At 45.1% G+C, this 144,179-nt stretch overlaps 2 protein-coding genes and 1 pseudogene across 2 annotated transcripts; all 3 read right to left on the bottom strand.

The window, feature by feature from the left end:
• Positions 1-39,461: 39,461 nt before the first annotated feature.
• Positions 39,462-40,673, bottom strand: LOC125537958. Its single transcript, XM_048701277.1, has one exon. The coding sequence runs from the start codon at positions 40,671-40,673 to the stop codon at positions 39,462-39,464; it is 1,212 nt and encodes a 403-aa protein (XP_048557234.1).
• A 3,847-nt stretch (positions 40,674-44,520) lies between these two features.
• Positions 44,521-57,890, bottom strand: LOC125537957 (annotated as a pseudogene).
• Positions 57,891-63,421: 5,531 nt separating this feature from the next.
• On the bottom strand, positions 63,422-67,984 carry LOC125539810 (peroxisome biogenesis protein 22). Its single transcript, XM_048703327.1, has 9 exons — positions 67,667-67,984; positions 65,006-65,236; positions 64,877-64,924; positions 64,722-64,778; positions 64,540-64,641; positions 64,253-64,318; positions 64,048-64,149; positions 63,846-63,968; positions 63,422-63,674 (listed from the first exon to the last, which is right to left on the bottom strand). Exons 1-8 carry the CDS (start codon positions 67,823-67,825, stop codon positions 63,855-63,857), a joined length of 879 nt encoding a protein of 292 aa, XP_048559284.1. The 5' UTR covers positions 67,826-67,984; the 3' UTR covers positions 63,422-63,674; positions 63,846-63,854.
• Positions 67,985-144,179: the final 76,195 nt, after the last annotated feature.

The following is a 144,179-nucleotide window of genomic DNA, read 5'->3' as shown; positions in this document are numbered from 1 at the left end:
GCGCTACTGCTACGTTCGGTAGCAGTAGCGCTTCATACATAAAAGCGCTACTACTATGCCTGGCCTACCGGCAATGGCCTGGCAATTGTAATAGTAGCGTTTTTTTATTAAAACATCGCTATTTGTAAGTGCATAGTAGTAGCGCTTTTTATAAAATGCGCTACTGATAAGTAGTAGCAGCGCTTTGTTATAAAAAGTGCTACTACTATGCTATTGTCTATAAGCATTTTTCTAGTAGTGCAAAGAACACAGAAGAAAACATCCATGTCCGTAGACCACCTAGCGACGACTACAAACACTTGAGTGAGCCGAAAACCCCCTCCCTCGTCGGAGCCGGGCCAAACTAGTTGCACTAGACAACCGAGAAGTCGTCGTGCTAAGGCCTCACAGGACTAGCACACTAAAACAACAATTGTCGCCGATGAAGTGAAGTACAGATCGAAAGGGTCCATCCTGTAAGCACAAGAACGAAGACGAACAAAGACTGGATCCAAGCAGATCCACCAAAGACCTACACCGACTGAGTTTTGCCAGATCCGCCAGAGACACATCTCCACACACGCTCCGATGATCCTGGACGCATCATCGGAACGTGGGTTAGGCTGAGAGAACTTTATTCCATGTTCCAGGAGCCACCACTGCGTCGTCTTCCTGAGTAGGACATAAACCCTAAACGAACTCACAAAAACACCTAAACACAAAGTAAGATCCCTCCCGCCGGCAAGGAGACAAAACAAGCAAGTAGAAAAACATATGGCTACGGAGAACACCAAGAAGAAAGACATAATGAATTATTATTTTCACGACACTGCATTTCAATACATTACGTTTTCCATCCATTGTTTATAAGATATTTATATCAAGAAATTCGACCCCACTGACAGGTATATCACTTTTCCCAAGTACGAATCCACTAAAAAGTTTGGTGAGGCCTAAAAAAGGGAAAGTCACCACTATACACAACAAAGTTTGCAAATCGTGGCGTAGATCAGTGCCCACAAAGTGCATGCGCAGGCCGCTGCGTGCTACAAAACCACTCCCTTAAGATGACATGTTTTAGGCTGTTGTACATTTTGAAACAGGTTTCTTCCTATTTCGGAAACAAATTGTTAAGGTCGTCAAAGGTCTCGTATGTTGTTTGTTAGACTTGCCAATTTTTTCCCATGTGTTCTTCCGCATAGAGTGGTGGTGCAGCCCTTTACTCCTGCCTATCTCACACATCGACTTTTCTGGTCCCATAGGCTTGGTGTGCCTGAAAATGTAAAAAGGAACATACAAAACTGGGAGATGAATCCTGTGAGAAAGAATTCTTAGTATTCTAATCTTATGAATCAAATGATCGCTATAGAAAAAAATCCTAAAGGTTCAAATCCTATGGAGTGGCTGCTCAGTAAGGGGCGCACTCGGTCTAGAGGACATTGGCTGGGGTTTCTGAATTCGAAAGGGGATTTGGAAAAAAAATTGAGGTCAAAGCAAAGCTTTATAGATTAACCGTTCTCGGGCATATCACCCAAGAAACAAACAGCCACATTGGGCGGTACAGTAGTGTTCCACTCCATACAGTTATTAGGAAGACACATCCGACCTATTTTGGCTAACTCATGCGCCGTCGAATTTGCAGATCGCCTGCAAGCACTCACACCAAACCTGGAGAACCACATCTTTAGCTGATATTTGAGGTCTTCTATGATCGAGGCATACGGTGAGGAATTTGCTACCCGGATATTCATCACATCTGCCAGCAACTTTGAGTCCGTCTCAAAGCCTACTCGAATGGCTCCAAGTTCAGCCGCCATGGTCACTGCAGCTGCCAACGCATTAACCTCAGCACCAAATGCGTCGTGAGTATGCTCCAGGCTACCAGCCCGGGCCACAAGTATATGCCCAGCGTTATCCCAAGCAATCACGCCCCGTCCACCGACCGAGCTGCCAGGGATGAACGTTCCATCTAAATTGAATTTGATCGTGTGAATGTCGGGTGGCTCCCAGGACTGGAGCGACAGCTTTTTCTTTGTCTGCGCGGAAACATCCACCTATTCTAGTGCACTGCACCGAATACGTCTAACCAACTCTGTTGCTTGCATAGGCAGCTCCCCTTTGCGCACTTTGTTTCTTTGGTTCCACCATTGCCACCAGAAGGTTAAAATTAGGACTCTCTTCTTCTCGTCTAGCTCCCATAGCAAATCAAACATTGCATGCACACCTTTGATATGTTCGAGCTGGTTACGTTCATATTCCAAACCCACTTTTCTCCATATCTCTTTCACCCATTTGCATTTAATAAAGAGATGTCCTCCATCCTCTTCTCCTTTGCCACATAGAAAGCAACTTGTTTTCTCCAGTGGAATGCCCCTTCTTTGTAAGTTCACACACAGGGCCAAGGATTCATGCCTGATGCGCCAAACAAACATTTGTAGTTTTGGCGAGCACGACAACTTCCAGATGCATTTCCAAGACTGATCTTCAATTCTATTCAACTGTCCAACACCCGAAGAACTTGAGCCTGGTGCTCCATTACGAGCTTGCTTGTCGAGCTCCACTTGGAGTTTATAGGCACTCTTCACAGAATGGTTACCATTGCTATCAAAGTGCCACGCTGTGAAGTCTTCCACTCCCTCCCATAGAGGTATTTGCAGAACATGACGAGCACCATCCTCGCAGAACGTATCCCTAACGAGGCGCTCATCCCAGTTTCCTGAGATTGGGCAAATCAGTTCTGCAACATGAGTTAGTAGACCGGATCCCTTTGGTGTGATGATTCGCCTTGACCAGGGCCTGGGTATCCATGGTTCTAACCAAATATTCACCCTTATGCCGTCGCCAATTCTCCATATGTATCCTTGCTTCACAACCCCTAGCCCATGCAAAATGGTGCGCCATGAGTAGGAGATGCCCTCATGGTCTATAGCTTCAAGGACACTACAATGAGGGAAGTAACAAGCTTTTAATACCCTTGCACACAGGCTATCGAGATTTTGGAGCAATCTCCACCCCTGTCTTGGCAGCATTGCCAAGTTAAATGTGTGCATATCCCGAAATCCCAAGCCTCCTGCCGCCTTGGGTTGTGACAGTTTCTCCCAGCTTATCCAATGCATTGTATTTTGTTTGTCTTGTTGGCTCCACCAGAATTTGCCAAGAAGAGAATTAAGCTCCGCACAGAACGACTTTGTTAAGTCGAAGCACGACATTGCAAAGGTGGGTATGGCTTGCCCCACCGCCTTCATCAAGACCTCCTTACTCTCCTTTGGTAGAAGTTTTTCCTGCCAGCCGTGTACTCGACCACACGTATTATGCTTGATATAATTGAAAGCTTTCCTCTTAGAACGACCATCATCAACCGACAAACCCAAGTATTTATCATTCCAGTTCTCACTGTGTATTCCCAGTGTACTTTTGACAGAATTCCTCATAGCAGCACAAGTATTGGGGCTGAACATAATAGCAGATTTCTCTACATTAATGCATTGGCCGGAGCAGTCCTCATATAAGTGAAGTGCGTCGTGCAGCACCAAGCCTTCCTGCTGGTCAGCTTTGATCAACAACATAGAGTCATCAGCAAAGAAAAGGTGTGATGCACACGGCGCTCTCGGGCAGATTTTTACACCATGCATGGCTCCTTTTTCTTGTGCATCCATTAGCAATGCTGACAGACCCTCCGCGCAAATAACAAATAGGTAGGGAGATATGGGGTCTCCTTGCCTTAATCCTCTTGATGGGCTGAACTGGGAGGTGAGCTCACCATTAACCTTGATCTGGTAGCGAACAGTTCTTACACATTTCATTACTACATCGATCCAAGCTCTATGGAAGCCCAGCTTGCACAACATTGCCTCAAGAAAACACCACTCAACTCTACCATAAGCCTTGCTCATGTCTGCCTTGATTGTCGCAACCCCATTCTTGCCCTTCCTTTTGTTCATCAAATACTGAGAGATCTCATAAGCTATGAGCACATTGTCCGTGATCAACCTACCGGGCACAAATGCACTTTGGTTGTCAGATATTACATCAGGAAGAATCAATTTCAGTCTATTAGCTAGGACCTTGGAGACGAGCTTGTAGACGACATTGCATAAACTGATGGGCCTGAGTTCTTTCATGCGCTTTGGGTTTCTGACTTTAGGAATCAGCACTACTAGCGTGTCATTCCATCCTTCTGGGATCTGTCCTCCATTGAGAACATCAAGCACCTCCTTCACCACCTGGTCTCCCATAAAGCTCCAATGACGTTTGAAGACGACAGTCGGCATGCCGTCTGGTCTAGGGGCCTTGAGATCGCATATATGATCAAGTGCCGCTTTCACCTCCTCGCGGGTGTACTCAACCTGAAGGATTGCATTCATAGAGCTCATTACTCACGGTTTCACCTTGTCAATTAGTTCTATGATCCAGTTTGGGTTGGAAAAAGTGAACAAATCCTGAAAAAATGAGCGCACAAAGTTAGTTAAAACCTCTCCTTCCTCGACCACCGTATCATCCACCCTCCTGATCTCCTTCAACCTATTCGCCCTCTTCCTGGAAGACGCCACATATTGCAGATATTTTATGTTTTTGCTTCCGCCCCGCAGCCACCACATATGTGCACGTTGTTTGAGCTATGTGTACTTCTTGGTTTTTAGCTCCTCCAACAAACATCTAAGTTTTGCTTCCTCTCTAATTTTCTCTTATAAAACTGTATCTTCCATATATTTCTCCAAGTCTGCATTTGTTTTCTTAATCTTCTCATCAAGCTCTCCCAGTACCTCCTTACTCCAAATTCTCATATTAGTTGCTACACCTTTTAAGCCTTGCGCCACTCCCCCTGCACCCGGCAAACAATTATTTTCCCAAGCATTCCTTATCACATCTTCACACCCATCTTCTTTTAACCAGCTAGCTTCAAAACGGAATATGCGGTCCCCTCTCTTCCATCCCCTACCTACACCTTCCATATGCAGAATGATCGGCCGGTGGTCAGAGTGCCGAGGTTCACCATTGACAACCATTTAGTTTGGGAATATGTCGCACCATTCATTATTTGCAGTCGCCCGGTCGAGTCTTTCACATATGTACATGCATAGTTCTTTACTGTGACTTCTCCATGTGTACATGACCCCCTTGAAACCAATATCTTGAAGCCCACACACATTTAGAGCCTCCCGGAAGCCATCCAAGTAGTGATGCAGCCGGGCCACCCCTCCTACTTTTTCGTAGCTCGTAAGAATTTCATTAAAGTCTCCGAGACAAAGCCAATGTCTCCCGCTCTAGTGTTGTTGTTTCAGAATTTTCATAAGCCTCCAAGTCTCCTTCTTCCTTTCCATAGATGACTCTCCATACACTCCTGTCAACCGCCATATCAAACCATCCTCTCTCTTGACATCCACGTCCACATGCCGCCTACCATACGATCTCAAGGTCACATCCATTCCCTTACGCCAAAACAAAGTAACCCCTCTCCCTGTTCCCTCATCCATCCATGCAACCATGTCGGCGATCCCCAACGACCACCTAAACCTCCCTAACTCCTTTTCCTTCATTCGTGTTTCACATAAGAACAATACATCAGTAAGTAGGTTGTTTGCATATGGGAGTAAAGAGGACTTGATGCCTCATAATGCTATGGTTGTGTTTTATGATGTCTACTACACAACCTTCTTCTTGTAGACGTTGTTGGGCCTCCAAGTGCAGAGGTTTGTAGGACAGTAGCAAATTCCCCTCAAGTGGATGACCTAAGGTTTATCAATTCGTAGGAGGCATAGGATGAAGATGGTCTCTCTCAAGCAACCCTGCAACCAAATAACAAAGAGTCTCTTGTGTCCCCAACACACCCAATACAATGATAAATTGTATAGGTGCACTAGTTCGGCGAAGAGATGGTGAAAAAAGTGGTATATGGATAGTGGATAATAGTATTTGTAATCTGAAATTATAAAAACAGCAAGGTAACAAGTGATAAAAGTGAGCGTAAACGGTATTGCAATGCTAGGAAACAAGGCCTAGGGTTCATACTTTCACTAGTGTAAGTTCCCTCAACAATACTAACATAATTGGATCATAAAACTATCCCTCAACATGCAACAAAGAGTCACTCCAAAGTCACTAATAGCGGAGAACGAATGAAGAGATTATGGTAGGGTACGAAACCACCTCAAAGTTATTCTTTCTAATCAATTCGTTGGGCTATTCCTATAATTGTCACAAACAGCCCTAGAGTTCGTACTAGAATAACACCTTAAGACACAAATCAACCAAAACCCTAATATCACCTAGATACTCCAATGTCACCTCAAGTATCCGTGGGTATGATTATACGATATGCATCACACAATCTCAGATTCATCTATTCAACCAACACAAAGGACCTCAAAGAGTGCCCCAAAGTTCCTACCGGAGAATCACGACGAAAACGTGTGCCAACCCCTATACATAGGTTCCCAATGTCACGAAACCCACAAGTTGGTCACCTTAACATACATCAAGTGGCACGTGGTATCCCATTCTCACCACAGATATCCATGGCAAGACATACATCAAGTGTTCTCAAGTCTTTAAAGACTCAATCCGATAAGATAACTCCAAAGGGGAAACTTAATTCATTACAAGAGAGTAGAGGGGGAGGAGAAACATAAGATCCAACTATAATATCAAAGCTCGCGATACATCAAGATCGTATCACCTCAAGAACACGAGAGAGAGAGAGAGAGAGATCAAACACATAGCTACAGGTACATACCCTCAGCCCCGAGGGAGAACTACTCCCTCCTCGTCATGGATAGAGCCGGGATGATGAAGATGGCCACCGGTGAGGGATCCCCCCCCCCTCCGACAAGGTGCCGGAACAGGGTACCGATTGACTTTTGGTGGCTACGGAGGCTTCTGGCGGCGGAACTCCTGATCTATGTTGCGTTCTGGAAGTTTTAGGGTACGTAGGTATATATGGGTGTAGGAGATACGTCAGGGGAGCCACGGGGGCCCCACGAGGCAGGGGGCGCGCCCTAGGGGGGCGCCCCCCACCCTTGTGGGCAGCTCCCGTATCTTGTGACGTGGGGTCCAAGTCCATCAGGTGTGTTTCCTTCCAAAAATAACTTCTCCAGTTGATTTCGTTCCGTTTCGACTCCGTCTGATATTCCTTTTTCTCGAAACACTGAAATAGGCATAAAACAGCAAATCTGGGCTGGGCCACCGGTTAATAGGTTAGTCCCAAAAATAATATAAAAGTGGATAATAAAGTCCAATATTGCCCAAAACAGTAGATAATATAGCATGGAGCAATCAAAAATTATAGATACGTTGGAGACGTATCATTTTACCTTAATGATCTTTAGTAGTTGCGGATGCTTGCTAGAGTTCCAATCATAAGTGCATATGATCCAAGAAGAGAAAGTATGTTAGCTTACGCCTCTCCCTCAAATGAAATTGCAATAGTGATTACCGGTCTAGTTATCGATTGCTTAGGCACAAATAACTTTCTCGTGACAAAAAAGCTCTCTACTGAAACTAATTTAGTTGTGTCTTTATCTAAACAGCCCCTAGCTTATATATACATGCTCTTTTGCAAACCTAGCCTAAAACACCTACAAAGTACTTCTAGTTTCATACTTGTTGTAGGTAAGGCGAACTTTAAGCGTGCGTAGAGTTGTATCGGTGGTCGATAGAACTTGAGGGAATATTTGTTCTACCTTTAGCTCCTCGTTGGGTTCGACACACTTACTTATCGAAAGAGGCTACAATTGATCCCCTATACTTGTGGGTTATCAAGACCTTTTTCTGGCGCCGTTGCTGGGGAGTTATAGTGTGGGGTGAATATTCTCGTGTGTGCTTGTTTGCTTTATCACTAAGTAGTTTTTATTTTGTGCTCTTGTTTTCTATCTTTAGTTATGGGTAGGAAATGCAAAATACCAAAAAAAATAGTGGTACCTATTGAACCAATGGTTGAAGAACCACTCAAAATCTATCACACTACTAAATCTTTTTACTTGGATCATCTTTGATCCCTATGTGCTCGGGCTGAAACCCCAACTAGCTTAGTTGAGGGAAAATCTTTAGATGAGCATGCTTGTTATGTGCGACACCGCATATCTGAAAAAGGGAAACTTTTACTGGATCAAATTCACCATTTGCAGTGCTATGCTTGGAATTTATGTGAAATATATGATTGTACTTGTTGTTCTAAAGACCCTAAGAAACACCTTCCTTACCAATGTGGGTTTAGTGATAATGGAATCGTATCTTCGTATACTAAAGGTCTTTATAATTACTATGATGTTCAACAAATTGAAGAATTTGTTTCTTTTAGGGGTACTTGTGAAATTGCTTCTTCTATTGAAGAGTGTGATACTACTCTCTACAAATCTGAAAATTTGGCCATACTTAAATATTGCTATGATAATTATGCTTCTAATCCTTATATTAAACCATATATTGAGGACTCCTCCGCTGTCCAAAAAGAGACTAATATTTTGCAGGAGTCTATGGAAGAAGAAATTAATGACATTGTGAGCTCATTGGATGAAAAAGATGAGGAGGAGAGCGAAGAACAAAAGGAGGAAGAGCGGATTGATCACCCGTTCCTACCATCTAATGAGAGTAACTCTTTATCCCATACAATGTTTAATTTCCCTTCGAATCTACCGAAGGATGAATGTTATGATGATTGTTATGATCCCGTTGATTCTTTTGAAATATCCCTTTTTGACGATGCTTGCTATGCTTGTGGCCAAGATGCCAATATGAATTATGCTTATGGAGATGAACTCACTATAGTTCCTTATGTTAAACAAGAAATTGTTGCTATTGCACCCACGCATGATAGTCCTATTATCTTTTTAAATTCTCCTGACTACACTATATCGGAGAAGTTTGCACTTATTAAGGATTATATTGATGGGTTGCCTTTTACCATTGCACATGACAATTTTTATGACTATAATATGCATGTGCTTGCTGCTCCTACTTGCAATTATTATGAGAGAGGAACTACATCTCCGCCTCTTTATGTTTCCAACACGATAGAATTGCAATAAACTGCTTATGCTATGTATTGGCCTTTATTTGACGTGCATGAATTGTTCTTGTATGATATGCCGATGCATAGGAAGAGAGCTAGGCTTCGTCATTGCTTGATATATGTTAATTTGTGCTCACTACTAAATTACAGATCATTGTTGATTCAAATTGGCTCTGATATACCTTGGGATCCGGGTGGATTCATTACTTGAGCACTATATTCCTAGCTTAATGAACTACTTTCCAATAAGGGAGAAGGTACAATTACCTCGTCAAGTTCTACTTTCCTCCCACTCACTTCTTTCGAGAGAAACTCCTTCTCTAGAAAGGATCCATTTTTAGCAACGAATATCTTGCCTTCGGATCTGTGATAGAAGGTGTACCCAACAGTCTCCTTTGGGTATCCTATGAATACACATTTCTCCAATTTGGGTTCGAGCTTATCAGGTTGAAGCTTTTTCACATAAGCATCGTAGCCCCAAACTTTAAGAAATGACAACTTGGGTTTCTTACCAGTTCATAGGGTGTCGTCTCAACAGATTTAGATGGTGCCCTATTTAATGTGAATGCAGCCGTCTCTAAAGCATAACCCCAAAACGATAGCGGTAAATCAGTGAGAGACATCATAGATAGCACCACATCTAATGAAGTGCGGTTATGACCTTCAGACACACCATTATGTTGTGGTGTTCCATGTGGCGTGAGTTGCGAGACTATGACGCATTGTTTCAAATGAAGTCCAAACTCATAACTCAAATATTCACCTCCACGATTAGATCGCAGAAACTTGATTTTCTTGTTACGACGATTTTCCACTTCACTCTGAAATTCTTTGAACTTTTCAAATGTTTCAGACTTATGTTTCATTAAGTAGATATACCCATATCTGCTCAAATCATCTGTGAAGGTGAGAAAATAACGATATCCATCGCGAGCTTCAATGTTCATTGGACCACATACATCAGTATGTATGATTTCCAATAACTCTGTTGCTCGCTCCATTGTTCCAAAGAACGGAGTTTTAGTCATGTTGCCCATGAGGCATGGTTCACAAGTACCAAGTGATTCATAATCAAGTGATTCCAGAAGTCCATCAGAATGAAGTTTCTTCATGCGCTTTACACCAATATGACCTAAACGGCAGTGCCACAAATAAGTTGCACTATTATTATCAAATCTGCATCTTTTGGCTTCAATACTATGAACATGTGTATACTACTATCAAAATTTAGTAAAAATATACCACTCATCAAGGGTGCAGGACCATAAAAGATATTACTCATATAAATAGAACAACCATTATTCTCTGATTTAAATGAATAACCATCTCGCATCAAACAAGATCCAGATATAATGTTCATGCTCAACGCTGGCACCAAATAACAATTATTTAGGTCTAAAACTAATCCCGAAGGTAGATGTAGAGGTAGCGTGCCGACGACGATCACATCGACTTTGGAACCATTTCCCACGTGCATCGTCACCTCGTCCTTAGCCAATCTTAGCTTAATCCGTAGTCCCTGTTTCGAGTTGCAAATATTAGCAATAGAACCAGTATCAAATACCCAGGTGCTACTGCGAGCTTTAGCAAGGTACACATCAATAACATGTATATCACATATACCTTTGTTCACCTTACTATCCTTCTCATCCGCCAAATACTTGGGGCAGTTCCACTTCCAGTGACCAGTCCCTTTGCAGTAGAAGCACTCAGTATTAGGCTTAGGTCCAGACTTGGGTTTCTTCTCTTGAGTAGCAACTTTTTTGTTGTTCTTCTTGAAGTTCCCTTTCTTCTGCCCTTTACCCTTTTTCTTGAAACTGGTGGTCTTGTTGACCATTAACACTTGATGCTCCTTCTTGATTTCTACCTCCGCAGCTTTTAGCATTGCTAAGAGCTCAGGAATCGTCTATTATAGTTCATCATGAAGCTCTTGTAGCTTGGTGGCAGTGATTGAAGAACTCTGTCAATGACACTATCTTCTGGAAGATTGACTCCCGGCTGAGTCAAGTGGTTGTGGTACCCAGACATTCTGAGTATATGTTAACTAACCGAACTATTCTCCTCCATCTTGCAGCTGTAGAACTTATTGGAGACTTCATATCTCTCAATTTGGGCATTTGCTTGAAATATTAACTTCAACTCCTGGAACATCTCATATGCTACATGACATTCAAAACGTCATTGAAGTCCCGGTTCTAAGCCGTAAAGCATGGCACACTAAACTATCGAGTAGTCATCAGCTTTGCTCCGCCAGGTGTTCACCACATCTGGTGTTGCTCCTGCGGCGGGTTTGTCACCTAGCAGTGCTTCCAGGACATAATTTTTTTGTGCAGCAATGAGGATAATCCTCAAGTTATGGACCCAGTCTGTGTAGTTGCTACCATCATCTTTCAACTTAGCTTTCTCTAGGAACGCATTAAAATTCAACAAAACAACAGCACGGGCCATCTATCTACAACAACATAGACATGCAAAATACTATCAGGTACTAAGTTCATGATAAATTAAAGTCCAATTAAGAACTCCCACTTAGATAGACATCTCTCTAATCATCTTACTGATCACGTGATCCATATCAACTAAACCATGTCCGATCATCACATGAGATGGAGTAGTTTTCAATGGTGAACATCACTATGTTGATCATATCTACTATATGATTCACGCTTGACCTTCCGGTCTTAGTGTTCCGAGGCCATATCTGCATATGCTAGGCTCGTCAAGTTTAACCCGAGTATTCTGCGTGTGCAAAACTGGCTTGCACCCGTTGTATGTGAACGTAGAGCTTATCACACCCGATCATCACGTGGTGTCTCGGCACAACGAACTGTAGCAACGGTGCATACTCAGGGAGAATACTTATACCTTGAAATTTAGTGAGAGATCATCTTATAATGCTACCGCCGAACAAAGCAAAATAAGATGCATAAAGGATAAACATCACATGCAATCAATATAAGTGATATGATATGGCCATCATCATCTTGTTCCTTTGATCTCCATCTCCAAAGCACCGTCATGATCACCATCATCGCCGGCTTGACACCTTGATCTCCATCGAAGCATCGTTGTCGTCTCGCCAATTATTTCTTCTACGACTACCGCTCCTGCTTAGTGATAAAGTAAAGCAATTACATGGTGATTGCATTTCATGCAATAAAGCGACAACCATATGGCTCCTGCCAGTTGCCGATAACTGTGTTACAAAACATGATCATCTCATACAATAAAATTTAGCATCATGTCTTGACCATATCACATCACAACATGCCCTGCAAAAACAAGTTACACGTCCTCTACTTTGTTGTTGCAAGTTTTACGTGGCTGTTACGGGCTGAGCAAGAACATTTCTTACCTACGCATCAAAAACCATAACGCGGTATAGTGATTGCTTTTTGATCTTCAGAAAGAACCATGTTCATTGAATCCGATTCAACTAAAGTTGGAGAAACTGACACCCACCAGCCACCTGTGTGCGAAGCACGTCGGTAGAACCAGTCTCGCGTAAGCGTACACGTAATGTTGGTCTGGGCCGCTTCATCCAACAATACCGCTGAATCAAGAATCAACTAGTGGCGGCAAGTAATATGTATATACCCACGCCCACAAATCCTTTGTGTTCTACTCGTGCATATAACATCTACGCATAGACCTGGCTCGGATGCCACTATTGGGGAACACAATAATTTCAAATTTTCATACACACACGCAAGATCATGGTGATGCATAGCAACAAGAGGGGAGAGTGTTGTCTACATACCCTCGTAGACCATAAGCGGAAGCGTTATGACAACGAAGTCGATGTAGTCGTACATCTTCATGATCAACCGATCCTAGTACCGAAAGTATGGCACCTCCGCGATCTGCACACGTTCGGCTCAGTGACGTCCCACGAACTCACGATCCAGCAGAGTGTCAAGGGAGATCTTCGTCAGCATGACGGCGTGATCACGGTGATGATGATGCTACCAGAACAGGGCTTCGCCTAAGCACCGCTACGATATGACCAAGGTGGATTATGGTGGAGGGGGGCACCGCACACGGCTAAGAGATCAATGATCAAATTGTGTGTGTATGGGGTGCCCCCTCCCCCGTATATAAAGGAGTGGAGGAGGGGGAGAGGGCCGGCCTCCTAGGCACGCCCAAGGGGGGAGTCGTACTCCCGGTGGGAGTAGGATTCCCCCTTCCCTAGTTGGAGTAGGAGAGGGAAGGAAGGGGGAGAAGGAGAGAAGGAAAGAGGGGTCGGCCCCCCTTCCCAATTCGGATTGGGCTTTGGGGAGGGGCGCCCCCACCTTGGCCACCACCTCCTCCTTTCCACTATGACCTATTAAGGCCCATTGACTCCCCGGGGGGTTTCGGTAACTCCTCGGCACTCCGGTATATGCCCGAACTCTCTCAAAACCTTTCCGATATCCAAACATAGTCATCCAATATATCGATCTTTATGTCTCGACAATTTTGAGACTCCTCGTCATGTCTGTGATCACATCGGGGACTCCGAACTACCTTCGGTACATCAAAACACATAAACTCATAATAATGATCGTCACCGAATGTTAAGCGTGCGGACCCTACGAGTTTGAGAACTATGTAGACATGACCGAGACTCCGAGACACGTCTCCAGTCAATAACCAATAGCGGAACCTGGATGTTCATATTGGCTCCCACATATTCTACGAAGATCCTAATCCGTCAAACCGCATAACAACATACGTTGTTCCCTTTGTCATCCGTATGTTACTTGCCCAAGATTTGATCATCGGTATCTCAATACCTAGTTCAATCTTGTTACCGGCAAGTCTCTTTACTCGTTCCGTAATGCATCATCCCGTAACCAACTCATTAGTTACATTGCTTGCAAGGCTTATAGTGATGTGCATTACCGAGAGGGCCCAGAGATACCTCTCTGATACTCGGAGTGACAAATCCTAATCTCGATCTATGCCAACTCAACAAACACAATTGGAGACACCTGTAGAGCATCTTTATAGTCACCCAGTTACGTTGTCACGTTTGATAGGACACTAAGTGTTCCTCCGGTATTCTGGAGTTGCATGATCTCATAGTCATAGGAACATGTATAAGTTATGGAGAAAGCAATAGCAACAAACTAAACGATCATTGTGCTAAGCTAACAGATGGGTCAAGTCAATCACATCATTCTCTAATGATGTGATCCCGTTAATCAAGTGACAACTCATGTCTATGGTTAGGAAACATAACCATCATTGATTCAATGAGCTAGTCAAGTAGAGGCATACTAGTGACACTCTGTTTGTCTATGTATTCACACATGTACTAAGTTTCCGGTTAATACAATTCTAGCATGAATAATAAACATTTATCATGACATAAGGAAATATAAATAACAACTTTATTATTGCCTCCAGGGCATATTTCCTTCACCTTCCTCCATGGCGGTCCATCACTGCCACTGCCTGACCGTCCACTCGAGCGTGAGGACCCCAGGTTTCTATTGCCCCCACCACCCCTTACATTGCCTTTCCAGCTCCAATCATCATCACCATAGTTCCTTCTTCTACCTACATCTGCCTTTAACCAGCGCCCAAACTGGGGGTCTCCCCTTTCTTCAATTGTTTAGGGCAATCTTTCTCTCCATGGCCTATCATCCCATAGACATAGCAAAAGTCGGGCTGGAATTCGTATTCGAACCGACACCACAGCCCTTCTTCCTCCTCCTCTTCCTTACCATTGATGCTCATCTTCTTCTTCCTTTTCAGTTTCAAATCCTCCTCCTCATCATGCAACGTAAAACCCCTCATAATTGGCTTGTCTATATTCATTCTGATTTTCACTCGCATGTACTTCCCGTTAGCTTTACCATCCCTCCCTACATCTGCCTCAACAAAAGTCCCAATGATATTTTCCTATTTCCTCCGCTGACTCCGCGTTCATCATCCCTAACGGGAGATTAGAAATTCTCACCCAAATTGGTATATCGTTAAACTCATAGTCTTCGAGTCTCTTGCTCGGATCGTACTCCTCTACTACTACCAGATCTTTATCAAACATCCATGGGCCATCTTCCAGTGCCTTCCTTTTCGCCGATTCCTATTTGAATGTAAACACAAATAGGTTGTCTCCCACATCCCTGCAATCGGTACCCTTGATAGGGCACCACACCTTCCCAACTGACAAGCTGATTACATCTTGATGAACTAACTTCTCCAACAGCACCTTCCCCATCGCATGGGATTCATTATTCTTGCCCTTGTCCCTTGTAGTCAGTCAGATCTTGATCCCCTTCCTCTCTTCCTCCGACAGTTTCAGACCCCGCATCATTCCGTCCACTCCTTCCATCCTCCGCACCTCCACCAGAACGCCGCCGCTTGGGGTTAAAAGTGTTTTACAACCGTGCGCCCCAGGAAACACACGGAAGGCCAGAGGGAAATAGATGGGACTATGGCTGGATCACAGAGGAGATCAAGGGCGCCAAGACTCGCAGCTTCGATGGTAAGGGAGACGATCTGGAACCAGAACGACGGCTTGTCAAGGAAACCCTAATCGCCTCCGTTATCAACGGAGCGATACACGAACCGTCACCAAGCGGGACGGTCCTTAAAGGGGAATTGGAAATTGACTAAAGCTGACCCCAGCCACCCGCACAGCTACAACGATTCTTGGCCAAAGCCGGTATCCAGCTCCAAGCCAGTTAAAGATCGGTATTTAAACAGGCAACTGTTACAACGGCTACTAGGCCCAAATGGCATCGGAGAGCCCGCTGGGCTTGGCCTTCTTGTGAGTGGGCCGCGTGCCTGGCCCACGAGCGTCTTTAAACACAGTCGGGCCATCATTCCTTGTCGGTTGGGCTACAGGACCAGCACCTGTTGTCACCGTCCACTCAAAAAAATGTTGTCACCGTGGCTGCTTGTTCTTCAGTGATCGCTGGCAATTGATCAAGGGCAGGGCTGTTCACATGCTCCCTTCCACAACTTCATCTGGAAGAGTTGCGCTACCGCGTGTGTCCGGCTCTTCGGGTGGCCGCTTGTCCAAGACGGGATAGAGTACACACCAGGAGTGTCCTCCTGAGGAAGCACATCGTCTCCTTGGCTGACGCTTAGGTATCCCCTCTGCGTTGCTAGCTACGAGACAGTAGATCATCTGGTCTTTTGGTGTCCTTTTGCCTAGTCTTTCTAGTTCTCCTTGTATGTACTAGGAGTATATCTGATGGAAGATGGAGCATTTGTGCCACCTTTCCCAGATCGTGATGCGTCCACATTCTTGCTTTTTTTGAGGAGTTTTTCCATTCCATCTGAAAACGTGTTGTTCGGAAGTTGTTGTAAAAAAATCATATGTTGTTTGTTAGGGCATCGACAAAAGCGGACCCTCAAACCGCCCACAAATGTCCGAACCACGCTGTCTGGATGCAGTTTATGTCCGACGTCTTCCCACATCGGTCCGTGGACCACTCCGCTGTTGTGGAACGTAGTAATTTCAAAAAAATTCCTATGCACACGCAAGATCATGGTGATGCATAGCAACGAGAGGGGATAGTGTAGTCTACGTACCCTCGTAGACTAACAGCGGAAGCGTTATGACAATGTGGTTGATGTAGTCGTACGTCTTCACGGCCCGACCGATCAAGCACCAAAACTACGACACCTCCGAGTTCTAGCACACGTTCAGCTCGATGACGATCCCCGGACTCCGATCCAGCAAAGTGTCGGGGAAGAGTTCCGTCAGCACGATGGCGTGGTGATGATCTTGATGTTCTACTGTCGCAGGGCTTCGCCTAAGCACCACTACAATATTATCGAGGACTATGGTGGAGGGGGGCACCGCACACGGCTAAGAGAATGATCTTGAAGATCAACTTGTGTGTCTAGAGGTGCCCCCCTGCCCCCATATATAAAGGAGCAAGGGGGGAGGCCGGCCAGCCCTTGGGGCACGCCAAGGAGGAGGAGTCCTCCTCCTAGTAGGAGTAGGACTCCCCTCTTTCCTACTCCTACTAGGAGGAGGAAAGGAAGGGGGAGAGGGAGAAGGAAAGGGGGGCGCCGCCCCCCTCTCCTAGTCCAATTCGGACCAAAGGGGGAGGGGCGCGCGGCCCACCCTGGCCGCCCATCTCTCTCTCCACTAGGGCCCATAAAGCCCATTACTTCTCCCGGGGGGGTTCCGGTAACCCTCCGGCACTCCGGTTTTCTCCGAAATCACCCGGAACACTTCCGGTGTCCGAATATAGCCGTCCAATATATCAATCTTTATGTCTCGACCATTTCGAGACTCCTCGTCATGTCCGTGATCACATCCGGGACTCCGAACAAACTTCGGTACATCAAAATATATAAACTCATAATGAAACTGTCATCGTAACGTTAAGCGTGCGGACCCTACGGGTTCGAGAACAATGTAGACATGACCGAGACATGTCTCCGGTCAATAACTAATAGCAGAACCTGGATGCTCATATTGGCTCCCACATATTCTACGAAGATCTTTTATCGGTCAGACCGCATAACAACATACTTTGTTCCCTTTGTCATTGGTATGTTACTTGCCCGAGATTCGATCGTCGGTATCTCAATACCTAGTTCAATCTCGTTACCGGCAAGTCTCTTTACTCGTTCCGTAATACATCATCTTGCAACTAACTCATTAGTTGCAATGCTTGCAAGGCTTATGTGATGTGCATTACCAAGAGGGCCCAGAGATACCTCTCCGACAATCGGAGTGACAAATCCTAATCTCGAAATACGCCAACCCAACATGTACCTTTGGAGACACCTGTAGAGCTCCTTTATAATCACCCAGTTACGTTGTGACCTTTGGTAGCACACAAAGTGTTCCTCCGGCAAACGGGAGTTGCATAATCTCATAGTCATAGGAACATGTATAAGTCATGAAGAAAGCAATAGCAACATACTAAACGATCGGGTGCTAAGCTAATGGAATGGGTCATGTCAATCACATCATTCTCCTAATGATGTGATCCCTTTAATTAAATGACAACACATGTCTATGGTTAGGAAACATAACCATCTTCGATCAACGAGCTAGTCAAGTAGAGGCATACTAGTGACGTTTAGTTTGTCTATGTATTCACACAAGTATTATGTTTCCGGTTAATACAATTCTAGCATGAATAATAAACATTTATCATGAAATAAGGAAATAAATAATAACTTTATTATTGCCTCTAGGGCATATTTCCTTCATCCGCTTCATTTTCCCGCAAACCGGAAGCAAACTAGGGAAGCTTTGGGGGGTCCGGACCGTCGCCACGTAAGACTCGACACCCCAAATCCTGCCGGGACCCCCTTTTCCACCCTTCCCTCTTTCTCTGTATCCGCTTCCTCCCCCACAAACGCCGTTGCTCTACCACCCCGGCCGCCCACCAAGCCCTTCTCAGAGCTCCATGACCTCCATTGCTACACCCGGTCACCATGCCGCTTTTCTCCGCCATCGGTCCACACCTCTCGTCCATTCGCCACATAGGTATCATCCGCCCCCACGGGGGGCGCCACACTTGGCAAGATTTTGGTGAAATGACCATGCTAATTCTTTTTGTCCCTTCTTTGAAGCAATGGGTTGGGGCATATGGAGTATATTTAGGAGCACTACGTCGAGTCGTCTGACTCCTCGTCCGATGAGGATGAATATGTGGATGATTGGTGATAATGAAGGCAGTCCTTGCAGAGGCGAAGCATGCGGAGGAGTGATACGTCTCCAACGTATTATAATTTTCCATTCTTTCATGCTATTACATTATCAATCTTGTGTGCTTTATATGCAGTTTTATATCATTTTTGTGGCCTAACCTATTAACTTAGTGCCCAGTGCCAGTTCCCTGTTTTTTTGCCTATTTATTTGTTTCACAGGAAAACCTTACAAACAAAGTCCAAACACGATGAAAATTTATAGTGATTTTTTCTAGACTAGAAGACACCCTAGAAGCTTCAGGGAGGTACCATATGATGTACCAGGGGCCCACCATGGCTCTGTTTGCCCTAATTCCAACTCTATAAATTCACAAATATTCAAAAAACCCTAAAGCAATACCTAAAACAATTCTTCGCTGCCGCAAGGCTCTGTTCTTCCGTGATTGGAGGCCTCCATCGGTACACTATCGGAGGAGGAAACCATTGGGGAGGCAATCTTCATCAACCTTGTTGCCTCCATGATGATGTGTGAGTAGTTCCTACATGACCTAGATGTCCATAGCAGTGGCTAGATGGCTTTCTCTCTCCCTTTTTGATCTTCAATACAATGATCTCTTCGGAGATCTATTCGATGTATTCTCGCAGTGTATTTGTTGGGATCCGATGAATTGTGGGTTTATGATCAGATTATTCATTAAAAATATTTCAATCTTTTTCTGAGATTGATCTATGTGTGATTTTATTGCTATTTATGCTTTCTGATCTATGAGTTTCCTTTGGCCTAGTTGATGAGTAGATCTTCAGTGGAAGTGGCGTGGAGTAGTGGGTTCAATCTTGCAGCATCCTTACTCTGTGTCATGAGAGGTTGCAAGGCACGTATTGTATTGTTGCTACTAAGGATAAGACGATGGAGTTTGAACATATTTCTTGGTCTTACTTTGTCTACATTATGTCATCTTACTTAAAGCGTTACTTTGTTTGTCATGAACTTAATACTTCAAGATGCATTGCTGGATAGCGGTCTTGGTGTGGAGTAATAGTAGTACGCGTCAGTAAGTTTAATGGTCTACTTGTCATGGACATAACACCTATATATGAATCATGCCATGAAGAATCATCATAACTGTCGTGGAGTTGACACGGCAGATGTCCTAGATTAAGGACTTAGTCGTAGGGCCATCGAACTAGGAAGCTTAAAGGGGTTAATCGGGACAAAGGACACGAGAGAGTTTTATACTAGTTCGGCCCCTTACGATGAAGGTAAAAGCCTACGTCTAGTTGGGTTTGGTATTGCTGAAGTTTCAATCTCCAAGGGGCTCAACTCGCTGGCTTGGTTATCGATTTGGTTGTTTCTTTCCCTAAGCCGCCACCGGGTCGTCCCCTTATATACATGGATTGACGCCTGGTGGCCTACAGAGTCCCAGCCGGCTCATAATCGTGTCCGGCTCGATGACTTCCTTTACATGCCTTTCTTTACAAGTCTTTCCTTACATACGGCGGTTTACAATATCGGGCCTTAAGCCGTCCCCAGGCCTTTGAACCTTCTATATGTTTAATAAACTATCATCTTGAATGTATATTGGGCTTCTTATGTAACCCGCCATTAGGGCTGACCCGACCCAACCTGGGCGGGTCATACTGGTAGTAATATCCTCAACATTAGGCCCCAGGTTGACTTTGAACTTTGTTCTTTGTCAATCTTCAATACTTAGATGAAATCCATCTTCTGTTTGAAAAAATCTGTAACCCGCCATGACGTCATCTTTTGGAAACACAAAAAACTTTCATGACGTCATCTTCCAATGGACCTTTTATCTTTAATGCTTCCCGAGAATCGAGGCGTCGATATAGCTGGATAACCATTATTTGGTTCTCCCTTGATTTTTCACGTCCGTCTGTTCGCATCTACCCTTATAAATAGGCAAGCGGCCGGTTTTTCTCATTCTCCCCTCTTCTTCATCTTCTTCCTCTCGCAATCTCCGCTGCTGCTCGAGCTCCGCCGCCGCCGCAACGCTCATCGTCGTCCTCAAGCTTGGCCCCTGCATCACCCAGAACTGTCCAGATAAACGGCGACGACCCTCCGCAGCGAATCCGCATCTGTAAGTCTTGCCTTCTCAAACTTTTTAGATCTGCATTAGGGCTTTGTGAGTTCATCGGTGTTCTTCACCATTCTTCATGAACCTTTCTGGTAGCTCTTCCTCCGCAGCCTCTCTTGATCCAAAGAGGAGATATAACTCGCGCGGTAGTTGTTTTGCATCCATTTTTTTATAGCAATAGATCCCTTTTTCCTGTATAGATGCTTCGTTATAGCTGATGAACCCATCTGTACTAGATTTTTAGGTCTAGAATATTTTTCTTTTCAGAACGGCCATTTGATCCAAAATAATAATGACAGCTTGGTAAAACTTGTTTATGCCAACACTTAGCTGAATCTTCTTTCTGAGAAAATCTATAGTCATGGCGGCTTACCGCTCCGGCTTTCTTTTCCTTATATGTCATTAGCCCTTAGTTAAGCCGCTATTACTTGTTTTACATCTTCAACCTTTAACTGTAACCTGACCGTGAACTGAACCGGCATGTTGTTATTTCTTTTTCAGTTCCTTGCACATCATGCCGTCAAAGACACCCACCATCTGTAATTGGGTCCCCTCAACCATAACTGAGGATCGTTTAAAAGAGTTCTTCCTCATTGGGTTTCTGCCCTCAAAAAGCATCATGTCTTATCATGCTCCTAACTCGGAAGAAGAACGACCCAATCCAAAAGACGGCGAAGTGATCGTCTTTACTGACCACATGAACCGTGGCTTCTCACCGCCCGGTTCAAAGTTTTTCAGAGAAGTTCTTCACTTTTTCAAACTCCATCCTCAGGACATTGGGCCCAATTCCATATCCAATATTTGTAACTTCCAAGTGCTCTGTGAGGTATATCTTCAGCAAGAGCCGACTATGGAACTATTTAGAGAATACTTCTATCTGAACCGGCAGAACGAGTGCACCAACAGCCTTAGCTTAGAGCTTGGAGGCATCTCAATTCAGCGCCGGCAGGGTGTTGTCTTCCCCCTTATAGTTTTACCAAGTCACCCAAAGGACTGGAACCAAACTTGGTTTTACTGTCAGGACATCTCACCAGCCAACGAGAAGCCAGTGCCGGGTTACCGCCCCGATCGTCTTGACTCCAAGTTCGCACTGCCAGATAAGCTTACCGTTGTTGAACGCAAGAAGCTGCTTCCATCTATCAAAAGAATCAATGCTTTGTTGGGGAACGGTTTAACCGGAGTTGATCTGACCCGCTGTTGGATCTCATGGCGGGTTATTCCATTAAGCCGTCGTTCAAAATTGATGTATGAATATGGTGGAGGCCCGGACGACTCTCTCCGTCATACCCTGGTTCAACTAACCGAGGAAGACATTGTCTCAATGTCAAACCTTTTGGTGAATGGGAAGTATGAAGATTGCAGTATTGTTGGGTTAAATCCCTTCTATAAACTTAACCCGGTACCAGAAGTAAGGATATTCTGATCTTTTTTTCCTTTGTATTTTGTCCAGCCGTATTGTTTATCACTGATCCTTCCTCTTGTCTTTGTAGGCCAATTCTGACTTTTGGAAAGTGAAATATGATCACGAAGCTGCCAAGAAGGCGAAACTCGCCGCCATGAACGCTAAGAAAACGACCTGGAGATCGAAGAAGAAAAAGAAAACCACTGCTGAAGATTTGATGAAACTTGATGACACATCTGACTCGGAGGTAGCTCTTGATTCCCTTGGCCAATTTTTTAACAATCTTATTGACACTGATCCTTACCAGGATGACACTGGGGCCAGTCAGGCCGGGGAAGCTGAGGTAACTATTTTTTCCTCCAACTCAGAGCCCTTACCAAGACCCAAAGTTCGACGAGTGATCCGTAAAGTAAGGTTTTCTAACCCTTTGGCTCACTTGGATCCCAACTTTCATTTGAAAAAGCAGCAACATGAAAGCCGCCGTGAAGTTGGGATTGAAGATGAACCGGTTGTCATCCTTCAACAGACCCCTCGGAAACGCCCGAACGAGGTTTACTTATTGCTATCTTTAACTCGTTTTAATGAATCCTGCTCCTTGTATTTGTTTTAACTCTTTTCTTTTATCCTTTCAGGAGGTGTCTCGTTCCTCAGGAAACTCATCACAAACACAATTCCCGGCTTTCAAGACTGCTCCTGGGTAATCAGAAATCCTCCTTTCTTCCAGGTTGCTCAATTATATCTTTACGCTGACAATCCTGCAATATTTTTCCTTAGCGGCCAGGCTAAATCCAAGAAGGCGAAGGCAGCAAAACCGGCGGAAGACCCGCCAGTGCTGGCATCTGACCTGGCTAGGCCGCCTTCTCCATTAACTGACGCTCCAGAAGACCCGCCTATTGTCAATGAAGCAAATCCTCTGGAACCGTCTTTTGACGAAGCCACTAAGAATCCTTCTACAGCTGGACCGTCAAGCTCAACTGACCCGCCATCTCCACCTGCTCAAGATGTTCAAATTACTGGCAGCCGCTTTGTTGAGCTGAGGAACCCAACGGTGCTGGCTCGGTGCACAGCAAAGCAAGAGGCATTGGAGAGGCAGAAGGTTCGCTTTGATGTTGCCAACTATGACCGTCTCAATGCCAGTGACACTCCAGTCGCGAGTCTGAGATCGAGATGGTCAAGCAGCTTCAGTTGAAGTATGAGGTACGTTGTTTCCGGTTTACTAGTATTCCTTCAGCCCCCAAGTCTTCAGATTATGAGTAGAAACGGAATAACCTATAGACTTAAAATATAGGCCGAGACTTTTACCTCTGAATCTTTGCCTGATATTGATAGAACAAAACTTCACCTATAGTCCCCAAGGTCCGGTTTATTTTGATCATTAATGAATCAATACTTTAGAATTTAAAACCGTCTTCAAAGTACTTAATACTCCGGCTTAACCTTGATAAACTTGTTGAACTGTATACATTAGCCCCCAAGTGCCAAGTGCTGTTACTTTGTAAGGGACTTGGGACTTTAAATATGTTTGTAGAGTCGTAAAAAATTGATTTGGCATACATTAGCCCCCAAGTGTCAAGTGGTTTATTCGTAAAGTACTTGAGACTTGAATCTTGAATTTGGATATTTTAATTTGAAACCAAGTCTTGACTCATCTAAATGTTTTCACAGAATGCCTTGTCTGAATTGAACTCTCAATTGACTGACGCAAAGACCCGGCTAGCGAGTCAGGAATCAGAAATCAAATCTTCCACCTCCAAAATGCAAATAAGCCTTTCTGCAACGGAAAATTTGAAGACCGGCTTTGCTACTAAGGAGAAGACTTGGGAAATGAGAAAACACTGCTGACCCGACGAGCTGAGAAAGTCGAAACAGCTCTAAAAGAAATTTCAACAGAGTTGAACGGGTTAAAGGGCCGGGTGTCTCAGATGGTAGCTGCTATCTTTGGTAAGCTGCCTGATTTGACCTTTTGTATATTTTTTGCCAAACCGGAGTATAATCCACCAACTGACTCTGTAAAAAATTTATGCAGGTCCGCGAAGTAAGAATCTGAGCCAAGACTCGTTGATTAAGCTGAAGGCAGTATACACTTTGGTTGAACAATTGTATATCGGCGCACAACGGGCTCTAGCTGCCATCTCTCCTGCTAATCAAGGACCCAACCGGCTCAGCGACGTCCTGAAGAAGCTGTCCATCCTTCCTGCCAGGTTCCAAGAAGTAAAACACTCCTGCGCACGAGCCGGAGCTTTGACTGCCCTAAGCCGCTCCAAGGCTTGGGTGCCAGACCTAGACCCGGCAGACGTAGCAAGAGGCTATCCTACCGTGAAGGAGGACGGGTCTCCTTTTGATCAGGATGACTTCATAGCCTGCGTCCGCAGAGTCCGGCCTCAGGCGACTAGTCTTGGAGATGACACCAATGTGGACAAGTACCGGCCGGGTTTTGATAGTGAGAATAAGAAGATGGCCCCTCCCTCATATAAAGTAACAGACTTGATCCCACCAGTTAGAGAAGATACATTTGCCCCGGAGGTTGACCCGGTCGGCATGATTGACGACGAAGCCGAATTTGTCACCGTGAACGGCTTTGATTGGTCGAAACCCAACTTCCAGCAGACTCAAGATGGTGGACTGGCGAGGGAGGGACAATGAGCATCTTCATGGTCTTATAAAGCCTTGTAATAACTTAGTTGTTAAAACACGGCATGTTTGCTTATGCCATCGCGCATAAAATACTTATATGTGAATCTGTGTTTCCAGATGCCAATGTTTAATGCGTGCTTATGCATCATTTAATGCTTGTCTCTGCAATGTTTGAACTCTATTCCTGTAAATACAAAGAAAAGACTGGCATGGCAGTTTAGAACCAAACGGGTTTAAACATCTAATTTAGAGCCAATATATTTACCTCGATAAGAGCAGAGACAAATATAAATAAAGGTTAAGGGCTAATACGAACTTTTTAGTTAACGCAACAGATAAGCGTGTATAAGTAATGACCATACCTTGTCCCTTTTGATCCTTAGGTCGCTGGTTTAAATAATCCGGGTGATTGAATTTGATAACTCAATATTTATGAAAAGTTAACGCTTCTTGAATACTCAATGATCATTATACCTTAGTAGCTCATACCTTTTGATCCTTGAACCACCGGCTTGAATGACTCGGGCGGCTGTGTTGTCCAATAATTGAGCCGGTGAAGAAGACCGGGCTAATTTATTTGTAATATTGAAACAACAACAAACTAAAAGGCAAGCGACAGATAACAAGCATAATTTTAATCTTGTATTCAAAGGTTGGGGGTTTCTGATTTGAATACGACCAGTAAACCGGACCAAAGGGGTTAAGCTAAAGTTCAAATACGACCATATAGCCCCCAGTTGCTTTGGCGTTGTGCCGATCAAGAGGGTACCGACAGCTATGTTCTCTTTGGTTCGAATACGACCTATGTTTGAACAGGAAGCCCCCAAATGACCTTGAGAGGTTTTTAACGACCCTAATTCGAATACGATCCAAGTCGGACTCAAGGGGTTAAGCTATGATTCGGATACGATCAAGAAGCCCCCAGTGAGTTTTGGCCTTGAGCCGATCAAGAGGGTTACGACAGCTATGTTCTCTTTGGTTCGAATACGACCTATGTTTGAATAGGAAGCCCCCAAGTGACCATGAGATTTGCAGCTAGATTCGGATATGATCATAAGCTGGACCAAAAAGGTTAAACTTGATTCAAATGTGATCAGCTCCTTAATAGTCATTTATAGATAAGAAATAATAAAGATGCATAATCTTTGAAAAGAAAAGAGATCGATGGTCTTACTTTATTGCTTATCATAGTATATACAACATGAACATATGTACATGATGAGAGCCGGTGGCTCAGGTGTAATATGGCCGAAGTTGAGCAATGTTCCATGGCCGGCGGGTCTCCTCTTCCGACTTATGTGAGTCTGCATGCTCTCGAACGTCAATGAGGTAATATGGCCCATTGTTTAAATTTTTACTGACCACAAAGGGTCCTTCCCAAGGTGGGGATAACTTGTGTGCATCTGAGAGATCCTGGATGAGCCGGAGCACCAAGTCACCTTCCTGAAATGTCCTGGACTTAACCCGGCGGCTGTGATAATGATGCAGGTCCTGTTGATAAATTTCTGGCCGGGCCGCTGCAAAGTCTCTTTCTTCATCCAACAAGTTAAGTGCATCCTGTCTGGCTTGTTCATTATTAGCTCCAACATAAGCCGCCACACGGGGCGAGTCATGACGAATGTCACTAAGCAATACTGCTTCTGCTCCATAAACCATGAAGAAAGGTGTGTAACCCGTAGACCTATTGGGCGTAGTGTTGATACTCCGTAATACCGAGGGTAATTCCTCTACCCAACAACCCGGCGTTCGTTGTAAAGGAACCATAAGCCGGGGTTTGAGCCCTTTCAAAATTTCCTGATTGGCTCTCTCAGCTTGACCATTGGATTGAGGGTGACCTACAGAAGAAACATCAAGCCAGATGTGTTCTCGTTGACAAAATTCCTCCATAGCTCCTTGGGACATATTAGTGCCATTGTCAGTGATAATACCGTGTGGAAACCCAAAACGGAAAATCACTTTTTTCATGAACTGAACCATCGTGGCTGCGTCACATTTACTCACAGGCTCCGCCTCAACCCACTTGGTGAATTTATCAACTGCCACCAGGAGATGTGTCTTTTTATCCTTAGACCTTTTGAAAGGTCCCACCATGTCAAGCCCCCAGACCGCAAACGGCCAAGTGATTGGAATCATTCGGAGCTCTTGAGCCGGCACATGCGCTCGTCGTGCAAATTTCTGACATCCATCACATCTACTGACCAGATCTTCTGCATCCGCATGAGCCGTCAACCAGTAAAAGCCGTGACGAAATGCCTTGGCCACTAAAGATTTTGACCCGGCGTGATGACCACAATCGCCTTCATGGATCTCATGAAGGATTTATTGACCTTCTTTGGGGGAAACACACCGTTGAAACTCTCCGGAAACACTGCGATGATATAACTCTCCATCTGAAATCGTCATGGACTTAGATCGCCGGGTTATCTGTCGAGCCAGGGTCTCATCCGCTGGCAACTCTCCCCGGGTCATGTAAGCCAAGAACGGCACCGTCCAATCTGGGATGACATGAAGAGCCGCTACCAACTATGCATCTGGGTCAGGAACAGCTAAATCTTCTTCTGTGGGCAACTTGACAGAGGGGTTATGCAAAACATCCAAAAAGGTGTTAGGTGGTACCGGCTTACGCTGAGACCCCAGCCGGCTTAAAGCATCAGCTGCTTCGTTCTTTCGACGGTCAATGTGTTCCACATGATAACCTTTAAAATATCCTGCAACGGCATCAACCTCTTGGCGATAAGCCGCCATGAGAGGGTCCTTGGAATCCCACTTGCCAGATACCTGTTGAGCCACTAGATCTGAGTCACCAAGACATCTGACCCAGCTCAAGCTCATCTCTTTTGCCACTCGAAGACCATGGAGCAAGGCTTCATACTCTGCTGCGTTGTTAGTGCAAGGAAACATCAACCGTAACACATAACCAAATTTGTCACCTCATGGGGAAGTTAGCACGACTCCAGCCCCCGAGCCTTCCAACTACCTGGACCCATCAAAATGAATAGTCCAATACGTGTTGTCGGGCTTCTCTTCTGGCATCTGCATCTCTGTCCAGTCATTGATGAAGTCAACCAGGGCTTGAGACTTAATTGCAGTACGTGGGACATACTTCAACCCATGAGACCCAAGCTCAATTGCCCACTTGGCAACTCTCCCAGTGGCTTCTCTGTTTTGAATAATGTCTCCCAAAGGAGAAGAGCTAACCACAGTGATTGGATGTCCCTGAAAGTAATGCTTAAGCTTCCGGCTCGCCATGAACACCCCATAAACAAGCTTTTGCCAATGCGTATATCGTTGCTTAGACTCAATTAGCACTTCACTGACATAATAAACCGGCCTTTGAACCGGATGCTCTTTGCCAGCCTCCTTGCGCTCTACCACAATAGCCACACTAACAGCTCGTGAGTTGGCAGCCACGTATAACAACAGCAGCTCTTTCTCAATTGGAGCAGCCAGGACCGGCGGCTCAGCCAGCTATGCCTTCAGATCCTCAAAAGCAGCGTTCGTAGCATCGCTCCAAACAAAAACATCTGTTTTCTTCATCAACTGATACAGAGGCATAGCCTTTTCCCCTAACCGGCTTATGAACCGGCTCAAAGCAGCCACACGACCCGCCAGCCGCTGAACATCATTGACTCATGTTGGTTTGGCTAGGGATGTAATTGCCTTGATTTTCTCCGGGTTAGCTTCAATACCTCGATTAGACACCAAAAAAACCCAAGAGCTTGTCGGCTGGCACTCCAAAAACACACTTGGCCGGGTTAAGCATCATTTTGTAAACCCGGAGATTATCAAAAGTCTCTTTCAGGTCTGTGACCAAGGTTTCCTCTTCCCTAGATTTCACCACTATATCATCCACATAAGCATGAACATTGCGCCCAATTTGATTGTGAAGACAATTCTGCACACACCGCTGGTAAGTCGCCTGGGCACTCTTAAGCCCAAAAGGCATAGACACATAGCAGAAAGCTCCGAAAGGAGTTATAAAAGCTGTCTTCTCTTGATCCTTGACTGCCATCTTAATCTGATGATAAGCGGAATAAGCATCCAAGAAGCTCAATCGTGCGCAACCCACTGTAGCATCAATGATCTGATCAATACGGGGGAGATAAAAAGGATCAGCCGGACAAGCCTTGTTCAGACCGGTGTAATCCACACACATACGCCATGTGCCATTCTTTTTGAGTACAAGCCCCGGGTTAGCTAACCATTCGTGGTGAAAGACCTCCACAATGAACCCGGCTGGCAAGAGCCGGGCCACCTCTTCTCCAATGGCCTTGCGCCTTTCTTCATTGAACCGTCGGAGAAACTGTCTGACAGGTTTGAACTTTGGATCGATATTAAGAGTGTGCTTAGCGAGTTCCCTCGGGATACCCGGCATGTTTGAAGGTTTCCATGCAAAGATGTCCCGGTTCTCACGGATGAACTCGATGAGCGTGATTTCCTATTTCGGATCCAAGTTTGCGCTGATATGAACTGCTTGGATGAGTCGCCAGGTACAAAGTCAACCATCTTAGTGTCATCAGCTGATTTGAATTTCAACTCCGGCTCATGCTTTGTTTTCGGTTTATTTAATGACGTCATGTCTGTCGGGTCAACACGATCCTTGTAAAATTTTAACTCCTCTGTTGCACAAACAGATTCAGCATAGGCAGCATCACCTTCTTCACATTCCAAGGCTATCTTCCGGCTCCCATGTACTGTAATGGTTCCTTTATGACCCGACATCTTGAGTTGCAAATATACCTAACATGGCCGAGCCATGAACTTGGCATAAGCCGGCCGCCCAAACAGAGCATGATATGGGCTCTTGATCTTAACCACCTCAAAGGTTAATTTTTCCGCTCTGGAGTCATACTCATCCCCAAAGGCTACTTCCAGCTCAATCTAACCAACTGGGTATGCCGACTTACCAGGTACCACACCGTGAAAAATAGTGTTGGATTGTTTAAGATTTTTATCAGTCAATCCCATCCGGCGGAACATCTCATAGTAGAGGATGTTGATGTTGCTGCCTCCGTCCATGAGTACCTTAGTAAAATTGTATCCACCAACCTGAGGTGCCACTACCAAAGCCAAGTGACCCGGATTATCAACCTGGGGCGGGTGATCCTCTCTGCTCCACACAATAGGCTGCTCTGACCAACGTAGATAACGTGGAATCGCTGGCTCAACGTCATTGACGGCCCTCTTGTGAAGTTTCTGGTCCCTCTTACATAAACTGGTGGTAAATACATGATACTGCCCACTACTCAGCTGCTTCGGGTTGCTCTGATAACCGGATTGCTGCTGCTGATTTCCTTGGTCGGGTTGCTGATTATATCCTCCTTGGTGACCAGGATAACCTTGACCTTGAAAACCCCCTCCGCCTGAACCGGCGCCCGGGCCCTGAAAGCCGCCTCCACCTGAACCGCCACCTGGGTCGTGACCCCCCATCAAATGCATTTTAATTTTTAAATGCCTTCATGATCGTGCAATCTTTCCACAGGTGAGTGGCTGGCTTCTCCCGGGTGCCGTGCGTTGGACAAGGTTCATTCAACAATTGCTCAAGGGTGGGACCTGACCCGCCTGACCGAGAGGGCCGTCTCCCCTTGTGCCGTTGATTTCCACCCTGTGTATTAGTGTTAGCAACAAACTCATCAGCCTTACGTTTATTACCTCCCTGATTCACCGGGTTATGCTGGTGATCCTTGCCGTTGACGTTCTTCTTTTCCTTTGTTGCCTTTTCTTCATCAGACATCGGGTCCTTGGTAGTATTAGAATCAGCATACTTGACGAGAGCCGTCATCAACGTTCCCATGTCATTACAGTCACGCTTAAGCCGCCGCAGCTTCTGCTTCAGAGGTTCAAAACGGCAATTTTTCTCCAACATCAAAACTGCTGAGCCAGCATCCATCTTATCAGATGAATGTATTATCTCCTTGACCCGGCGCACCCAATGGGTTGTAGATTCACCATCCTCTTGCTTGCAATTGGTCAGGTCCACAATCGACATTGGCTGCTTACACGTGTCCTTAAAGTTCTGGATGAACCGTGCTTTCAACTCTGCCCATGAGTCGATAGAATTGGGTGGCAACCCCTTCAACCAAGTCCGAGTTGTTCCATCCAACATCATGGTAAAATACTTGGCCATTGCAGCGTCGCTAACCTCCAATAATTCCATAGCAATCTCATAACTCTCAATCCAAGCCCCCGGCTGTAGGTCAGCCGTGTAATTAGGCACCTTACGAGGCCCCTTGATATCCTTTGGCAACCGCTCATTGCGTATGGCCGGTACCAAGAAAGGTACGCCTCCGGTTCTTGTGGCCACTCCTGCCTCAACCGAGGTTGCTGGATAAGCCGGAAAGGTTTGATGAGTCGCCTGCTCTGCCGCTATTTGAGCCGCTTGTTCCGCCTCTTGACGAATCCTCTCTTAATCCGCCTCTTGACGAATCCTCTCTTAATCCGCCAAGATGTGGCGTTGAGCATTACTTGACATCTCTGCAGACTCCATGTGCCTACTGTAACTCAGGCTTCGGCTTGGGAGAGGAGTTGAATGAATCTTGTCTCGACTGTAGGAGTATGCATCCTGCTGGGCCAGGGTTGTCTGAAGTAGTTCTCTTACCCTCCGGGTTTCAATTGCTGCTGGCGAGTCGCCTTCCATTGGGAGAGCCGCCAAACGAGCCGACGCTGCGATGAGGTTTTCCAGAGGGTTGGAGAAGTGACCCGGAGGTGTTGACACATAACGAGGAGGAGTTGTATTTATACGAGGTGGCTCCATGGCGCATGGCTGAACTGGTGCACCGGGTGTCGTGACCTGGTTTGCCTCTGGCGGGTTGCTCCCCCCAGCCCCGGGTGTATGGAACGGGTTCCTCGGATCCAGCGTTAGAGGTAGACGCGACTGAGTTTTCTGATGCCTCCTCCTCATGACCTCGTTTCATGCGTTAAGATCCACCGAGAGCCGGAAAGTTTCTGCTTGAAGCTGCTGAGCACGAGCATCCAGAGCTGCTCGTTCTGCTGCCATCCGGGTTTCTTCTGCGGCTAGATTTTCCTTAGCTTGCACCATCTCCTCCCGCACGCATGACACTTCTGCGTCATGCTGGGTTTTATCCGCTGGCTCTACCACGGCGGTTAACAGAGTCGTCAGCCTAGCCATGAGGTTCATTAGAATCTGAGCCGGGGGCGCGTGGGGTCTCCTGACCCGGCTGCTGCCGACCCGGTAGCTTCTGCTGCCGCTGCGGTAGAGTTCTGCCCGGGCTGCGTCCCCTCCATGAAGACTCCGACCCAATTCGGCGGCTCAAGGGGGTCCGAAATACTGCTGCCATCGGAACAACCCCCGAGCATGCCGTCTTGCAGCTGGTACAACGAGTCTGTCTCACCTGTTGATGATGCAGTATCAGAGCAGATGGTCGTCTCCCCGCCTTCCACCAATCCTTCGGAGTATTCACCGCCGTGGATGCAGCCTACGAAGGCATGTTTCATGACAGATTGAACACGGGTGGTCCTGGTGCACTGAGCCGTTTCGATGAGGTTGGTGTGGACGTCCGTCTCAGGGCCTGACTCGCCGATCTGGCTGATGAAGACGTGAATTCCGCCGAAGGGGACCCGGTACCCGTACTCGATTGAGTCGTCTTCGGGGCCCCAGCCTTCGTCGTCGATGTAGAGCTTGCCGCGACGACTTCTGGTCATCCGGCCCACAGCGTATCCCTTGAGCCCTTCGAAGTTGCCCTTCAAGAACTCAAATCCACCGTGCGCTGACCCCACGATGGGCGCCAACTGTCGTGGAGTTGACACGGCAGATGTCCTAGAGCAAGGACTTAGTCGTAGGGCCATCGCACTAGGAAGCTTAAAGGGGTTAATCGGGACAAAGGACACGAGAGAGTTTTATACTAGTTCGGCCCCTTACGATGAAGGTAAAAGCCTACGTCTAGTTGGGTTTGGTATTGCTGAAGTTTCGATCTCCAAGGGGCTCAACTCGCCGGCTTGGTTATCGATTTGGTTGTTTCTTGCCCTAAGCCGCCATCGGGTCGTCCCCTTATATACATGGGTTGACGCCTGGTGGCCTACAGAGTCCCGGCCGGCTCATAATCGTGTCCGGCTCGGTGACTTCCTTTACATGCCTTTCTTTACAAGTCTTTCCTTACATACAACGGTTTACAATATCGGGCCTTAAGCCGGCCCAGGCCTTTGGGCCTTCTATATGTTTAATAAACTATCATCTCGAATGTATATTGGGCTTCTTATGTAGCCCGCCATTAGGGCTGACCCGGCCCCTCCTGGGCGGGTCATACTGGTAGTAATATCCCCAACAATAACTATGCGCTATTTTGTCAATTGCTGAACAGTAATTCGTTTACCCACCGTTGCTATGCTTATGAGAGAGATGCCTCTTGTGAAGCTATGGCCCCCGGGTCCATTCTCCGTTATTACAAAACCTTAAATTTGCTCGTTGTTTTTATTTTATTGTATTTACCTATCACTACCAAATCTAATCCTTGCAATTGGTGAGGGGGATTGACAAGCCTCTTGCCTTCATTGGGTGCAAGCATTTTCTTTGTATGTGTGCAGGTACCGTTCAAGTTCTTTGCGTGGTGTCTCCTATTGGTTCAATAAACGTTGGTTCTTAACTGAGGAAATACTATATGCTACTATATTACATCACCCTTCCTCTTCGGGGAATCCCAACACCTATCACAAGTAGCAGAAGAATTTCTGGCGGCATTGCGAGGGAGGCTTCACCAAGGAATCCAGGTTCTTTCACACACATTTATCAATTTGCTTGTTTTTATTTTCTTTGCCATTTGCCTTTTATCTGCCTCTTCTTTTTCATTCTCCTCCCCCTTCACTAAAAATAAAAATACCAAAAATTCCTTGCGTTCTATCTTTTCTTGAATCGCTATCATGGAAACTACCCTTCCTATTCCCCCATTCAGAGGGCTCTGAGGTCCTAAACTTTAAACAATCACATGTTGAATCCTTGACAAGAGCCTGTCATGGAATGCTAGAGATACATGAAAGAGCTACCCCAAAAGCTTTTACGTTGGTTTCTCCCTTCGTCATAGACATATTCTAAACTTAATATTTAAAGGAGATTTTATTAGTAATAACGTCTTTGACTCATTTGAAATATTGAAAAAATTGCTAGGGAAACCAAGAATAGAAATTCCTCCCATTCTAGTAACTTGAAGACAAATGAAACTTCTGAATGAAACCAAAACTAGTATGGATGGATTTTAAGGCTTTGTACAACTTTAACAATAAGTTTAGTAGCAATGTTGTCACTCAAAACAAGAAGTATGATGTCTTGGAACAAAAACTTGAGAATTACCATCCAAAGATGGATCATTTATTGCAAGTAATTGATGAACGCAAAGAAAATAAATTTGGGGAAGTGTAAGGTTGGAAATATTTCTGAGCCCCTAAGAAATGGAATAATCAATAATGGCACAAGCAATGATAATACGTGAAAATATGCATTATCGCTAGCTAGGGGCATTAAACAATATCACTTGTTGGGAGGCAACCCAATAGTATCTTTATTTCTCCTTTCTGTTTTGTGTGTCAACATGATTATTGCTACTGTAGTAATTATGTTTGTAGCTTTTATTTTGATTTTTGTGTCAAGTAAACACTTTAGGTTGATGTGGATGATTGTTGAATTGATCGTGTGCAGAAACAAAAACTTTTTCGTCCAGTATATGAATTATCATTCTGTACTGGAACGTGATCAATTGCTGAATTTTTCCACAGTATCGCGCTGCAAATTGTTTACGTAATCCTAATGTTTTAGAATTTTTGGAGTTACAAAAGTATGACTAAAAATTCCACATTATGTATTGTTCCGTTTTAGACAGATTCTTTGCATAATGTGCTTATTTTGAAGTTTCTATGGATTGTATCATGAAGATGATAGAATACAGTAGGTATTATGCAAGAACAATTATGAATCTATATTTGATAGTATCTAATTTAATGGTTTTCATTATTATACTAATGGATCTCACGAGGTTTTGTTGAGTTTTGTGTGGCCGAAGGTTTCAAGACTTGGGTGAGATGACGATGAAAGAAAGAATAAGGAGTGGCAACACCCTAAGCTTGGGGGTGTCCAAGGCACTCCAAGGTAATATTCAAGGAAGATCCAAACATCTAAGCTTGGGGATGCCCCCGAAGACATCCCGTCTTTTGTCTTCAATCTATCGGTAATATCACATAGAGCTATACTTTTATTCGTCGCATGATATGTGTTTTGCATCGAGCACTGTGTGTTTTAGTTTTATTTGTTGGCTTGTTTCCATAATCATTGTTTCCCGATCACACCAATTAGGAGAGACACACATTCATCACAATTTATAGAATGCTCATTGAACTTCACTTATATCTTTTGAGTTGAAGCAGTTGCTCATGTACTTCACTTGTATCTTTAGACCACAGCGTGAAATATTTTATAGAAATAAATTTCACTCTCTTGCTTCACTTATATCCTTTTTGAGAGTTAAATAGGTAGTGGCAATTTGTATGAGTTATATGTTTGGTCCAAAATGATAGGTATACAAGGGTGGTATAGTAAAAAATTGCATGTAGATCACCGAATATGTGCAATTGATAAATGGTATTGAGGTTGTCATATGAAGGTTTACTGGTTGATAATCACGGTCTAGTAAAAATATCAATGTTAAGGTTTGTGATTTTCCACTCATTAAAATGTCGGTCATGGCATGGCTAGAAAGTTGGAGCGTAATTTATAGTTGAGTGATATCCCTTGTGTTGTCCAAATCGGGGGTGCGCGATGGTTAACTCCTCCCAACCTCCCACCTAGGGGCATGCGAGTAATACTTTGATTTGAGGGCTAATAGGCTTTCACATTAAATACTTGAGTTCTGTGTGACTAATATGAGTTTGTGGACTATAACCACTTCCACCTATCCATATTTTGCCAGCCTGCAGGGGTGGGGTTTTGATCTCCGTTTTTTCTCTTTTTTCTTTCCTTCTTCTCGTGTGAGAGAGATGGGATTTTTTTTTCTTTGGTAGGAGATGGAAAGGGAGCAACCAATCACGTGTGAGGCCCCAGATCCCTCCACCAGTCAAATCATGATCATCCACTTCTCCTACATCCAACGCTCCTAAAACCCTCCCCTCATACACTTGTACTTTAGTTACTACAGGCGGGCGGAAAAAGTTACTAGTGGCGGGCACGCATTGCTGCCCATTAATAGTAACTCAAGTAGCAGCGGCGGGCCTGGATTGGCTTATATAAAGTGCGCTACCGCCGGGTTCCAACCAATTGTAACTAAAATATTAAATACATTGATGAAACGCCCCCTGTGAGTCATAACACTCGATCTTAACTTCAAGTAGTGGGGGCTTAGTAAATCATGGCAAGTGAAGCATCCCATAAAGTGCCATAGTGAATGCCAAAGGTTGCTGGCATGCTGTTATAATTCGTGTATCATCCATCTAAGGATGGCAATGGGTAGGGTATAAGGTAGGTAGAGCAATACCATACTCATATCTGTGTAGTCAATGGATACAAAATTCTATCCATACCCACACCCATACCCATGGATACGAAACTTTACCCGTACCCACACATGACGGATACCCTTACCCATTGGGTACCCAACGGGTAAATCAAACAGTACATAAGTTATTCACTATTTTACATTCATCCATAGCACATTTGACAACATTTATCCCAACTCAATAACAGATAGACGGGTACAAGACAATTATCTCAATTCAAATTTACAACTGGTGACAACTTTAACATAGATTAAAATGCTCACGACACACTTCACCAAATAACATCTGCCAAATATATAACATGCCGGTATACACATCTAGGGTATGGGTATATCCATGGGTACAAGACTATATCCGCGCCCTACCCATGACTTAACGGGCAGGGTATGGATACAACCCGTGGGTATAAAACTGTGTCCATATCCTACCCATGCGGGTACGGTATCCGCGGGTATCCGTACCCATGGGTAAAATTGCCATCCTGATCCATCCGACTAACAATATATTACCTGATGTTCGACTGACTGATAGTGATCCAATTGAGCGGGTAATCTTCTCCGATGATGCCCACTCCAACTGATGGCCTGCCCTATATCACCGCTAATGTTTTGGGTCTTCACGTCATTGTGAGCCTACCTGGCGGGAATAACCTCATCAGACGATGGCCGCCTCCACCCCCAAACTAGGGACCTAGCACCGCCACCCGGATCAATCTTGCTGGGACCTAGCTCTACCATCCGGATGGACCCAGCCGCAGGATGGTGCACCGCTTCAAAGTTCAATGCCTCATGGGGAACAAACAAGTGAAACAACCGGTTGATTGAGTTTTGATGAGGAATCAATCCAAGATAGCCAATGCTTCTGTTGGTTAGAGAAAATAGATGAAGAGCCATTTGCATTTTTGGTCGACAAAATAGAGATATGAAAATTTCAACTGAATTTTCTTGTATGATATGTTTGTGTCTCATGATATTAATGTGGTCCATTAGGTGCATAGCTCTTGTGACATATTCCCGTGCCATGGTTTTGGGACTATGAATTTTCAAACTTCTTATGCAGGTGTTCACTGGCATTGTTTATTGTGTTGTATGTATGCTTCACGATTATATTACAATGACACGAGAAAGTATGTTGCTCCAAGAGAATCACACGGTTGAAGAAGTTGATTTCCTATTGGAAGGAAAAACAAGCAGGTAAGCGAAGCCCAGGGCGATGAACCGGAGGAAATACCTTAGCATCAGGGCTATCAAGCTTATGCTTATATAGAAAAGATATTAGGATTATGCATGAAAGCAGTTATAAGACCTGCCTTAGGTTGTATTTCCGTTCTATGCAATCGAAAGGGGTAAAGCCCGTTCTAAAAAAAAGACCTGGTTGCTTATTCAGGTGCAAGTTGACAATCAACGAGACAAGTGATACAAGCAGATTTGTAGATAAATGAGTACAGAACTACTCCCTTCGTTCACAATTATAAGGATGTTCTGACTTTTTTCTAGATCGGTCGTATATAGATGAAATATCCAAAACATCTTACAATTAGAAATGGAGGTAGTACATTAGAACAATTTGACAGTATAAAACTGATGCATTAACTTGTATTTTTAGAACATAAAGATTATAATAATTTAGCTATAAGAAAGATTACAATAACTTAAAGTCTGACACTGCCTTGAAAAAGTAGAGTGCCACTGCCACAAGGAAAGCGTGATAGATGAATGAAATTAGACCCTGCTCCTTTTCTGTGACACGAGAACCATTTATGCCTAGCAAAGGGACAACAAATATCAGATCAATGACTACTAAACTACTCCCTCCGTCTCATAATATAAGAACGGTTTTATATTATGGGACGGAGTACTAACCAAATCCCCGCAAAAAGAATATAGTAAATCAATATGATCAAAGCAGAAATACAACAAAAAGAAAACTAAATCAATATGATCGAATACAAAACAGAACTTATCCGCAAAAAAATAATATGAAACAGAAATACACAACCGAGTATCAAGATGTAGCATTACTCGTGTTTTGATATGCACAAACTTGCATTTTCTCTTCTCTAACAAAACTCAACATTGACACACCATACCGCACATGACACAAGTGACCCCCAACAATACAAAAACCAATGCACACCTTGGAAAAATCACTTGCGTTTTCTCTTCTTTAACAGAACTCAACAGTGACAAACCAACCATCACATGTCATAAAAGTGATCATGTTACAATGGTTATCAGAACAGTACCACATACATGCTAATTGCAAAAGGAGCAAGAGGAAACTTCCCCACGGGGCTGTGATGCTCGGAGAGGTAGCTTAAAAGATAGTAAATGCCTACTATTGAAAAACGTCTTACATTATGGGACGGGGAGAGCATCAAGAAGGACGCTCTAGTGTGGATTTTAAGAACACACAGGAGACGTCAAGGCAGCACATGTTGGGTGAATGGGTGTTGTCTGGGCTGGGAATGACAGAGCAGAGATGTTCCAGTGCCCCTTTTTCTTTGAGGTTTTCATGCTTGATGCATGCCTGGTGTGCTTGGAAGCACAGAAACAACAAGTTTTTCGACAATGTGCCGCCCAACCAGGAATTCATGGCTGATTAAGTCAAGGACCATAAAATTATTTCTTTGAGGTTTTTACGCAGTTCAAATTGAGTTCCATTTCAACCATAGGCTTCAAAGTAGTAACACTTCCTATTGTAAATATTTTGCCCCGATTATATTCAGTACTACAATGCAGTCAGAGTATGTGTCTGTTTTCTCGAAAAAGGGAGTTTCCGGCAAATTCTCATGCTAATTTGGTGCCCAAGCAAAAGTTGATTGCACAATTCATATCACAAATGGTGATCACACTACATATATTTCCAATGACTATAGTTGTAGCTAGTATCTACGGAGTGTTATTTCACTAGTTGTAAATACAAAGAAGAATTGCAACTTATGTTTGTGCAATCATGAATGCTATGTTGTATATCTCAAATCTAATCAAAGGCCAAAAGATAAAGTTGCCCTACTGATATGATATTACTTATAAGTTTGCGACCATTGAGGTATTCCAGATCATACTCACCCCCTCACGCCATTTTCTCTTCACTTTCCAACTAGGTTGCACATTACCCTGATAAAGAAGCCCCCCTTTGTTCCTACAAGCATAGGTGTGAAAATAATCAGCTCAACAAGTAGCATATATATGCTCGAATTAAGTAACAACAAAGCACGGAAACAACTCGCTCACCAAGTGGGGCGATAGCAACAGGTGAAGATATGGTAGATGAGGCTACAAGGACTCGGTACACCACGTCTGACACACCCATCCGCTGTTGGCAACCATGTCCCAGTGGCAAGGTGGTAATGTCCAAGATAAATTTCCTTGTTATGGAGTTGTACAATAGAGTCACCCACAATGGTGGGGTGCACTCTACTGCTGACACTCAAGACCCTTTCTTCAACAAAGAGAGCATTTCCTCCGATGCTCGTTACTGGGGCAATCCTGTCTAGGATAATGTCAGATAGTCTGTAAACCTCAACGTCGAGTGAACCAGAAAGGTAACGGCCGATCACCAGGATCTCCGAATCACATTCTGCGAGGTAGTAATAAGGCTTCTGAGGTTTGCCTGCCAGACATGTGGCAATCAACTTAGGTGCCGGTAGATAACACAAAATTCTATCAAAGTCCTCCTTCTCCCCGTGCCCCGGCAAGTCAATCTGGAAAATCTGAAGCTCGCTGCCATTTGTGGGAGTGTGCAAGGTATACATCTTGCCTTGGAACGACAGTGGCCTCCAACCATTTGATATGCTCCATGTCGAGAGCCGCCATTGCTGGTCCATGGTGGTGGCACAGGCTACCCGTCCCAATTTAAAGAGCCCAATCATGGCGGTGACGACTCCATCCGCGCTCACTGTGAATGAGGTAGCACCAACGGTCCTCAGAACGTTCCAGCTGAACATCTTCTCTTGGGAGGGTGCTAACCCTGCTAGAAGGGTGGCGAGCGGAGGGAGGTCCACAATGTCGTCGGTGAAGGGGTGGAGGAGGCGGATGACGGTGTCCTCGTCCCGCTGCAGCAGCAGGATCCCGTCGACCGAGTCGAGGACGCAGTGGTTGCTGAAAAGCGGGAGCCGGGCGCGGACGATGGCGCCGGTGGACAGGTTGATGAAGCGGATGTACCCGCCCAGCTTGCGGTGGCCGGGGTGGATGCCGTGGCCCTCGGGGAGCATCATCCAGCGGCGCGGGTGGAAGCGCGGGTCGTGGAGGCCGCGGCCGCGCGGGGAGACGGTGGCGGAGCGCCAGTAAGGGCAAACCGCACGGAATCGGACATAGTCAAGCAAGTCAGCAGCCAAGACCCGCCAACCGATCAGGCTGACCAAGTCTTCGTGCAGCGACGCCCACGAAGATGCATCGGATTGCAAGGTGGCGGCACGACGGCGCTTCCTGCACGCAGTCATCGCGGAAGGGCGATTGCTGCTGCAGGCAGCCAAGGCCGATGGGCGCTTCCGATTCATCGATGAGCAAATAGCAGACCTGGTTGGCAAAAGAAAGACAGATCGAAACGGAATAGATCAGATCGTGGAATAGATCAATCATACCACACAAGAACGAAAGAAAATAAATTATGCCCGCGCACCAACTGACTTTGAGGTCCGGTCAACGGCGACGTGACCCGTCCCAGATCCAGCCGAGGCGGTGGCTGCGGAAGAAGAAGAAGTGGGCCAATTCTTCCTTGTATCGGCAGTTCTGAAAGATCTCTACGGGAGTCCGTACGTAGTCGTTTCGTTACCGGCGCGCGTCGGGAAATTTTTTAGCCCAATCGGTGCCAAATTTTGGCAACCTTACAAAAGATTGCCAAATGTTGGTAACATTTGATTTGGCCAAATATTGGCACTGCCAAATGTTTATAACAAACCAACCAGTGTTTTTGTCCGAAAGGACCACCCGCCCAGTTGAGTTGACAAAAAGAACCAACTCTAGGTGGGATTGACAAAACTACTATGGCGGCAGGTGCGGCAGCCGACACGTGGCATCTGCCGCTGTCGAGGCAACGAATCTGACAGTGAGTGCTAGGAGTACAAATAGGGACGGAACCTAACTACGGCACCTGTGTAACACTCGGATTTAGCGACTTCATGCCCCTTTCTTAGAGGTAGTAGCCCTAGGTCTCGTGTCCGAAGGCTTGTGTCTTCTCTTGGGGTATATGATTACAGTAGGTTGCGAACCCTTGTCATGGCAATGGAGGGGGTTTATATAGAGTGCGCCCACCCTCATCAATGCTATGATACAAAGGGGAGATAAGAGGGGAGTAACTATAGGCGTTACTGGTAACTGCCGCTATAACTACACTTGAAGTCCAACGTTAATCCCCTCGGTCATTGCGGCTCCCACATCGCCCCTTCGTCTCCTGTGAGTGGTGTTGGTGAGGCTGACTAGTGGGAAGACGTCCAAGTGGCTAGACTGTATCCGAGTGGATACCCTAGAATGCACATCTGAATGCGCTTACGGTCCGGAGACCTTCCAATTATGGTGTGGGACCTGTAGTGCTGAACCAGTCGTCATGGGGGAAGGACATACGATCAAAGACATTAAGTAACCACACCCTTGGAAGCCGTAGTTTTGTTGGGAAGAAGCCCGCGTGGGACAAGCTGGACGCTATACTTGCAGCAAAGGGCATTCCAAATCACTTCGAGCAATTCAAAGACCCCCTCGAACATAACTACGTCAGGGGTTGATACCATTATGATCATAAGTCAGGGGATTTTTCGCGGATCACCAAACGAGGAGACTCGAAGAAGAACTGAAAAGGCAGCGTGCGGAACCTCAGAGCTTGTAAGGGTCCATGGCCAGGTGGAACCCTCCTCTTAGCCGGTCGATCAACGTGACCATCGGCAAGGAACCGTTAGTGCTGTCGGCGGGTGGCCGTGTGAACGGCGCCATATGCGGTGCCAAATGGGATTATCATTATCCCGACGACCACGAGCTGCAACGGCGGAAAAGGAGAGCCAACAAGTAGACTATCGAACAGAAAATAAATGTAGCCACGGCCGCAACAACAGCCGACATCGAAGCACACATCAACACGCAAAGCCAAGCCCATGCCGAAGCCATGCTGCCTTCAATAATCGAGAGCGTGAAGCAATGGATCAAAAACGACGAAATAGGAAACTTTGTCATCATCACCCAAAGGATAGCAGCCCTTCTGTCTCTTTCATTGGCAACCCGTCGCCAATGGCTGATCTCAACGCTCTTATGAAAGACACTCCATAAGTATATTATCATCCAACCATTACCGCGTTGTTTGTATGTGTGTTATCAGCTCTGATGTGTGTGTATTATCATACTATTTACACATAAGTTATCGGGATGTGTCTTTTAACGATTATTTTATCGGGTGAAAAGTTACCATGATATTTGTACGTCAATTATCAGTTCGGTTGTGCGTATATTACCATGTTATTTTCACAAAAGTTACCAGGGTATGTTTTCGACAAAAGAATCCCTTGATCAAAGTATTGCAGTGTTTCGAGTAAGCTATCAGCACCGCGATGTGTATATTACCATGATAGAGTAACCGTGGTATGTTTCAATGCCGACACCAGTGAGAAGTGGTATCCACTGTGGGCTGGCGTCAATGCGGGACGGCCGCTCTAAAACGGCTGAATGCGGGCAGCTGGCAAGGAAGGAAGGTTTTGGATGGGCCACGGTTACTAGACGCAGGCGTGATTGCGACATGGACTTCTGGTACCCCCCCCCCACCCCCCCCCCCCCCCCCCCACAAAAAAAACCACGGCTTTGTTTCCGGCTTGCAGAAAAAAGTGTATTCGGACAGCCGAATAGTCCGATACAGAACTGTGTAATTCAGATGGTTGCTGACGGTTTGAGGGTCCGTATTGAAGATGCTCTAATTTTGTTCATGGGAGAAAGACATTTGATTGAAAAACACTGAGCAAAGCCTAAAAAGGAAGGACATTTTTTAGAAAAAAAACATATTTGGCGGATATTCAAATTAAGGGCCTACTTATCAATGGGCAAGAGCAAATGTACATCTCGGTTGGTTACGTGAGCAAGTTGTTTTTGCTCTGCTTCTAACGACCAGAGGTGAGTCCATCCAGCGCACATTTCACTTTTTTATCCAAGAAAGAAAATAAATCGATCATTGGTGGGCTGTGGCATGCGCGATATACGCCCGCAATTAAATGAGGCGATAAGTTTTTCTTAAAAAAATGAGGCGGTAAGTACATGCAAAGCGGTTGGGACCGTGCGATTCTAATCTAGCGACAATGAAAGCATTCCGATCTATTACAAGAATCCAGTTGTTTGGAAAATAGATAACTTACAAGTGACACGAGAAGGGATGCGTCTCCGAGAAGAGATAACGATAACCGCATGACAGTTGCTAAACTAAGGCAGTTGTTAATTAACCAGATATTATTAGGCATATAATTAATCCTTAACAATGGCAACAGGGATCTGATCTGCTATATATCATCTTGACAGTTGGTTGTCACATGTCGAATGCCCAGTCAAGCAAGCAGAGACGCTTGCTGTCCCAGGCAGCCGCAACCCCGGCATATCAACAGAACATTTGCAACTGTTTGGCCATCAGTAACAAGCACAAACCGTGCAAAATATTCATTTATATATGCTGAAAGATTTGACAACCAACCAACCATTCCTTATCTTTCATGATTCAGTAGCACACTAAAAACCATGGGCATGCTGAAAGATTTGAAAGGCAACCAGACGTCTATCATTTAGCAGGCCACCACAACCAAACTCACACATGGTCCAACATATATTCATGCTAAATAACAAGATATAATAGATGATGGTCACAAGACATGAAAGGATAACACACCAGTACGTACGAGTGTCATTTTTCACACTCAAAAAAAACAGACAGGTTCCGGTTCATAAAGGGAGAAAACCAAAACAAAAGTTCACAGCTAGTAATCGCGACAAAACGTATGCACAAGATAACCGAGTAGGCGCATTGTTGGACCCTCCAGATTTAAGAACCAATTAAGCTCCTGCAGACCTGGCCATCAGCAAGTAACCTGTAAAGTGAGGTTACTACGTAAGCTTCCATCACAATTACAGAGGTGATACAACTTCTATAGAAAAACAAACAAGCAATGCACTCACCACTTCACTCCGTGTGCCGGCATGCGCAAGAGCAACTCCAGAGATCGCTAACGGTTCCTGCTACGACCTGCATGCATAAGCGTCAAAGAGTTGGAGACAACAGCATAAGGAGGTAAATACTTTGGCTCATAAGATGAGAAAAATTTTGTTTATCGATCACAGACCTAGCGATGCAGTGCTAAGGAATTCTTCATCTTCAGGGAACAGCTGCAGATTCTTTGATTTCAGAAGGTACTCGACAGCGGCAGCGTGGAAGTCCATCAAACTGCCGATTTTAATGAGCTCCGCGAGCAAAGGGATCAGATCTGCCTTCTCGAAGAGAAGCCCCTGGGATATCTCATCCGCAAAGTTCGTCGCAAACTCCAACTTCTCCTTGTAGCCTGGTGCACGCTTGCTTTTCTGCATGTACAGTTTCGAGCTCTCCCTCTCCCATCGGAGCTTCCGTGTCGCCTTCACATCCAAGACGGCCCCAGAGGACAGCTTCACGTTGTATCCCACCGTGATTGGCTCACTGTTCTCTAGCACCGTCACATTGAGCAGGCAGGAAACTATCTTGTGCCGCTCTTCAGCAGAAATGTCAAGAGCGGGATCGGCAAGAAAAGCTAGGACCAGTTTGATCATACCAACATTGATCACCTTACCCCGAGCAGCTTTTGTTGGGCTGACATTTTCCAATGCGAGTGAATCATTCTTCCCAACAGCTTTGGATATTGCCTGGACTCCAATGCTACCGTAGATGTTGTTCAGCTTTGCTCGAGACATGGAAGGCAGGCTTGAAGATGAATACCATATGAACAATGACCGGTTAGGCAGCTTGTCGAACAAATCCTTGAGAAGTAGATCATCAGGAATAAACACATCCTCTTTCTTCGACAGAAGGATAGTTCCGTCGGTACAAACTGGAACCTTGACACAAGCAGAAAGAAGCTTCTCCGTGTTTTTGCTCCAGTTCTTAGCAATGAACTGCCAGAAAGCAGAGCAGTCAGCTGCAGATAGCACATCGACAGAGCCCTCCCATGTGCTCCATAGTTTGCAATGATCTTCAGCGCTAGGACCATTCCTCACACCAAAAACATGTGAAAAGAAGTCCAGCAACTTCTTGTCATAATATTTGTCCAAGACATGCAGCTGCAGGCTGAAAAGGTTGTCCTTATCATGAAGAACACAACCCAGAGGGCTCACCCACTCTCCACTTTTCTTTTTATTTGGTATCCAGATCCAATTACTCGTCTTGTTTGCAGGCTCCCAATTGCACTCCTTAAGGTACGTGTAAATACGAGAAATAGTAGCCCTGTTTTTGTGGCTTTTCAGATGCCGAGCAACAAGCTCATGTCCGTGTCTAACATCCACAGATACTCCGATTGCCGCAAGGGCGTCTCTGAATGAGGCTATCTCCGAGCCATAGAATGCTTCATCAATGAAAGGGCCATCTTCTATGCGAATGGAAGAATTCTTTGGATCAAACAGGATTGACTCATCGGGACATCGGAACCCCACTTTTGTCCTCAACCAACTGCAGCCTTTGATTTTCTCTAGAAAACCCTTTGGGAAGTTACTTGAAGAACCTAACCAGCTCTGGATGGACCCAAGCAATGACAAGACAGTAGCTGCAGACATGTGTAAAGGATCCTTGGGAATGTTGATGCCATTTATAACAAACCTAGCACCAGCTTTCACTTCAGTAGTAACACCAAGCAACTTGAGCTCATCTTTATAACCATGTATTTCCTTGCTTAAACCATGGTTAGAGTCACCATCATCTATGAAAGGTAAGTTTGCTACTGATGATAGAGACTTCCATTCTGCATTAAACAAGATTGCATCTTTGGGGGATCTGAAACCCAACGATGTGCACAACCACTTCTCATTCAGCATGCAACTCAAGAGCTCGACGGGAAGTGCGCCCTGTGTTTTCAGCTGCCGATAACATGCTAGCAGAGCTAGGACACTCGCCTTTGGAAGTGATGAGTTCAGAACCATCTGCTCGAACAAGTGAGAGATAGCCTTCGATGCCGCCTCCAATTTTGTTATCAACCCAGTCTTCTCCAACTCTTCTTTGTAGGGACTAATCTTACTCCCATAAAATCTGAAATCAACTACAGGAACCCCATCAAAGACATTTAGAAGGCACTCCCATCGAGGATCCACAAGAAAAGATTCATTAGGAGCACGGAACCCCACATTGGTCTTCACCCATTTCAAATCTTTGAGCTTTCTTATGAAGGTGTCGCATGAGCTCACATGCCGAATACATTTGAGGATTAGTACAGTAGCCTCAGGAGTAACAGCAGCCGAACTGAACTTGAAATTCTCAATCACAAGTTTGTAGCTGCCTTCAAATCCAACAAGAACACCAAGCAACTGGAGCTCTGGTTTGTAGGTAAGGATGTCCTCGCCATAGAACTTGACATCAAGGAATGGCTGGCTACTGATACAGGATGCAACTGCCCAGTCTGAATCATAGATGATACAACCAACCGGAGACCTGTAGCCGAGAGTACTCTTCATCCACTGTCCATCCTTGACACTGTTGATGAGTTCGCTTGGAGACAGAAGTTTCTCTCGAAGAAACCGAATCAGCCGAAGCAGTGAGTACACATTCTCTCTGGTCAGCGTATTGCTTGCGGCCATGGACATGAGGCGGCTGCCGATGTACGCTGACGCCTCCTGAAATTCAAATCTAACTCCAATCGCCTTGAGTTCCTCCTTGTACAAGTGCAGCTTGTTTTGATAAAACTTTTGGTTAATCATTGGTATGTCAACAAAGGAAGATCCACTTTGTAAAAGAACTCCCCACTCAGAACTGGACAGAAATGATTCATTCGGTGGCTTGTACCCAGCTGATGTCCTCAGCCAACTTCCCTGTTTTACACAAGCCAGAAATCTAGCCGGTAAATGTACCCTTCTTGACTTCAGATTCTGTATCCATTGCAAAAGCAAGATTGCATTGTCAATGGTTAGAGGCGATGAGACTGTGGGAAAGCTTGCATCTGGAGGGTGTATGAACGGAATATCTGAAGCCTGCAGTTGTGTGGAAAGCCAAGAGCTGGTCTTCAGGTGCATATATCCCAGCGTAACTGCCTGACGACTTGTAGTCTGCCGATAGTTCAATGTAGTTCTGGTTCCTCCATGGGTTCGTGCCCATCAATCCTACCCATTTACTGCCCTTCGCAGGAACTAGAAGGCTGCTTCTTGTCTTGACCACACTGCCATAGCTGTCGATTACCGGCATGGCACGGCACAGTTCTGCCAAGTGGTAGCTCTTGATGTGACCCTTCTGAGATGAGTGGTACAGAAAGTGGGCAAAAGCAATAACAGGCCTGCTATCACAATTCAAGGAATTAAGAACCGCTAGTCCATAAGTGTAGACAGACAAAGCCTCCACCTTTGCATAGCTCTGAAGCCACTGTGTCACTGCTGTTCTCTGTGCAAAATTTTGTAGAGCTTCCTGTGTGCTGGGAGGTACAAAAACGCGGTTAGAAGAAGGGAACTCCCGGCTCCAGCTGATAAGCCAAGGTATGCACTTCTTCTCAGATGCAATGCACAATCTGTCACTCCGTTGAGTAGCTCTAGAAATGCTCCAGAAAGAGAGAGCATTGTTCCGATCAACATACTTTAGCAGGGGAATAGACATCATGTTTGTACCGGAGAAACAGTTCTGCCAATTGTCGGCGACAAAGGATAAAACTTCCAGATAAATCTGTTCATTTACCCCCTTGACAAGATTAGAGCCCTCGATGCATTTGGCGTACCATTCAGTGCTCACACTTTTAACACCAAGAAATGATAGCACGGTATTATACGTCGACTTATCAAAATGGGAGCTCAGAATGTAGCTTCCATGGGTTGAAAGATTCTTTAGGTCAACTCCAGATTCCCTTGCCTTGCTGAGAATACTCCAAAAGGCTGGTTTCAGTCGTCCAACCTCACCTGGCTTGCAAAATATTTTCTGCGAACTATGAGACTCACATGGCACTATATCCTCGACAAGAATCTTGTTTTTGATGCCAGACCTAACCGGCTCAAGTACTGGGATTGAAGGATTGGCCGGCAGGAAATTAAACATAGACACTAAGGACATTGCCGGTGCATCAGCGCTGGATTTCACAAGAGCAACAAAAGCATTCAGGAAAGCGCTTGGGATACAGTCCAGAATCCCCTTGTTCCACGGACTGTCGAACAGAATAGCCTCTCTTGAAGATGCAAGGAGGAAGTCAGCCTGGATTATGAAGGGGAAATTCGTTACCATCTCAGTGGGAAGGAAAGCATAGACAACAGGTGATATCTGCTTCCCACGGGATAGACGCTCGCCGTGTGGGAAGGTCAGCGTGATGACCCACTCATCGATCTCGGCACGTCTGTCCACTCTGTTCTCTGGTTTTACCGGGAACTTTTGCCTCCACATATAGTAGCCACACTCTTCCTCTTTCCCATTCTCTTGAGCCGATAAATGGACTGTATAGGACTCTGCGTGCATGTTCTTCCTCTCTTGGTAGTTCTTTTCACTAGATATTGCAATTTCACTAACTGTGCTGCCTTTAGGATTGGAATTAGCTTCCTGTACAGAGAGCCGCCTAATCTTTGATAGAAACAGTAGCATCTCAGGATGCAAGCTTGACAGTTGCTGCTTTACTGCACTAACTTTCTCGTCCTTCAAAGGCAAGATGATAGTGGTTGTTGGTAGAACCTTCGATCGCCCATATATCTTTTTTATTTCTGGAAGGATCTGCTTCGAGTCAACCCACTCAGGGACAATGTATCCAATGTTACACTCCGCACAAGGCTTCTCATTGAACTTTATCTGATAGCCATTACTGAATATATGCGGCTGGCTCGATATTAGGAAAACGCTCTTGAACCCGATACCTACATCAAGAGCAACAAGTTATCACAACATTGATGTCATAATAATATAAGAGGTACAAATGATAAAGTAGGTAAATAGCTGAAATAAAATGCATTTGTGGATATTTTCACATCTTATAACGCTAGGCATGCATAAACTAGAAGATCAAAGCAACATGAAGTGAAATTTCGACCATGCTATAAATCTGGTTCAACCTGTCAAAATTAAAATTGTATAGTCCAAACTGTCACAGCATCACAAACACATGGTCCAAAATGAAATTTACTCATATATGTATTTGAGTAGTCAGTACCCCACACCGAGTTTAAAGTTTAAGAATCTCCAAGCTATTAATGCATAATAATAAAAAAGATGAGTGATGTATAGGATTCCACTACATAGTATGTCGCATAGAATGTTTGAAGTACTAGTCTTCATCAGTTTCAGTGTTTTGGCTCTGTTTCTACTCTGTTTTACAAACTGGGTGGGATGTTAACACTTCCGTTTTGCCTTTTGCTGACATGGATACCAACCTATGTCTGTGAACTTGGATGTATCAAACAATTTTGTTTCATCAATTCAAATAGAGATAGGAGCTCTCCCTACTTTCCTATCAAAAAATTGAAGTAGCGGTGACAGATTATCAGCCTTTTATTGATACAATGGAGTATAAAAACTGAGTGTCAAAGCCTAACGCTCTTACAAGTAGCGAGTCATTAATTTTATAGAAGTATCCAGAAACTATTTGAGCTTCATTAACGGCTCCATAGAATACTCCAAGGGAGGAACCATTGGAGAAAAAGGTGAACAGTATTTTCTTCACTTCTCAATAATACTGAAAACATAACTTAGTCTGAAATGATTTATACAAGATTTGTCACGTGCTCAACATGCACAAACAGTAAAGAATATATTTTGCACATGTTTAAGTATGCAAGAACTTAAAACTTGGAAATCTTTTACAAGAGTACACAGAATCGTCACATCTTTTTTCTGAGCAGCATGGGGGTTTGAATCCATGTTCACGGCACCCAAATTCTAAAGCAATACAGTACATCATGACTCACCCAAAACAAATAGTATAAAATACATTTATGTTGAGAATACTGACCTCATGTAGAATCTAGTTCGACACCATCCTAATTGAGTACTACTGAATAATATTTCAATCATTTTACATGTCATTTAAAAGCTATGTCAGTAATCTTAGTGCTTGAGAAGAAAAGTTCTAAAAACCGAATCCTTGCTGAAATAAAAGGAATAACATCAAAGAGTAATTCTCTCACTTGCCAAAACAGAACACAAAGGGATTTTATAAGTGAGATGCAAAGATGTACCTTTCTCTCCGATGTAACCCTTGTCCCTGTTTCCCTTTTTAGTTGATTTGCCAACACGACAAATGGACTCAACGTTGGATGGAGAGAAGCCTTTCTCATTGTTGAAGATAAGCAAAGTAGATGATGCACCAGACCCAGTAACGTCATTGGATGTAACTAGAAACTCCAAAGATGGCGCTACTCTGCTAGGGTACTCATTATCTTCAGCATTCTAGTTTCAGAGGAAGAAAATATTAAACTTAAAATATGGCACTAAAATTTACTCACTAACAGGAGAGCATACAGGTGAAACATGGCGATTCTGCTAGTCTTAATTGTAACATACACATCAAAGAAAGGTTCCTTAGAAAGCGACATAATGTAATTGCACTTATATCTGTTGGCTAAATAAGATTGAGAAAACAAGCAGATCCAGTGGAACACTAGTTCAGCAAATTGTTGTTGCATTTCACCAGTCCTAGTAGCAAGCTTCTGAATTGCAGTTAGAAGGAAAATTTAAAAATTAAGTATTTTATGGAATTTCATGCCATCCTATGCATAAGATGGTCTAATGCTGAAGCAATTATTCAACATGAAAAGCTATATACCTACACATATGATGATGAATATGGCAGAAAGAGAAACGTAGTCCCTGCATCTGAAAAGATATGGTTTGCCATCACTATGTATATTATCCAGTTTATGTAATTCAAGTTTTCCATTATTCATATTACTATTAGAAGTAAATATAACGTTATCAACTTATCATTATTTACCATATTATCATAAATATTAACTGATATATGGCATGCAAGCACAACTATGCACTTACTTGTTGTTTAAAGTTGTTCACTAAATCCATCATATAGAAAGCAGGAACACAAGATTAATTCTTCATTACTGCTCGCTCATGTTTGTTTTAAATGGTGTTGTTTGCAGAATATATGAGTACACCACAATCATTGGATGGTTATCAGGAAACAAAGGCAAGGTGGGACGATGAATGCTTTGCGACATGGACCGGCACCTTGCAGTAGATTGTGGTGTGCAAGTGATGCATGCACGTAATAACTAAGGAAAAACCAATAGACTTTACTATTCTCACCACATGAATGCTAACTAAAATATCAAATGAGTGTTACTGCAAGAAAAATATGGCATAAAACAGAAGCTTGCTGTAAACAAAGACTAGCAATTCACCAATCCAGATGTGGCGTTTATCTGTTTCACTAATTGAAAAAAAGAGTAAATATTGTGAAATTCAACCTGGGCCAATAAAACATCAATAGTTTCACCAGACCAATCAAGATTTTGAACAGTTGGCATATCTTCAAGGGACCACAAGTATTCAAGTTTGATTTCATTGTAGATGCCAGGGGTGAAAACTATAGCCAACAAAATGAGAAGAGAAGTCCTCCTCAAAGATTCTCCGTCCTTGTTTATTCTAAAAAGACCTTCCCTACCACATCCATTCGAGTACATAGCTCACAGCTCTCGGACATGATCGCTTCCCGTGCCTGACTTCAGAATCAACATTGCCTTAGGCGATACAAGGATTTTCTGAACAAGTGGTTTATGAAACCTTATTACCTTGTTTTCGTGTATGATCTAGAGTTAACTTGGGTTCATCCTATGCACAATCCCCTCGACAACAGGTTTACATGCGGACAAACACCCAACGGTGTCCAAATACGCGAAGCCATACTTCTCCACAAACCCCTTCTACTTAGGTGCAAGTTTTTTTCATTATTTTTTGAATTCTTTATGTACTAAACTGACTCTGGATATGCCTACTTAACACGTCAACTCTTACTCCATGGCGACAACCCGTTGAAATGAATCGAAAGGTTGACGGCTGTTTGAATGGTGTACCAGGGAAGAAGGAAATGCAATCAGGCTCCTGCGACACTGGCGGCAACTACGGCTCCGCCGCCGCCCTCGCCGTGCCCTCTGCCTCCTCTCCGGTGCCAGCCCTCGCGTCGCCCGGTCCCCCGCTACCTCTCCTCTCTGTGAGCCGCCTCCTCCACCCCCCTCGCCGGCCCCGGAGCGGCTCCGCTGGGCGGACCTGGCTGAGGAAGACAACCGCGCGGCGGGCCGCCCCGTCGTGCAACGCGCTGCGCCTTCTACACGGACTCCTGCCCCGAGCACCTCCTGCCCTTCTGCTTGCCGCGTCGAGCCCCGCCTGGAGCTGCCGCCAAGCCCGCCCCGGCTGTTGACCAAAGCGCCCACCTTGAGGCCCGCCTTGAGGAGCAGGAACGATCGCCGCTGCCGCGCTCCGGCGTGGGGTGTCGCGGGGCGTTCCGACCTCGGGGCGGCCAGGTCCACCTGGGGTGTGGTTGTGCCGCCGTCCTCTGGCTCGCAGAGTTGCTCGCCGGTGCCATGGCCGGCCACCTCCCGCGCCTTCGCGGCTGTCCGTCGCTCCCCCTTTCGCCCATTCATGGCAGCCTTCGGCATCTCCAGGACTCCTGGCTCGCCCATCTCCCCCCTTAGGAGGCCTTGGCTCACCCTAGCCAGCCCTACAAAGGTGACGGCGGCGCCGGCGGCTCAGGTGAGGGAAACCCTCCCTTTGGCTGCCGCGGCCCGCTCGCTAGGCCTCACGCTTCTGGGCCGCTAGCCGTTGGGCCTTGCCCAGGCCGCCCTGGGGCGGACTGGGCCCCGGCCCACCCCTTCGTGGACAACCACACCTCCCCCACACCCCTCTTCCATGGGCCTTCCTTGGCCGCGGTCGGGTGGGGGTTTCATCCAGCCCCCATGCAGGTTCCCGATCCATCCCCATCCCCCGCCACAAACCCTGCTGACCCCTGCTCTTATTTCGCCGCCCCTCATTACCCCTCTGTCGTCGCCCCCTCCCCGACTGCTGCCATGCTCCCTGGTGCGGCTCCGGCCATGCCACGGGACTGGGGTGAAGAGGGCCCTCGGGCCAAGCACCGTCTCGAGGACCGCCACGACCCGCCTTGCCCATTTCCGAACGTCATCCGTCACGACGAAGATCTCCACCGCCACCTCTCCAACCGGGAACCCCGTCGCTCACCGGCGCGCGCCGACCGCCAGCCGGAGCCGCACCGATCCCCGGGACGAAAGGGCCGTTGGGATCTCTCCCAATACTAGGGGTGGGCATAAAAACCGAGAACCAAAGACCGGAGTCAAAAAAACCGCGACCAAAGCCGAAAAACCCGAGAACCGAAGCTTCGGTTGTTCGTTCAGTTAGCAAACAACAAAAACCAAAATTAGTTCGGTGAATTCGGTCACTGGAGTCCACTAACCAAATCTCCCGAATAAACCAAAGTATTTTAGTATTATATTAGTTAAAGCCCATCCAACTAGGCCGATTAGCCCATCAAACAAGTAGACGACATTTTTTCTCAGCCTTTACTTTTCATCACAGCCACAAACAGACGCAGGCTTTGCTAAAAAAAATAACAGACGCAGGCCCCACACCTTCTCCTGGATATGCTCAAGGCTTGTCGTCTCCTCCCTCTTCCCCAACACGTTGCTACCCATCAGCTTTATTAGTTGCACGATGCCCCATGAGAGAATGCGCTCGCCCCCTGCTGCCTCATGCCTCCCTATCTTGCACTTCTCTGCAATCAATTCTGGTGGGCGGCGGTGGTTGTCCAGCAGCTAGCGCCCAGCGGAGTTGTCCAGCTCGGTCCTACTCGGTCAACCCAAGCACCGAACCGAATTTCTCGTGCACCGAACCCTCGGTTATCTCTTTTTCACCTAACCGATCGGGTAGCATATTCTCAAAACCGAAATTTAAAATAACCCGAAGCACCGAACCGAACTCTTCCGAGTAACCGAATGCCCAAGCCTACCTGATACCCTCCCCGGGCTGATAAGTGGTGCTAGTCTCGGGGGTCTCCAAGCCAGCAGCGGGACCTCTCCCCCTTGCCGATGCGTGGAGGCCAGGACGGACGTTCGCCCCCTCCTCGCAACATGGCCCCGGACGCTGCTCCCCCGGCCAACCTCAATTCCCTCCCGCTGGTAGCGGGCATGGTAAGGGTCGTCAGGGGGCTAAGAAGAAACGTCGTCGTGGTCCGTGCCGTGCTCCAGGCGCCCCACTGCCACCTAGTGCTACAGCCCCAGCCTCGGGTGCGGGCGAGGCCATGGCGGCTGGCCCTTCAAGAACTTTGGGGCCGCCATGCTTCAACTGCGAGGTTTCTAGGCACAGCCGGATCAACTGCACCAACCCGCCGTGCTGCTACCTCTGCAAAGACCCGGGCCATCCCGCTATTCTTTGCCCAGACCGCCCGATGCCCGAGGAACTGATGATGTATGGGAATGGCATTGAGGGGATAGGCTTCTTTCACATCGAGGTGCTCAGCATCCCGCATCCCACCCCTCACTCCTCGCGATTGTGTCGGTGGTGGGGGAAGGCGTCGCCTCCCCTGAGATGATCGAGGCGGATCTCAACCACCTGTGCCTCTGCGAGTGGGATTGGCAGGCGACCAGATCACAACTACTGCACCCGCAGCGACCAGATCACGCTCGCCCTCAACAAACTTGTGGTGGACATCTCGAAGCTGATCCACGGCCCCAAGGCGGTGGTTGTCCTGGATACGGCTTGGATCCTTGTCTCTGGCCTTTCGGACATTGCCAGGTCGAAACGCGTCATTCGTCACATGTCCCATATCCTCGGCAAGCTCGTGGTGGTGGACGAGCTCTCGCTCCGCAAGGAGGAGGACGTTCAGGTCAAGGTCAAGTCTTTGGACTCCTACAAGCTTCGAGCCTCCGCAAGTAATGGGCTATCCTTTCTACTAGCCTGCCCAGCTTTGTTGTTGCAGCTCCGCCACTATGTTGCAGCACTAAAAAGCAATATGAAGAATTCATTGTGTGCACGGAAACTTTGGCCCTTCCGTATTATTCTTAACTAGGCAACCCCAACCCCTTGTGAGCATGGTGTCGGTGAAGAGAGTACATGCCATAGGAGTCACAAAAAAGGCATGATCCATATTATGTAAAGCCATGGACACACCTTTGGTTGTCACAGGGACACACCTTTGGTTGTCACAGAACAAAATAGGTTATCTCAAAACACGTACATGTTTCCAGGATCTCGTACACATGTAGTTCAACACAAAATTAGGGATTATAATTTTCAAAGAACTCCTAGTTTTTCCCTTTTGTGGTTTCACTACCTATTGCAGTGTTACGAGGGTCAAATTTCTAATGATTTCAGGGGCTGTCATCTGTCACCATGGAGGAAAAGTTGATGGGCGAAGTAGGCATCAAGAGCCAGTTCAGTACAACAAGGATTAAAAAAATAATGAAAACTTATACCCAAGTAGAAGATTTTGTGAGTAAGTATGGAATCGGGTACTTAGACACTATTGGGGATTTGTCCACACATAAGCCTTAATTTGTCGGGTGGATTAAACGTAGGATGAAAATAAGTTTACTCAAGTTAAAACAAGAGAATAAGGGTAATAAGGTTTCATAAACCACTGTTCAGAAAATCCTTGGTGTACCGCTTGGGACAAGTTCGATTATGAAGTTAGACACAAAAGGTGACGATGTTAGAAATGCAAGCTATGTACTTAAATGAATGCGGTCAGGTGTCTACTCAAAAATCACTGCGGTTCTACTGGCCGAATATTTTATGAGGACATTTCTTCTCATATTGTTGGCTAAAGTTCCACCCCTAGCACTTACAACGAAATCAATATTAACTACTTATGGTCCCTTGATGATATGTCAATCATGCAAGAGCTTGATTGGTCTAAAGAAATCAATGTTGTTCTAATGGCCTAGGTCAAAATTACGCAATATGTACTAACATGTCCAAATCGTTGAAATAGAAAAAACGTGACAACTTGATTGATGGATGCTTGCCTTTGCTTGCAGTATGGCTTGTGCTTTATGTCATATATGTTGTTACTCATTCAATATTTCAGTTAGCTTTCATGTGGTGATAATATTAAAGTTTACTAGCACAATGTTTGTGCATTACCACTTAGCCATAAGAAAGGCGAGGAGCTACCTTTGGTTCAGGAGATCATCACAATATGATAGTGTCTTGCAGCTATTGCATGGTTCACTATTATGAAAATAGCCAACATATAACAAAAGATCATGTTGCAGTCATTGGAGAATCTTAAGCGACCATAGTAGGTTTATTGCAGGATTTTTAGTGACAACATTTTTAATTTTGAAACATGGCAGAATGGCATGAGCAAGTTAAATGCACAGGATCCTGGATTAGGTAGGACAATGCCTATTGTGTGTTGAAATTGCAGTTTGTTTGGTATGATATAGATCTGATTGAAAAAAAGACCATGATTTTGAGTTGGATCCACATATTTGCATTTACAATGTGTGTTTTTAAAATAGTGTTAATATCATATAAGGCTAGCAGTGTATTTTTTTATTTGGGATTGGTCTGACACCAAGAAAAAGTGACATTTCTTTACTTATGTCCCTTGGAAGGGTTGCTGATTTCACATAAGTAGAAGCACATTTATCAATTCGTGGTGTCCCACGTGTGAACTCATCATCAACTCCAATATTTGTAAGTAAGAAAGATTAGTCTTCCATTAGTTATTACAAGCATGCATTACTTGTGTAATTTACTCCTTTCGTGAATTAAATAAGCCATAAAAAACAAAACAAAACAAAACAAAATAAGCCATGAACTAAACAATTATTTTTTGTAAATTGCTTGCATGGATCACCTCAGTATTCAAGAGAAGGTTTTAAAAGGGTGGAAATATCCTTCAAACTAAAATGTTAAGTTGAATCTGAATCTAATCTTTTTCACAAGTACAGAAGCATTTCTAACAACAATGAAGTTCCCAATACACTTAGCAATGCAGAGGGGTCCAAAGGTAAATTTGGTGGAAAAAGGACGGTTCCTACTTTGAATAAGCCTTTGGTAGCCGATGGACACATAGATATCCATTTCTTTACAATCCAAATAGATGGGGTAAAAAACATACAGTACTGGTTTGTTTTACTGGGTTGAGGCTGTGCACCACACCAATCGACCGAGTGGTAAGGTACTAAGTTGTCTCATAATTTGTAGGCAAGTGTGAAATTAAGACCACAAATTCACAATCGTGGAGACGAATTTGATTGATTCATACACTTTCTTCTTGAAATTTGTGTGCGTATCATAAGTAAATAAATCATATAGTCCTAGTAGAAAATGTACACTGCGAGAAAGGGGGAGGGAGATTCGTCACCTGGACGAGCTCCATGAGGAAGTGGACATCCCTGGAGTAGAGCTCCTGGCTGAGGTAGTTGACGGCCTGGTGCATGTCCTCGGCCAGCGGGTTCTGCTCGCCGCGGCCAATGTAGTAGCGGTCGCGCCGGATCCTCTCCACGTGCTCCCGGGCCGCCGCCGCCATCGCCGCCGGCGATGACATCGGCGCGGCTACGGAAGGAGACCCACCGCACCGCGCTCCCAAGGGGGTGAGATGGTTGGGGGTTTTGTTTGGGGGAGCGTGGAGGCGGAGGATGGTGGGGGTTTCTGGTTGGTTTGGAGGTGGTGGTGCGCCGTCGTGGTCCCTTTCCTTGGGCGTCTTCGCCGGTATTTACAGCCAGCGTTGTTGGGATCTTCCTTTTTCTACGGAGCGGAATGTGGAAAGGTCGCCGCCGCTTCCCCTTCGCTTTCTCGACCTTTTACATTCCATTTTTAATAACGCAATCGAAAATTCCAGTTGTACTAGAAACTAGGGTTCGCATGAATGAGGCAACTAAATTTGTAGGTTTGCTTCAATAAGGTAACTAAATTAACTGTATATTCCTTTTTGACATAGTCATGTACTCAGAGCGAGTATAGATATGATGATTTTCTTTAACACAGTACGAATGTAGACGTTCATACATACACATATATACTCACCTCTATGAACACACGTAGGCACACCCTATCTACCCCTATGACATCTCCGAGAGACTAAACCGGCACATCATCTTGAGATTGATAAAGTCACTACAAACGTCTTTGCAGTCGACGAGAATATTTTCTCCCATTGAACGCACATTGCCGAAAGGCTTGAATAAAGCTAGGAAAATGTGAGCGCCAACATCAAGTCTAGCACTTGAAGAGTAATTTGCAGAAAACCTACATTGACGCCTAAGTCTGCACACTCGAGCAGCGCGTCCCTGAACTCGCATAATCAAAGGGTTTCGCACTGCTCCGTCGGTGTGGGACGGCGTCGGTTGCGCCCTGCAGCGCGTCAACGAGCTCGACTAGTCTCTGTTTCCTCTCCAACCAACTCCCGTGGCAGCTGTTGCTTCCACGTCAGTGAACGAGCTCCTGTTACGGGCGGCGGGGCGGCAAGCAACCCCGCACCGTCGTGCCACCTGACCTCCTCCTCCGCTCCTTTTTATGTTATCTCTCCTCTTCCTCCCCTGAGCTCCCTCTGTTCTCTCATAGGTGACGTCATCATGGGCATACCCGAGGTCCCCCCGCCGTGCTTCCCCTCCACCGTCATAGACAGATCTAGGAGCCAATGCCGCCAACACAGCCCCCCTCATGCCTAGAGCGGCCGCTGAGGAGGGCATCCTGTCAGTCCACCGATGGGAGGAGGCGGGGGTGGCGCGTGCAGGATCTCGGCGGCGAGCGACGCGTCTCAAAATTGGGATCATTAGCTGGAGGGGCACACACCGTTGGCGACGACGTCAGCTGGCAGGAGGAAGGAAGGGCGGTGGCGTGCGGGATGGCAATTCACTCAGCATTTGAACACTGGTGCCTGGATATACCATTATCCTTCTAACCATCCAACCATTGATTGATTCACATAAATATGATGATGTTAACACGCAAGTTGCCACATCATTTTTTTTTTGAGTTGGAAAAAGGGAACGGAGATATAGAAGAGAGGTGGGACGTAGGCAGCTGCATGACGGGCTGTTCTTAAAAAAAATGCAACACGGGCTCGTAAAAATTGTGAGAATAAAATAGGTCATGCATTAGTAAGTAGTACATACCTATAGTTAATTAATGTACATATTACTATTAGATTAGCTATCAATAACATTGGCCTAAGATATATCTAGCAGTTGGTTATCCTTGCTGTAAGGCGTCCTCTGATGTTGTTGGAAAATCAGTTGCCACCCATCCATTGGATTGGACTTAAGCCGGATCATGAGCCATCCAATCTATGCAACCAAAATCCTGCACATGCAACATGTATGTTGTGTGTTATTTGCAACATTTTTCTTGACATAATTGAAAACCGTGAGAAAAACATTCCAACTTTTTGACACACACATAAAAAAAGCATGCAACCGGAACCCCATTGATTGTGGCAGCTCTTTCAAAAATAGGTCGGATCATGAAAAGACAAACACATCTAGCATGCAGAAACAACAAAAGGCAACAATATATCACTTGCGTGTGCACAAAAATATATGAATGTTTGCAGCATGTCGAAACACCATACACATCATAGAAAAATCTCTGACTTTCAGGGATCTCTCGCCATAGAGAATGAGGCGCCGCCTTCTGCTGATTTGGGCTCACCAACCATGGATCCGGCTCACCGCAGCCCGGCAATGCTACATGTACAAACAGTTTACAGGCTTTTACAGGTGGATTAGTTTTTATTGATCAACAAGTGAGCGGGACGGCCCACTTCCCTGAAAATCAGGGGGGGAGAGGTTTGTGATTGGTTGTTAGATGGAAAGAGCTTGTAAAAGCTTGTAAATCTTTGTATGTCTAGCATTTTTGCACCGCAGCCCCATCAGAGATTCAGAGCCGGATCAGGAGACCTTGGACCCACTCCTTCCCATAGTTCCAACATATTCCAAAAGAGTAATGGATTGACAGCAATCTCAACCATCAGTTGTGCATGGTCCACGGAAGGAGGACTAGAGAAGGTGCTTTACAAGACGTTATAGGAAACAAGAGGATCACCAAAGTGATGTGTTTTTTGTTCGTAATAACTGACTGGGTTTCCCTCCAGGCACACTATGATAATTTTTCTTTTCTTATATAACAAGCAAATTTTTAAAGAAATAAGATTAAGTGGGGGAGGAAGGAACTATAGCATGCTGGTGTTACTTCATGAGCAAATGTTGTAGATAATTCAAGAAGTTCTTATTATTTTGTCTATATATGATGTGACTAGATTGTAGTGCATGTCTTAAGGCGAATTTGTTTTAAAAGAAATCATATTGTGATCAAACAACTAGAACAATAATTGCATGTCAATTCATCTTTAAAAGTAGTTTATTATTGTGACCAAAAACTAAAATGCATCGTGTTCTAGGCGGACATGCCCATACAACAATTGAGTGTCATTGCTCGCCTAGCGATTTTGCCGAAACAAAAAGGCTTATGCCCAAATACGGTGGATATCTTTGCCCCACGGATATACGAATCAGGTATATCCCTTATCTCATGTATGCATATATGCATATATTTGTCTCACAGATAGCAAGTTCAATGGTAAACCCAAATCTTGATGTTGAAAATATAATGGAATATTGACAAAATGACATTCTTATATCTTTCTTTTTTTGCGAGTGGACACTCTTATATCTCTACATAATAATAAAGTAAATAGTGCTTCTAACGATCCGTCACATAATTTTGCAAAAAGAAACGCTGTATTTTTTGTGAATTAATCCGCAGTAAATACTTAAGTCACAACCAAACCGTTATTTTGCATTTCTTCGGAAACCCCCTTGAATTTTCAGGTAATTCCCCGTGGATCATATTTAAATCAAACAAATGCTTTTTAAAATTATCCATATCTTTTAAACCTTAACTTTGATTTTTGAACATGTTATATATTAATTTTTATTTGAAAAATATGGAGAATCTGGATATGATGTTATTTTTACCTATTAAATATTTTTTAAATGTTATTTTGGAAGATATTTAAGTCAAACAAATATGTTTCTAAATTATCCATATCTTTTAAACCATCACTCCGAGTTTAATATGTTATGTAGGAAATTTTATTAGAAATTGTGTAGAACCTGAATATGATGTTATTTCTACATGTTAAATATTATTTTGAAAGCAAACTTATACGCTATGGCACACGGTCCCTTTTTTTACCCGTGGTGATCTGAATTGCAAACAAACACCCAGTAAAACATATAGAGATGAAAGAAAACATCGATAACCACACATGCACACCCCTGAAAAAACCTCGCAGAAGAAAATAACAGATTTCTCATTGGGAAAGCGAGAGAGAGCGCACGCGCGCGCGCCAGAGAGAGAGAGAGAGAGAGAGAGAGAGAATTAATCATGTCGAAACATATTTTTATTTGTGTGAATATTGAGGCCACCACCGGCAAGAGTGAGGAGGATAAGCAGCAAGACAAATGTGATGCCTCGCCAAAATAATAGACGTGGACCTATTGTGGTCTTGAGTGATGGTTATTGGATTAAGAGTGTGTGTTATTTTCTTCCGTTGTAACGCACGGGCTCATTCAATGATTCAACCATCGAACGATTCAAACCCATCAAGCTTATGAACATGTGTCTTTTTATAATTTTTCAGACATTCAGTAAAACATTTTTACATGTTCATATATAATTTTAAAAAATGTGTATTTCCATGTAAAAATGTATACCTATATCTAATCTTATAATAAAGGGTTATTGTTTCTGGTGGTATGTCATGAAAATTGCCCCCAAAATTACAAGATATTACCCACCAGTGTCACCTATAAGTGATAGAAAAACGTTTCACAAAAGGGGAATCCCCTGCCTGCGCCGGCCCATGCAGTAGGGACCTCCTATACTGTGGTCTGCGCGCTGGGAGAAGACGCAGCGCCTCTATTTGGGCCGGCCCTTGTCCGGGCGGCCTGTTTTTTATTTTTTTAAATTTTTCTCCACTTTAAATAATTTGGAACTCAAAAGGTTTGGAAAATTAAAAAAATGAGAATTTTGAAATAAAATGTTTGTGGATTCAAAAAACATTCACAATTTTGTAAAAACATGTTTGCTTATACAACAAATGTTTGCAATTTGGAAACAAATGTTCGGGAAATAAAAAATGTTCATGATTTTTTTTAAAAAATTGTGTATTAAAATATGTTAATGAAATTGATCAGAAAATTTTGCCAATTCAAAAGAAGTTCATGGATGGAAAAATATCCTAAAATTCAAAAACTGTTCGGGACTTACAAAATAGTTTATTCATTCATAAAATGTCCGCTGATTCAAAAAATGATCATGCATTTCAAAAATGTTCCTTAAAAAAATTTTGTTCAGTCCAAAAAATGTTCATGAATTTAACAGATGGTACCACCAATTTCCGAAAAATGTTTACCGATTCAAGAAAATTTATTTCCAAAAATGTTTCAAATAGTATAAAATGTTCATGTATTTAAAAAATGTTCATGTATTTAAAAAATGTTCTTTATTTTAGAAAATGCTCAACAATTTATAAATGTGTTCATGAATTTGAAAAATATTCACAATTTCAAATATGTGCACGAGTATAAAAAATGTTTATGATTTGAAAATGTGTTCATGATTTCAGGAAATTGAGAGCACTAGTGTATCTTTGTGATGCAGCAAAATATGGTCATTGCCATTAAAAATTATGAAACAAAAATCTTGCAACAAGCCCTTTTGCTAGTATATATCAAATAACATGTTTTGTATAGGCTAAAAGAAGCCCATTTTGTTCTTTGTATTTGCTCTACACCACATATTAAAATATGTATACATTTCTCGGATTCTTTCGAGGTACAAAAATACTACTCCCTCCATTCCGAATTACTTGTTGCAGGTATGAATGTATCTAGATGTATTTTAGTTCTAGATACATCCATTTCTGCGACGAGTAATTTGGAACGGAGGGGGTATTTTTGAATCATTATTTTGTCAAAAGAATGGCTACATGTACGATGCAGCCCAGACCCTAGAACTGTGGAGGTCGAGGGGTGGCATCAATATCATCTATCTTTGCCGGAGCGCTAGTGCTGGTTGTGAAAATACATATCATCATCTTGACAGCTGTTTACTTTGGTTATACAGGGACAATGTTGATACATGAATCTACAGGCGCTGTCTTTCTATCCATAGCTTATGGGGCATTGCAGAACAAGTTTAGTACTAGCCACAACAAGACTTTTACACACAATACAAGAAAAACGAATTGCACCATTCAAGAAAATAAATTGAACAATGATGTTCCTCTGCGCTCTCACCATGCCACGGCTCGCTTGAGTCTGACCTGCAAATTATGCACATTCAAAACATAAGAGCTTTTCAGGTAGAAGCGTACATGTATTTTCTGTTATCTTGAGCTCTCACTTTGGTTATATAAGATGCGTCGAACCAATTATTTCGTTTCATAAAAACATGCAAATGCACATGTAGATCTGTATGTTAGTTCCTGTTGTACCTCACTTTGTCATCTCTGATCAAGGCCTCCAAAGAACTGTTCCAAGCTTGCAGAGCTGAAAACATTGGGTGACACCCTTTCTGTTTGCTGTGGCGAAATGTGCAGCTGATACTTGATAAACCTCTGCAATGGAGATAGCAAATCAAACCTCTGCAATGGAGATAGCAAATCAAACCTCTGCATTGGTGCATTTGTGACTTACAGATAACTGGTGAACGATTTCAGGACTCGAGTCAATGTGCCAGTCAGGTTCCAGTTGCCGGACAAAAGAGGTGCGGCCAATTTCCGTACTGCAGAAGAGAACCTACAGATTTCAGCAAAGAGTTATATTTCAAACACCTATTCCATATATCCAAAACTAAAGCAGTGATAAATGTCTGTCTCCAAGGTCTTATTATGAAGTTTACCTTCTCTCTCACCAAACCGCCACTGGTAAAAAGCCCAGCTTCACTTAGGGCAGACAGTACCTTTTCCTGCATCAATTCAAATGTGTGGGGGTCAAGTTAAAATGGTCTGCTCCAAACACTAAACTATGTAATGAAGCACATACTTGTAATAATGCAAACTCTAAATTCCAAAACAACGAGCTGCAGTGAAATGAAAACTTTATTTGGTATGCATATGATGATGGAAGTATACTGGTGCACAACATAATAAAGTAACAAGAGAACACGGGGGCTCTTTCAAGACCTACCTCACTTTCATCATCAAGAACGTGCTCCATCAGATAGACGTCACAAATTTTTGCAATTTCTAGAAGAACCTCCAAAACAGAAGGTTTTACTGTAACGTGATTCTGAAGAAAGACAGTACATCCATGAATTCGTCAGTTAGTCAATAAAAAATAGCAAAATTTGCTGAAGCATTTCTGCCCACCTGGAGCTCCTCTGGAGTTGTTTCCTCCAAAATCACACCAAGTAACCGGCAGGTAACCTGAAACAGTTCTTCCCACATTAGTGAAACACATGCATTGGTCCAACAGGACGCTTAAAATTTTGTAACAACACTAAAAGCAGTTGTTTGCGCAGTACCCTTCGCCCTTCGCTCAGTTTATGCCTGACAAGCTGCTCAAGAGTCAGCTGAAGAAGAAACAGGCAACTATCAACCTAAGGGTTATTTGAACATTAACATTATTTAGAAATAAACAAAGGAAGCACTACATTTACTGGTTGGAAAAGCTGATTGATCGCTTCATGTGCTCTTGAATCTACCGATGAGCAGGCATCCGTTCCGACCAAAGCACCTGGCTGTGATCTACTGCTTGTGTTGCTAGATGATGGAGCATCCCGTCTCCGTTGCCTCCGAGGTTGCTCTGGAGGAGCTCTCAACAGTTTCCAGGCAAATACAATTGTGATGGCAATTGCAGCAAGTGTGGTAAGCGAGCGAAGCTTCTAAACAAGGAAACAAAAGAAGTACTTCAATAATTCTGGCAACAAGGACTCAAAATAACATATCATAAAAATGGCAAGTCATGGGACTTGCACTTGAGAACCTACAAAACTTGTGATGGCAATTGCAGCAAGTGTGGTAAGCAAGCGAAGTTTCTAAACGAGGAAATGAAAGAAGTACTTCAGTCTTCAATAATTCTGGCAACCAGGACTCAAAACTTGTGATGGCAATTGCAGCAAGTGTGGTAAGCAAGCGAAGTTCCTAAACGAGGAAATGAAAGAAGTACTTCAATAATTCTGGCAACCAGGACTCAAAATAACATATCTGGCAACCAGGAGTCAGGGACTTAGCACTATAGAACCCACAAAACTTGATGTATCCTTTTGTTCTAGCCAAGTAACACACAATGCACTGATCAGTCCACTGTTTGCATCAAGCACTTATACTTTGTGGAATCATATCGTTGTTCAAACAGTGTAAATTTGCAATTATAGACGTCACAGGTCTTGATGTCTTGCGTGAAGTGCTTACTTATGTTGCTTTGGTGTTTGAAACAGAATGTCTCATTACCAGAGCATTCCATTTCGATACGGACATATTAATTAATGTGTATTCAATTTATAGACACAAGTCATATAATTAGAAGAAAGATAAAACATGAAAAAAAATGATGAAAGGGTTAATGGTAGCTTGGTCTAGCATGTTTACAACAAGGGAACAGCGAAGCCTACAAAGCAACAGGTCGAATGTTCCATGTATACTGGCTCTCGGTAAAAGTAGAACCTCAGGACAATAGTACCACCTCGCTCTGTGGCACCGATTTGTCCGGCAACCAGCGTGTCTGTATCAAATACTGTATCTGATAAGGATACATTCCTGATATATATCAGTGGAGTATCGGTGAGTATGGTAATAATAAAGTGTCTTAATTCAGATACATTTCAGAAGCTTCCCTGATCCTTTCTTGTATGGCCCGGCCCGGCCCAGCAAATGCTGAGTAAGGGGCATATCCTAACCCTAGCCTGTACCCATCCCTTGTGTCCAGCCTCCACTCCCGATCCTCTTCCTCCCTGCTGTACCCACTCTTGGCGGCGCCACCAGATCTAGCAGGCAACCCTAGCCTGTCCCCATCCCTTGTGTCCAGCCTCTACTCCCGATCCTCTTCCTCCCTGCTGTACCCACTATTGGCGGCGCCACCAGATCTAGCAGGCAAACCGGCGACAAGCCGGCGGTGGGCTACTCACCTCCTCCCCCTCTCAGGCTCTAGCAGCAGTGCTCTGGCCGCAAGATGGCGGTGCGCTTCCCGCACCCTCCCCTTCTCAGGCTCCAACAGCAGGCCAATAGCTCGCCCGTGGCAAGCCGGTGGTGGGCTCCTCGTCTCTTCCCCCCCCTCAGGCTACAGAAGCAGTTCACCGCCATGCTCCCTGATTCAGTAGCTCACCGGTGGTGGGCTCCTTGACTCCTTCGCCTCTCAGACTCAGCATCAAGGTATGATCCAGTGCACCCGCTCCTCTCCTACAGATTTCTATCTAATGGCAGCTCCCCTCCTGTAGGCTAAAAACTTCTCCAATTTTGTGTTCTTTTGCGCGCTGTTTCTACTTAATCTCCACCTTCACTATGAATGGGAAAAGAGAAAAACATCAAGCTAATCTGCTGTTCCTAGAAGATAACTGTTTGTTGTTAATTTTTCGCCGCTGCGCTATTGCAGTGTCCTGGCTGGAATTGCCAGAATTATGGCCAGTACGGAATGCAAGCTGCTGCGTGCTGTTTTTGTTCTAAAGAAGAATGATCAGGTATTCTGTCCGGAATGGAAGGGGTTAAATAGGTATGCTCTATTGATCTAGGACATCATATTCTATCAACTAAAGAATATTTGCCGTTTGGCAGTGTGACTTAAATATATATTAAATTCAGGAATAGCAAAAAACACCCCATCACTATCTGCCCACAGCGGTACACATAGTGGCCATCCGAAAGTTTGCATCTGTCTGACTAACCGGCAATCCCATATAGCAGTAGTGACTGATTCTTTCAGCCAAGGAGACATCAAAATCACAAGGACCACAGCAATCCCCTGACCTTTGGCCGAAACCGATCACGCATTACCCTGAACAATAGGAGCCATGCTTTACAGTGAACACCTGCGAACCCCCACCATGAACATGCCTGAAGCTTGCGCAGCAGCTAACAAGACATTACTGAATCGATGCTTCGCAACCTAGGCAGTGATAGCTTGCGCAGCAGAACACCCGGTGGCCTATACACATCTAAGAAGCACAGCCTTTCCCCAAATATGGAGCCAGCAGCTTTGGAGGTCAGGCCACCAACAAAAGGGAATTCCTCAGCTACGAGGTACTACAGTAGTGCTACCGACAGATCATTCACGCATCAGTTGACGGGACGGGACCGAGGCCACAGATCCGAGCGGAAACCTGGCGGTCGAGGTCGAAGGGGAGGCGATCGGAGTAGCGGGAGAGGACGTCGACGATGCGCCGCACCAGATCGGCCAGCTCATCGTCCTTCCCGCCCCCGGCCCGCGCCGCCGCCGGGGACGAAGCCGACGCCGCCGCCGCGGCGGACTCCGAAGCCATCGCCGCCGACGAGACGGGGTGGGGACGGGCGGCTCGGTAAGACAAACCCTAGGAGCTAGTCCGAGGCGCTCGTCGGTCGCGGCGAGGCGGGGGGCGGAAGTGTAATTTGGGGTGGGGTTGGATGGGGCGGGTGGGCTGTGTGACCTGTGAGATGTCGGGACGGAAGGAAGGGGAAAGCGGCTGCTTCGTGCTGTTGTTTTTGTCACGACCTGGCGTGGTAAACCTCGTTCTCGCAGGTAAGCATGTACAATGATGCTATTTTAACAGCCCCACGTGGTTTAATGATAAGATGAAGAAGAGATAATTCATAAGAAATTTTTTTGTCTTTTTTTATATTTAAAAGAAGATAAAAGATGATCTTTTAGTACAATATGTCTCACTATATTTTTAGGAATAGCTAGTTATTGAAGATAAGGCTAAGAGATGACTCAATGTAGACATGTTTTCTTGTCATCTCTGATTACATGCAAGACTTAAGATAATACTATCTTATCAACCATTGTATGTAAGACTAAAGATAATACTATTTTATCAACCATTGTACATGTCCCTAAAGTGCGTTTTTCTTCCCTCGGTTTATCAAGAAGTGAGGCTTTCTGAACTTGTTTTTAATTTTTGTCTCTCAACTCTTCATACCAATCATGGTTAGTCCCTGACAGCGATATTTCTTGGTCAAACTCGGTTTTGACCGCTTCTTGATGCAAGCTTTGTCCCTTAACTTTTAACATCGGGTAGAATAGTTCCTAGAAAGAGTGTTCCTCGATCAAATCCGATTTTGACTTTTTTGGCACGGTTTTGATCAGGTCAACACTGTAAGGTGGAATAGGACCACATGACATCTTTCTTTCTCTCTCTCTTTCTGTGTGTCTGTCTCGTTCTGTAACGCCTCGAGACCGATGTGCCAAGTGTCTTTCAGTTATTCGATATTGTTGCCTTGTCAGGTGCTTGCGTGTCATGCATTGCATATCATGTCATCATGTGCATTTCATTTGCGTACATGTTCATCTCATGCATCCGAACATTTTCCCCGTTGTCCGTTTTGCAATCCGGCGCTCCTATGTCCTCCGGTGTCCCCTTTTGCCTCTTTTCGTGTGCGGGTATTAAACGTTTTCGGATTGGACCGAGACTTGCCAAGCGGCCTTGGTTTACTACCGGTAGACCGCCTGTCAAGTTCCGTGCCATTTGGGTTTCGTTTGATACTCCAACGGTTAACCAAGGACCCGTAAAGGCCTCGTGTGTGTTGCAGCCCAACACCCCTCCAAAGTGGTCCAAAACCCACCTAAACCCCCTCCATCATCTAGATCATTCGATCACGATCGCGTGGCCGAAAATCGTGCTCAATTTGGAGCCTCCTAGCTCCTCCTACCTATAAAAAGGCCACTCCCCCGAAATTTTCGGATCAATACACCCCTAACCCTAGCTCCCCGCACCTCCGCCACGCCAGACAGGTCCGCTCCGGCCGGACAAAGCCGCCGCCGCCACGTGGAGCCTCCCCATTGGCCTGGCCGCCTCCCTCCGCCGCCGGCCCGGAGAGCCCGCGCGCGGCCCTCCCGACCCATCGCCGCGCCCCGCCGCCCGAGGGACGCCGCCCTCGCCGCGCCGCCCGCCTCCTCTCGCCGGCGCCGCCTCGCCGCCGTCCGCGCCCGCCGCCGTCGCCGAAAGCCAGCCGCCGCTCGCCGCCCTCGCCCACCGCCGCCTCAGCAACCAGAGCCACCCAACGCCGCGCCGCCCCGAGGGTCCCCGGCCTCCCCGTCGAGCTCCAGCGAGCCCCGGCCAAGCTTCTTCCTCTACTCCGGCGCCGACCCCGACGATCCTCGTTTTCCGCGCCGGCCAGATCCAGATCCAGATTCGGATCGGGTTGACTTTTTGCCCTAATCCCCGTAATTTTTGGCATTCTTCATAGCATCATATCTCATCATCCGTAGCTCCGTTTTGGGCGTGTAGCATATCAAATTGTTCGCCTCGACGAGTACTTCATTTCATCTCATTGCGCCATGTTCATTTGAGCTCATCTTGAAGCCCTAAATGGTGTTGCAAGAGTGCTAGTTTCTGTTAGTTTCAGATTCATATCAATAATTGGACATTTGTCATTTTTGCCATGATTGATGTGTGCCTCCTATGAACTTGAGCCCTACATGTGTTTTGAAGTATGCCATGCCATCTTTACAGGGGTGTATGCCATGTATTTTTGTGATCTCTGTGGTGACTAGCACAAGCATGCAAAGTAGCTCTCGTAATGTTGCTAATTTCAGGGACTTGGAATTCTTCTAAGTCTTTGCCCTGTTAATATTTTTATGCCATGTATCCTTGTTGTTACAGAGAGATCCATGCCTCTTTTGAGCATGATCAGTAAGGATGTTTTGTAGATAGTGTTGTGCTCTATCCATCCATGTCTTTTTTTGAAATTATGGAGCACCCTATCTTGACTCAATTGAGCTCTACTTTTGCTATAAAATGTTCCTGGCAGAATGTTTACGTGTTAAGCATTTTTGCCGAGGTTGTTGTAGTTGATCCATGCATGCTATGAGGTTGTTCTTGCCATGTTTAACTTCTATGCCATGTCTACTTGCTGGATGTATGCTTAGTTTGTCATGCAATGCCTTGTGGTGAGTGCATCAGGCTCGTAAACATGCCTACTTGATATCTGTTTTGCCATGTTTCAGTTTTCTGCTAAGTCTGAATCTGTTAACGATAATTGCTATGTTCACATGGTTGCCATTGTATTTCCTGATCCCTTTTGGCTTATGGTCAGTAAGGGACTTTTGTTGTATGCTTTGAGTAGCTTCATGCCATGCCTTGCTTTGCCATGATATGTTCCTGTAGCATGTGGTTATCATGCTCTAAACATTGCTTCCTGATGTTAAATTCCTGACATATTGTTATTTTCACTAAGTTTGTAACCTGATATCTTTTGCACTTTTGCCATGCTTGTTTGAACCTGCTATTGAGTGAATTAGCCGTAGCTCAGTGTTCATCTTTTGTGAAGCATCTTGAGTGGATCCCTTCCATGTGTTTTGTTTCCATGTTAGAGTGTAGTGGCTTGTTGTTCTTGATGCATTTAGATGGCCTCGTGCTGTTAATCGCAGATCGGTGCCATATTTGTTTTGCTTGCCTTTTGCAAACCGTGCATCCGATTCCGGTGATCTTTATATCGATTTTGACCGAAATCAACTCATCTTTCCAGCGACACTCTTGGTTTTACAAGTTGAGGCCAGGTTCAATCTTTCCTTTCCGAAACATGCATATGCATCGCATAACACATCCTGCATATCATGCCATGTTTTGCATCATGTTGCTTGTGCATTGCACCGTGGTTGATTGTGTCTCCCCTTGCTTGTGTTCTTGCTTTGGGTAGAGCCGGGAGACGAGTACGTGACCAAGGAACCAGTTGAGTACGCTTACGAGGTTCAAGCTTTCGTCTTCTCGGAGAACTTTGCAGGCAAGATGACCATACCCTCAAAATCACTTCTATCTTTGCTTGCTAGATGCTCGCTCTATTGCTATGCCTTTGCTGCGATACCTACCACATGCTTTATCATGCCTCCCATATTGCCATGTCAAACCTCTAACCCACCTTGTCCTAACAAACCGTTGTTTGGCTATGTTACCGCTTTGCTCAGCTCCTCTTATAGCGTTGCTAGTTGCAGGTGAAGATGGAGTTTGTTCCTTGTTTGTCGTGGAGTTGACACGGCAGATTTCCTAGAGCAAGGACTTAGTCGTAGGGCCATCGCACTAGGAAGCTTAAAGGGGTTAATCGGGACAAAGGACACACAAGAGAGTTTTATACTAGTTCGGCCCCTTACGATGAAGGTAAAAGCCTACGTCTAGTTGGGATTGGTATTGCTGAGGTTTCGATCTCCAAGAGGCTCAACTCGCCGGCTTGGTTATCGACTTGGTTGTTTCTTGTCCTAAACCGCCACCGGGTCGTCCCCTTATATACACGGGTTGACGCCTCGTGTCGTACAGAGTCCCGGCCGGCTCATAATCGTGTCCGGCTCGGTGATTTCCTTTACATGCCTTTCTTGTACAAGTATTTCCTTACATACGGCGGTTTACAGTATCAGGCCTTAAGCCGGCCCCAGGCCTTTGGGCCTTCTATACATTTAGTAAACTATCATCTTGAATGTTTATCGGGCTTCTTCTGTAACCCGCCATCAGAGCTGACCCGGCCCCTCCTGGGTGGGTCATACTGGTAGTAATATCCCCAACATTAGGCCCCAGGTTGACTTTGAACTTTGTTCTTTGTCAATCTTCAATACTTAGGTGGAATGCATCCTCTGTCTGAAAACTTCTGTAACCCGCCGTGACGTCATCTTCTGGAAACACAAAAAACCTTCATGACGTCATCTTTCAATGGATCTTTCATTTTTTAATGCATTCCGAGAATCGAGGCGTCCATTTATTTGGATAATCATTTATTTGGGTCTCCTTGATTTTCGCGCCCGCCTGTTCGTGCACCCCCTTATAAATAGGTACTACTTAGGTCTTTTTTCATTCTCCTCCTTCGGTCGTCTTCTGATATAAGTGAAGCACATGAAGCATTCTATAAAGCCATACTCAAAAAATATAAGTGAAGTGCAAAGAGCATTCCATAAATCAACCAAGGACTATCTCATACCAGCATGGTGTATAAAAAGAAAAATAAAAACCTAAATGCAAAAGACGCTCCAAGACTTGTGTTGGGGATATTACTATCAGCTAAAACCCGCCCAGGAGGGGCCAGGTCAGCCTTAATGGCGGGTTACGTAAGAAGCCCAATATACAGTCAAGATGATAGTTTATTAGTATATATAGAAAGCCTAAAGGCCTTGGGCCGGCTTAAGGCCCGTTATTGTAAACCGCCATATGGGCGGAAAGACTTGTAAAGAAAGGCAGGTAAAGGAAGTCACCGAGCCGGACACGATTATGAGCCGACCGGGACTCTGTAAGCCACCAGGCGTCAACCCGTGTATATAAGGGGACGACCCTGTGGCGGCTTAGGGCAAGAAACAATCAAGTCGATCACCAAGCCGGCGAGTTGAGCCTCTTGGAGATCGAAACCTCAGCAATACCAATCCCAACTAGACGTAGGCTTTTACCTTCATCGTAAGGGGCCGAACTAGTATAAAATCCTCTCTCGTGTCCTTTGTCCCGATTAACCCCTTTAAGCTTCCTAGTGCGATGGCCCTACGACTAAGTCCTTGCTCTAGGACATCTGCCGTGACAATTCCACGACAGTTGGCGCCCACCATGGGGCCAGCGCACGGTGGATTTGAGTTCTTGAAGGGCAACTTCGAAGGGCTCAAGGGATACGCTGTGGGCCGGATGACCAAGAGTCGTTGCGGCAAGATCTACATCGATGACGAAGGCTGGGGCCCCGAGGCCGGCTCAATCGAGTACGGGTACCGGGTCCCCTTCGGCAGAATTCACGTCTTCATCGGCCAGATTGGCGAGTCAGGCCCTGGGCCGGATGTCCACACCGACCTCATCGAAACGGCTTAGCGCGCCGGGTCCGCCCGTGTTCAATCTGTCGTGAAGCATGCCTTCGTAGGCTGCATCCACGGCGGTGAATACTCCGAAGGATCGATGGAGGGCGGAGAGACGGCCATCTGCTCTAATACTGCATCATCAACAGGCGAGACAGACTCGTTGTACCAACTGCAAGATGGCGTGCTCGGGGGCTGTTCCAATGGCAGCAGTATTCCGGACCCCCTTGAGCTGCCGAATTGGGACGGAGTCTTCATGGCAGGGACACAACCCGGGCAGAACTCCGCTGCAGCGACAGCGGCGACCACCAGGTCAGGAGACCCCGCGCGCCCCCGGCTCAGGTTTTCATGGACCTCATGGATAAACTGACGACTCTGTTAACCGCTGCGGTAGAGCCGGCGGATAAAACCCAACATGACGCGGAAGTGGCACGCGTGCGGGAGGAGATGGTGCAAGCTAAGGAAAATCTAGCCGCGGAGGAAACCCGGATGGCAGCAGAGTGAGCAGCTTTGGATGCTCGTGCTCAGCAGCTTCAAGCAAAAACCTTCCGGCTCTCGGTAGATCTTAATGCATCAAACGAGGTCATGAGGAGGAGGCGTCAGAAAACTCAATCGCGTCTGCCTCTAACGCTGGATCCTAGGAATTTGTTCCATACACCCGGAGCTGGAGGGAGCAACCCGCCAGAGGCAAACCGGGTTACGGCGCCCGATGCACCAGTTCAGCCACGCACCATGGAGCCGCCGCGCATGAATACAGCTCCTCGTTATATAGCAACGCCCCCGGGTCACTTTTCCAACCCCATGGAGAACCTCATTGCAGCGTCGGCTCGTTTGGAAGCTCTCCCAATGGAAGGCGACTCGCCAGCAGCAATTGAAACCCGGAGGGTAAGAGAACTGCTTCAGACAACTTTGGCCCAGCAGGATGCATACTCCTACAGTCGAGACATGATTCATTCAACTCCTCGCCGAAGCCAGAGCCCGAGTTATAGTAGGCACATGGAGTCTGCAGAGATGTCAAGTAATGCTCAACGCCACAACCGGCCATATAGGCATGAGCCAGTGCGGGCTGGAGCCTTTAACTTGGCGGATCAGGAGAGGATTCGTCAAGAGGCGGAACAGGCGGCTCAGATAGCAGCAGAGCAGGCAGCTCACCAAACCTTTCCGGCTTATCCAGCAACCTCGGTTGAGGCAGGAGTGGTTACAAGAACCGGAGGCGTACCTTGCCTGATCCCAGCCATACGCAATGAGCGGTTGCCCAAGGATTTCAAGGGACCTCGTAAGGTACCTAACTACACGGCTGACTTACAGCCGGGGGCTTGGATTGAGAGTTATGAGATGGCTATGGAGCTGTTGGAGGTTAGTGATGCTGCAATGACCAAGTACTTTACCATGATGTTAGATGGAACGGCTCGGACTTGGTTGAAAGGATTACCACCCAATTCCATCGGCTCATGGGCAGAGTTGAAGGCACGGTTCATCCAGAACTTTAAAGACACGTGTAAGCAGCCAATGTCAATTGTGGACCTGACCAATTGCAAGCAAGAGGATGGAGAATCTACAAGCCATTGGGTGCGCCGGGTCAAGGAGATAATACATTCGTCTGATAAAATGGACGTCGGCTCAGCAGTTTTGATGTTGGAGAAAAATTTCCGTTTTGAACCTCTGAAGCAGAAGTTGGGGCGGCTTAAACGAGACTGCAATGACATGGGAACGTTGATGGCGGCTCTTGTCAAGTATGCCGATTCTGATACCACTAAAGACCCGGCGTCTGATGAAGAAAAGGCAACGAAGGGAAAGAAGAACGGCAATGGCAAGGGTCACCAGCATAACCCGGCAAATCAAGGAGGTAATAAGCGTAAGGCTGATGAGTTTGTTGCTAATACTAATGCGCAGGGTGGTAATCAGCGGCGCAAGGGCAGGCAGCCCCCTCGATCGGGCGGGTCAGGCCCCACCCTTGAGCAGCTGTTGAATGAACCTTGTCCAAGACACGGTACCAGGGAGAAGCCAGCTACCCACTTGTGGAAGGATTGCACGATCATGAAGGCGTTTAAAAATTCAAATGCATTTGATGGGGGTCACGGTTCTAGTGGCGGCTCAGGCGACTTTCAGGGCCCGGGCGCCGGTTCAGGTGGAGGAGGTTTTCATGGTCATCCTGGTCACCAGGGAGGATATAATCAGTAACACGGCCAAGGGAATCAACAGCAGCAACAATCCGGCTATCAGAGCAACCCGAAGTAGTTGACTAGTGGACAATATCATGTCTTTACTACCAGTTTATGTAAGAGAGACCAGAAACTCCACAAGAGGGCCGTCAATGCCGTTGAGCCGGCAGTTCCACGTTATTTACGTTGGTCGGAGCAGCCCATTGTATGGAGCAGAGAGGACCACCCGCCCTGGGTTGATAATCCGGGTCACTTGGCGTTAGTAGTGGCACCTCAGGTTGGTGGGTACAAGTTTACCAAAGCACTCATGGATGGAGGCAGCAGCATCAACATCATTTATTATGAGACGTTTCGCCGGATGGGATTGACGGACAAAAATCTTAAACAATCCAACACTGTTTTTCATGGTGTGGTGATAACCCACAAGTATAGGGGATCACAACAGCTTTCGAGGGTAGAGTATTCAACCCAAATTTACTAATTCGACACAAGGGGAGCCAAAGAATATTCTCAAGTATTAGCAGCTGAGTTGTCAATTCAACCACACCTGGAAACTTAGTATCTGCGGCAAAGTGTTTAGTAGCAAAGTAATATGATAGTGGCGGTAGCGGCAACAAAAGTAAAGACAAAAAAGTAATGTTTTTGGTATTTTGTAGTGATTGTAACAGTAGCAACGGAAAGTAAATAAGCGAGAACCAGTATATGGAAAACTCGTAGGCACCGGATCAGTGATGGATAATTATGCCGGATGCGGTTCATCATGTAACAGTCATAACATAGGGTGACACAGAACTAGCTTCAATTCATCAATGTAATGTAGGCATGTATTCCGTATATAGTCATACGTGCTTATGGAAAAGAACTTGCATGACATCTTTTGTCCTACCCTCCCGTGGCAACGGGGTCCTATTGGAAACTAAGGGATATTAAGGCCTCCTTTTAATAGAGAACCGGAACAAAGCATTAGCACATAGTGAATACATGAACTCCTCAAACTATGGTCATCACCGGGAGTGGTCCCGATTATTGTCACTTCGGGGTTGCCGGATCATAACACATAGTTGGTGACTATAGACTTGCAAGATAGGATCAAGAACTCACATATATTCATGAAAACATAATAGGTTCAGATCTGAAATCATGGCACTCGGGCCCTAGTGACAAGCATTAAGCATAGCAAAGTCATAGCAACATCAATCTCAGAACATAATGGATACTAGGGATCAAACCCTAACAAAACTAACTCGATTACATGATAAATCTCATCCAACCCATCACCGTCCAGCAAGCCTATGATGGAATTACTCACGCACGGCGGTGAGCATCATGAAATTGGTGATGGAGGATGGTTGATGATGACGACGGCGACGAATTCCCCTCTCCGGAGCCCCGAACGGACTCCAGATCAGCCCTCCCGAGAGGTTTTAGGGATTGACGGCGGCTCCGTATCGTAAAACACGATGATTTATTCTCTCTGATTTTTTCTCTCCGAAAGCAAATATACAGAGTTGGAGTTGGCATCGGAGGGCATCCAGGGGGCCCACGAGGTAGGGGGCGCGCCCTAGGGGGGCGCCCCCCACCCTCGTGAGAAGGGTGTGGGCCCCCTGGTCTTCATCTTTGGCGAGGATTTTTTATTATTTTTTCTAAGATGTCCCGTGGAGTTTCAGGTCATTCCGAGAATATTTGTTTTCTGCACATAAAACAACATCATGGCAATTCTGCTGAAAACAGCGTCAGTCCGGGTTAGTTCCATTCAAATCATACAAGTTAGAGTCCAAAACAAGGGCAAAAGTGTTTGGAAAAGTAGATACGACGGAGACGTATCAACTCCCCCAAGCTTAAACCCTTGCTTGTCCTCAAGCAATTCAGTTGACAAACTGAAAGAAAGAAAAACTTTTACAAACTCTGTTTGCTCTTGTTGTTGTAACTATGTCAAGCCAGCATTCAAGTTTTCAGCATAGATCATAACTAACCACATTTGCAATAATTCTCAGGTCTCATGATTACTCATATCAATAGCATAATCAACTATCAAGCCATAATAATAAATCTCGGATGACAACACTTTCTCAAAACAATCATAATATGATATAACAAGATGGTATCTCGCTAGCCCTTTCTGAGACCGCAAAACATAAATGCAGAGCACTTTTAAAGATCAAGGACTGACTAGACATTGTAATTCATGGTAAAAGAGATCCAATCATAGTCATACCCAATATAAATTAACAGTGATGAATGCAAATGACGGCTGTGCTCTCCAGCTAGTGCTTTTTAATAAGAGGGTGATGACTCAACATAAAAGTAAATGGATAGGCCCTTCGCAGAGGGAAGCAGGGATTTGTAGAGGTGCCAGAGCTTGGTTTTGAAATAGAGATAAATAGTAGTTTGAGCGGTATACTTTCATTGTCAACGTAACAACTAAGAGATGGCGACATCTTCCATGCTAAACACATTATAGGCGGTTCCCAAACAGAATGGTAAAGTTTATACTCCCCCTCCACCAACAAGCATCAATCCATGGCTTGCTCGAAACAACGAGTGCCTCCAACATACATCAGGTCCCAGGGGGAGTTTTGTTTGCAATTAATTTTGATTTAGTTTGCATAAAGCATGGGACTGGGCATCCCGGGGACCAGCCATTTTCTCGTGAGTGAGGAGCGGAGTCCACTCCTCTTGAGAATAACCCGCCTAACACGAAAGATAAGGACAGCCTTGGTTGATACATGAGCTATTCGAGCATACAAAACAGAATGTTTATTTGAAGGTTTAGAGTTTGGCACATACAAATTTACTTGGAACAGCAGGTAGATACAGCATATAGGAAGGTATGGTGGACTCATCTGGAATAACTTTGGGGTTTAAGAGATTGGGTGCACAAGCAGTATTCCCGCTTAGTACAAGTGAAGGCTAGCAAAAGACTGGGAAGCGACCAACTAGAGAGCGACAACAGCCATGTACATGCATTAAAATTAATAAAAATTGGATGCAAGCATGAGTAGGATATAATCCACCATGAACATAAATATCGTGAAGACTATGTTGATTTGTTTCAACTACATGCGTGAACATGTGCCAAGTCAAGTCACTTAAATCATTGAAAGGAGGATACCACCCCATCATACCACATCATAATCATCTCAATAGCATGTTGGCACACAAGGTAAACCATTATAACTCATAGCTAATCAAGCATGGCACAAGCAACTATGATCTCTAATTGTCATTGCAAACATGTTTATTCATAATAAGCTGAATCAAGAACGAGGGACTCATCATATTTACAAAAACAAAAGAGGTCGAGTTCATACCAGCTTTTCTCATCTCAGTCAGTCCATCATATATCATCATAATTTCCTTTCACTTGCACGACCGAATGGTGTGAATAATAATAAGAGTGTACGTGCATTGGACTAAGCTGGAACCTGCGAGCATTCAATAAACAGGAGAAGACAAGGCAATATGGGCTCTTGGTTAATCAGCAATAATGCATATAAGATCCACTTCAACAATTTAATTATGGTCTTCTCCTACTAACCCCCAAAGAAAAGAAAAGAAATAAAACTATTTACATGGGAAAGCTCCCAACAAGCAAAAGAAGAACGGGAAATATTTTTGGGTTTTCTTTTTAATTATTACTACTACAGAAGAAAAATAAACTACTACTAATTTTTTTTTGTTTTTTTCTTAAGGTTTAGCAAACACACAAGAAGAAAGCAGGAAAAAGAAAATAAACTAGCATGGATATTACAGTGAAAAAGTATGAGCGCCGACATCTAGCAATGAGTGTGTGTGAACATAAATGTAATGTCGGTGAGAAATATGTACTCCCCCAAGCTTAGGCTTTTGGCCTAAATTGGTCTATGACCACGGCTGACCTGGCGGATATCCATAATAATAGTTGTTGGGGTCATACTGTGATGAGGAGGAATAGTTGGGATCATACTGTGATGAAGAAGAAGACTCTGACTACCACTGGCTGACAGTCATCTCTGGATCCCAAGAATAAACAGATTGTCATGGAGGCTCATCTTGTGGTTCCTGTTCCGGGGCTGGTGCAGGATTCTTGTAAGCTTGGACGACAGCCCACGTAACGAGGTAGGGTCCTACAAAATTAAACAAAGAAGGAGCAGGCAGGATAATAGTCTCAGGATGATGTTTGTTAAAGAACAATTGATACTAAAGCTCTCCTGCCCTATTCTTAACAATAAAATCATGTGCCACCATACTTTTATGATCTAGATAAACACGGGAAGCACCTTTTCTTCCTTCTCAGCATGCCTAATAGGTATGTTAAAATGTGCAGCTAGGCGTGTGGCATAGACGCCTCCAAAGATGGGACCCTTAGTACGATTCATACTTAACCGTCTAGCAATAATACCGCCCATACTAAAAGTGTTATCACTGTATAAACCATGGTGCAGAATAATTATATCAGGGATACTAAGGTTTCCATAGTTTCCGCGTCCAATTAAACAATGACTGGCAAATAATGCAAAGTAACGTAAAATAGGAAAATGTATGCTAGTGATTCGTGAATCGGAAACCTTTCTAGTTTCTCCTACAGTGATAGTATCAATAAACCCAGCCACATCATCATGATGTGGTTCTTCTGTCTTGCCCTCAAAAGGGATTAAACAAATCCGACAGAAATCATAAAGTGACATTTCCTTATGCTCATCATATAAATGAAACCCCACCATAGGTGGTGAGTTCCTAGAATGAAAATGAAAGTTTTGCACAAAAGTATTTGTGAGTAAGAGATACTGATCGCATTGGTCGTGGAGGAAAGCGGTGAGGCCTGCATTGTGAGCCAATTCATGAAAATCTTCATAGATACCAACTGCTCTCAAGAAATCTTCAGAAGGCCATTCACACGCCCGAATCTCCGCGGTGCGCGGCAAATTATACTTAGGCTTCGGTGCCTTTTCCTTCGAGCTTTGGCTCGATGAGCCCCTCAAGAATCTCCTCATTATTTTTCTGAAATAATCTGAAATTTTTAGTAACTTCAAAATAAAAATAAACCAAACTCAATAATATTGATAGCAACTACTCCTACAAGTGCCTAGAGCCTATATCAAGCATTAGAACTACTTGGAACCATATAAATTTGACATGCAAGCTCAAGAACATGGTCACCTATGCAACACAAATTTGCAAAGAATAAAGCACTAGAACAAAAACTAATTGGACCAATGGAGGTGTCACATACCAAGGAACAATCTCCCTAAGCAGTTTTGCGAGAGGTGCTCTGAGCAAGGAGATCGAAAATCACAACAAAAGTGGCTGGAACTCGTGCTTGAGTTGGTTTTTCGGGTTTGTGTGAGATAGAGGAAGAAGATGGGTGCTGGGATAAGTGGAGGAGGGCCACCGTGGGCCCACGAGGCAGGGGGCGCGCCCTAGGGGGGGCGCCCACCACCCTCGTGGCCAGGTGGCAGCTCCTCCCGCGGTAATTTTTGCACAGTAAATCCTCAAATATTCCCGAAAAAATCATATTAAATTGGCATGTCATTCTGAGGACTTTTATTTTCGGGATATTTTTATGTTTGCACGGACAAGTCAGGAAACAGACAGAAAATACTATTTTTACTTTATTTAATATAAATAACAGAAAGTATAGAGAGGGTACAGAAGTTTGTGCTTCTAGTTTCATCCATCTCATGCTCATCAAAAAGAATCCACTAACAAGGTTGATCAAGTCTTGTTAACAAACTCATTCCAATAATCATGAAACCGGAGAAATTTCGAATAGCACTAAGTTACCTCAACGGGGATATGCACATCCCCAATAATAAGTATATCATATTTCTTTTTGACAGTAGGAAGAGGAAATTCAAAACCTCCAATTATAATCGATGGAACTTTTCCAATGGAGTTGATACTATGAACTTGAGGTTGTTTCCTCGGAAAGTGTACCATATGCTCATTACCATTAACATGAAAAGTGACATTGCCTTTGTTGCAATCAATAACAGCCCCTGCAGTATTAAGAAAAGGTCTTCCAAGAATAATAGACATACTATCATCCTCGGGATATCAAGTATAACAAAGTCCGTTAAAATAGTAACGTTTGCAACCACAACAGGCACATCCTCACAAATACCGACAGGTATAGCAGTTGATTTATCAGCCATTTGCAAAGATATTTCAGTAGGTGTCAACTTATTCAAGTCAAGTCTACGATATAAAGAGAGAGGCATAACACTAACACCGGCTCCAAGATCACATAAAGCAATTTTAATATAATTTCTTTTAATGGAGCAAGGTATAGTAGGTACTCCGGGGTCTCCAAGTTTCTTTGGTATTCCACCCTTAAAAGTATAATTAGCAAGCATGGTGGAAATTTCAGCTTCCGGTATCTTTCTTTTATTAGTAATGATATCCTTCATATATTTAGCATAAGGATTTGTTTTGAGCACATCAGTTAATCTCATACGCAAAAATATAGGCCTAATCATTTCAGCAAAGTGCTCAAAATCCTCATCATCCTTTTTCTTGGATGGTTTCGGAGGAAAAGGCATGGGTTTCTGAACCCAAGGTTCCCTTTCTTTACCACGTTTCCTAGCAACAAAGTCTCTTTTATCATAATGTTGATTCTTTGATTGTGGGTTATCAAGATCAATAGCAGGTTCAATTTCTACATCATTATCATTACTAGGTTGAGCATCATCATTAATATTTTTACTAGGTTCATGTTCATTACCAGATTGTGTTTCAGCATCATACATAGAAATATCATTTGGATTATCAGGTGGTTCAACAATAGGTTCACTAGAAGTTTGCACAGTTCTATCATTTTTCTTCTTCTTCTTTTTAGAAGAACTAGGAAGATCAATATTATTTCTTTGAGAATCTTGCTCAATTCTCTTAGGGTGGCCTTCAGGATACAAAGGTTCCCGAGTCATTCTACCAGTTCTAGTAGCCACTCTAATAGCATAATCATTTTTCTTACTATTCATTTCATTAAGCACTTCTTTTTTAGCCTTAAGTACTTGTTCTACTTGAGTGGTAACCATAGAAGCATGTTTGCTAACAAGTTTAAGTTCACCTTTAATATTAGCCATATAATCACCCAAGCGTCTAATCATATAAGCATTTTCTTTTAATTGTCTACCAAAATAAGCATTGAAGTCGTCTTGCTTAAACATAAAGTTATCAAACTCATCCAAGCACTGACTAGCAATTTTAGTAGGAGGGACTTCCGCTTTATCATATCTATAGAGAGAATTTACCTTTACTACCTGTGTCGGGATATCGGGATCAGGAGGTTCTTCAGTAAATAAAGAATTGAGACCATATGTTTCTTCAACAGGCGGTATATTAAGACCATGTATTTCTTCAATAGGAGGTAAATTCTTAACATCTTCAGCTTTAATACCTTTTTCTTTCATAGATTTCTTTGCCTCTTGCATATCTTCGGGACTGAGGAATAGAACACCTCTCTTCTTCGGAGTTGGTTTAAGAATAGGCTCAGTAATTGGAGCAGGAGTTGGCTCAGGAGCTGGCTCAGGAGGTGCCCAATTATTTTCATTTGTCAACATATTATTCAATAGAATTTCAGCTTCATCCGGTGTTCTTTCCCTAAAAAGAGAACCAGCACAACTATCCAGGTAATCTCTGGAAGCATCAGTTAGTCCATTATAAAAGATATCAAGTATTTCAGGTTTCTTAAGAGGATGATCAGGCAAAGCATTAAGTAACTTGAGAAGCCTCCCCAAGCTTGTGGGAGACTCTCTTCTTTAATTTGCATGAAGTTGTATATTTCCCTCAAATCAGCTTGTTTCTTATGAGCAGGGAAATATTTAGTAGAGAAGTAATAAATCATATCTTGGGGACTACGCACACAACCAGGATCTAGAGAATTAAACCATATCTTAGCATCACCCTTTAATGAGAACGGAAATATTTTGAGTATATAGAAGTAATGCGATCTCTCATCATTAGTGAACAGGGAAGCTATATCATTTAACTTAGTAAGATGTGCCACAATAGTTTCAGATTCATAGCCATAAAACGGATCGGATTCAACCAAAGTAATTATATCAGGATCAACAGAGAATTCATAATCCTTATCAGGGACACAAATAGGTGAAGTAGCAAAAGCAGGGTCGGGTTTCATTTTATCTCTAAGTGATTCTTTATTCCATTTAATTAATAACCTCTTAAGCTCATATCTATCTTTGCAAGATAAAATAGCGGCAGAAGATTCCATATCAAAAAGATAGCCCTCAGGAATAATAGGCATATTTTCATCATCACTATCATCATCGTATTCAGATTCAATAATTTCTTTTTCTCTAGCCCTAGCAATTTGTTCATCAAGAAATTCACCAAGGGGCACAGTAGTATCAGGCATAGAAGCATTTTCATCATAAGTATCATGCATAGCAGAAGTGGCATCATCAATAACATGCGACATATCAGAACGACAGGTGTAGGTGTCGCAAACTTACTCATAATAGAAGGTGAATCAAGTGCAGAGCTAGATGGCAGTTCCTTACCTCCCCGCGTAGTTGAGGGATAGATCTTGGTTTTTGGATCTCTCAAGTTCTTCACAGTGTCCACCAGATATAAATCCGAAGTGACTCAAAGAATAGAGCTATGCTCCCCGGCAACGGCGCCAGAAATTAGTCTTGATAACCCACAAGTATAGGGGATCGCAACAGCTTTCGAGGGTAGAGTATTCAACCCAAATTTATTGATTCGACACAAGGGGAGCCAAAGAATATTCTCAAGTATTACCAGCTGAGTTGTCAATTCAACCACACCTGGAAACTTAGTATCTGCGGCGAAGTGTTTAGTAGCAAAGTAATATGATAGTGGCGGTAGCGGCAACAAAAGTAAAGACATCAAAAGTAATGTTTTTGGTATTTTGTAGTGATTGTAACAGTAGCAGCGGAAAGTAAATAAGCGAGAACCAGTATATGGAAAACTCGTAGGCACCGGATCAGTGATGGATAATTATGCCGGATGCGGTTCATCATGTAACAGTCATAACATAGGGTGACACAGAACTAGCTCCAATTCATCAATGTAATGTAGGCATGTATTCCGTATATAGTCATACGTGCTTATGGAAAAGAACTTGCATGACATCTTTTGTCCTACCCTCCCGTGGCAACGGGGTCCTATTGGAAACTAAGGGATATTAAGGCCTCCTTTTAATAGAGAACCGGAACAAAGCATTAGCACATAGTGAATACATGAACTCCTCAAACTATGGTCATCACCGGGAGTGGTCCCGATTATTGTCACTTCGGGGTTGCCGGATCATAACACATAGTTGGTGACTATAGACTTGCAAGATAGGATCAAGAACTCACATATATTCATGAAAACATAATAGGTTTAGATCTGAAATCATGGCACTCGGGCCCTAGTGACAAGTATTAAGCATAGCAAAGTCATAGCAACATCAATCTTAGAACATAATGGATACTAGGGATCAAACCCTAACAAAACTAACTCGATTACATGATAAATCTCATCCAACCCATCACCGTCCAGCAAGCCTACGATGGAATTACTCACGCACGGCGGTGAGCATCATGAAATTGGTGATGGAGGATGGTTGATGATGACGATGACGACGAATCCCCCTCTCCGGAGCCCCGAACGGACTCCAGATCAGCCCTCCCGAGAGGTTTTAGGGATTGACGGCGGCTCTGTATTGTAAAACGCGATGATTTATTCTCTCTGATTTTCTTCTCTCCGAAAGCAAATATATAGAGTTGGAGTTGGCGTCGGAGGGCATCCAGGGGGCCCACGAGGTAGGGGGGCGCGCCCTAGGGGGGGCGCCCCCCATCCTTGTGAGAAGGGTGTGGTCCCCCTGGTCTTCATCTTTGGCGAGGATTTTTTATTATTTTTTCTAAGATGTCCCGTGGAGTTTCAGGTCATTCCGAGAATATTTGTTTTCTGCACATAAAACAACATCATGGCAATTCTGCTGAAAACAACGTCAGTCCGGGTTAGTTCCATTCAAATCATACAAGTTAGAGTCCAAAACAAGGGCAAAAGTGTTTGGAAAAGTAGATACGATGGAGACGTATCATGTGGTGCCTGGTAAATCGGCATACCCAGTTGGTAAGATCGAGCTGGAAGTAGCCTTTGGAGATGAGTATGACTCCAGAGCGGAAAAATTAACCTTTGAAGTGGTTAAGATCAAAAGCCCATATCATGCTCTGTTTGGGCGGCCGGCTTATGCCAAGTTCATGGCTCGGCCGTGTTACGTGTATTTGCAGCTCAAGATGCCGGGTCACAAGGGCACCATTACAGTCCATGGGAGCCGGAAGATAGCCTTGAAATGTGAAGAAGGGGATGCAGCCTATGCTGAATCTATTTGTGTGACAGAGGAGTTGAAATTCTACAAGGATCATGTTAACCCGGCGGACATGACGTCATTAAAGAAACCAACAACAGAGCATGAGCCGGAGTTAAAGTTCAAGTCAGCTGATGACACTAAGATGGTTGACTTTGTTCCCGGCGATTCATCCAAACAGTTCATCATCAGCGCAAACTTGGATCCGAAATAGGAAAGCGCGCTCATCGAGTTCATCCGTGAGAACTGGGACATCTTTGCATGGAAACCTTCAGACATGCCGGGTGTCCCGAGGGAACTCACTGAGCACACTCTTAATATCGATCCAAAGTTCAAACCTGTCAGACAGTTTCTTCGACGGTTCAATGAAGAAAGGTGCAAGGCCATTGGAGAAGAGGTGGCCCTGATCTTGGCGGCCGGGTTCATTGTGGAGGTCTTTCACCCAGAATGGTTAGCTAACCCGGTGCTCGTGCTCAAAAAGAACGGCACCTGGCGTATGTGTGTGGATTACACAGATTTAAACAAGGCCTGTCCGGCTGTTCCGTTTGCTCTTCCCCGTATTGATCAGATCATTGATGCTACGGCGGGTTGCGCACGGTTGAGTTTCTTAGATGCTTACTCCAGGCATCATCAGATTAAGATGGCAGTCAAGGATCAAGAGAAAACATCGTTTATAACACCTTTTGGGGCTTTCTGCTATGTGTCTATGCCTTTTGGGCTCAAGAGTGCTCAGGCGACTTACCAACGGTGTGTGCAGAATTGTCTTCATGATCAAATTGGGCGCAATGTTCATGCCTATGTGGATGATATAGTGGCGAAGTCCAGAGAAGAGGAAACCTTGGTCACAGACCTGGAAGAGACTTTTGATAATCTTCGGGTTTACAAGATGATGCTTAACTCGGCCAAGTGTGTTTTTGGAGTACCAGCCGGCAAACTCTTGGGTTTTCTGGTGTCTAACCGAGGTATTGAAGCTAACCCGGAGAAGATCAAGGCAATTACATCTCTGGCCAAGCCAACCTGCGTCAATGATGTTCAACGACTGGCGGGTCGTGTGGCTGCTTTGAGCCGGTTCATAAGCTGGTTAGGGGAAAAGGCTATGCCTCTGTATCAGTTGATGAAGAAAACAGATGTGTTTGTTTGGAGTGATGCTGCGAACGCCGCTTTTGAGGATCCGAAGGCACAACTGGTTGAGCCACCGGTCCTAGCTGTTCCAATTGAGAAAGAGCCGCTATTATTATACGTAGCTGCCAACTCACGGGCTGTTAGTGTGGCTATGGTGGTAGAGCGCAAGGAGGCTGGCAAAGAGCATCCGGTTCAGCGACCGGTTTATTATGTCAGTGAAGTGTTACTTGAGTCTAAGCAACGATATCCACATTGGCAGAAGCTTGTTTATGGGGTGTTCATGGCAAGCCGGAAGCTTAAGCATTACTTTCAGGGACATCCAATCACTATGGTTAGCTCTGCTCCTTTGGGAGACATTATTCAAAATAGAGAAGCTACAGGGCGAGTTGCCAAGTGGGCAATTGAGCTTGGGTCTCATGGGCTGAAGTATGTTCCACGCACTGCGATTAAGTCTCAAGCTTTGGTTGACTTCATCAATGACTGGACAGAGATGCAGATGCCAGAAGAAAAGCTGGACAACACATATTAGACTATTCATTTTGATGGGTCCAGGCAATTGGAAGGCTCGGGGGATGGAGTTGTATTAACTTCCCCACGAGGTGATAAATTTTGTTATGTGTTACAATTGATGTTTCCGTGCACTAACAACGCAGCAGAGTATGAAGCATTGCTCCATGGTCTTCGAGTGGCAAAGGAGATGAGCTTGAGCCGGGTTAGATGTCTTGGTGATTCAGATCTAGTGGCTCAGCAGGTGTCTGGCAAGTGGGATTCCAAAGACCCTCTCATGGCGGCTTATCACCGAGAGGTCGATGCTGTTGCAGGATATTTTAAAGGTTATCAGGTGGAACACATTGACCGTTGAAAAAACGAAGCAGCTGATGCTTTAAGACGGCTGGGGTCTCAACGTAAGCCGGTACCACCCAACACCTTTTTAGATGTTTTGCATCACCCCTCTGTCAAGTTGCCCACAGAAGAAGATTTAGCTGTTCCTGACCCGGAGGCGCAGTTGGTGGTGGCTCTTCATGTCATCCTAGATTGGACGGTGCCGTTTTTGGCTTACATGACCCGGGGAGAATTGCCAGCGGATGAGACCCTGGCTCGATAGATAACCTGGCGGTCTAAGTCCATGACGATTTCGGATGGAGAGTTATTTCATCGAGTGTTTCCGGAGCATTTCAATGGTGTGTCTCCCCCGAAGAAGGTCAAGAAATCCTTCGTGAGATCCATGAAGGCGATTGTGGTCATCACGCCGGGTCAAAATCCTTAGTGGCCAAGGCGTTTCGTCACGGTTTTTACTGGTTGACGGCTCACGCTGATGCGGAAGATCTGGTCAGTAGATGTGACGGTTGTCAGAAATTCGCACGACGAGCGCATGTGCTGGCTCAAGAGCTCCGGGTGATTCCAATAACTTGGCCGTTTGCAGTCTGGGGGCTTGACATGGTGGGACCTTTCAAAAGGTCTAAAGATAAAAAGACGCATCTCTTGGTGGCTGTTGATAAGTTCACTAAATGGGTTGAGGCGGAGCCTGTGAGTAAGTGTGATGCAGCCATGGTGGTTCAGTTCATGAAGAAAATAATCTTCTGTTTTGGTTTTCCACACAGTATTATCACAGACAATGGCACTAATCTATCCCAAGGGGCTATGGAAGAGTTTTGTCAGCGAGAGCACATCCGGCTTGATGTTTCTTTTGTAGCTCATCCTCAATCCAATGGTCAAGCTGAGAGAGCCAATCAGGAAATTCTGAAAGGGCTAAAGCCCCGGCTTATGGTCCCTTTACAGCGAACGCCGGATTGTTGGGTAGAGGAGTTGCCTTCAGTGTTATGGAGCATCAATACTACACCCAACAGGTCTACGGGTTACACACCCTTCTTCATGATTTATGGGGCAGAAGCAGTATTGCCCAGTGACATCCGTCATGACTCGCCCCGTGTGGCGGCTTATGTTGAAGCTAACAATGAAAAAGCCAGACAGGATGCGCTTGACTTGTTGGATGAAGAAAGAGACTTAGCAGCAGCACGGTTAACAATCTATCAACAGGACCTGCGTCGTTATCACAGCCGCCGGGTTAAGACCAGGACTTTTCAGGAAGGCGACTTGGTGCTCCGGCTCATCCAAGATCTTTCAGATGCACACAAGTTATCCCCACCTTGGGAAGGACCCTTTGTGGTCAGTAAAAATTTAAACAATGGGTCTTACTACCTCATTGACGTTCGAGAGCATGCAGAGTCGCGTAAGTCGGAAGAGGAGAACCGCTGGCCGTGGAACATTGCTCAACTTCGGCTGTACTATACCCGAGCCACCGGTTCTCATCATGTACATACGTTCACATTGTATATACGGTGATAAGCAATAAAGTAAGACCATCGGTCTCTTTTCTTTTCAAAGATTATGCATCTTTATTATTTTTCACAAATGACTATTAAGGATCTGATCATATTTGAACCAAGTTTAACCTTTTCTAGTCCGGCTTATGATCGTATTCGAATCTAGCTATAAATCTCATGGTCACTTGGGGGCTTCCTGTTCAAACATAGGTCGTATTCGAACCAAAGAGAACATAGCTATCGTAACCCTCTTGATCGGCTCAAAGCCAAACTCACTTGGGGGGCTTCTTGATCATATCCGAATCATAGCTTAACCCCTTTTGAGCCGACTTGGATCGTATTCGAATTAGGGTCATTAAAAACCTCTCAAGGTCATTTGGGGGCTTCCTGTTCAAACATAGGTCGTATTCGAACCAAAGAGAACATAGCTGTCGGTACCCTTTTGATCGGCGCAACGCCAAAGCCATTGGGGGCTATATGGTCGTATTCGAACCTTAGCTTAACACCTTTGGTCCGTTTTACTAATCGTATTCGAATCAGAAACCCCCAATCTCTTGAATACAGAGTGAAAATTATGTTTATTATCTGTTGCTTGCCTTTGAGTTTTTGTTGTTTCAATATTACAAATGAGATAGCCTGGTTTTCTTTGCCGGCTCAATTATTGGACAACACAACCGCCCGGGTTATTCAAGCCGGTGGTCTAAGGATCCAAAGGTACGTGCTACTGAGATATGATGATTATTGAATATTCAAGGAATATTAACTTTTATACATATTGAGTTATCACATTCATCGCCCGGGTTATTCGAACCGGCGATCTAAGAATCAACAAGGACAAGGTATGATTCTTACTTATATGCAATTACTGGCTGCGTTAACTTAAGAGTTAGTATTAAACCTTATCTTTTATTTAGATTTCTCTCTGTTTTTTGAGGTGGAGATATAGGCTATAAATTAGGTGATTAAACCCAGTTGGTTCTAAACCGCCTTGCCAGATTTTTTCTTTGTGTTAACAGGAATAGAGTTTAAACATTGCAGAGACAAGCATTAAACGATGCATTAGAAAGCATTAAACATTGGCACCCGGAAGCACAGATTCACATAGAAGTGTTTTATGCACAATGGCATAAGCAAACATGCGGTGTTTTAAACAAGCTAAGCTATTACAAGGCTTTATAAGCCTATGAAGATGATCATTGTCCTTCCCTCACTGGTTCACCATCTTAAGTCTGCTGGAAGTTGGATTTGAACCAATCAAAGTCGTTCATGGCGACAAATTCAGCTTCGTCGTCAATCAGGCTGACCGGGTCAATTTCCGGGTCGAATGTATCTTCTCTCACAGGTGGAATCAGATCGGCAACTTTGTATGAAGGAGTGGCCATCTTCTTATTTGCATTGTCAAAACCCGGCTGGTATTTGTCCACGTTGGTGTCATCTCCAAGGCTATTCGCCTGAGGCCGGACTTCACGGACGCAGGCTATAAAATCATCTTGATCAAAAGGAGACCCGTCCTCCTTCACAGTAGGATAGCCCCTTGCCATGTCCGCCAGGTCTAGGTCTGGGACCCAAGCTTTGGAACGGCTTAGGGCAGTCAGTGCACCGGCTCGCGCACAGGAGCGTTTTACCTCCTGGAATCTTGCAGGAAGGATGGGCAGCTTCTTCAGGACATCGCTAAGCCGGTTGGATCCTTGATTTACCGGAGAGATAGCGGCCAAAGCCCGTTGTGCACCAATGTATAATTGTGAAACCAAGGTGTATACTGCCTTCAGCTTAATTAACGGGTCTTGGCTCAGATTTTTGCTTCGCGGACCTATATATATATATATATTTAACCGATTCAGTTGGCAGATCATATTCCGGTTTGACAAAAAATATATTCAAGATCAATTCAGACGGCTTACCAAAAATCGCAGCAACCATCTGGGATACCTGGCCCTTCAAATTGTTCAGCTCTGTTGAAATTTCTTTCAGAGCTGCTTTGGCCGTTTCAGCTCGGCGGGTCAGGAGTGTTTTCTCATTCTCCCAAGTTTTCTCTTTGGCAGCAAGGCTGGTCTTCAAAGTCTCCGTTTCAGAAAGGCTCACTTGCAATTTGAAGATGGAAGAGTTGATTTCTGATTCCTGACTTGCTAGCCGGGTCTTGGCGTCAGTCAATTGGGAGGTCAGTTCAGACAATGCATTCTGTGAAAACATTCAGATAAGTCAAGATTTGGTTTTAAATTCCAGTATCCAAATTCAAAATTCGAAGTCCCAAGTACTTTACAAATAAACCACTTGGCACTTGGGGGCTAATGTATGCCAAATCAAATTTTTTCGACTCTACCAATATATTTGAAGTCCCAAGTCCTTTACAAAGTAACATCACTTGGCACTTGGGGGCTAATGTACGCAATTCGACAAAGTTTTTCAAGGTTAAGCTGGAGTGTTAAAATACTTTAAAAGACAGTTTTAAATTCTAAAGTACCGATTCATTACTGATCAAAATGAACCGGTCCTTGGGGACTATGGGTGAAGTTTTGTTCTATCAGTACAAGGCAAAGCTTCAGAGATAAAAGTTTCGGCTTATATTCTAAGTCTACAGGTTATTTCATTTCTCTTATAATCTAAAGACTTGGGGGCTGAAGGAATATTGGTAAACCGGAAATAACATACCTCATACTTTAACTGAAGCTGCTTGACCATCTCAATCTCAGATTCACGACTGGAGTGTACATGACTGAGATAGCCGGATAAGATATCACTGGCATTGAGACGGTCATAGTTGGCGATATCAAAGCGAACCTTTTGCTGCTCCAACGCTTCTTGCTTTGCTGTGCACCGAGCCAACACTGTTGGATTCCCCGACTCAACAAAGCGGCTCCCAGTGATTTGAACATCTGGAGCACGTGGAGACGGTGGGTCAGTTGAGCTTGATGGTCCGATTGTGGAAGGATTCATGGTAGCTAGGTCAAGGGACGACTTAGGATTCACTTCATGGATAATAGGCGGGTCTTCTGGGGCGGGCAGTTAGTGGAGAAGGCGGCCTAGCCGGCTTAGACATTGGTACTGGCGGGTCTTCCACCGGCTTTGTTACCTTCGCTTTCTTGGATCTCGCCTGGCCACTAAAGAATATATATATATATATTACAGGACAGTCAACATCAACATACAATTGAGCAGTCCGGAAGAAAAGAAGATTTTTTGATTACCCAGGGGCAGTCTTGAAAGCCGGGAATTGTGTTTGAGAAGAGTCGCCTGAAGAACGAGACACCTCCTAAAAAGGTAAAAGAAAGGAGTTAAAAAGGAATACAATGAGCAGGATTCATTAAAACAAGTTAAGGAAAGTAAAAGTAAACCTCGTTCGGGCGTTTTCGAGGGGTTTGTTGAAGATCAGCAGCCGGTTCATCTTCAATCTCAGCTTCACGGCGGCTTTCGTGTTGCTGCTTTTTCAAATGAAAGTTGGGATCCAAGTGAGCTAAAGGGTTAGAAAACCATACTTACGGATCACTCGTCAAACTTTGTGTCTTGATAAGGGCTCTGAGTCGGAGGAAATGATAGTTACCTCTGCTTCCCCGGCCTGACTGGCCCCAGTGTCATCCTGGTAAGGATCAGTGTCAATAAGATTGTTAAAAAATTGGCCAAGGGAATCAAGGGCTACCTCCGAGTCAGACGAATCATCAAGCTTCATTGAATCTTCGACAGTAGTTTTCTTCTTTTTCTTTGATTTACGGGTCGTCTTCTTGGTGTTCATAGCGGCGGCTTTCGCCTTCTTGGCAGCTTTGTGATCATATTTCACCTTCCAGAAGTCAGAATTGGCCTATAAAGACAAGAAGAAAGATCAGTATTAAGTACTGATAGCTGGGCAAAACACAAAGAAAAAGAGATATACTTACTTCTGGCACCGGATTAATCTTGCAGAAGGGACTTAACCCAACAATACTGCAATCTTCGTACTTCCCATTTACCAAAAGGGTTGACATCGAAACAATGTCTTCTTCGGTGAGTTCAACTGGGCTGTGACGAAGAGGGTGGTCCAGGCTTCCGTCATATTCATACATCAGTTGAGATCGACGACTTAATGGAATAACCCGCCATGAGATCCAGCAATGGGTCAGATCTACTCCGGTTAGACCATTACCCAACAAGCCATTGATTCTTCTAATGGAGGGAAGAAGCTTCCTACGTTCAGTGACGGTAAGCTTATCTGGAAGGGTGAACTTGGAGTCAAGACGACTAGGGCGGTAACCTGGCAGAGGCTTCTTGTTTGTTGGAGAAGTATCCTGACAATAAAACCAAGTTTGGTTCCAGTCTTTTGGGTGGCTCGGTAAGACGATGAGAGGAAAAATAGCACCCTGACGGCACTGAATCGAGATGCCTCCAAGTTCTAAGCTAGAACCGTTGGTGCATTCATTCTGGCGATTCAGATAAAAGTACTCTCTAAACAGCTCTACGGTGGGCTCTTGCTGAAGATATGCCTCACAGAGCACTTGGAAGTTACAAATGTTGGAAATAGAGTTGGGTCCAAGGTCCTGAGGATGGAGTTTGAAAAAATGAAGGACCTCTCTGAAGAATTTTGAATCGGGTGGTGAAAATCCACGGTTCATGTGGTCAGTGAAGATAATCACTTCTCTGTCTTTTGGATTGGGACGTTCTTCCTCCGGGTCAGGAGCACGATAAGACATGACATTCTTTGAAGGCAGAAACCCAACGACGAAGAACTCTTTTAACCGTTCCTCAGTTACGGATGAAGGGACCCAGTTACAGACGCTGGGTGACTTCGACGGCATGATGTGCAACGAACTGAAAAATAAATAATAATATGCCGGTTCAGTCTATGGTCAATTATAAAGCAAGTAATGGCGGTTTAACTAAGGGCTAATGGCATATAAGGAAAAGAAAGCCGGAGTGATAAGCCGCCATGACTACAGATTTTCTCAGAAGGCAGAATTCAGTTAAGTGTTGGCATAAACAAGTTTCACCAAGTTATTATTATCATTTTGGATCAAAGGTCTGTTTCAAAAAGGGAAATATTCTAGACCTAAAAACATAGTACAGAGGAGTTCGTCGACTATAACGAAGCATCTATACAGGTAAAAGGGATCTACTGATATTAAAAACGAATGCCAAACAGCTACCGCGCGAGTTATATCTCTTTTCTGGATCAAAAGAAGTTGCGGAGAAGATCTACAAGATGGCCCGTGATGAACAGATGAAGAACACTGAAGAACTCGTAAACCTAGAAACAGATCTAGGTGCGTGAGAGAGAAGAAAACTTACAAGATGCAGGCCTGCCGCGAAGAGTCGCCGCGTTCTCTAGACGGACTCAGGGTGATGCAGTGTCCAAGCTTGACGACGACGATGAGAGTTGCGGCGACGGCGGAGCTCAAGCAGCGACGGAGGTTGCGAGAGGAATAAGATTAGGAAGAAAGGAGAATGAGAAAGACCTACATTATGCCTATTTATAAGGGAATGCGCGAACAGGCGGGCGCGAAAATCAAGGAGACCCAGTAATGATTATCCAACTGAACAGACGCCTCGATTCTTGGAAGGCATTAAAAATAAAAGATCCATTGGAAGATGACATCATGAAAGTTTTTTGTGTTTCAAAAAGATGACATCATGGCGGGTTAAGGAAATTTTCAGACAAAGGATGGATTCTGCCTAAGTATTGAAGGTTGACAAAGAACAAAGTTCAAAGTCAACCCGGGGCCTAATGTTGGGGATATTACTATCAGCTAAAACCCGCCCAGGAGGGGCCGGGTCAGCCTTAATGGCGGGTTACGTAAGAAGCCCAATATACAGTCAAGATGATAGTTTATTAGTATATATAGAAAGCCCAAAGGCCTCGGGCCGGCTTAAGGCCCGTTATTGTAAACCGCCATATGGGCGGAAAGACTTGTAAAGAAAGGCAGGTAAAGGAAGTCACCGAGCCGGACACGATTATGAGCCGGCCGGGACTCTGTAAGCCACCAAGCATCAACCCGTGTATATAAGGGGATGACCCGGTGGCGGCTTAGGGCAAGAAACAATCAAGTCGATCACCAAGCCGGCGAGTTGAGCCTCTTGGAGATCGAAACCTCAGTAATACCAATTCCAACTAGACGTAGGCTTTTACCTTCATCATAAGGGGCCGAACTAGTATAAAATCCTCTCTCGTGTCCTTTGTCCCGATTAAACCCTTTAAGCTTCCTAGTGTGATGGCCCTACGACTAAGTCCTTGCTCTAGGACATTTGCCGTGACAATTCCACGACAACTTGCACATATCGCATGAACGAAACGAATCCGAAAACATACCGATATTTGTTGAAGAAAGAGGGGATGCCTCCCCAGCATCCCCAAACTTAGACGCTTGAGTCTCCTTGAATATTTACTTGGGGTGCCTCGGGCATCCCCAAGCTTGGGATTTTGCCTCTCTTCCTTCTTCTCACATCGAAACCTTCTCGATCATCGAACACTTCATCCACACAAAACTTCAACAGAAAACTCGGTAAGATCCGTTAGTATAACAAAGCAAATCACTACTCTAGGTACTGTTGCAAACCAATTCATATTTTGTTTTTGCATTGTGTCTACTGTAATATAACTTTTTCATGGCTTAATCCACTGATATAAATTGATAGTTTCATCAAAACAAGGAAACTATGCATCAAAAACAGAATCTGTCTAAAACAGAACAGTCTGTAGCAATCTGAACATTCACCATACTTATGTACTTGAAAAATTCTACCAAAATTAGTAAAAATAAACAATTTGTATAGGAAGTCATTGCAAAAAGAATCAGAACCATTTGACGTTCCAGCTAAAAATGTAAAATCGCGCACTATAGCTAGAGTTTCTGTCCTGCACCGTACAAACCATCAAGCAAATGTAAACATCCTAAAGGCAAACCTTGGCACATTATTTTTATAATACAATGGAATTGTACAAGGGGATAATTATTTTTATTGAAAAGTTTCTGTAATCAAGATTCACAAAGTTGCCGTGAGCATGAACAAAGTTCAAGGAGCTCTCCCACTTCAACAATGCTTGTCTTTCTCACTTTCGCTTTCCTTTTTGAAAAAGTTTTGGGTTCCCCTCTTTATTTTTGTTGTTTTTAAACTATATGAAAGCACTCAACAGAAATAAATGACTCTCTAAAACTTCCGTGTTGTCTCCCTGGAAGCGCTTTCTTTAAAGCCATTAAGCTAGGCATATAGTGCTCAAGTAGTGAATCCACCCGGATCCCAAGGTATATCAAAGCCAATTTTAATTAGCAATGATTTGTAATTTAGTAATGAGCACAAAGCAACATATATCAAGCAATGATGAAGTCTAACTCTCTTCCTATGCATCGGCATGTCATAAAAGAACAATTCATGCACACAAAGTAAAGGCCATTGCATAGTATAAACAGTTTCTTGCAATTTTATCGTGTTGGAAATATAGAGAGGTGGATATATAGTTCCTCTCTCATAATAATTGCAAGTAGGAGAAGCAAGCACATGCATATTATGTCTATCAAAATCATCATGTGCAACGGTAAAAGGCAACCCATCAATATAATCCTTAATAAAAGCAAACTTCTCCGATATAGTGTAATTGGGAGAATTCAAAAAGATAATAGGACTATCATGCGTGGGTGCAATAGAAATAATTTCATGTTTAACATAAGGAACTATAGCAAGTTCATCTCCATAAGCATAATTCATATTGGCATCTTGGCCACAAGCATAGCAAGCATCATCAAAAATGGATATTTCAAGAGAATCAATGGGATCATAACAAGCATCATAGCAATCATCCTCCGGTAAGCATGAAGGGAAATTAAACAATGTATGAGTTGAAGAGTTACTCTCATTAGAAGGTGGGCACGGGTAGCTAATCCGCTCTTCCTCCTTTTGTTCTTCGCTCTCCTCATCATCTTTTTCATCCAATGAGCTCACAGTTTCATCAATTTCTTCTTCCATAGACTCCTGCAAAATATTAGTCTCTTCTTGGACAGCGGAGTTGTACTCAATATATGGTTCAACATAGGCATTAGAAGCATAATTATCATAGCAATATTTAAATATGGCAAAATTTTCAGATTTGTAAAGAGTAGCATCATACTTTTCAATCAAAGAAGCAATTTCGTTAGCACCCTTGAAAGCAACAAATTCTTCAATTTGTTGAACGTCATAGTAACTATGAACACCCTTAGCATAAGAGGATATGATTCCATATCACTAAACAAACATTGGTAGGGGAGGTGTTTCTTAGGGTCTTCAGAACAACAAGTATAACCATATATTTCACATAAATTCCAAGCATAGCATTGCAAACGATGAATTTGGTCCAATAAAGTTTTCCATTTTTCAGATATTTAGTGTCGCACAAAAAAAGCATGCTCATCTAAAGATTTGCCCTCAACTAAGCTTGTTGGGGTTTCAGCACGAGCACATAGGGATCGAAGATGATCCAAGTAATAAGCTTCAGTAGTGTGATAGATTTTGAGTGGTTCTTCAACCATTGGTTCAGTAGGTACAACTAATTTTTTTGGTATTTTGCGTTTCCTACCCATAACTAAAGATAGAAAACAACTAAGAACAGCAAATAAAAATTACTTAGTGATAAAGCAAACAAGCACACACGAGAATATTCACCCCACGCTATTGCTCCCCGGCAACGGCGCCAGAAAAAGGTCTTGATAACCCGCAAGTATAGGGGATCGCAACAGTTTTCGATAAGTAAGAGTGTCGAACCCAACGAGGAGCTAAGGGTAGAACAAATATTCCCTCAAGTTCTATCGACCACCGATACAACTCTACGCACGCTTGACGTTCGCTTTACCTAGAACAAGTATGAAACTACAAGTATTTTGTAGGTGTTGTTGGATAGGTTTGCAAGATAATAAAGAGTACGTAAATAAAAAGTAGGGGCTGTTTACATAAAGAAACAATAAAGTAAATATAGCGAGTGTGGAAAAGTGGTGGTAGGAGTTGCGAAATTGCCCCTTAAGCAATTGACTACTTTACTAGACCGATAGCAAGTATTATGTGGGAGAGGCCACTGCTAGCATGTTATCCCTGACTTGGAATTCTATGCACTTATGATTGGAACTATTAGCAAGCATCCGCAACTACTAATATTAATTAAGGTAAAACCCAACCATAGCATTAAGATATATTGGCCCCCCTTCAATCCCATATGCATCAATTTCTATGCTAGGTTGAAGCTTCTGTCACTCTTGCCCTCCAATACATAGTCCTATCAACATACCACTAACCCTAGGGTGTGATCCACGCGCGCAATCATATGATGGGCTCCAAAGGACAGCAACATAACCACAAGCAAATTAAATCAATCATAGCAATTCATCAACCACCGATAGGACAACGAAAATCTACTCAGACATCATAGGATGGCAACACATCATTGGATAATAATATGAAGCATAAAGCACCATGTTCAAGTAGAGGGTACATCGGGTTGCGGGAGAGTGGACCGCTATAGATAGAGGGGGGAAGGTGATGGAGATGTTGGTGAAGATGGCGGAGGTGTTGGTGTAGATCGTGGTGATGATGATGATGGTCACGACAGCGTTCCGGCGCCACCGGAAGAGAAGGGGAGAGGGGGCCCCTTCGTCTTCTTCTTCCTTGACCTCCTCCCTAGATGGGAGAAGGGTTTCCCCTCTGGTCCTTGGCCTCCATGGCGTGGGAGGGGCGAGAGCCCCTCCGAGATTGGATCTGTCTCTCTGTCTCTCTCTGTTTCTGCGTTCTCTCCTGGCTCTGTTTCACCATTTCGTATATATATGGAGATCTGTAACTCCGATTGGCCTGAAACCTTTGCCGTGATTTTTTTTCCGAATATTAGCTTTCTTGCGGCAAAAGAAGAGCGTCAACCGCCTTACGGTGGGCTCACGAGGGTAGGGGGCGCGCCCTAAGGGGGGCGCCCCCCTGCCTAGCGACCACCTCGGGCACTGGTTCGCGTTGATTTTCCTTCCGAATTTTCCATATTTTCCAAAAATAAGCTCCATCCATTTTTATCCCGTTTGGACTTCGTTTGATATGGATATTCTGTGAAACCAAAAACATGCAACAGATAGGAACTGGCACTAGGCACTGAATCAATATGTTAGTCCCAAAAATAATATAAAAAGTTGCCAAAAAGTATATGAAAGTTGAATAATATTGGCATGGAACAATCAAAAATTATAGATATGACGAAGACGTATCATCTTCCTCCTTTCTCTGCTTCGCTGCGGCTCGAGCTCTGCCACCGCCGCCGCAGATCTCCTCGTCTCCACCTCAGGCCGCTGCATCGACCTGACTTGTCCAGAGAAACGCGACAGACCCCCGCAGTAGCTCTGCATCTGTGAGTCTCTTTCCTTCTCTACCTCAGATCCGCATTGCAGCTTCTCGAGTTCATCGGTGTTCGTCGGTGTTCATCGCTGCTCTTTATAGATTGTCGATAGATTTTACCCCCGATGCCTCTTTCTGATCATCAGATATTACAAAATTGCTGCGGTAGCTGTTTTGCCTTCCTTTTTGATAGCAGTAGATCCTTTTTCCTGTATAAAAGCTTTGTTAGCTGATGAACTCATCTACACTGGACTTTTTAGGTCTGGAATTTTTTCTTTTTGGGACAACCATTTGATCCAAAATATTAATAACCATTTAGTGAAACTTGTTTATGCAAACACTTAGCAGGATCTGCTTTCTGAGAAAGTCTGTAGTCATGGCGGCTTATCACTCTGGCTTTCTTTTCCTTATATATCATTAGCCCTTAGTTAAGCCGCCGTTACTTGTTTTACAACTTCAACCTTTAACTGTTAATTGAACCGACATTTTGTTTTTCCTTTTCCAGTCCCTTGTACATTGATACGTCTCCAACGTATCTATAATTTTTGATTGCTCCATGCTATATTATCTATTGTTTTGGACTATATTGGGCTTTATTTTCCACTTTTATATTATTTTTGGGACTAACCTATTAACCGGAGGCCCAGCCCAGAATTGCTGTTTTTTTTGCCTATTTCAGTGTTTCAGATAAACAGAATATCAAACGGAGTCCAAACGGAATAAAATCTTCGGAAACGTGATTTTCTCGCCGAACGTGATCTAGGAGACTTGGACCCTACTGCAACGGATCAAAGAGGTGGTCACGAGGGTGGGGGGCGCGCCTCCCCCTAGGGTGCGCCCCCTGCCTTGTGGGCCCCTCGGTGCTCCACCGACGTACTCCTTCCTCCTATATATACACACGTACCCCCAAACGATCAGAACAGGAGCCAAAACCCTAATTCCACCGCTGCAACTTTCTGTATCCACGAGATCCCATCTTGGGGCCTGTTCCGGAGCTCCGCCGGAAGAGGGCCGTCATCACGGAGGGCTTCTACATCATCCTAGCCCCTCCGATGAAGTGTGAGTAGTTTACCTCAGACCTTCGAGTCCATAGTTAGTAGCTAGATGGCTTCTTCTCTCTCTTTGAATCTCAATACAAAGTTCTCCCCTCTCTTGTGGAGATCTATTCGATGTAATTTTCTTTTTGCGGTGTGTTTGTTGAGACCGATGAATTGTGGGTTTATGATCAAGTCTATCTATGAATAATATTTGAATCTTCTCTGAATTATTTTATGCATGATTGGTTATCTTTGCAAGTCTCTTCGAATTATCCGTTTGGTTTGGCCAACTAGATTGGTAGTTCTTGCCATGGGAGAAGTGCTTAGCTTTGGGTTCGATCTTGCGGTGTCCTTACCCAGTGACAGAAGGGGCAGCAAGGCACGTATTGTATCGTTGCCATCGAGGATAAAAAGATGGGGTTTATTTCATATTGCATGAATTTATCTCTCTACATCATGTCATATTGGTTAAGGCGTTACTCTGTTTTTAACTTAATACTCTAGATGCATGCTGGATAGCGGTCGATGAGTGGAGTAATAGTAGTAGATGTAGAATCGTTTCGATCTACTTGTCACGGACGTGATGCCTATATACATGATCATGCCTAGATATTCTCATAATTATGCACAATTCTATCAATTGCTCAACAGTAATTTGTTCACCCACCGTAGAATACTTATGCTCTTGAGAGAAGCCACTAGTGAAACCTATGGCCCCCAGATCTATTCTCATCATATCAATCTCCATCACTTTTATATTGCTTTGCTTTTTTTTACTTTGCCTTTACTTTTTACTTTGCATCTTTATATCAAAAATACCAAAAATATTCTATCTATCAGATCTCACTCTCGTAAGTGACCGTGAAGGGCTTGACAACCCCTAATCGCGTTGGTTGCGAGTAGCTATCGCTTTGTGCAGGTATGAGGGACTTGAGCGTGGGCTCCTACTGGATTGATACCTTGGTTCTCAAAAACTGAGGGAAATACTTACGCTACTCTGCTGCATCATCCCTTCCTCTTCGGGGAAAACCAACGCGAGCTCAAGACGTAGCAAGAAGGATTTCTGGCGCCGTTGCCGGGGAGTCTACGCAAAAAGTCATATACCAAGTACCCATCACAATCCCTATCTCTCGCATTACATTATTTGCCATTTGCCTCTCGTTTTCCTCTCCCCCCAATTCACCCTTGCCGTTTTATTCGCCCTCTCTCTCCATCCTCCCTCTCTGTTTGCCTCTTTTTGTTCGCTTGCCTTTTTGTTTGCCCGTGTGTTAAATTGCTTGTTTGTCGCGATGGCTCAACCAAGATTTGGTGATTTTCACCTTAAAAGGTTAGAGGAGATCGAAAACAACGTTAGGAAGTTTATGGTTTTGCAATTTGAGCATAATAATTTCTTTAGAAACGAGCTTAAAGAACAAAAAACTTTTATGAGTTATATGAATAAAGAGCTTGAAGATATGTCTAAAGAATTTGAGGGTATAAGATCCCAGATTGCTCGTCTAGAGAAGATGACTGCTGAAATTTTGGATATGCAAGCCACCTTAGTCAATAAGATGGCCGCTAAACCGAATACCTATGAAAATCAAGATGAAGATCTAAAATTTATTGATGTGTCTCCTATTAAATCTTTATTTTGCAGTATGAATCTTGATGAAACTGAATATGATCTTCCTTTACCTAGAAGGCGTTCTAAAAATTTGGAGTGTTTAGATCTTAATGATGAAATTGATGAAAGTGGGATTGAAAGAAATAAAAATCTAGATGTTGCTAAACCCACTATATTGGATTTCAAGGAATTTAATTATGAAAATTTCTCTTTGATTGATTGTATTTCCTTGTTGCAATCTGTGCTAAATTCTCCACATGCTTATAGTCGAAATAAAGCCTTCACCGAACATATTGTTGATGCCTTGATGCAATCTTATGAAGAAAAACTTGAGTTGAAAGTTTCTATCCCTAGAAAACTCTATGATGAGTGGGAACCAACTATTAAAATTAAAAATAAAGATCATGAGTTCTATGCTTTGTGTGATTTGGGTGCTAGTGTCTCTACTATTCCCAAGACTTTGTGTGATTTACTAGATTTCCGTAATTTTGATGATTGCTCTCTAAATTTGCATCTTGCGGATTCCACTATTAGGAAACCTATGGGAATAATCAATGATGTTCTTATTGTTGCAAATAGGAATTATGTGCCCTTAGATTTCATTGTTCTTGATATAAATTGCAATCCTTCTTGCCCTATTATTCTTGGTAGACCTTTCCTTAGAACGGTTGGTGCGATTATTGATATGAAGGAAGGGAATATTAGATTTCAATTTCCATTAAAAAAGGGCATGGAACACTTTCCAAGAAATAAAATAAAATTACCATATGAAACTATCACGAGAGCCACTTATGGATTGCCTACCAAAGATGACAATACCTAGATCTATTCTTGCTCGTTATGCCTAGCTAGGGGTGTTAAACGATAGCGCTTGTTGGGAGGCAACCCAATTTTATTTTTATTCCTTGCTTTTTGCTCCTCTTTAGTAATAAATAAATTATTTAGCCTCTGTTTTGGTTGTGTTTTTTGTGTTTAATTAGTGTTTGTGCCAAGTAGAACCGTTGGGAAGACTTGGGGAAAGTCTTGTTGAACTTGCTGTAAAAAACAGAAACTTTAGCGCTCACGAGAACTGCTGTCATTTTTATTTGAAGAGTGATATTTAGTTAAATCTTTTTGAAGATGATTAATATATAAATTCCTCACGTCCAGAAATTTATTTTAGAATTTTTGGGGTTCCATATCTTGCGCTAGCTACAGATTACAACAGACTGTTCTGTTTTTAACAGATTCTGTTTTTCGTGTGTTGTTTTCTTATTTTGATGAATCTATGGCTAGTAAAATAGTTTATAATCCATAGAGAAGTTGGAATACAGTAGGTTTAACACCAATATAAATAAATAATGAGTTCATTACAGTACCTTGAAGTGGTCTTTTGTTTCCTTTCGCTAACGGAGCTCACGAGTTTTCTATCTTGAGTTTTGTGTTGTGAAGTTTTCAAGTTTTGGGTGAATTCTTTTGGTGAATCATGGAACAAGGAGTGGCAAGAGCCTAAGCTTGGGGATGCCCATGGCACCCCCAAGATAATCCAAGTACACCAAAGAGTCAAAGCTTGGGGATGCCCCCGGAAGGCATCCCCTCTTTCGTCCACTTCCATCGGTAATTTACTTGGAGCTATATTTTTATTCACCAACATGATATGTGTTTTGCTTGGAGCGTCTTGTATTATTTGTGTCTTTGTTTGTTAGTATGCCACAATCATCTTTGCTGTACACACCTTTTGAGAGAGCCATATATGAATTAAAATTTAATAGAATGCTCTATGTGCTTCACTTATATCTTTTGAGCTAGATAATTTTGCTCTATGTGCTTCACTTATATCTTTTGAGCTAGATAAATTTGCTCTATGTGCTTCACTTATATCTTTTGAGCTAGATAATTTTGCTCTATGTGCTTCACTTATATCTTTTGAGCTAGATAATTTTGCTCTATGTGCTTCACTTATATCTTTTGAGCTAGATAATTTTGCTCTATGTGCTTCACTTATATCTTTTGAGCTAGATAATTTTGCTCTATGTGCCTCACTTAGATCTTTTAGAGCACGGTGGTGGATATGTTTTAAAGAAACTATTGATCTCTCATGCTTCACTTAAATTAATTTGAGAGTCTCTTAATAGCATGGTAATTTGCCTAATAATAATATGCTTGGTATTTAAGATTTGTGAAACTTTCTTTTGAGTGTGTTGAATACTAAGAAAAGATTGAAGCATGATAATTGTTTTCAGATATGGAGGTGATAATATTAAAGTCATGCTAGTTGAGTAGTTGTGAATTTAAAGAATACTTGTGTTGAAGTTTGTGATTCTTGTAGCATGCACGTATGGTGAACCATTATGTGATGAAGTCGGAGCATGATTTATTTATTGATTGTCTTCCTTACGAGTGGCGGCCGGGGACGAGCGATGGTCTTTTCCTACCAATCTATCCCCCTAGGAGCATGCGCGTAATACTTTGCTTTGATAACTTCTAAATTTTTGCAATAAGTATATGAGTTTTTATGACTAATGTTGAGTCCATGGATTATACGCACTCTCACCCTTCCACCCTTGCTAACCTCTCTAATACCGCGCAACTTTCGCCGGTATCATACACCTATCATATACTTTCCTCAAAACAGCCACCATACCTACCTATTATGGCATTTCCATAGCCATTCCGAGATATATTGCCATGCAACTTTCCACCATCTAGTTCATCATGACATATCCATCATTGTCATATTGCTTAGCATGATCATGTAGTTGACATAGTATTTGCGGCAAAGCCACCGTTCATAATTCTTTCATACTTGTCACTCGTGATTCATTGCATATCCCGGTACACCACCGGAGGCATTCATATAGAGTCATACTTTGTTTTAGTATCGAGTTGTAATCATTGAGTTGTAAATAAATAGAAGTGTGATGATCATCATTCAATAGATCATTGTCCCCCAAAAAAAGCAAGGCCAAAAAAAGTCCCAAAAAAATAAATAAAAAGGGGCAATGCTACTATCCTTTTTTCCACACTTGTGCTTCAAAGAAGCACCATGATATATCAAGTATCACATATTGTGCTTCAAAGTAGCACCATGTTCTTCATATAGAGAGTCTCATATGTTGTCACTTTCATATACTAGTGGGAATTTTACGTTATAGAACTTGGCTTGTATATTCCAATGATGGGCTTCCTGAAATTGCCCTAGGTCTTCGTGAGCAAGCAAGTTGGATGCACACCCACTAGTTTATTTTGTTGAGCTTTCATACATTTATAGCTCTAGTGCATCCGTTGCATGGCAATCCCTACTCACTCACATTGATATCTATTGATGGGCATCTCCATAGCCCATTGATATGCCTAGTCGATGTGAGACTATCATCTCCTTTTTCTCTTCTCCACAACCACCATTCTATTCCACCTATAGTGCTATATCCATGGCTCACGCTCATGTATTGCGTGAAGATTGAAAAAGTTTTGAAAAAGTTAGAGTATGAAACAATTGCTTGGCTTGTCATCGGGGTTGTGCATGATTTAAATACTTTGTGTGGGGAAGATGGAGCATAGCCAGACTATATGATTTTGTAGGGATAACTTTCTTTGGCCATGTTATTTTGAGAAGACATAATTGCTTTGTTAGTATGCTTGAAGTATTATTATTTTCTATGTCAATACAAACTTTTGTCTTGAATCTTTCTAATCTGAATATTCATACCACAATTAAGAAGATTTACATTGAAATTATGCCAAGTAGCACTCCGCATCAAAAATTCTCCTTTTATCATTTACCTACTTGAGGAAGAGCAGGAATTAAGCTTGGGGATGCCTGATACGTCTCCAACGTATCTATAATTTTTGATTGCTCCATGCTATATTATCTACTGTTTTGGACTATATTGGGCTTTATTTTCCACTTTTATATTATTTTTGGGACTAACCTATTAACCGGAGGCCCAGCCCAGAATTGCTGTTTTTTTTGCCTATTTCAGTGTTTCGGATAAACAGAATATCAAACGGAGTCCAAACGGAATAAAATCTTCGGAAACGTGATTTTCTCGCCGAACGTGATCCAAGAGACTTGGACCCTACTGCAAGGGATCAAAGAGGTGGTCACGACGGTGGGGGGCGCGCCCCCTGCCTCGTGGGCCCCTCGGTGCTCCACCGACGTACTCCTTCCTCCTATATATACACACGTACCCCCAAACGATCAGAACAGGAGCCAAAACCCTAATTCCACCGCCGCAACTTTCTGTATCCACGAGATCCCATCTTGGGGCCTGTTCCGGAGCTCCGCCGGAAGAGGGCCGTCATCACAGAGGGCTTCTACACCATCCTAGCCCCTCCGATGAAGTGTGAGTAGTTTACCTCAGACCTTCGGGTCCATAGTTAGTAGCTAGATGGCTTCTTCTCTCTCTTTGAATCTCAATACAAAGTTCTCCCCCTCTCTCGTGGAGATCTATTCGATGTAATCTTCTTTTTGCGGTGTGTTTGTTGAGACCGATGAATTGTGGGTTTATGATCAAGTCTATCTATGAATAATATTTGAATCTTCTCTGAATTATTTTATGCATGATTGGTTATATTTGCAAGTCTCTTCGAATTATCCGTTTGGTTTGGCCAACTACATTGTTAGTTCTTGCCATGGGAGAAGTGCTTAGCTTTGGGTTCGATCTTGCGGTGTCCTTACCCAGTGACAGAAGGGGCAGCAAGGCACGTATTGTATCGTTGCCATCGAGGATAACAAGATGGGGTTTATTTCATATTGCATGAATTTATCTCTCTACATCATGTCATCTTGCTTAAGGTGTTACTCTGTTTTTAACTTAATACTCTAGATGCATGCTGGATAGCGGTCGATGAGTGGAGTAATAGTAGTAGATGTAGAATCGTTTCGATCTACTTGTCACAGACGTGATGCCTATATACATGATCATGCCTAGATATTCTCATAATTATGCACAATTCTATCAATTGCTCAACAGTAATTTGTTCACCCACCGTAGAGTACTTATGCTCTTGAGAGAAGCCACTAGTGAAACCTATGCCCCCGGGTCTATTCTCATCATATCAATCTCCATCACTTTTATATTGCTTTGCTTTTTTTACTTTGCCTTTACTTTTTTACTTTGCATCTTTATATCAAAAATACCAAAAATATCCTATCTATCAGATCTCACTCTCGTAAGTGACCGTGAAGGGCTTGACAACCCCTAACCGCGTTGGTTGCGAGTAGCTATCGCTTTGTGCAGGTACGAGGGACTTGAGCGTGGGATCCTACTGGATTGATACCTTGGTTCTCAAAAACTGAGGGAAATACTTACGTTACTCTGCTGCATCATCCCTTCCTTTTCGGGGAAAACCAACGCGAGCTCAAGACGTAGCATACATCATGCCGTCAAAGACACCCACCATCTGCAATTGGGTCCCCTCAACCATAACTGAGGAGCGCCTGAAAGAGTTCTTCCTCATTGGGTTTCTGCCTTCAAGAAACATCATGTCTTATCGTGCTCCTAACCCGGAAGAAGAACGACCCAATCCAAAAGATGGTGAAGTGATCGTCTTTACTGATCACATGAACCGGGGCTTCTCACCATCTGGCTCAAATTTTTTAGAGAAGTTCTTCACCATTTCAAACTCCATCCTCAGGATATTGGGCCCAATTCTATATCCAATATTTGTAACTTCCAAGTGCTCTCTGAGGTATATCTTCAGCAAGAGCCGACTGTGGAACTATTTAGAGAGTACTTCTATCTGAACCGGCAAAACGAGTGCACCAATGGCCTTAGCTTAGAACTTGGAGGCATCTCAATTCAGCGCCGACAGGGTGCAGTTTTCCCGCTCATAGTTTTACCAAGTCACCCAAAGGACTGTAACCAAACTTGGTTTTACTGTCAGGACATCTCACCCGCCAACGAGAAGCCACTACCGGGTTACCGCCCCGATCGTCTTGACACCAAGTTCGCCCTGCCAGATAAACTTACTGTTGCTGAATGCAAGAAACTGCTTCCATCTATCAGAAGAATCAATGGTTTGTTGGGGAACGGTTTAACCGGAGTCGATCTAACCCGCTGCTGGATCTCATGGCGGATTATTCCGTTAAGCCGTCGTTCAAAGTTGAATGTATGAATATGGTGGAGACCCGGAAGACTCTCTCCGTCATACCCCGGTTCAACTAACCGAGGAAGATGTTGTCGCAATGTCAAATGTTCTGGTGAATGCAAAGTACGTAGGTTGCAGTGTTGTTGGGTTAAATTCCTTCTGTAAATTTAACCCGGTACCAGAAGTAAGGCCATTCTGATCTTTTTTCCTTTGTATTTTTTCCAGCCGTATTGTTTATCACTGATCCTTCCTCTTATCTTTGTAGGCCAACTCTGACTTTTGGAAAGTGAAATATGATCACGAAGCTGCCAAGAAGGCGAAACTTGCCGCCATGAACGCCAAGAAATCGACTCGGAGAATGAAGAAGAAAAAGAAAACCACCGTTGAAGATTTCATGAAACTTGATGACTCGTCTGACTCGGAGGTAGCCCTTGATTCCCTTGGCCAACTTTTTAACAATCTTATTGACACTGATCCTTACCAGGATGACATTGGGGCTAGTCAAGCCGGGGAAGCAGAGGTAACTATCATTTCCTCCAACTCAGAGCCCTTACCAAGACACAAAGTTCGACGAGTGATCCGTAAAGTAAGGTTTTCTAACCCCTTAGCTCACTTGGATCCCAACTTTCATTTGAAAAAGCAGCAGCATGAAAGCCGCCGTGAAGTTGAGATTGAAGATGAACCGGCTTTCGTCCTTCAACAGACCCCTCGAAAACGCCCGAACGAGGTTTACTTATTACTGTCCTTAACTTGTTTTAATGAATCCTGCTCCTTGTAATTCTTTTAACTCCTTTCTTTTACCTTTTCAGGAGGTGTCTCGTTCCTCAGGCGACTCATCACAATCACAATTTCTGGCTTTCAAGACTGCTCCTGGGTAATCAGGAATCCTCTTTTCTTCCGGGTTGATCAATTGTTATCTTGATGCTGACTATCTTGCAATATTTTTCCTTAGCGGTCAGGCTAAATCCAAAAAGGCAAAGGCAGCAAAACCAGCAGAAGTCCCGCCAGTACTAGCATCTGAACCGGCTAAGCCGCCTTCTCCATTAACTGTTGCCCCAGAAGACCCGCCTATGTTTAGTGAAGCAAATCCTCCGGAGCCGTCCCTTGACAAAGCCACTATAAATCCTTCTATGACCGGACCGTCAAGCTCAATCGACCCGCCATCTCCATGTGTTCAAGAGGTTCAAATTACTGGGAGCTGCTTTGTTGAGCCGGGGAATCCGACGGTGCTAGCTCGGTACACAGCAAAGCAAGAAGCACTGGAGAGGCAGAAGGCTTGCTTGGATGTTGCCAACTATGACCGCCTCAATGCCAGTGATATCTTATCCGGCTATCTCAGTCACGTACACTCCAGTCGTGAATCTGAGATCGAGATGGTCAAGCAGCTTCAGTTGAAGAATGAGGTATGTTGTTTCCGGTTTACCAATATTCCTTCAGCCCCCAAGTCTTCAGATTATGAGAGAAACGGAATAACCTGTAGACTTAAAATATAGGTCGAGATTTCTACCTCTGAATCTTTGCCTGATAGCGATTGAACAAAACTTCACTCATAGTCCCCAAGGACCGGTTTATTTTGATCATTAATGAATCGGTACTTTAGAATTAGAAACCATCTGCAAAGTACTTAACACTCCGGTTTAACCTTGATAAACTTGCTGAACTGCGTACATTAGCCCCCAAGTGCCAAGTGCTCTTACTTTGTAAAGGACTTGGGACTTCAAATATGTTGGCAGAATCGTAAAAAAATGATTTGGCATACATTATCCCCCAAGTGTCAAGTGGTTTATTTGTAAAGTACTTGAGACTTGAATCTTGAATTTAAATACTAGAATTTGAAACCAAGTCTTGACTTATCTAAACATTTTACAGAATGCATTGTCTGAATTGAATTCTCAATTATCTCACGCAAAGACCCGGCTAGCAACTCAAGAGTCCAAAATCAAATCTTCCACTTCCAAACTGCAAATGAGCCTTTCTGCAACGGAAACTTTGAAGAACAACTTTGCTACTAAGGAGAAGGCTTGGGAAAATGAGAAAACACTCCTGACCTGACGGGATGAGACAGCCGAAACGGCTCTGAAAGAAATTTCAACAGAGCCGAATAGTTTGAAGGGCCGGGTGTCTCAGATGGTTGCTGCTATGTTTGGTAAGTTGCCTGAGTTGACCTTTCACATAAGTTTTGCCAAACCGGAATACGATTCGCCAACTTACTCTTTTAAATATATGCAGGCCCGCAAAGTAAAAATCTAAGCCAAGACCCGTTGATTAAACTGAAGGCCGTATACACCTTGGTTGAACAATTGTACATTGGCGCACAACGGGCTCTGGCCACTATCTCTCCTGCAAATCAAGGACCCAACCGGCTTAGCGATGTCCTGAAGAAGCTGTCCATCCTTCTAGCAAGATTCTAGGAAGTAAAACGCTCCTGCGCGCGAGCCGGAGCTTTGAATACCCAAAGCCGCTCTAAGGCTTGGGTGCCAGACCTAGACCCGGCGGACGTGGCAAGAGGTTACCCTACTGTGAAGGAGGACGGGTCTCTGTTTGATCAGGATGATTTCATAGCGTGTGTACGCGAAGTCCGGCCTCAAGCGACTAGTCTTGGAGAAGACACCAATGTTGACAAGTACCAGCCGGGTTTTGATAATGAAAATAAGAAGATGGCCACTCCTTCATACAAAGTAGCAGACCTGATCCCACCTGTGAGAGAAGATACCTTTGCTCCGGAAATTGACCCGGTCGGCCTGATTGACGATGAAGCCGAATTTGTCGCCATGAACGGCTTTGATTGGTCAAAATCCAACTTCCAGCAAACAGAAGGTGGTGAACCGGCGAGGGAGGGACAGTGATCATCTTCATAGGCTTATAAAGTCTTGTAATAACTTTAGTTGCTAAAAACTCCGCATGTTTGCTTGTGCCATCGTGCATAAAATACTTCTATGTGAATCTGCTTTTAATGTTTGTCTCTGCGATATTTGAACTCTGTTTCTGTGAATACAAGAAAAAGAGTGGCAAGGCGGTTTAGAACGGGTTTAAACACCCTAATTTACAACCAATATATTTACCTCAATAGGAAAAAACAGAGACAAATATAAAGAAAGGATAAGGTTTAATACGAGTTCTTGAGTTAACGCAGCAGGTAAGTGCGTATAAGTAAGAATCATACCTTGTCCTTGTTGATCCTTAAACCGTCGGGTTTAATAATCTGGGTGGTGAACTTGATAATTCAGTATGTATGAAAAGCAAAAAATTCTTGAATACTTAATGATCATCATATCTTAGTAGCTTGTACCTTTGAATCATTGAACCACCGACTTGAATAACACGAGTGGCTGAGTTGTTCAATAATTGACCCGATAAAGAAAACCAGGATATCTTATTTGTAACATTGAAACAACAAAAAAAACTAAAAGGCAAGCAACAGATAATACGTTCAACTATGTATTCAAAAAGCTAGGGGTTTCTGATTCGAATACGATCAGTAAACCGGACCAAAGGGGTTAAGCTAAGGTTCGAATATGACCATATAGCCCCCAGTGGCTTTGGCGTTGCGCCGATTGATACTTCTCCGTTGTATCTACTTTTCCAAACACTTTTGCCCTTGTTTTGGACTCTAACTTGTATGATTTGAATGGAACTAACCCGGACTGACGCTGTTTTCAGCAGAATTGCCATGGTGTTGTTTTATGTGCAGAAAACAAAAGTTCTCGGAATGACCTGAAACTCCACGGAATATCTTAGAATAAATAATAAAAAATCCTCGCCAAAGATGAAGACCAGGGGGCCCACACCCTGTCCACGAGGGTGGGCGGCGCGCCCCTCCCCCCTGGGCGCACCCCCCTACCTCGTGGGCCCCCTGGTGGCCCTCCGACGCCAACTCCAACTCCATATATTGGCTTTCGAGGAGAAAAAAATCAGAGAGAAAGTTTCATTGCGTTTTACGATACGGAGCCGCCGCCAAGCTCTAATCTCTCTCGGGAGGGCTGATCTGGAGTCCCTTTGGGGCTCCGGAGAGGGGGATTCGTCGGCGTCGTCATCATCAACCATCCTCCATCACCAATTTCATGATGCTCACCGCCGTGCGTGAGTAATTGCATCATAGGCTTGCTGGACGGTGATGGGTTGGATGAGATTTATCATGTAATCGAGTTAGTTTTGTTAGGGTTTGATCCCTAGTATCCACTATGTTTTGAGATTGATGTTGCTATGACTTTGCTATGCTTAATGCTTGTCACTAGGGCCCGAGTGCCATGATTTCAGATCTGAACCAATTATGTTTTCATGAATATATGTGAGTTCTAAATATTATCTTGCAAGTCTATAGTCACCTACTATGTGCTATGATCCGGCAACCCCGAAGTGACGATAATCGGGACCACTCCCGGTGATGACCATAGTTTGAGGAGTTCATGTATTCACTATGTGTTAATGTTTTGTTCCGGTTCTCTATTAAAAGGAGGCCCTAATATCCCTTAGTTTCCAAGGACCCCGCTGCACGGGAGGGTAGGACAAAAGATGTCATGCAAGTCTTTCCATAAGCACGTATGACTATTTACGGAATACATGCCTACATTACATTGATGAACTGGAGCTAGTTCTGTGTCACCCTATGTTATGACTGTTACATGATGAACCACATCCGGCATAATTATCCATCATTGATCCGGTGCCTACGAGTTTTCCATATACTGGTTTTACGCTTATTTACTTTTCCGTTGCTACTGTTACAATCATTACAAAAATACCAAAAACATTACTTTTGCTGTCTTTACTTTGTTACTGTTACCACCACTATCATATTACTTTGCTACTAAACACTTTGCTACAGATACTAAATTTCCATGTGTGGTTGAATTGACAACTCAGCTGCTAATACTTGAGAATATTCTTTGGCTCCCCTTGTGTCGAATCAACAAATTTGGGTTGAATACTCTACCCTCGAAAACTGTTGCGATCCCCTATACTTGTGGGTTATCAAGACCTTTTTCTGGCGCCGTTGCTGGGGAGCATAGCTCTATTCTTTGAGTCACTTGGGATTTATATCTGGTGGACACTATGAAGAACATGAAAGACGCTAAGACAAAAATTTATCCCTCAACTATGAGGGGAGGTAAGGAACTGCCATCTAGCTCTGCACTTGATTCACCTTCTGTTATGAGTAAGCTAGCGACGCCTAAACCTACTACTGCTATGAATTCTGATATGTCGCATGTTATTGATGATGCCACTTCGCTATGCATGATACTTATGATGAAACTACTTCTATGCTTGATACTACTGTGCCACTTGGTGAATTTCTAGATGAGCAAATTTCTAAGTCTAGAGAAAGAGAAATTAGTGAACCTGAACACGATGATGTTAGTGATGATGAACCTATGCCTGTTATTCCCGAGGGTTATCTTTTTAATAATGAATCTTATGAAGCTATTCTTGCTTGTCCGGATAAACCCGAACGTAAGAGGTTACTAATTAAGTGGAGTAAGGAATCTTTTAGAGGTAGGATGAGACCCGACCCTGCTTTTGCTACTTCACCTATCTGTGTTCCTGATCAGGATTATTATGATATTACTGCTGATCCAGATATAATTACTTTTGTTGAATCTGATCCTTTTTATGGCTATGAATCTGAAACTGTTGTGGCACATCTTCGTAAGTTAGATGAAATAGCTGCCCTGTTTACTAATAATCTGAGATTGCGCCACTTTTATATACTCAAAATATTTTTGTTCTCATTAAAGGGTGATGCTAAGAAATGGTTTAATTCTCTTGATCCTGCCTGTGTGCAAAGTCCCCAGGATATGATTTATTACTTCTCTGCTAAATATTTCCCTGCTCATAAGAAACAAGCTGCTTTGAGGGAAATATACAATTTTGTGCAAATTGAAGAAGAGAGTCTCCCACAAGCTTGGGGGAGGCTTCTCAAGTTACTTAATGCTTTGCCTGATCATCCTCTTAAGAAACCTGAAATATTTGATATCTTTTATAATGGACTAACTGATGCTTCCAGAGATTACCTGGATAGTTGTGCTAGTTCTCTTTTCAGGGAAAGAACACCGGATGACGCTGAAATTTTATTGAATAATATGTTGGCAAATGAAAATAATTGGGCACCTCCTGAGCCACCTCCCAAGCCAACTCCTGAGCCAGCTCCTGAGCCAATTACTAAGCCTATTCCTAAACCAACTCCGAAGAAGAGAGGTGTTCTATTTCTCAGTCCCGAAGATATGCAAGAGGCAAAGAAATCTATGAAAGAAAAAGGTATTAAAGCTGAATATGTTAAGAATTTACCTCCTATTGAAGAAATACATGGTCTTAATTTACCACCTGTTGAAGAAGTATATGATCTCAATTACTTATTTACTGAAGAACCTCCCGATATCCCGACACAGGTAGTAAAGGTAAATTCTCTCTATAGATATGATAAAGTTGAAGTCCCTCCTACTAAAATTGCTAGTCAGTGCTTGGATGAGTTTGATGACTTTATGTTTAAGCAAGATGACTTTAATGCTTATTTTGGTAGACAATTAAAGCAGAATACCTTTATGATTAAACGCTTGAGTGATTATATGGATAATATTAGAGGTGAACTTAAACTTGTTAGCAAACATGCTTCTATGGTTACCACTCAAGTAGAACAAGTACTTAAAGCTCAGAAAGAAATGCTTGATGAAATGAATAGTAAGAAAAATGATTATGCTATTAGAGTGGCTACTAGAACTGGTAGAATGACTCAGGAACCTTTGTATCCTGAAGGCCACCCTAAGAGAATCGAGCAAGATTCTCAAAGAAATAATATTGATGCACCTAGCTCTTCTAAAAGGAAGAAAAAGAAAAATGATAGAACTGCGCAAACTTCTAGTGAACCTATTGCTGAACCACCTGATAATCCAAATGATATCTCTATGTCTGATGCTGAAACACAATCTGGTAATGAACATGAACCTAGTGAAAATGTTAATGATGATGTTCATGATGATGCTCAACCTAGTAATGATAATGATGTAGAAGTTGAACCTGCTGTTGATCTTGATAACCCACAATCAAAGAATCAACGTTATGATAAAAGAGACTTCGTTGCTAGGAAACATGGTAAAGGAAGAGAACCATGGGTTCAGAAACCCATGCCTTTTCCTCCGAAACCATCCAAGAAAAAGGATGATGAGGATTTTGAGTGCTTTGCTGAAATGATTCGACCTATCTTTTTGCGTATGCGATTGACTGATGTGCTCAAAACAAATCCTTATGCTAAGTATATGAAGGATATCATTACTAATAAAAGAAAGATACCGGAGGCTGAAATTTCCACCATGCTTGCTAATTACACTTTTAAGGGTGGAATACCAAAGAAACTTGGAGATCCAGGAGTACCTACTATACCATGCTCCATTAAAAGAAATTATGTTAAAACTGCTTTATGTGATCTTGGAGCCGGTGTTAGTGTTATGCCTCTCTCTTTATATCGTAGACTTGACTTGAATAAGTTGACACCTACTGAAATATCTTTGCAAATGGCTGATAAATCAACTGCTATACCTGTCGGTATTTGTGAGGATGTACCTGTTGTGGTTGCAAACATTACTATTCTAACGGACTTTGTTATTCTTGATATTCCCGAGGATGATAGTATGTCTATTATTCTTGGAAGACCTTTCCTTAATACTGCAGGGGCTGTTATTGATTGCAACAAAGGCAATGTCACTTTTCATGTTAATGGTAATGAGCATACGGTGCACTTTCCGAGGAAACAACCTCAAGTTTATAGTGTCAACTCTATTGGAAAAATTCCATCGATTATATTTGGAGGTTTTGAATTTCCTCTTCCCACTGTCAAAAAGAAATATGATATACTTATTGTTGGGGATGTCCATATCACCGTTGAGGTAACATAGTGTTATTCGAAATTTCTCCGGTTCCATGATCATCGGAATGAGTTTGTTAACAAGACTTGATCAACCTTGTTAGTGGATTCTTTTTGATGAGCATGAGATGGATGAAACTAGAAGCACAACCTTCGGTACCCTCTTTATATTTTCTGTTCTTTAGTAGAAATAAAGTAAAATAGTATTTTTCTGTCTGTTTCCTGACTTATCCGTGCAATATAAAAATATCCCGAAAATAAAAGTCCTCAGAATGCCATGCCAATTAAATATGATTTTTTCGGGAATATTTAAGGATTTTTAGTGCAAAAATTACCGCGGGGGGAGCTGCCACCTGGTCACGAGGGTGGAGGGCGCGCCCTACCCCCCTGGGCGCGCCCCCCTGCCTCGTGGGCCCACGGTAGCCCTCCTCCACTTATTCTTGCACCCATCTTCTTCCTCTGTCTCGCACAAACCCGAAAAACCAACTCAAGCTCGTGTTCCAGCAACTTTTGCTGCGATTTTCGATCTCCTTGTTCAAAGCACCTCTTGCAAAACTGCTTGGGGAGATTGTTCCTTGAGAAAACAATATGCTTAGGAGGATGTTCCAAGGTGGTTCTTCAAGGAAGCAAGGTCCCAGACTTGCAATGCGTGATGGTGACGAGGAACCACCAAGAGACGCTCTCGTGAGGCCCTGTCAATGGCCTTTGGAAAATTTTATGAATCAAGTGGGAATTAAAGAAGAATTTTATGCATATGTGCATAATGCTGGTCTTGAGGACTTTGAAGCTGATAAATGCCCCCAGTATCGTTATCACAAGTTCATTTGTGGGGAGGTTTGATTATTCATCTTCGCGTAATTCTCCTTCAGTCATGTTTGACCTTTATGACAAGTCTTATACCATGGACTTAGAGGATTTCACTCGTGCATGCAAACTTCCATCTTGGGGTAGTATCAGGGATCCCCCTAAATCTGAATATAGAGATTTTCTTGCTAGAATAACTGTGGGGGAATCTAGAGATATAGCACAGGCCACTATAGGGAGCATTCACTTTCCTGCTATACATTATTTTGCTCTCTTCATTGGTAGATGTATAACTGCTAAGGATGAAGCATGTCACATGTGTGCCCCTAATCTCAGCATTCTCAGAAGTGCTGTGTTAGGGGACCAAGCTTATCATGTGGGAGCCATTGTAACTCTTAGGTTGCATCTTAATAGACGCAACGGAGATTTCTTTGGAGGCATTTATGCTTCACGCCTAGCTGAACATTTTGAAATACCTATTAGGCATGAGGAGAAAGAAGAAACATCACTGCCCCGTGCTTATTTAGATTATAAGAGTATGGTAGCGCATGATTTTCTTGTTAAGAATCACGAAAGGGCGCTTAAATATAAATTGTACTTTGATAAACATCACCCTGAGACTATTACTTTGCCTGCTCCCTCTTTGTTTAACTTGTCTGCAGGTACTTACATTGTTCCGTGGGCGGCTGTTCAAGCCTATCGGAATCCTGCACCAGCCTCGGAACCGGAGCCTCCACGAATGTCTGTTTATTCTTGGGATCCTGAGGCGGTTGCCAGCCAGTGGCAGTCAGAGTCCTCTTCATCACATTATGATCCCAACTATTCTTCATCGCAGTACGATCCCAGCTTCACCTACGGATATCAGCCAGGTTATCCCTGGCAATAGACCAACTTAGGCCAAAAGCCTAAGCTTGGGGGAGTGCGTATTTCCCACCGACATTACATTCATGTTCACACACACTCATTGCTAGATGTCGGTGCTCATACTCTTTCATTGTAATATCCATGCTAGTTTATTTTCCTTTTTCCTGCTTTCTTCTTGTGTGTTTAATATACCTTAAGAAAAACAAAAAAAATTAGTGTTAGTCTACTTTCCATGCTTGTAGTAGAATTAAAAAGAAAACCCAGAAATATTTCCCGTCCTTCTTTTGCTTGTTGGGAGCTTTCCCGTGTAAATACTTTTTATTTTTCTTTTCCTTTCTTTGGGGGTCGAGAAGACTATATTGAAAATTCTTAGTGGCTCTTATATGCATGATTGTTTATTTAACTTAGAGCCCATATTACTTGTCTTCTCTCTTGAGTTGAATGTTTGCAGATTCCAGCTTAGTCCAATGCACGTGCACTCCTATTATTATACACACCGTTCGGTCGTGCAAGTGAAAGGCAATAATGATGATATATGATGGACTCATTGGGATGAGAAAAGCTGGTATGAACTCGACCTCTCTTGTTTTTGTAAATATGATGATTCATCGTTCCTAATTCAGCTATTATGAAGTAAACATATTTGCAATGACATTTAGAGATTATAGTTGCTTGTGCCATGCTTGATTAGCTATGAGTTATAATGGTTAACCTTGCGTGCCAACATGCTATTGAGACGATTATGATGTGGTATGATAGGATGGTATCCTCCTTTAAATGAATTGAGTGACTCGACTTGGCACATGTTCACGCATGTAGTTGAATCAAATCAACATAGCCTTCATGATATTTATGTTCATGGTGGATTATATCCTACTCATGCTTATATTCGGTGTGAATTGATTTTAATGCATGTTTACGACTGTTGTCGCTCTCTCAGTTGGTCGCTTCCCAGTCTTTTGCTAGCCTTCACCTGTACTAAGCGGGAATACTGCTTGTGCATCCAAACTCCTTAAACCCCAAAGTTGTTCCATATGAGTCCACTATACCTTCCTATATGCGGTATCTACCTGCCGTTCCAAGTAAATTTGTATGTGCCAAACTCCAAACCTTCCAATGAAATTCTGTTTTGTATGCTCGAGCAACTCATGTGCAACTATGGCTGCCTATATCTTCCATGCTAGGTGGGTTATTCTCAAGAGGAGTGGAGTCCGCTCCTCATTCACGAGAAAGGGCCGGTAACCGGGATGCCCAGTCCCATGATCCAAAAAGATCAAAGCAAATCAAAATAATTAAACAAAACTCCCCCTGGGACCCGTTGAATGTTGGAGGCACTCGTTGTTTCGAGCAAGCCATGGATTGATGCTTGTGGAGGAGGGGGAGTATAAACCTTTACCATTCTGTTTGGGAACTGCCTATAATGCATGTAGTATGGAAGATACATCCATCTCATAGTTGTTGCGTTGACAGTGAAAGTATGCCGCTCAAAATATTATTTATCTCTATTTCAAAAATTGAGCTCTGGCACCTCTACAAATCCCTGCTTCCCTCTGCGAAGGGCCTATCTATTTACTTTTATGTTGAGTCATCACCCTTCTTATTAAAAAGCACCCGCTGGAGAGCACACTGTCGTTTGCATTCATTATGATTGGTTTATATTGGGTATGACTTGACTGGATCTCTTTTACCATGAATTACAATGTTTAGTTAGTCCTTGATCTTTAAAGGTGCTCTGCATTTATGTTTTGCAGTCTCAAAAGGGCTAGCGAGATACCATTTTGTTATATCATGTTATGATTATTTTGAGAAAGTGTTGTCATCCGAGTTTTATTATTATGGCTCGCTAGCTGATTATGCTATTGATATGAGTAATTGTGAGACCTATGTGTTATTGTGAGTATGGTTAGTTCATAGTAATTGCTGAAACTTGAATGCTGGCTTTTCATGTTTACAACAACAAGAGAAAACAGAGTTTGTAAAAGTTTTTCTTTTTCTCTTTCAGTTTGTCAACTGAATTGCTTGAGGACAAGCAAGGGTTTAAGCTTGGGGGAGTTGATACATCTCTGTCGTATCTACTTTTCCAAACACTTTTGCCATTGTTTTGGACTCTAACTTGTATGATTTGAATGGAACTAACCCGGACTGACGCTGTTTTCAGCAGAATTGCCATGGTGTTGTTTTATGTGCAGAAAACAAAAGTTCTCGGAATGACCTGAAACTCCACGGAATATCTTAGAATAAATAATAAAAAATCCTCGCCAAAGATGAAGACCAGGGGGCCCACACCCTGTCCACGAGGGTGGGGGCGCGCCCCTCCCCCCTGGGCGCACCCCCCTACCTCGTGGGCCCCCTGGTGGCCCTCCGACGCCAACTCCAACTCCATATATTGGCTTTCGAGGAGAAAAAAATCAGAGAGAAAGTTTCATCGCGTTTTACGATACGGAGCCGCCGCCAAGCCCTAATCTCTCTCGGGAGGGCTGATCTGGAGTCCGTTCGGGGCTCCGGAGAGGGGGATTCGTCGCCGTCGTCATCATCAACCATCCTCCATCACCAATTTCATGATGCTCACCGCCGTGCGTGAGTAATTGCATCGTAGGCTTGCTGGACGGTGATGGGTTGGATGAGATTTATCATGTAATTGAGTTAGTTTTGTTAGGGTTTGATCCCTAGTGTCCACTATGTTCTAAGATTGATGTTGCTATGACTTTGCTATGCTTAATGCTGTCACTAGGGCCCGAGTGCCATGATTTCAGATCTGAACCTATTATGTTTTCATGAATATATGTGAGTTCTAGATCCTATCTTGCAAGTCTATAGTCACCTACTATGTGTTATGATCCGGCAACCCCGAAGCGACAATAATCGGGACCACTCCCGGTGATGACCATAGTTTGAGGAGTTCATGTATTCACTATGTGTTAATGCTTTGTTCCGGTTCTCTATTAAAAGGAGGCCTTAATATCCCTTAGTTTCCAATAGGACCCCGCTGCCACGGGAGGGTAGGACAAAAGATGTCATGCAAGTTCTTTTCCATAAGCACGTATGACTATTTATGGAATACATGCCTACATTATATTGATGAACTGGAGCTAGTTCTGTGTCACCCTATGTTATGACTGTTACATGATGAACCACATCCGGCATAATTATCCATCATTGATCTGGTGCCTACGAGTTTTCCATATACTGGTTTACGCTTATTTACTTTTCCGTTGCTACTGTTACAATCATTACAAAAATACCAAAAACATTACTTTTGCTGTCTTTACTTTGTTACCGTTACCACCACTATCATATTACTTTGCTACTAAACACTTTGCTACAGATACTAAATTTCCATGTGTGGTTGAATTGACAACTCAGCTGCTAATACTTGAGAATATTCTTTGGCTCCCCTTTTGTCGAATCAACAAATTTGGGTTGAATACTCTACCCTCGAAAACTGTTGCGATCCCCTATACTTGTGGGTTATCACCGATCAAGAGGGTACCAACAGCTATGTTCTCTTTGGTTCGAATACGACCTATGTTTGAACAGGAAGCCCCCAAATGACCTTGAGAGGTTTTTAACGGCCCTGATTCGAATACGATCCAAGTCGGACTCAAAATGGGTTAAGCTATGATTCGGATACGATCAAGAAGCCCCCAAGTGAGTTTGGCCTTGAGCCGATCAAGAGGGTTACGACAACTATGTTCTCTTTGGTTCGGATACGACCTATGTTTGAACAGGAAGCCCCCAAGTGACCTTGAGATTTCCAGCTAGATTCGGATACGATCATAAGCCGGACTAAAAAGATTAAACTTGATTCAAATATGATCAGTTCCTTAATAGTCATTTGTAAGTAAATAATAAAGATGTATAATCTGTAAAAAGAAAGGAGACCGATGGTCTTACTTTATTGCTTATCATAGTATATTCAACGTGAATGTATGTACATGTTGAGAACCGGTGGCTCAGGTGTAATATGGCCAAAGTTGAGCAATGTTCCATGGCCGGCGGGTCTCCTCTTCCGACTTACGTGAGTCTGCATGCTCTGGAATGTCAATGAGGTAGTAGGACCCATTGTTTAAATTTTGACTGACCACAAAGGGCCCTTCCCAAGGTGGGGATAACTTGTGTGCATCTGAAAGATCTTGGATGAGCCGGAGCACCAAGTCGCCTTCCTGAAAAGTCCTAGACTTAACCCGGCGGCTGTGATAAAGACACATGTCCTGTTGATAAATTGCTGACCACACTGCTGCTAAGTCTCTTTCTCCATCCAACAAGTCAAGCGCATCTTGTCTGGCTTTTTCATTGTTAGCTTCAACATAAGCCGCCACACAGGGCGAGTCATGACGGATGTCACTGGGCAACACTGCTTCTGCTCCATAAACCATGAAGAAGGGTGTGTAACCCATAGACCTGTTGGGTGTAGTATTGATACTCCATAACACTAAAGGCAATTCCTCTACCCAACAACCCGGCGTTCGCTGTAAAGGAACCATAAGCCGGGGTTTTAATCCTTTCAGAATTTCCTGATTGGCTCTCTCAGCTTGACCATTGGATTGAGGATGAGCTACAGAGGAAACATCAAGCCAAATGTGCTCTCGCTGACAAAATTCTTCCATAGCCCATTGGGATAAATTAGTGCCATTGTCTGTGATAATACTGTGTGGAAAACCAAAACGGAAGATTACTTTTTTCATGAACTGAACCGCCGTGGCTGCATCACACTTACTCACAGGCTCCGCCTCAACCCACTTTGTGAACTTATCAACAGCCACCAAGAGATGCGTCTTTTTATCCTTAGACCTTTTGAAAGGTCCCACCATGTCAAGCCCCCAGACTGCAAACAGCCAAGTGATTGGAATCATCCGGAGCTCTTGAGCCGACAGATGTGCTCGTCGTGCAAATTTCTGACATCCATCACATCTACTGACCAGATCTTCTGCATCAGGGTGAGCCGTCAACCAGTAAAAACCGTGACGAAACGCCTTGGCCACTAAAGATTTTGATCCGGCGTGATGACCACAATCGCCTTCATGGATCTCACGAAGGATTTCTTGACCTTCTTCGGCGGAAACACACCGTTGAAACGCTCCGTAAACACTGCGATGAAATAACTCTCCATCCGAAATCGTCATAGACTTAGACCGCCGGGTTATCTATCGAGCCAGGGTCTCATCTGCTGGCAACTCTCCCCGGGTCATGTAAGCCAAGAACGGCACCGTCCAATCCAGGATGACATGAAGAGCCGCCACCAAGTGCGCCTCCAGGTCAGGAACAGCTAAATCTTCTTCTATGGGCAACTTGACAGAGGGGTGATGCAAAACATCTAAAAAGGTGTTGGGTGGTACCGGCTTACGCTGAGACCCTAGCCGGCTCAAAGCATCAGCTGCTTCGTTTTTCCGATGGTCAATGTGTTCCACCTGATAACCTTTAAAATATCCTGCAACAGCGTCGACCTCTCGGCGATAAGCCGCCATGAGAGGGTCTTTGGAATCCCACTTGCTAGATACTTGTTGGGCCACTAGATCTGAGTCACCAAGACATCTGAGCCGGCTCAAGCTCATCTCCTTTGCCACTCGAAGACCATGGAGCAATGCTTCATACTCTGCTATGTTGTTAGTGCATGGAAACATCAACCATAACACATAACAAAATTTATCACCTCGCGGGGAAGTTAATACAACTCCAGCCCCCGAGCCTTCCAATTTCCTGGATCCATCAAAATGAATAGTCCAATATGTGTTGTCCTGCTTTTCTTCTGGCATCTGCATCTCTGTCCACTCATTGATGAAATCAACCAGAGCTTGAGACTTAATTGCAGTATGTGGAACATACTTCAACCCGTGAGACCCAAGCTCAATTACCCACTTGGCGACTCGCCCCGTGGCTTCTCTGTTTTGAATAATGTCTCCCAAAGGAGGAGAGCTAACCACAGTGACTGGATGTCCCTGAAAGTAATGCTTAAGCTTCCGGCTTGCCATGAACACCCCGTAAACAAGCTTCTGCCAATGTGGATATCGTTGCTTAGATTCAATTAACACTTCACTGACATAATAAACCGCCCGCTGAACCGGATGCTCTTTGCCAGCCTCCTTGCGCTCTACCACCATAGCCACACTAACAGCCCGTGAGTTAGCAGCCACGTATAATAATAGTGGCTCTTTCTCAATTGGAGCAGCTAGGACCGGCGGCTCAGCCAGTTGTGCCTTCAGATCCTCAAAAGCAGCATTCGCAGCAAAGCTCCAGACAAAAACATCCATTTTCTTCATCAACTGATATAGTGGCATAGCCTTTTCCCCTAACTGGCTTATGAAACAGCTCAAAGCAGCCACGCGACCTGCCAGTCGTTGAACATCATTGACGCAGGTTGGTTTGGCTAGAGATGTAATTGCCTTGATTTTCTCCGAGTTAGCTTCAATACCTCGGTTAGACACCAGAAAACCCAAGAGCTTGCTGGCTGGCACTCCAAAAACACACTTGGCCGGGTTAAGCATTGAGGGAGTCCTGGATTAGGGGGTGTCCGGATGGCCGGACTATACCTTCAGCCGGACTCCTGGACTATGAAGATACAAGATTGAAGACTTCGTCCCGTGTCCGGAAGGGACTTTCCTTGGCGTGGAAGGCAAGCTTGGCGATACGGATATATAGATCTCCTACCATTGTAACCGACTTTGTGTAACCCTAACCCTCTCCGGTGTCTATATAAACCGGAGGGTTTTAGTCTGTAGGACAACATACAGAACAACAATCATACCATAGGCTAGCTCTAGGGTTTAGCCTCTCCGATCTCGTGGTAGATCTACTCTTGTACTACCTGTCGTGGGATTGTCACGGCAGATGTCCTAGAGAAAGGACTTAGTCATGGAGCCATCGCGACGGGTTAGCTTGAAGGGGTTAAAGCGGACACAAGGACGCAAGAGAGTTTATACTAGTTCGGCCCCTTCGATGAAGGTAAAAGCCTACGTCTAGTTGTGATGGAATTGATGGGTGTTTCGATGACTAGGGAGCAAACAAGCTTCGCCTATGTCTCGAGTTGTTGTCTGTTGTCCTTGAACCGCCGCCAGGTCGTCCCCTTATATACATGGGTGATGCCCGTCGGTTTACAGAGTCCCAACACCGGCTCATAGATGTGTCCGGTTTGGTTTCTACTTATTCCTAACTTACAATACAAGTTATACATTGACACCGGTTTACGGCTACAGGCTCTCAACCGATTATGGGTCTTGAGCCCTCATCTACCTTCATGGGCTTTAACATGCTTAACTACTGATGAAGTTAATCCGGCCCAGATAGGCCGGTTTACGCCCAGTAGTAATATCGCCAACACTACCCATATCATCAATATTAATCAAGCAAGACGTAGGGTTTTACCTCCATCAAGAGGGCCCGAACCTGGGTAAAACTTCGTGTCCCTTGCCTCCTGTTACCATCTGGCCTAGACGCACAGTTCGAGACCCCCTACCCGAGATCCGCCAGTTTTGACACCGACATTGGTGCTTTCATTGAGAGTTCCTCTGTGTCGTCGCCGTCAGGCTTGATGGCTCCTACAATCATTAATAGCGATGCAGTCCAGGGTGAGACCTTCCTCCCCGGACAGATCTTCGTCTTCGGCGGCTTCGCACTGCGGGCCAATTCACTTGGCCATCTGGAGCAGATCGAAAGCTATGCCCCTGGCCGTCAGGTCAGATTTGGAAGTTTAAACTACACGGCTGACATCCGCGGGGACTTGATCTTCGACGGATTCGAGCCACTGCCGAGCGCGCCGCACTGTCACGACGAGCATGATCTAGCTCTGCCGCCAAACAGTGCCCTGGAGGCCGCACCCGCATCGGCTTCGACCCTTAATTCGGAGCCAACTGCGCCGATCGAGGATAGGTGGTTGGACGCCGCCTCGGGGGCTGCGATCCCAACGGAGATCGAGCGGAACACCAGCCCCGCACTCCACGAGACTGGTGACTCCAAGGAGCTGGACTCCTCTCCAGACTCCGAACCCTCTGCGCCCCTGCCAATTGAATCCGATTGGGCGCCGATCATGGAGTTTACTGCCGCGGACATCTTTCAGCACTCGCCTTTCAGCGATATTTTGAAGACACTAAAGTCTCTCTCTTTATCAGGAGAGCCCTGGCCAGACTACGGTCAGCAAGGTTGGGATACGGACGATGAAGAAATTCAAAGCCCACCCACCACCCACTTTGTAGCCACTATCGAAAATTTAACCGACATGCTCGACTTCGACTTCGAAGACATCGACGGTATGGATGCCGATGCAGGAGACGATGAAGAACCAGCGCCTATTGGGCCCTGGAAAGCCACCTCGTCATATGACATATACATGGTGGACACCCCAAAATAAGGAGATGGCGATGGATCAGCGGAGGATGACCCCTCCAAGAAACAGCCTAAGTGCCGGCGTCAGCGGCGCCGCTCAAAATCCCGCCAAAGCAAATACGGTGATTCCAGCACGGGAGATAATAATACTCCAGAGAGTGCCGAAGAAAACCACCTCCAACAAGATTCAGCACAGGAGGATGGAGAAGCCAGCCCTCATGAGAGAGCGGCAGACAGAGAGGTCGAGGACGATAATTGTATGCCTCCCTCCGAAGACGAGGCAAGCCTCGACGACGACGAATTCGTCGTGCCAGAGGATCCCGTCGAGCAAGAGTGTTTTCAACGCAGGCTTATGGCCACGGCAAGAAGCCTCAAGAAAAAACAGCAACAGCTTAGAGCTGATCAAGATTTGCTAGTCGACAGATGGACTGAAGTCCTTGCGGCCGAAGAGCATAAACTGGAACGCCCCTCCAAGAGCTACCCAAAGCGCAGGGTGCTACCCCGATTAGAGGAGGAAACACTTAAACCTACATCACCAGCACTTGATACGGCCGACCGGCCACCTCGTCGCCGCGACAGAGAGGCCTCTTGGCCCTCCACTCAAGCCGCACCCCGTACCAAGGCGCAGGAAAATGCGCCAGACCTGCGAGATATGTTGGAGGACAAGGAAAGGCAAACAAGATCGATCTACGGATCGCGTGGGCGCCCCACGACTCGAGATGGTAACCGTCACGCCGGACACAAATCCGGTAGGGCCGAACATAGTAGACAAAGATCATTGGAGCTACGTCGGGATATATCCCAGTATAGAGGCGCCGCACACCCACTATGCTTCACAGACGAAGTAATGGATCATCAAATCCCCGAGGGTTTCAAACCCATAAACATCAAATCATATGATGGCACAACAGATCCTGCGGTATGGATCGAGGATTATCTCCTTCATATCCACATGGCCCGCGACGATGATCTCCATGCCATCAAATACCTCCCACTCAAGCTTAAAGGACCAGCTCGGCATTGGCTTAACAGCTTGCCAGCAGGATCAATCGGTTGTTGGGAGGACCTGGAAGTCGCATTCCTCGACAATTTCCAGGGCACCTATGTGCGACCACCAGACACCGATGACCTAAGCCACGTAATTCAGCAGCCAGAGGAATCGGCCAGGCAATTCTGGACACGGTTTCTAACAAAGAAAAATCAAATAGTCGACTGTCCAGACGCAAAGGCCCTAGCAGCCTTCAAGCACAATATCCGTGACGAGTGGCTTGCCCGGCACCTTGGACAGGAAAAGCCGAAATCTATGGTAGCACTCACGACACTCATGACCCGCTTTTGCGCGGGAGAAGACAGCTGGCTTGCTCGTAGCAACAATATGACCAAGAACCCTGGTAATTCGGATACCAGGGACAGTAGTGGCAGGTCGCGTCCCAACAAGCAAAAGCGCCGCATTAATGGCGACAATGCTGAGGATACGGCAGTTAATGCCGGATTCAGAGGCTATAAATCCGGTCAGCGAAAAAAGCCATTCAAAATAAATCCTAGGGGCCCGTCCAGTTTGGACCGAATACTTGACCGCTTGTGCCAGATACATGGCACCCCCGAAAAGCTGACCAATGACACCAACAGGGATTGTTGGGTGTTCAAGCAGGCAGGCAAGTTAAATGCCTAAAATAAAGACACGGGGCTGCATAGCGATGACGACGAAGAGCCCCGGCCGCTGAACAACAGTGGACAGAAGGGTTTTCCCCCACAAGTGCGGACGGTGAACATGATATACGCAACCCACATCCGCAAGAGGGAGCGGAAGCGCGCGTTAAGGGACGTATACGCGGTAGAGCCAGTCACCCCAAAGTTCAACCCATGGTCCTCCTGCCCGATCACCTTTGATCGAAGGGACCATCCCACTAGCACCCGTCATGGCGGATTCGCCGCATTGGTTCTAGACCCAATCACTGACGGATTTCATCTCACTAGAGTCCTTATGGACGGCGGCAGCAGCCTGAACCTGCTTTACTAGGATACAGTGCGGAAAATGGGCATAGATCCCTCGAGGATTAAGTCCACCAAAATGACCTTTAAAGGCGTAATACCAGGTGTAGAGGACAACTGTACAGGCTTAGTCACACTTGAAGTGGTCTTCGGATTTCCGGATAATTTCCGAAGCGAGGAGTTAATCTTCGACATAGTCCCATTCCGAAGTGGCTATCACGCACTGCTCGGGCGAACCGCATTCGCCAAGTTCAATGCGGTACCGCACTACGCATGCCTTAAGCTCAAGATGCCAGGCCCTCGAGGAGTAATTACGGTCAATGGAAACATCGAACGCTCCCTCCGAACGGAGGAGCACACGACGGCCCTTGCAGCGGAAGTACAAAGCAGCCTCTCCAGGCAGTTCTCCAGTCCGGCCATTAAACGTCCGGACACCGTCAAGCGCGCCCGGAGTAACCTACAACAAGACCGCCTGGCACGTTCCGAGCAGGCGTAGCAATGTGGCCCCAACCCCAGCCCTCGCAAAAATGCGACACCAGTGCTTCACGTACATAACTACACCCTAGAAATACCATGGGTACAGGGGGAGGGGCACCATCACGGCACGCCCGAGACACAGCTTAAACCGCACCAGGAGCTGCCGATTTTTTAATTTTCTCTTACTTTCAGGACTCCATTCTTCGGAAGGCCTGTTCGGTAGTTCAATTGCCGCACAAACGATGCAAGAACCAGGGAAGAAGACAAGCCATGCCGCATTACGGAACTCCCAGGTGGTCTCTATCACGAGCAGTATACCTGTTTCGCATACCATTCCGCAGCCTGCCCCTGGAACGGACATGTTAAATAGTCCAACCTTTTGCTTATCGCATTATTTTGTATTGTTCTGCTTTGATCGCATCCCTTTTTAATAAACAATTCATAGCTTTTGTCTATTTTTGCATTACTCTTTTTTTTTACAAATATATGTTCCTTAACGACATGCTGCACCCGTACACTTTGGTACGGCCAAAATGCGCCAGGGGCTTTAGTACCCCTCAATATGGTGTGAGAAGTCCGAACACTTTAACAAGTGCGGCACCCCGAACTTATAGCATTATATGCATCGGCTCCGAATCATGTCTTGGGTCAATAGTTGGGTTTTCCCGGCTCCTATGTTTTGGTGCCTTACGTTCCGCTATATCGGCTAAGGTAGCAGTAGGAGAACTACTGCGATTGTGCCCCAGTTGAGCTGGGTCAAGCACCTCAGTAGAGAAAGCTTAAACTGACTGTCATGATGAAGCGAGAGCCAGTCGCTGTTCGAGAGGTTTTTCGAGTCCCTAAAGACTTATGCCGCTTAGAGTGAGGAGTCGGCTCTGTCCGGCCAAGGCGTGGATAGCGCCCCAAACTCGGTCTTCCGAATACCAGGGGCTTCGCCGAAATTTAAAATTATAGAATTCTATGGCTAAGTGAGAGTGTTCACACATTATAGTCCGATTGCCTTGTTCGTTGTGCTGAGCGCCTCCCTCGAAGGACCCAAACATGGGAAAAAGAGCGCACAGGTTTATCCCCGAACACCCCAGCACTAGCGGCACGGGGGCAGAAGCCGATGACTCGCCATCTCTCAGAATTGATAAACAGCCGCACAGAAGGTAATATTTTAAATTCCAACAGCATTGCTTAGCGCATATGAACAAGTTTTCAGCGCACAGGACAAAACGAGCGAGTTTTACTCAAAAATTACATCCCTGGAACATTCATCCGCCATAAGGCAGGCACCCTTCAGAACATCCTTATAATAATTCTCGGGCTTGCGATGCTCTTTCCCCGGCGGTGGCCCGTCCTTCACAAGCTTCTCATCATCTAGCTTGCCCCAGTGCACCTTAGCACGGGCAAGGGCCCTACGGGCACCTTCAATGCAGACGGAGCGCTTGATGACTTCGAGCCTTGGACAGGCCCCCACCAGCCGCCGCACCAGCCCGAAATAGCTCCCAGGCAGAGCCTCTCCAGGCCATAGCCGAACTATGAGGCCCTTCATGGCCTGTTCGGCCGCCTTGTGGAGCTCGACCAGTTGCTTCAACTGGTCGCTCAGGGGCACAGGGTGTCCGGCCTCAGCATACTGAGACTAGAACACCTTCTCTATCGAGCTGCCCTCCTCGGCTCGATAGAATGCGGCGGCATCAGACACGCTACGGGGAAGATCTGCGAACGCTCCTGGAGAGCTCCGGATTCGGGTAAGTAACAAGTAACTCACGTTTATGTGTTTGCTTTGCATAAATAATGCCTTACCCTCCGCTATCTTTTTCACCGCATCCAACTCCTGGAGGGTCTTCTGGGATTCGGCCTTGGCAGACTTGGCATTTTCAATAGCCGCTGCGAGCTCGGACGCTCGCGTCTTTGAGTCAAGCTCCAAACTCTCATGTTTTTTCATGAGAACCTGGAGCTCTTCTGCACCTTGCCAACTTGGGCCTCATACTTCTGCCGCTCGGTGCGCTCCGTGGCCGCCCTCTTCTCGGCCTCGACCAGCGCTTGCTTAAGGGTCGCCACCTCAGACGTGGCCCCTACAACAGCCACGATAATCCTGTCATTTTTTGCAATTGCACCTTTTTTATATATTTAAACAAGGTATTTCTTACCTTCCTTGTCCTCGAGCTGCTTCTTGGCACGCCCGAGCTCTTGCTCGGACTGCTCGAGGTTCTGCTTTAGCGTGTCCACTTCCGCAGTCAGTACGGCGGATGCCAGCAGAGAAGCCTGCATACGCATATTGACTCTTTTTTGTTAGACTCCTGCGAATTTAATTTGATCCTCTATTCGGCTTTTCTTCCCGAGCGCCAAACAGAGCATCAGGGGCTACTGTCTATGCGGTACTATTATTTACACATTCTTTACTTACCTCAAAGCCTGTTAAAAGGCTAGTACAAGCTTCAGTCAGTCCGCTCTTGGCGGACTGGACCTTCTGAACCACCGCACTCATAATGGTGCGGTGCTCCTCATCGATGGAGGCGCCTTTGAGCATGTCCAGCAGATTGTCCGGCGCCTTCGTTTTGACAGGGGTCACCGGCACCGTGGGCTTGCTCCTCTTGGAAGGAGGTCGCCCGCCGGACTCTGGAACCTTTGAAGGTTCCAGAGCGGTGTCCGACCTAGAGCCGGACTTGGAGCCCTGGGGGGTTTTATCCCCTTTACTCCTGGAGTCCGGGAGGTCGCCTTGCGGTGCCTCCAAGACCACCTCCTCCTGGCTTGGAACCTGTTGGGATAACACTTCGGCGTCATCCGTAGGGCGGGGGGAGGAAGCTATCGGAAGTGAATTCACATCCGACGAGTCCAGTGAACCGCTCGACGACGCGTCGAGCCGGTCTTTGGGTGGGCTGCATAAACACATTCGACATAAGGGAAAGCTGTGCAATAAAGAAATACTATGAATTACTCTGGTATCCGGATACTTACGATTTCGCCAGGGGCTTGGCCCTGAGCGGCCACTCCTCTCCACCATCGTCGGCGTCGGTGGAGTAGTCCGGAGGAAGGGTTTTCCCCTTCTTGGACCCTTCGTCCTCCTCAGTAAGGGCGGCCTTCCTTTTCTTCTCTCCCCCCGCTGGAGGGGGAGAGGTCTCTTCTTCCTCCTCCTCGTCTTCACGGGAGGACTGCGCCTTGGAGCCGTCGGATGATGAACCCGACACCTCCTGGCGCCGGGCACTTTTTCGAGTCCCCGTGGCCCTCTTCATGGTCTTCTTCTCCGGCACCACATAGGGTGCCGGAACCAGCAACTTCGCCAAGCGGGCATCGGCTGGTTCTTCGGGCAAAGGAGCCGGACAGTCGATCTGTCCGGACTTTGCCTGCCAAACCTGTCAGAGGTAAGGGAGCTTAGATCCCGCATAGAGTTAAACTATGAAAAACTAATACCCTGTAAAAGGCACAAACAACTTACCGCACTGGCGTGACGCTACGCGCTGAATCCGCGATCCTTGGTAGCAGATGCGGGAACCTCAGCGCCCTTGAAAAGCACCTTCCAGACATCTTCTTACATCGTGTCAAAGAGCCTGCTTAGAGTTCGGTGCTGCGCCGGGTTGAACTCCCACAGATTGAAGGCCTGTTGTTGACACGGGAGGATCCGGCGGATGAGCATGACCCGGACTATGTTGACAAGCTTGAGCTGCTTGTCCACCAGGGTTTGGATGCATGTTTGCAGTCCACTCACCTCTCCTTTGCTGCCCCACGACAGGCCCATCTCTTTCCAGGACGTGAGCCGCGTTGGGGGTCCGGACCGGAACTCGGGGGCTGCGACCCACTCAGGGTCGCGCGGCTCGGTGATGTAAAACCACCCCGATTGCCACCCCTTCAGGGTCTCCACAAAGGAGCCCTCGAGCCATAAGACGCTGGGCATCTTTCCCACCATGGCGCCTCCGCACTCCGCCTGGTTGCCGGGCACCACCTTTGGCTTGACATTAAAAGTCTTGAGCCATAGGACGAAATGGGGGCGGATGCAGAGGAAAGCCTCACACACGACGATAAACGCTGAGATGTTGAGGATAAAGTTCGGGGCCAGATCATGGAAATCCAGGCCGTAGTAGAACATGAGTCCCCGGACGAATGGGTGGATAGGAAAGCCCAGTCCGCGGAGGAAGTGGGGAAGGAACACAACCCTCTCATGGGTCCTTGGGGTCAGGGTGCAAGCGGCGCGGGACATCCCGCTCGGCCGCCACGCCGCCCCGCAAAAATAGCCCGCAAAATGCCGTTGGGCTAACCGCCTTGTGTGTAACGGGCCCAAGCGGTCACGCCGCCGAGTCCAGCGGGCTTGCCGCAATCCCGCATAAGTCCTAACCTAGCTTCAAACAAAAAACCTAGTGCCTACCGATGATGGCGGCGGCGGCTGCTGCATCGCCCACCCGACGCTTCTCCTTCGCCACCTCCTCGACGACGGCCTGCTCCTCGCCGTTGACGCCCTCCACCTCCCGGCCACCCTTGCCTCGGCGCCACCGCCAAGTCCCCTCCCAATTTGTGCGCACGCCCCGACGGCCTGCTGCGGAACTTCGACGTCCTCGCCGGGTACGGGCTTCTCCCCTTCCCCTTTCTTGCTCTGGTTCAAGGTTGCGTCCTCGCCCAACGACTGGTCCACTGGTTGATTAGTTATGGGGGATTCATCGTTGCTGCGGTTTCCTGATGTCACAGATCTGCTATTCGTGTTGTTAGCCTGGTAGGCTGTGCTTGTGGGCGTAGATGTGCGAGAATCTTGGAGCGGTCGATTTGTAGGCTGCTGTGCCTTTGTTGACAGAATTTCAAGCCATATAAAGTGTTATCATCTTTGGTATTCTCATTAAGTTGATGTATATGATGCAGTGCTCATGTATGTTTTGCCTGGGTGTAGGTTCCTTGCGTTCCTGTGATATACGGTCAGAAGAACTCCTTGTTTATTGAGCAATCATGGTGGTGTCGACGGCGCCATCTCCACATCGGGACTGCCCTACTGAAATCCTCGATGGAGATGTTGTCCCTCCACTGCCTCCCTCACATGCTGAAGCTGTGGTTTCTCCATCGCTTCCCTCCTTGATTGGAGCTGCTGTTTCGTCACCTTCCGCTTTAGTAAGGGCTCCTGCAACCTTGCCGCGCCCTTTCCTATCCTCCAAGAACAAAGGGCATGCATCCAAGAACAAAGGGCATGTGTCAACTGATGAAGTCGATGCAGCTGCAACACTTTGTTCCCTTGTCCGAATGACCCAAGATCCTCACCAAGGTACATGTAGCTCCCTTGCCTTTTAATCTTGATGGGTCATCTACTCTCTGTTTGTATTAGTATCTTGGACAGAGAGGGTGAACTGAGATAGTTCTTTCGAATAGTTCATATGTTTACATACATGAGAGCTCAAGAACTACTAGATGTAGAGATTGGAAATGCAAATGTTAACTTATATATTATTTGCAATTGGGCCCAGTATTGTTTGCAACCAGATACAAATTAATTGAAAATTGTGCTCTTACTTATGCATTATTTGTATGATTGAAAACAGGTTACTCAGGAGAAAAGCAAAGACTCGCAAAGAAGAGGCTAAGGTCACCGTTACTGGTGCCCATAGTGGGATCCCCAGGGGTTAATGTCGTGTTATCTCAGGCATCTCCAAGATTAGGTGTGAAACGATCATCGCCAACACTGCCTCAGATTCCTCGTAAGTTTTAATGTCTATTCTGCACACACGTTAAGTTTTAATGTCAATTGTGCGCATATCGCAAATGTCTTGGCATAAGTTATTTGTTCATCTCAAATTCCTTAGGTCTTTCACATAAAAGAAAAAGAAGGAAACTTAAATCTGAAATCTGGAATGATTATGATCCTGTGTATGATGGCAACAAAATCAAGGAAGCACACTGTAAATATTGCAAGAGAGTTTTTATTTGCACAAGAATAGCTGGTACTAGTCAATGCATCAGGCATTTGTTAGTTTGTGAGGAAAGAGCCAAGGTCAATGAGTTTATCGACTCGGTTAAATCAGCCATGCCACAACCTGATCCAAACAGTGTAGAAAAATGGAAATATGACCCCGACAGAGCACATTGGGAGTTGATGAGGATGATTGTCGTTCATGAATTGCCATTCTCCATAGTGGAATATGATGGGTTTAGGCGATTCGTGCATAGTCTGAATCCAACATTTGAGGTGGTGTCTAGGACGACAATAACACTTGATTGCCTCCTTCTATTTGATGAACAAAGGACAAAGCTTTGAGAGGCTATGCAGAACTTAACCTCCCGTTGTTCTTTAACCGCCGACATGTGGACTTCAAGTCAACTCAAGAGCTATATGTGTATAACATGCCATTTTGTTAGTGAGAACTGGAAATTGCAGAAAAGAGTGATTTGGTTTTCCGAGGCACAAACACCACACGATGGAACAAATTTATTTAATATCATGTTAGGATGCATACAACATTGGGGTTTGCAAAAGAAGATATTCTCTGTTATGCTAGACAATGCATCAAATAACAACTCGTGTGTGCGCTACATCAAATCCAATTTGCTAGGAAAGAATCTGCTACCTTGTAAAGGAGATCTTTTACATGGTCGATGTGCATCCCATGTGATCAACCTTATTGCCCAAGATGGATTGGAGATTACTTGCAAGGCCGTGGATAATATCAGGGAAAGCATCAAGTTCGTTAAAAGCTCCCCCACTCGGAAACAGAAATTTAAGGAAATAGTTGCACAAGAAGGCATTGCTTGCAAAAAGAGCCTATCTCTGGACGTCCTTACACGGTGAAATTCAACACATTTGATGATCAAAATAGCCCTGGAGTATAGGAGAGCATTCGCCGCTATGAAGTTGCAGGACACCACATTTACATGTCAACCCACAAATGTTGAATGGGAAATGGCAGAATCTGTTTGCAGCTTGTTAGAGGTTTTCCTCGATGCAACTATGGTGGTGTCCGGTACATTATATCCAACATCTCATTTGTATTTCCATGAACTTTGGAAAATTCATCTAATATTGCAAAGAGAGACCAAACATAAGGATATTGTCATCAAATCCATGGTTGAAGCAATGCAAGAAAAGTTCATGAAGTACTGGAAGCTGTCATTCTTGACCATTTGTCTTCCGGTCATACTCGACCCTAGGTACAAGTTTAAATTCTTGGAGTTCTTCTTAAAATCTGGACTTGAAAGTGATGCAACAAGGTATCTTGCTAAAGTGAAGAGAACATTCAAAGATCTATTTGTTGAATATTCTATGCATGAGGGTGAGTCAAATATGGGAATTGATCAAGGAACCAATAATGTTGGTACAATTATTGATAACCCATGGGATCAATGGAACAAACAAGTTAAGCAAAATCAAGAAAATCGAGCAAAGCTGAGTAAACTTGATATTTACCTAAAAGATGAGGTTTGCCCGCAAGAAGATGGCTTCGACATACTATGTTGGTGGTCCAATAATGCACACAAGTACCCCATAGTATCTCGGATAGCAAAGGATGTATTGGCTGCACCTGCATCTAGTGTAGCATCAGAGTCGGCCTTCTCCACTGGAGGAAGAATACTCAGTGACTATAGGACCAGATTGCTTCCTACCACTTTAGAGGCATTAATCTGTCTGCAAGACTGGATGCGACCTCGCGGTAACAAACTATGTTTTTAGTGATATTTAGCATTTTTTGGTGTTATGATGATAAATATTTAACATTTTTTTTCTTTCATTACAGGAACTAATCATGTTGGCACGATAATAAATGATGTTATTTATAGAACAAATGGCGATGTTGATGCTCATTGATTGCAACATTAGGTAAGCCTAATCTTGAAATACATCTTAGTTTTTTATTCCAGGAACTGTATAATGGTAGTGAACATCAGTTTTTGTCAAGGTGAGATACATAAACATCAGTTTTTTCCCTGTTTACATTTTTTTGCTCTGTTTCAGTTTCAGGACCTGAAACTCTGCATGCTTGTTTCTTTTCCTTGAATAATCACAATAGCAGGTTAACTAGTAAAATGCATTTAATTTCCACAAAAGCTAGCTAACTTATATACATATTTTAGTTGAAGTCAAAGCTTGCAAACTTTCCTATGAGTTTAGTTTGGCAGTGAAGTTCTTTTTTAGAAGATGAGATACATAGCGGTTGGAGACAACTTCCTGTTCTTCTCTCGAGTGTATTCTAATTTCATCCATTGGCTAAATATCGTACACCTTATTCATATGCAGAACCTCCGTTCAGTATATTTGGAGACCCTCGGCATCAGTAGTATATTTGGAGACCCTCGGCACCGGCATCCGCAACAGTATTAAGCCCAGAAGATCAAGCTTTTTGTACAAGTGACGAAGCATCTGAAGCTTTTTGTATATTATCAGTCACTTTCATATCAGGAGTCTCCTGATTTAGCTATAGTAGTTAATTGAATTCTTGCTATCTTGTTGAATTTAGCTGTAGTAATTCATGCCACTTACCTTTTGCAGTAATATGTTTTAACACTGTTGAGTTTACTGAATGAGCATAATGTTTCAGAAATCAAAGGGTTCTCTTGCTGTTGTACATATTACTAGTTTGCTGAATGAGTACACTGATGTGCGCACATTGTTGTCTTGAAAGGCTAAAACAAGCAGCTTACCGTGATACATGTGGCTCTTGTAGTCTTGTGATGAATTTGTGATTGTACAACGTTGGGACGGAGCTGTACAGTACATGTGCCTGACGGGTCTTTGCGGTCACATGCGGGCTGCGCATTGTCCGCTAATAATCATGCGGCTTGAGGCGGGCAGCCGCGTTGGCCCGCTAAACCAGTTGGCTCCCGCTTTGGCGTCCGGCGGGCAGCCGCAACCCGCCCCGCTTGCACCCTGACCTTGGGGTGGGGAGGAGCTGCCCCTCTTCGGGAAGCCGGTGCGCAATGTCGTTAGACAAGTATCCGGCCTTCCTCAGTTTTTTGATGTGTCCCTCCGTGACGGAGGAGACCATCCACTTGCCTCCCGCTCCGGACATGGCTGGAGAAGGTTGAGGTGGGGAGTGTGGATTTGGGCGCTGGAGCTCGAGTGCGCGAAAATGGATAGGCAAAGGAGGAAGAAGGCATAGGTGAAAAGGTGGCTCCTTATCCCCTTATATGGGTGGACGCAACTACGTGTCCCCACCAGCCTGGTAAAACTTGCTTATCTCCAAGCGCCGTAATCAGTGGCGCAGTTGGGTTACCCACGCCCGTATTGATGAGAATCCCAGAATAAGGGGACACGATCTCTGCTTTAACAAGACGTACCAAGGAAACTGCCTCGCGTGACATGCTAAGGTGGGATAATAAAACGATTCGAATAAAGGCTTGGCCATGGTGCGTCGCACTACGGAATACGTCAGCAGATTAGATTTGTGTAAATATTATTCTCTCTATGGCAATATGTGGAAACTTATTTTGCAGAGCCGGACACTATCTTTGTGTTCAAAATCTTCTATGAAGTACTTGGAGGAGGAACCCGCCTTGCAATGCCGAAGACAATCTGCGTGCCGGACTTGTCGTCATTGAAGCCTGGTTCAGGGGCTACTGAGGGAGTCCTGGATTAGGGGGTGTCCGGATGGCCGGACTATACCTTCAGCCGGACTCCTGGACTATGAAGATACAAGATTGAAGACTTCGTCCCGTGTCCGGAAGGGACTGTCCTTGGCGTGGAAGGCAAGCTTGGCGATACGGATATATAGATCTCCTACCGTTGTAACCGACTTTGTGTAACCCTAGCCCTCTCCGGTGTCTATATAAACCGGAGGGTTTTAGTCCATAGGACAACATACAGAACAACAATCATACCATAGGCTAGCTTCTAGGGTTTAGCCTCTCCGATCTCGTGGTAGATCTACTCTTGTACTACCCATATCATCAATATTAATCAAGCAGGACGTAGGGTTTTACCTCCATCAAGAGGGCCCGAACCTGGGTAAAACTTCGTGTCCCTTGCCTCCTATTACCATCCGGCCTAGACGCACAGTTCGGGACCCCCTACCTGAGATCCGCCGGTTTTGACACCGACAAGCATCATCTTGTAAACCCGAAGATTATCAAAAGTCTCCTTTAGGTCTGTGACCAAGGTTTCCTCTTTCCTGGATTTCACCACTATATCATCCACATAGGCATGAACATTGCGCCCAATTTGATTGTGAAGAAAATTCTGCACACACCGCTAGTAAGTCGCCTGGGCACTCTTAAGCCCAAAAGGCATAGACACATAGCAGAAAGCCCCAAAAGGAGTTATAAAAGTTGTCTTCTCTTGATCCTTGACTGCCATCTTAATCTGATGATAACCGGAGTAAGCATCTAATAAACTCAACCGTGCACAACCCGCCGTAGCATCAATGATCTGATCAATACGGGGAAGAGCAAAAGGATCAGCTGGACAAGCCTTGTTCAAATCTGTGTAATCCACACACATACGCCAGGTGCCATTCTTTTTGAGTACAAGCACCGGGTTAGCTAACCATTCTGGGTGAAAGACCTCCACAATGAACCCGGCTGCCAAGAGCCGGGCCACCTCTTCTCCGATGGCCTTGCGCCTTTCTTCATTGAACCGCCGGAGAAACTGTCTGACAGGTTTGAACTTTGGATCGATATTAAGAGTGTGCTCAGCGAGTTCCCTCAGGACACCCGGCATGTCTGAAGGCTTCCATGCAAAGATGTCCCGGTTCTCACGGATGAACTCGATGAGCGTGCTTTCCTATTTTGGATCCAAGTTTGCGCTGATGATGAACTGCTTAGATGAATCGCCAGGCACAAAGTCAACCATCTTAGTGTCATCAACTGATTTTAATTTTAACTCCGGCTCATGCTCTGTGGTTGGCTTTTTTAATGACGTCATGTCCGCCGGGTCAACGTGATCTTTGTAGAATTTCGACTCCTCTGTTGCAAAAACAGATTCAGCATAGGTAGCATCACCTTCTTCACATTCCATGGCTATCTTCCAGCTCCCATGGACTGTAATGATGCCCTTGTGACCCGGCATCTTGAGTTGCAAATATACATAACACGGCCGAGCCATGAACTTGGCATAAGCCGGCCGCCCAAACAGAGCATGATATGGGCTTTTGATCTTAACCACTTCAAAGGTTAATTTTTCTGCTCTGGAGTCATACTCATCCCTAAAGGCTACTTCCAGTTCGATCTTACCAACCGGGTGTGCCGACTTACCAGGTACCACACCATGAAAAACAGTGTTAGATTGCTTATGATTTTTATCCGTCAATCCCATCCGACGGAACGTCTCATAGTAAAGGATGTTGATGCTGCTGCCTCCATCCATGAGTACCTTAGTAAACTTGTACCCACCAACCTGAGGTGCCACCACCAAAGCCAAGTGACCTGGATTATCAACCCGGGGCGGGTGATCCTCTCTGCTCCACACAATAGGCTGCTCCGACCAACGCAAATAACGTGGAATTGCCAGCTCAACGGCATTGACGGCCCTCTTATGGAGTTTCTGGTCCCTCTTGCATAAACTGGTAGTAAAGACATGATACTGTCCGCTACTCAATTGCTTCGGGTTGCTTTGATAGCCGGATTGCTGCTGCTGCTCATTCCCTTGGCCATGTTGCTGATTATATCCTCCTCGGTGACCAGGATAACCCTGACCGTGAAAACCTCCTCCGCTTGAACCGGCGCCCGGGCCCTGAAAGCCGCCTCCACCTGAGCCACTGCCTGGGCCGTGACCCCCATCAAATGCATTTGAATTTTTAAATGCCTTCATGATCGTGCAATCCTTCCACAAGTGGGTAGCTAGTTTCTCCTGGGTGCCGTGTTTTGGACAAGGTTCATTCAACAACTGCTCAAGGGTGGGGCCTGACTCGCCCGATCGAGGGGGTTGCCTGCCCTTGCGCCGCTGATTACCACCCTGTGCATTAGTATTAGCAACAAACTCATCAGCCTTATGTTTATTACCTCCTTGATTCGCCGGGTTATGCTGGTGACTCTTGCCATTGCCGTTCTTCTTTCCCTTTGTTGCCTTTTCTTCATCAGACACCGGGTCCTTGGTGGTATCAGAATTGGCATACTGGACAAGAGCTGCCATCATCGTCCCCATGTCATTACAGCCACGTTTGAGCCGCCCCAACTTCTGCTTCAGAGGTTCAAAGCGGCAATTTTTCTCCAACATCAAAACTGCTGAGCCGGCATCCATCTTATCAAATGAATGTATTATCTCCTTGACCCGGCGCACCCAATGGGTTGTATATTCTCCGTCATCTTGCTTGCAATTGGTCAGGTCCACAATCGACATTGGCTGCTTACACGTGTCCTTAAAGTTCTGGATGAACCGTGCTTTCAACTCCGCCCATGAGCTGATAGAATTGGGTGGCAATCCCTTCAACCAGGTCCAAGCCGTTCCATCCAACATCATGGTGAAATACTTGGCCATTTTAGCATCACTGACCTCCAACAGCTCCATAGCCATCTCATAACTCTCAATCCAAGCCCCCGGCTGTAAGTCAGCCATGTAATTAGGCACTTTACGAGGCCCCTTGAAATCCTTGGGCAACCGCTCATTGCGTATGGCTGGGACCAGGCAAGGTACACCTCCGGTTCTTGTGGCCACTCCTGCCTCAATCGAGGTTGCTGGATAAGCCGGAAAAGGTTGGTGAGCCGCCTGTTCTGCCGCTATCTGAGCCGCCCATTCCACCTCTTGACGAATCCTCTCCTGATCCGCCAAGTTAAGGGCTCCAGCCTGTACCGACTCATGCCTGTATGGCCGGTTGTGGCGTTGAGCATTGCTTGACATCTCTGCGGACACCATGTGCCTACTGTAACTCGGGCTCCGGCTTGGGCAAGGAGTTGAATGAATCCCGTCTTGACTGTAGGAGTATGCATCCTGCTGGGCCAAAGCTATCTGAAGCAGTTCTCTTACCCTCCAGGTTTCAATCGCTGCTGGCAAGTCACCTTCCATTGGGAGAGCCGCCAAACGAGCCGATGCTGCGATGAGATTTTTGTTGGGTGGTAGGTGCGACATATGCCAATGGGTGGCTTATCGTTGTGGGAGCCAATAAGACGTCGCCGGTGCCTGGAAACGGGATGAGGCGAAGACATGCACGCCGGTGAATCTTACCCAGCTTCGGGGCTCTCCGTGGAGATAACACCCCTACTGCTGCTCTGCGGGGTCTCCGCATGATCACTAGATGAATAAGTAGCTACATGATGCTCCTTGAGCTGTTTGGCGAGAGGAGGAAGAAGGGCAAGGCTTGCTCTCTTCTCCTCCCTACGTGGTGTCTAAAACTAGCAGGGATCGATCTCTTTTGCATGGATGCCCCGGGGGGTTTATATAGGCCTACCCCCCGGGGGTACAATGGTAATCCGGCTGGGTGCGGGGCCCAGCCGTCTGTGTCTACGCTCTCCGGCTTTTGCGCCAGCTGTTGGGGCCCGCCGGCTTGTGGGTCCCGCCGGCTGCCGGCTCCTTGGTCGACAGGCAGGCCCCACTGTCCAGGGCCTTGTCGGCGGCTAGTTACTGTTGCTTAATCTTGGTGACGAGGGCTTCGCCGAGGTGGGCATGGCTACAGTGCCACCGCCCGGCGGGCGATCGTTGTAGCCTCACCGCGTCTTATCTCCTTAATGGGGCGTCTTCTTCGAGGGAGGTAGCAAGCCGGCTATGGGGAGCCGGCTCTACCTTGGGCCGACTGGGGGAGGCCTGGCCGCCTTCGGGTGTTTCTCTGCCCGAAGGGGCCCATCGCCCGTGGGCCGCGCCGGCGGTCCGTCGTGGTTGACATCAGGGTCATCGTGGCAACAGTGCCGCGCCGGACGGGTCATGGCCACCCGTACGGCGCACTGTGCCAGGCGTGCTCCGGGATTCAGGGGTGGCAGGCTTCACTATAGCAACGCCCCGTCACATCGCCGTTATGTGGATGCAGACTTCGAGGGTACGATCTTGACCGCTTTATGTGAGCCAACTTCTTGGAGTCGGCCCTCTCGCGGCCGGCTTCTCGGAGCCGGCCCTCCAGCGGCGTTTCTTCATGAGGGCTGAAGTCGGGCCGCCTTCCGATAGCCAGCCTGGAGACAGCCGGCAAGGGGAAGGCGGCCCTGTGTCTTGGATTCTTGAGGGCCGAATCGGCTCGTAATTTTTTCAGAAGGGCCAGGGGGAGCCATCTAGGCTACCCATGGTTATTTACTCCGACTGTAGTCCCCGAAGCTGATCGAGCTTTGAGGCGGACAAAGGGACGAGAAGCTAGGTCAGCTTCCTATCCCGAGGGGCCGGCTTTTGCGTGTGCGCACCGTCTTCGGAAAGCTCCGTTTCTTGTAGGCGGGAACGTGGGTCGCCCTGCGAGCTGACCCCGCGCCATTCCGCGTGCCACGTGGCGAGGAAGTCCTGCCAACGCACGCGCGCGACGGGACGCCGTCGCAGGCCCGTGCCCGCCACTCGCGGGCCTCGGTCCGAGCGCGGATCTTCTGTGGCCCACATGGACCGCTCGCCTCCCTGCGGCGGTTTTATTCTGCCATCAAGGCACAATAATCGCGGGACGTGGGGGAGTGGGCGCAGTTGATCCCCACGTTCCCCCACGCTGCGCCTCCTCGGCTCCGCCGCGCGGTCTATAAGTTGGAGGAGGAGGGGGAGCGGCAGAGGCTCGCGCACTCTCCCTCACTCCGCCCCTTCTCGCCCTCCTTCTTCTCTTCGCCGCAGCAACTCTTCGCAGCGCCGTTCCGCCGTCGCTTCGTCTTGCTCCCCGCCGCGGCAACCCTTTGCCGCGCCGTTTCGCCGTCGCTTTGTCTTGCTCCCTGCCGCATTGCTCCCATGGCGTTGTCGAGCTCGTGGGATGGCTCCAACGTCCACGAGCACCACGTCGAGTTCCTCCGTCGGACGCGGCGTCTGCCCGGCGAGAACCTAGTGCGCGTTCGTCAAGAGCCGGCGAGGGAGATTTCGCCGGCACCGGCGGAGGGCGAGCGGGTGATCTTCCGCTCGCACTGCCTGCGCGGCTTCGGCCTCCCGGCGAGCGGATTCCTTCGAGCCTTCCTCGAATTCTACCACCTCCAGCCGCATCACCTCACGCCCAATGCGGTGATGCTGCTGTCGGCCTTCGTCACCCTGTGCGAGGGTTTTCTTGGAGTTCTCCCCACGCTCGAGCTCTGGGGGAGTTCTTCCAAAGCAAGCTCGGCACCGTCGTCGCGGGCGTGCCCGCCCCCTGTGGAGCCTTCATTGCCATGAGGCGGGCGAGCGAGAACAATCCGTTCCCGTCCATTCCGCTGATCCAGTCGGTGAAGCTTTGGCAGAAGTCTTATTTTTATGTGAAGAACGTCGCCCAGCAAGGCGACTACGTCAACCTGCCGGCTTACGTAGCCGGCCCGCCGGCTGGGAGGCAACCTTCGTGGAGCTACCGGGCCAGGTCGCTGTCTCAGGCCGGGAACGCAGCCGTCTCCCGGCTTCGGGTGATGATCCAGTCGGAGGGCCTGACCGGGGCCGACTTGGTGGCTGCCTTCGTGGAGCGCCGGGTTCTTCCGCTCCAAGGCCAGCCTCACATGATCTGCCAGATGAGCGGCCGCTTCGACCCGTGCCGGCTGAGCACCAGGGAGATGCCTCACGCAGAGGTTTCTTACATGGTGAATTACATCTCCAACTGCAAGCTCACCGAGGATTGGCGATACGGCAAGGAGCCGTATTCCCGTGCCAACCCTCCGCCTTCCGTAAGTTCTTTCTTCTTTTCTTCCTTTTTGTAGCCGGCCTCATG

The sequence above is a fragment of the Triticum urartu genome, chromosome 2, assembly GCF_003073215.2.
Source record: "Triticum urartu cultivar G1812 chromosome 2, Tu2.1, whole genome shotgun sequence".
Lineage (NCBI taxonomy): Eukaryota > Viridiplantae > Streptophyta > Magnoliopsida > Poales > Poaceae > Triticum > Triticum urartu.
The sequence above is the reverse complement of the archived record's forward strand: the minus strand, read 5'-3'. Positions and strand labels throughout refer to the sequence as shown.

What these genes read in the sequence shown, in the direction of transcription:
- LOC125537958 (XM_048701277.1), bottom strand. Translation starts at nt 40,673, where the DNA reads ATGACTGCGTGCAGGAAGCGCCGTCGTGCCGCCACCTTGCAATCCGAT.
- LOC125539810 (XM_048703327.1), bottom strand. Translation starts at nt 67,825, where the DNA reads ATGGCTTCGGAGTCCGCCGCGGCGGCGGCGTCGGCTTCGTCCCCGGCG. An exon ending in AGCTTTTCCAACCAGTAAAT is followed by an intron (nt 64,925 to 65,005) that starts GTAGTGCTTCCT and finishes TTTCTTCTTCAG; the next exon opens with CTGACTCTTGAGCAGCTTGT. An exon ending in AAATCGTTCACCAGTTATCT is followed by an intron (nt 63,969 to 64,047) that starts GTAAGTCACAAA and finishes TCTCCATTGCAG; the next exon opens with AGGTTTATCAAGTATCAGCT.